This window comes from Dermochelys coriacea, chromosome 13 (genome assembly GCF_009764565.3).
Source record: "Dermochelys coriacea isolate rDerCor1 chromosome 13, rDerCor1.pri.v4, whole genome shotgun sequence".
Lineage (NCBI taxonomy): Eukaryota > Metazoa > Chordata > Testudines > Dermochelyidae > Dermochelys > Dermochelys coriacea.
In genome coordinates, this window is record NC_050080.1 from 39484988 (window position 1) to 39629166 (window position 144179).

A 144179-nucleotide genomic window follows, 5' to 3' on the forward strand; every position below is an offset into this window, starting at 1 on the left:
CATTCATTTTGGTGATGTTGGCCAACCTAATAATTTCAAATTGTGATTTGTAAGCAAAGTCTAAATGAGCTCTCCCTGACAGCTAGTGATGAGCTGGGGGTTGGGGAGAAAGGCTTCAGGACCAGATTGTATTTACATTCACACCTAATCTACCTAGGTATCCAGCAAACAGAGCTGTGTTGCCCAAGTGATAGATTTTGGCTGGGGTTGGGTTACAAATCACTTGAATGGGGGGGGGGGAATGAAATGTTGTTATTCTTAATGTATGAGTAAAGGGCAGTAGAACTGTAGCCTGTGCTGAGGGCATCAAGAGAGAGGGTGGGGACAGGTGCTTTCCTTGATGGTCTGTCTGAGTCACAAGTACGATCTGACCTGCCTCTCTCTACTGTTTAAAGACAGAGCTGATTAGGCTCCATAAATTGTCTTTTGTTTTGTTAAGTCAGCACTACAGCTGAAATCACTGATAATCAGGTCTAAGTGCTCAGACGTGCTGCGGGACAGTGTTTCTGTGGAAGAGACAGCACTAGCAGCAAGGTTCCCCCACTGAGAGCTCAGCTGAAATCACTGAGAGCTGGTGGAACTCAAGAGACCAACGCAAAGAGGTCACAGTGGCAGGTGGCAGCAGAAGGTGATGGTGCAGGGCCATTGGCAACAGAGTGGTGGAGTGAACGGTGGCACAACAAACAGCAGTGGCCAGAGCAAACAGTGAGCAGCTGGAGGAATGAGCAAGGTGCTTTCTTGCCCCCTACCTGGGAGAAGAACTCATGTGAAAGCACCTCTAAATTCTGAGTCTCCACTGACCAAGGACAACCCCATGGTGTGGGAGAGGGAAAAGTGAGGGGCACATTAAATGTACATTTGTTTGTTGAACTATATTTCAGTGACTTTGCTCCAGAATGCTAGATTTGTGACTGGGAATGGAAACTTATAGACATATGTTTCCCAGTAGGCCAAGATTTTTAAAATGCATTATTTGCCAAGGTTATCTCACATCGTTGCTATCTTGAGAGGTCATTATGTTGGGGAGTTTCTGTCCTAAACATGTTTATTATTATAATTAATTTTTATATAAGAATGGTCATAATGGGTCAGATCAATGGTCCAGATAGCCCAGTATCCTGTCTTCCGACAGTGGTCAAGGCCAGGTGCTTCAGAGGAAATGAGCAGAACAGGTAATCATCAAGCGATCCATCCCGTTGCCCATTCCCAGCTTCTGGCAAACAGGCTAGGGACACTCAGAGCATGGTGTTGCATCCCTCCCCATCCAGGCTAATACCCATTGATGGACCTATTCTCCAGGAATTTATCGAGTTCTTTTTTAAAAATCCTTTTATAGTTTTGGTCTTCACAGCATCCCCTGGCAAAGAGTTCCACAGGTTGACTTTATGTTGTGTGAAGAAGTACTTCCTTTTGTTTTTTTAAAACCTGCTGTGCATTAATTTCATTGGTGACTGCTAGTTCTTGTGTTATGTGAAGGATTTAATAACATTTCCTTATTCAGTTTCTTCACACCAGTCAAGGTTTTATAGACCTCTATCATATCCCCCCTTAGTGTCTCTTTTCTGAGATGAAAATTCCCAGTCATTTTAATCTCTCCTCCTGTTTCATACCCCTAATCATTTTAGTTGCCCTTCTCTGTACCTTTTCCAATTCCAATATACCTTTTTTGGGATGGGGTGATCAGAGCAGCACACAGTATTCAAGGTATGCATGTACCATGGATTTATAGAGAGGCAATATGATATTTTCTGTATTATTATCTATCCCTTTCTTAATGATTCCCAACATTCTGTTTGCTTTGTTGACGGCTGCTGCACATTGAGTGGATATTTTCAGAGAACCATCCACAATGACTCCAACATCTTTCTTGAGTGGTAACAGCTAATTTAGACCCCATCATTTTGTATGTATAGTTGAGATTATGTTTTCCAATGTACATTACTTTGCATTTATCAACATTGAATTTCATCTGCCATTTTGTTGCCCAGTCACCCAGTTTTGTGAGATCCTTTTGTAACTCTTCTCAGTCTGCCTGAGACTTAACTATTTTGAATAGTTTTGTATCGTCTGCAAATTTTGCCACCTCACTGTTTACCCATTTTTCCAGATCATTTATGAATATTTTGAATAGGTCTGGGCCCAGTACCAACCCCTGGGGGGCACCACTATTTACCTCTCTCCATTCTGAAAACTGATAATTTATTCCTACCCTTTGCTCTCCATCTTTTAACCAGTTACTGATCCATGAGAGGACTTCCCTCTTATCCCATGATGGCTTACTTTTCAAAAGTCAATTTAAATTAAATACATTTTTTTTAATTTATATTTTTTTAGAAATCTAGACCTCTTATGCGTTTTGGTGTATTTTGCATTATCCTTATGTTAAATTTACATTATCCTAACAAAGCATTTAATGTATTCATATCTCTTTTAATATGTTGCAGGTCAAAGTGAAAATGAAAAGAAAAAACAATACAACAATTTTTCAACTCAAAGGCCTCAAAAACTAACCAAGGTGAAGAACACATCAAGAACCAAGGATATATCAACATGTGATCTGAAGGTTCAAGTGGTGTATCTACATCTGACCAGCCCGAAGCACAAATACAGCTACCTACTGAAGAAACAGTGTCTCCAAAACCTAAAGGCAGTTCCCGATATTTGTCGGTCAAATTGTTCCCATTTATTGAAGTTACGAAAGATGGCTACTGGTGCACCTCTTGCAAAAAAGCTTCCGAAGAAGGAAAGCTTCCCAAGGCTATAATTGGTAAAAGTGGAGGAGTTTGGCTTGTCAGACGGATCAGCAAATCCAATGCTGACAAACTACATGAAAAGGCAGCAAAACACCAGGCCTCTGGACTGCATCAACATGCAGAAAGCCTCATAAGCCCCCTTTCAAAGCCAATTTTAGAAGTACTTAATGAGGCTGTTAAGAATGCTGGAGACACAACACAGTTCATGCGAACAAACATGGCTGTGGCATCCTACTTTCTATTTAAGCAAGAGATACCACACACTGCAGACTGGAGGCCAATGTTAAGTGCATTGCCATTTGTTCATCCTGTAGTTGAACACTGGTTCCGAACAAGACCAGCAAATGCTCCCTATCTTTCTGCAAGAAACTCAGCTGACTGGCTAGAAGCATGCGGTGCAACAGTGAAAGACTCAGCAGTTGAAAAAGTGAAGAACTCTCTCACCACATTTAAAAAAAATTGCATACATGGCTGATGAATGCACAGATGCAAATGGGCATCAAGTATTAAGTCATTGTGTATGTTATCTTTATGTCAGCGATAGGCCAGTAGATGCATTTCTAGATGTTCAAGTTATAGAAGACACATTGGCTGCATCTGTGACAACCCACATCTTAGAAGAGTTAAGTGCTTGTCAGTTGGACCCCAAATGGATGGCTGCTTGTGCATTTGATGGAGCTGCAAACTTTTCTGGAAGTCATGGTGGAGCACAAGCTTTGCTCAGAGAAAAGTGTAACCCTAATCTCTCCCATATACACACTGCAGATCCCATCTACTCCAGCTAGCACTAGTACGAGCTGCAGACTCTTCAAAAGACATTTAAAAGTTATAAATGTAATGTCTTCATTATATTCTTTTTTCAGCAAGAGTCCAAAAAGACTGAATATCTTGGAAAATATAGAAGACACACTGGGACTGAAGTTCATATTCGTCCAACCTGGCAAAACCCTCTGGCTTTCTCATGAGTGATCCTTGGCTGTTGTCTTAAAATTACTCCAGCCATTATTACTGGCTTTGGAAAGTATCTACTAAGATGGGATGGATCTAAGTAGTGAGGCTGGTGGATTACTTTTGCTACTATGTTCAGAGAAGACTATTGCCATTCTCTCTCTTTTAAGTCTACTGTTGAAACTACTTGGGTCATTAAACAATGCTATCCAGGCATCTGCTAGGACAGTAGTAGAACTTTGTCCAGCAATAGAAGCTACATTTGGATCAATCAGAGAGCTATCCATTGAAAAAGTACTGGAAGAAGCAAAGACTTCAGTCCAGAAGTTGACTAATGAAGGCATTTATATTGAATCCTTAAGTGAAGAGGACAAGAAGTGTTTGTTAAGACAACTGAAAAAGTACACAGATTTGATTCTTAAAATTCTACAACAGCGACTTCTAGATTCTACTCAACCTCTATGTAGCTTTTACAGATCCCTGGCCTATAAAACACTGATGGTTGAGTGGAGTGAGGCACTACCAGCAATGGGGCTGCCATGTGCTCAGGATAGAATAGAGAATTTGAACACGCAGTAGAATATCATGCGATGAATGAATGGATGAAGATTTGACCTCAACTTCTTTTTTTATCATTGCTAGTGGCTTGACTTGATCTTTGTGCTCTGTTTCCTGGCCTGAAAGAAGTAGGAATTCATCTCTTGCCACTCCCAGTCACAACAGTTGAGTGTTCTTTTTCATCATTGAATAGAATTTTGTGTTGTGAAAGAAGTCGCCTTCTGCCTGATCATGTGAATAAACTAATGAGCATATCAATTGAAAGAATGGAAGTACTGGACACACGAGAAGCCACCAAAGATCAATGCATTGCATTCAAGAAGTTCATTAACAGAGTTGTGCAAAATTATAACAAGAAACCAAGAAGGATGTAGATGTAATGCTTCTTAGAAGGCTTGAGTAGCCAACTTTAATTTGTGTGATTTTTAAAACATGAGTTAAATCTAATAAAATGGTCATGAAACATTTTTCAGTTTTTACTATGGTGCCATACAGCCCATCTTCACCCTCATGGTCTCACCCCTCATCGGCCCTGACACCCCCCGCCCTGTAAATTCAAACAGCCCCCCCCCCAGTTTCAATTCCTGGGGAAACCACTTTGTCTTATGGACTTGGGTCAAGCAGATTTGGAGGAGGATAAATTTGTGTTGGCTTCCCTCTGTCAGTTTCAGGAACCTTCACAGTAAATATCAGAGAGTGCTGACAAAGATAAATAGAGATTTTTGAGAGAAGTGAAGGAAGATATACATATATATCAAAATATTCTGTACTTGGTGAGCAAGTTATTTCAAACTATGTGAATTGATAGGCTATTAAAACCTAGGATATTAATTATATTTGCTTAAATATAGGATATTGTTCTCAATTTCTCAATGCCTGTCTAGGGATTACCAGTCTTTTTTCTGGTAAATTCTATCTTTCTCTTTTGCGCCTATAGCTTGTTGTCACTCTGTGTGTCCAAGATGTTTACAGGAGATTAATTAGTGGTCCTGGGGGAGACAGAGTATAGAGAAGTGAATGAGAAGAGAGATGTCTGCCTAGAATAAAAATCTGGATTTTCTGCTTGGTGGGCTTGGGGCATGTAGTATTATATTGTATTATAGGTGCTATGTAAAGATTCTTATATAGACTTATACATCACATATCATATGCATAAAATGTATTTTTATAATATGGCAAAAGGAAAAATCCCAACAATTAATTGTTTCATAGCGCAAATTAAATGAGAATAAACATTTGAAAATATATTTTATATATAGTCTAGATAAATTTCGTATTTCCCTAAGAAAATTTTAAAAAACTTTTTTTTCTATTTATTCATATGAAAATAAGGATAATTTTCCTTATTCATAGTGTAAAAAAAATTATATCTCCTCTCTTGCTTTCCTGTAAGAGCATAGACAAAATAGCACAAAATTTCACAGAAATATCCTGGTAAAATAACAGACATTTTCTGAACAACAAATTATATAATTTGTTGTTGTATAGCTATATAAATCTCAACATTTATAATATAAAATTTAACCTTTTACTGGTTTCAATAAAAAACTTTCTGCTACTAATTTTAGTATCAGTATTAGGTAATTCAGCATAACCTTTCTATACAAACAAAGCAAATACATTTATTGGAAAAGTACAACCCACATCCAATTTTCTGATGGTTTGTTTATTACCTGAGTGTAATTCATATCAATATAACTTACAGTTGAACATTAAGCTTGTGGGTTACCCACATCCTATATCCTCTATTGTCTCTTGTATCCTTTATTTCCACCTTATATCCTCTGAGTCTCATTGCATATTTAGGGAAGGAATTCCACAAATTAGATGCCCCAAACAGAGAAGAAAAATTTCCTGAGAACTCTTCTAGTAAATTATATTATTTACTGTATTTTAATTTGTATGTTTATATTGTATTGTTTACTTCCACTTTATTTATAAATGCAATTAAAAGAATTTGTCTACAATTTATTTCTGTCTTGAGGTCATCATTACAGAGAGGGCTGCTGAAAATGAAGATTATTATTATATTTTTACAACTTCCCCTTTGTATATATGCAAATATAAAGCTTTCATATTTATATATTCAATATCCTTTCTGTGAAAATAATACATTCATTTTTATTAGCAACTGTAAAACAATTGAACGGAGGTATCTCTCTCCCTCTATCTATCTATCTAATCTGCCTGTGTGTCCACACTCTTTTCCTTAGATGTTGGGGTCAAAGTTATGAACCAAGAGCTAGTCGCATTACTGATCTATTCCTTATTCAGGAGAACCTGGAGAACGACTGGGAAAAGAAACTTTGGAAAGAAGCACCGTGATATTTCTGCTTTGGGATGTGATGTTGGAAAAGGTTTTGGAGGGAAACCCCTGAGTCTGAGGAGAAGGGCCCGTGCTCCAGAGGTAGGACAGAAGGCCAGGACGAGGCTCAGCCAATGATTCAATCGTACTGTGAGGCTTAGGTGGGGCTAGCTAGGTGCACATGCCCTTCTACTGGCCCCACTACAAGGCGGTGGATTTCACCCACAAAGAATTATCAATGGGCTGGGGGGAAATCAATAATCCCATTCAATAATCCTCACCCAGGATTCAGCATCTCGCTGATGGTCAGTAGGGCTTCAGCTTCTCCATTGACTTCAGTGGGAGAAAGATGGAGCCCCACGCTGGAGCCCACCTGATCGGAGAGCCCCGGGGATATTCACAGAGCTATTTCTCCCTGCTCCGCTGAACCGCACCATGGGAATCTGCTCCCTGCGCTCTCCGGGGGCAGATGGGGCCAGCAGAGCCTCTCTCTCCCCTGGCAGCTATGTGGGGTGTCGATAAGGGGAGATAATTTTGTGTTTGTTTCCATGACTGTCGACCCTGACCGCCACCGCAGTGAGGCCAGTCGTAATAGCAAGAGTTCAGGAAGGAATATTCCTGAGGCCTTTCCTTTAGTTTCTTAGCAGACTGATAGAAACACTGGGAGAGCACGTGTCGGAGCTCCTGGGCTTGGTTCCCGGCCCTGCAAGTTCTGATACATGGTGGCTTTGGGTGACATAGGGTTTAAATTCTGGAGTCCCAGTAACTCGCCATAGAAGTGGGATGAAGCCGGTAGCTAACTCAGCAGGGAGAAGGCGGTGCTGGCAGCTGCTGCTCTGTGCCGCTCACACAGGTCATCGAGTTCGCTGCCAGGTTAGTTCTGGGGCTGGTTCTAATAGGTTCCCCCTCGCTGTGTGTCTCTAGCACAGTGATACACCGAGGTGTCTGCGGGCTGCAGGCCGGTCAGTTGCAGGAACACTTGGCTTTTGGAGGAGTCTCTGGAGATGGTGAGGCGATTTCTGAGCGCACCGCTGTAAGCCGTATTTCCAGCGTGCCAGATGCCTCCGACCCATTCCAGCCCTTTCCCCGCTGTCTGGCGGGCCCAGTGCAGCCCCTCGCTACTGAGAGAGAATCCGGACACGGTGCAGGTCAGTCTGAGGGTCTCCCCGGGCTTCTTGACTCCCCCTCCAGACTCCACCAGGCTGACCTGGGAATAAACACCTGCAGAGGGGGAAATAAAGGGGAAATATTGCAGTGATTCCCAGGGCTCAGTTATTAGGGAAGATGCGGTACCGGGCGCCCAGCGGCAGCGCAGATCCCGCCCTTACCCGCGGGGAGCAGCAGGAGGAAGGCGATGGCCAGGCTGGGGGTCAGGTCTGCGGCTGGCGGCTCGTTCCCCAGGCGGGACGGGAAGCTGAAGCCCGGCGCTGGCTCTGTGCGGGGTGAGCGGCCTGCGGCTGGGCTATGAACGGGGCCCCGGGGAGCTCATTTGCATGGGCCAGGGCGGGGGTGGGGAGAACATAACGGGGGGACCTAGGCGGTGTGTGACGCAGCGTCGCGTTGTAAAATCCAGTGACCGGTGGATTAGAGAGTCCGACCTCAATAAAGAAACATTCGTGAGGGTATTCAGCTTGTGCTCCTTACACTTGAAAATGTAAAAGCCATTAAATTTAATCGATCGATCGATCTATCGTTGGATTGTACAAGGAATTTGATGGAGGACTTGGTAGAATTTCTAGCCCTTTTCCCTGTTAATCGTGAAAACTCTCTCTGGGGTTTAGCGTCTGCGTTTGCATCAGTCACAAGATTTGTTTGTTTCATGGGTTTTAATTGTTATGTTTAAGAGGCATGGAGATATGATCTCTGTCTCTCTTACTACTTATTTATTATTGGAGACTGCTGGTGTAAAGGGGCCTGTATGGAGTGAAATCTTTGCCATAGCTGAAAATACATTCAATGGAGGACTATCTCCATTGGGCGTCTTTGAGACTGGAAGACTAACTCATTTACTTCACTGTAATGAGGCAGAATCAAAAGGACCTTTGTCACAAGCAGTAGGAGGCTCTTCAAGTTCTGTAGGGTATCTGTCGTAAAAGATCCAGTACCCTTTTCCTTTCCTCTCTAAACCCCATAAATACCCCCAGTAAGAGAATAAATTTCAGAAAAAGTAATTAAAAAAAAATCTGACTAGGGGCTTCCAATGTTCATTGCAGAATAATCTGAAAGGCAAATGTCTGTCCCAATCTCTTAGTTTAGAAATTCTCACCCCGAGATTTTCAGTAAGGAGATCAGCTCTCTTGCTTCGGTGACTAAACACAACTCATTGATAGGGGCTTATGAGAAATCTTCCCATCTGGGCGGCTTAGCTGGCTCAGGCTGATGTTGAGGCAGGACTCAGGAGACTGGGCTAAATGGGCCCTGAGGACACCGCCCTGTATTACTGTGAGAGAGACACAGTTAGAAGAAGCTGGTCTGAGCTCAGACAAAAACCTCCTGGCTTTAGAGCCCAGGTAAGAGAGATCCTGGGGTGGGGCTCACACCCCACAGCAATGAGAACATATGCAAAGGCTGTCTACACTTGCAGATGTACAGCGCCGGGAGTCAGAGTGTCCCTCGGAGAGCATGGCAGGGAAAGCCCTGTTGTGTATTCACACTGTCAGCTGCCAGTGCAATGGTGTGGCCACATTTGTGGCACTTGCAGAGCCATTCGGAGTGGTGCATTCTGGGCAGCTACCCTACAGAGCACCTCTTCCTTGTCTGCAAATGAAGCTTGTGGGAAGATGTGTGTGTGTGTGTGTGTGGGGGGTCGCTTTGCATCCCAGCAGCCTCTGTGCTTCCATCAGCATTTGGCGCCATTTTTCAATGGTTTTTGTACTGCGCGCTCTGTCTGCCTCTTCGTTCTTTGGGAAAGGATCCCAAACTGGTGAGGAATATGCTCATGGATCTCACTAACATGACACAAATGGCAGCCCAGCAACTCCTTAAACTATGAAGTGAAGATGAGCAGGCTGACAATGATGTCTCTGCACATAGTAAATACGACATGAGATTGCTTGTGACATTCACAGAGGTGCTGACCACTATGGAAGGCTGCTTTTGGGCTTGGAAAACAAGCACCGAGTGGTGGAATTACATCATCATGCAAGTCTGGGATGACAAGCAGTGGCTGCAGAACTTTCGGATGAGGAAAGGCACTTTCATGGCACTATGTGCTGTGCTCAGCCCCACCCTCTGGTGCAGGACACAAGAATGAGAGCTGCCCTGTTGGTGGAGAAGCAAGTGGTGATTGCAATCTGGAAGCTGGGTACTCCACACAGCTACAATCGGTCGCTAACCAGTTTGGAGAGGGCGAGCCAACCGTTGTGTTGATGGAAGTGTGCAGGGCCATTAACCACATCTTGCTCAGAAAAACCATGGCTCTGGGCAATGTGCATGACATGGCTGGCTTTGCACAAATGGATTTCCCTAACTGTGGAGTGGCAATAAACAGCACGTACATTTCAATTCTGGCACCAGACCACATAGCCTCCAAGTATATTAATCGAAAGGGGTATTTTTCCATGGTTCTTCAGGAGTTTGTGGATCACTGTGGGCATTTCACAGACATTAACACAGGCTGGTCTGGGAAGTTGCATAATGCACGCATCTTTTGGAACACAGGCCTGTTCAGGAAGCTGCAAGCGGGTTCTTTCTTCCTGGACCAGAAGATCACTGTAGGGGAAATCTAAATGCCCATTGTGATCCTGGGAGACCCTGCCTACCCCTTGATGCCGTGGGTCATGAAGCCATACACTGAGAGTCTTGACAGCAGCAAGGAGCAGTTCAACAACAGGTCGAGTCAGTACAGAATGACTGTTGGGTTTGCTTTTGGCCATTTAAGGGCCTGCTGCTGATGTCTGTATGGGAATCTGGACCTGGCCAATGACAACATCCCTATGCTTATAACCGCGGGCTGTATCCTGCATAATATTTGTGAAGGGAAATGTGAAAGCTTCACTCAGGCCTGGACCTCTGAGTCTCAATGCCTGGAGGCTGAATTTGAACATCCAGAGACCAGGGTATTACAGGGGCAAAGTGTGGTGCCATAAGGATTAGGGATACCTTGAGGCAGCAATTGGATGTGAAGGCCAGTAATGTTTGGTGCCATGCATGGGAGTGCAGTGGTTGTAATGCTGGTAGGCATCTGTGATTACTCTGTATGATGCACTAACTAGCAGGTTTCAGAGTAGCAGCCGTGTTAGTCTGTATTCGCAAAAAGAAAAGGAGTACTTGTGGCACCTTAGAGACTAACAAATTTATTAGAGCATAAGCTTTCGTGAGCTACAGCTCACTCACTTTCCTGGGCTATGCTTGCTTTCACTTAATGCAATAAAGAATGTTTCCAAACAAAAAAAAATCATTTATTTAAAAAAAAAATAGGAGAGACACACATGGTGTGGCACATCTGCACTGTGTGGGATGGGGGAAGGGAGGTGCGGGGCCCCCGGAACATTTACAGATTTACATATATCCAGGTATTGGATGCAGCCTTGCTGTCTGGAATGCCATGCAATGGCTGCTGCACTTCATCCGGGATAAACTGCATGCCAACCAGGGTCGAGTGCAGTTGGTAATGGTGGGAGTCTGCAGGGCTGGACAGGAAGGAGCAAGGGTGGGAGGGAGTGGGTGGCCACAGAGGACAGGATGGTGCCCAAATTGTGTTGGTGGTGACATGGGGGTTCAAAGGAAAGAGTTTTGGGACACCGGATGCAGGGGGGATCAGGCATGGAGCTGCTCCATCTGTTGTGCTAGGGGAGCCTGGATTGAATCCGCTTGGTGCTCCATAATGTTTAGGAGCCGCTATATGGCTTCTTTCTGCTGTTCCGCATTCTCCTTCCGTTCTCTCCTCCCAAGGTCCCTCCACTGCTGCATTTTTTTATTTTCAGCAGCAGCCTGATGCATAACTTCATGCAAAAGGGTCCTCTCTACTTTTCTGAGGCAGCTTCTTGAGTCTGCACAGCCGTTCAGCCGGCGTTAACAAGGACAACTGGGATCCCAAGGTTGCATCTGTGAAGCCAAATGCAACATTTCACACAGGCACCATTGTTAACACTAGACAGAGCACTGAGATGGCTGATATTAAACACAAGCACAATTCACATACCTATCCCAAAGCGTGCGCACATAAGCCATAAGACCTCCGAAATGTGAGTAGCCACAGAGGCAGGGGGACTTACTGTACTCCAGGCCTGTGTGTTTTAGGGAGAGCTAACACTACAGGGGGCCCAGTACTCAATACTGTCCACACATTTTCCACAGGCCGCGTTCATCACTGAAGATATCTCACTGCTGAGGGTGAGCAAGGAATCAAGGTATCATCTTGTGCAAGATATGGCTTCTGCCCTGGCCCTTATGCAGCTTCTTTGTGTGCAGCAATGCTGCCCTCCTCCCCCCACCTCGACATCACCGTAGTCTGGGAATGTTACCCTTAATGGTACAAGGGACAAAGCAGCTCTGCCAAAGAACCTGCAGAAGCAGATTGCTCATTATCTGCATGAGGCTTTCAATGAGATCTCTGAGGCCGATTACTATGATGTGAGAGAGACCATCAGTGCCCTGTTCCACTTCCAGGCATATGTCTATACGAGCACCGCACATAGCCAAGTGTGCTTCCTGCAACCCTCCTCGCCCCAACAAACTGCTCACAACAACTCGCTTTCCAAAATCAAAGCTGCTTACCAGGTGCCTCCCTCTGCTGTTTGCACTTCCCCAGGCACTGACTGCTGTGACTGGCCAGCCTCCTCCCGGTTAGAAAAGAGCTCCTGGCTGCATGCACCTATGGACACGGAGTTGTCCTCTGCCTCTGGGCCCCCCTCCTCCCCAGCACCCTGGCCTCCAATTTCTTCCTCCTGGGTCGGTGCATTCTCAGCTGGAACAGCCCCTGAAGTGTCCACAGGGCTGTTCACAGTGGAGGTGGGGTCGCCCCCAAGTATTGTGTCCACCTCTGTAGAACTGGCAGGTCATTGGCACAGCACTGGAGCAGTGGTTTCCCTCCTGCACCTTGTGGTAAGCATTCCACAGCTCCTTTATTTTAACCCTGCACTGCACGGCATCCCAGTCATGGCCGCTTTTTTGGTCATGGACCTTGATGTCTGCCCACAGGTATCATAATTCCTACAGCTGAAGTGCAGCTGTGACTGGACAGCTTCTTCCCCCCAAATGCTGATGAGGTCTAGCACCTTGGCATTGCTCCAAGCAGGGGATTGCCTGGCACATGGAGATATGGTCACCTGGGAAGATGTGCTGAGAGCACTCCACACATCCCAGAGCAAACAGGAAAGGGACTTTCAAATTTCCCAAAGAATTTAAAGGCTGGGTCTGACAATTGGCCATGTGAGGGCAGGGCAGTAGAGTTCAAACCAATGACCAGAGAGGCTAGCACAGGCATTGTGGGACACATCCTGGAGGCCTATCAGAGCACAGTAATAGAGCAGGGTGTCCATGGCACCACAATGCTGTAGCCGGGGTGCAGAAAGCTGTATGCATCTCATTGAGGTGTATTACCAAGAGCACTCCATCCACGGAGTCCGGGCACAACTTGCCACTGTGGATACCTAAGGAATTACAGCACTGGGAACTGATTTAATGCGCTCCAACTTGCCAGTGTAGACAAGGCCTAAGTTGAACCAAAGTCTCGTTTTCCATGGTGTTGGAGGGGAAACTACTCAGGGAATTGGCTGGTAATTGCACAGACACAGGGGGCTGCGGATTTTCTCTTTGGGTGCAGCCTCCACAGAGAGATAGATTTAAATAGGAAACTGTCATCCTTATTTGCATATCCTGCTGCTTATGAGAGAGACACACTCCTTTCATTATTGACCCGAATCTCTTGCACAAGGGCTGAAAGAGGGGGAACTCGGCTGCACTTTTCTGTATGTTTGTACAGCATCTAGCACACTGCAATGTGATCCTGATTATACTTTTCCTTCAGGGACAAATCTACACCTGTCTTGAATGATCCCAAATTTGTAGGCACCAGATTTGAGCCACTTGAAAAGCTTCTGCTTTTGTCAGCTAATATCTATGAGTTATAGAAAGGAGGGGCTCAGGTTCTGCTGATGGGGTTCTCTGCAGGTGAAAATAGTTGAAGGGAGACGTTGGGGGCGGGGTGTGTGGATATGGAGGGTAGGGGAATACGCCCTGCCGTGGGGGTCTCTATGAGGTGGAAATGGCAGTGGGAGGACATGGGGGTAGGGATAAGTTGTCTGTGACATGGGACTGAATGGGTACTGGAATATCAGGCAGATGTGTCTTCTAGAGCTCCCGAGGGGTTATAATAGGCACGAGGTGTCCGTATCTCTAGGGCAGCTTGGAAACCCTCAGCCTGGCTGTGAGAGGTGGGTTTAAATAACACGTTTTAATTCATACTCTTTAATGTTGGTTCCATCAGCCTGGGCTATGGGGGGTGGAGGGGGGAGGAAAGGCGGGGAGCAGGGGAGTGAGGGGCACAGAGTGTATTAGGGACAAGGGAAAGTTGCGGGCAGGTCTCTTCTCCCAGTGCGGTCAGTCAGGGTCTGCAGTTGTGTGTGTGGGAACCTCGCAGAGGAAGCCCAGGGGAGGCGGAATTTAACTTCCCTGCTCTCCCCGCCGCGAGCTGTAGAGCTGCAGCGCCCCCAGCGGAGGGTTTGTCCTTAGCCGGCGGGGGCCGGTTTTTGTCTGAGCCCAGCCCGGCTTCCCCGCACTGTGTCTCTCGCCCAGTGATACCGGGCGGTGCCCTCGGCCCTCAGGCCGCTCCCCTGGAGATACCGCAGCTTGTTGGGGTTGTCCCTGGAGATGGTGAATCGGCCTTTCACTGAGTCGGCGTAAAATTGTTGGCTCCCATCCGTGTAAATGCGTGAGACCCACTCCAGCCCCTTCCCGGGAGCCTGGCGGACCCAGCCCATCCCGTAGCTGCTGAAGGTGAAGCCGGAGGCTTTGCAGGAGAGGCGCAGAGAGTCTCCGGGCTTCTTCACACCCCCTCCGGACTCCACCAGCGTCTGGGAGCGGACACCTGGGAATAGAAAGATATTATACATCGTATTAATATTCAAAGCAATAATAGACTGTTCCCCTGCCCCGCCAATGCGTATGAGGGGAGGAAATACCTTCCAAAGCCACTGCGAGGAACACTAACTGGAGCCAAAGCCTCATTTTCCCGGGTGCTGGAGGGGAAAGTTCTCAGGGGGGCTGGCTGGTGACTGCACCGACCCAGGGGACTGCGGATTGTGTCTCCGGGTGCAGCCTGGGCAGAGAGAGGAACAGATTTAAACAGGACACTGTCTCCCGCATTTGCATATCCCTCTCCTTATAAGACACACAAACTCCTTCCCTGAGTGATCTCATTTCTTGCCCTCGGATTCCGAGAGAAGGGGGAGTTATGTGTCAATGTGTTTAGCGCTCCGACTTAAATCCTACTGAAACCCAAATGTGTCAATGTGTTTAGCGCTCCGACTTAAATCCTACTGAAACCCAAAGGGATTTTTGAGTGGCTTGGATCGACATCGGATCAGGTCCCATTTGTTTGCATGGAGTCCTGCACAATGGGAACCTGGTCCTGAAGTGCTCCGGAAAGGGGCTGTCAGAGCAGAAGGAGAGGAAGACGGGAGTGAGGGATTGTAGGAGAAAAGAGAGAAAGCAAGAAAGGAAGCTGCAGTCCTGGTAATGACAGCCAAGCGCTTCTAGGCCCCTTTCAATCATCATCACCATGATCTTCATCCTCCTCCTCATTATCAGCTTTGGCGCATTCTCAAACTTTGCCAGCAAATATTTTATAGAATTGTTCTCGATAGTTCCTCATCTCTAACGAGGGGACAGCAGCATTTCCTTGCCTCACAGATGTTGTGAAAGCAACTACATTAAACATTAAGAAAAGGAGGACTTGTGGCATCTTAGAGACTAACAAATGTATTTGAGCATAAGCTTTCGTGAGATACAGCTCACTTCATCGGATGCATCCGATAGCTCACGAAAGCTTATGCTAAATAAATTTGTTAGTCTCTAAGGTGCCACAAGTCCTCCTTTTCTTTTTGTGAATACAGACTAACACGGCTACTACTCTGAAACCTACGTTAAACATTGTGAGGGGCTAATATATTACCTCAATTTGGGGCATTCTAGCACCTGCGATAAAACTTGGAGTCCTGAATCACTGCTATTCAGTTATAATATTATAGTGGATAATAATAAATAAATTATAATAATTTATTCTTTTTGTTGTGGTTTGGCCAGGGAGCCCCGTTTTGGGCCCCACTAGTCGAAGCCCTGGGCCATCTCAGGACAAACAGATGTTCCCTCTCTAAAAGATCTGTTTGTCAGATATAATTTATGTTGCATCAGTCCCAGCACATGGGGAATGTGGACATGCTAGGTATGGTAGGGTGGGCTGGGGTGGGTAGAGAAGGGGACCCGCCCCGGTGTGTAAGTGGCAGGGGGACAGGGTGGGGAAGCCCCTCTCATACATGCCTTCTTGTATGAGCGTGAACCTCTACGTTGGGTAAATTGCCTGGAACAGGAAAGTGGAGGTGACAGACAGGGATTGGTAGATTCCCCTGTTTTCTGTCTTTTCTCCTATGCAGATTTTGGTGCTTGATCCCCTCAGCAGCGACCTGATTCTGAAAGCGACAGGGCAGGTTTTAGTCAAAGCGCAGGCCGGTTTCCCTCACTGTGTGTTCGGCACAGTGATACCGGACGGTGCCCCTGGTCTCAGGCCGGTCATTTGCAGATACAGCAGGTTTTTAGATAAGATTACACTTTTATTTACAAGTTTTGAAAAATGTAATGTTTCTTTCATGGGTTACTTGTGCAGTTCTACCTCTCAACAGACTAATGTGCACATAAATCATGGGGACAGTGGACAACACTGTTATAGGTCTCATCCCACACTGCTGTTTTAAAAAGTACAGCAGGTTGTTGGGGTTATCCCTGGAGATGGTGAAGTGTCCCTTGAAGGGCTGTGCATAGTTGATGGTAGTTGAAGTTGGGTGTATTTCCCCATCCACTCCAGTCCCTTCCCAGGGGGGCCTGTCTGAGCCAGCTCATCCAGTAATCGCTGAAGGTGAACCCAGAGGCTTTGCAGGAGAGGCGCAGAGAGTCTCCGGGCTTTTTCACATCCTCTCCTGACTCCACGAGCTGGACCTGGGACCGGACACCTGCACATTGAGACCTGGCTCCCGGTGAGATTGATACAAAACCTGGAGGCTCCCCGGTGTCTTCAGGACAACAATGTACAGGGGGAAACAGTTGCAATCAGAAGGAAATGTAGCCCAGTGGCATGTTCCTGTGGGGCTTTGCCTGGCACTGCACAGACACTGGGGGCTGCGGATTCTCCACCTCAGGCCTGCAGGGGAGGGTTTGTTTTTAAAGAGGAAGCTGGGTGAGGGAATTTGCATGGCCTGCTTTAATCAGGGAAATAAACCCTAGTCCCAAATGTGTTTCCTGGAATAGCAGAGCGAATATCTACTGAGAGTGAGCTTAGAATGACCCTGAAGTGTTAGTGGGGCACTGAGGTAGTGGGGGCTGTGGTGTCTTTCCCCCACCGTCGAACAGCTGTTTGCTGGCGCTCTGGGAGGGAGGGGAAGGAGTGGGGCTGCAGTGCGTTCTGGTGAGGAGGCGGAGAAGAGGCAGGGGCGGGGCCCTGGGGAAGAGAGCGGAATCAGGGCAGGCAGAGCCCCGCACTCCCCTACACATTCCCCCTTCAACCCCAGCTCACACCCTCAGCCTTGACTGCCCCCCCCCACATCCCATGCTCTGACTCCTGCACCCCTCCGCACCAAATGGGAGCTGCCCCAGGTAAGCGCTCCGCACTCCAACCTCCTGCCCCAACCCTGAGTCCCCTCCCGCACCCTAACTCCCTCTCAGACCCTGCACCCCCAGCCCTGACTCCTGCACCCCCTCACACAACCACAGCCACCTGTCCTCCATGACTCCTGCATCCCCCCCATCCCCACCTGCACCCCTTGCACCAAACGGAGCAGTCCCTGGTAAGTGTTCCACACCCCAAACCCCTGCCCCAGCCCTGAGCCCCCTCATGCATCCTAAGTCCTGGCCAGACTCTTCACCCCACCTTTTTTTTACTTTTTTTTACTAAAGGGCTCTTATCTGAAGCACTTTACAATCATTAGCGAACGGTACACACAATATTTGGAAAGATCATTAAGTGTCCACCAAGACCCCCAGTGATTTTTCAAGTGGCCTGTGGAAAAATAAGTTAGATGACAACAACAGTCAAGGTACCTCCCTTTATTTTCATTTACTTCCTATTACTTATAGGAGGAGGAGGAAGGCAAAAAAGAATGAAAAACAGGGACGGGGGGAGATAAGACAGAATGATCTTTTTCTTGGCTGGGTCCCAAGGAGAGGCCCAAAAATGAAACTGAGCACAGGGCCCCACTAACTCTAAATCCACCACTGAATAAATCCCTAGTATAACTCCCAATATTTCAATATCTCTCCATGTAGGATGAAATGTGTAGGGGATTTTTCTAAAGCACTTACAGTATTTAGGAGCACAAGAACTGTTGATTTTTCCTAGTGTTCCTAGGTGACTTCAGAACTTCTGGAAACCCCCCTGAGCCCATGAACTGCAGAGCGATCTAAAATGACTTGTAAACAACCAACGAACCAAAGAAATGCACAGGAGAGTCCAATCAGGAAAATGCAGACTCTCAGCAGACCCAGCATGGTGATGGGATGGGAGTGCAGCCCTGTAAGTCCCTGAGCTGGATCTGGGGACTTTGGCTTAGATGCCTGAGTTGGGGTTTAAGTAGGGAGTCAGATCTGGCAGCTTTGCGTATTCTGGGGAGAGCCGGGCAGGTGGGAAATAAAAGGTGCTGAATTCAGTGAGGAGCGCAGGCAGGGGGAGTGGCTGAATGGGGGTGTGGAGCTTCCAGGGTCAGGGTGTGGCCTGATATAGAAAAGAGGAGACCAGAACCCTCAGCAGGAAATAGGACTATGGACAAAAAGAATAGGGGAAACTGTTCTCTCAGCCTTAGGACACTGCCTACAGAAGGGGATGTTTCTTTGCTCTGCCTTGTTTGCCCCTGCCATGTGCCAAAACTGGGTGCCCAACTCTTTCTAATATTCACTCCTGCCAAAGGCCATTGCATGAACAGAAGTTCAGCAATGAAGGATGCAATCTGCCTCAGTACTATCAATCTATCCCCCTTATGGCCTAGTGTAGGATGGGTCTGTCCAAGGATGCGTGGCTTGTGCTTAAGGCACCGGGCTGTGAATCACGAGCTCTGGGAACTTCCTGGTCTGGGGCAAGTCCCTGAGGCTGAGATTTTTCCAAGCAGAGAAAAGGAGTAAGGGACCCAATTTACATTGCAATGCCATGGGATCTGGACGCAGAAATTGTCTAGTTGCCTTTGAAAATCCCAACCTAAAATGGCTTTTTCATAGTTCAGCATCCAACCCTGAATATGCCTAGTCAGTATAGCTCACCAGGTCTATAGGAGCGGCCTTGAAAATATTCAGGGTTCACAAATGACCCTTTAACTTTGCCCCTCTGTGCTTACGTGTTACAATGACACCTTTAATTGTTCCGTAGTTTATTGTTGCACCTTAGAGACTAACAAATTTATTTGGGCATAAGCTTTCATTGGCTAGAACCCACTTCATCAGATGCATGGAGTGGAAAATAGAGTATGCAGGTATACATATACATCACATGAAAAGATGGGAGTTGCCTTACCAAGCGGGGGGGTCAGTGCTAATGAGGCCAATTTGATTAGGGTAGACGTGGCCCTTTCACAACAGCTGACAAGAAGGTGTGAGTATCAACAGAGGGAAAATTATTTTTTGTAGTGACCCAGCCACTCCCAGTCTTTATTCAGGACTAATTTGATGGTGTCCAGTTTGCAAATTAATTCCAGTTCTGCAGTTTCTCATTGAAGTCTGTTTTTGAGGGTTTTTTTGTTGAAGAATGGCCACTTTTAAGTCTGTTATTGATGTCCAGTGAGATTGAAATGTTCTCCTACTGGTATTTGAATGTTACAGTTCTTGAGGTCTGATTTGTGTCCATTTATTCTTTTGCATAGAGACTGCCCAGTTTGGCCAATGTACATGGCAGAGCGGCATTGCCGGCACATGATGGCATATATCACATTGGTAGATGTGCAGGTGAACGAGCCTCTGATAGTGTGGCTGATGTGGTTAGGTCCTATGATGGTGTCCCTTGAATAGATATGTGAACAGAATTGGCAACGGGGTTTGTTGCAGGGATTGGTTCCTGGGTTAGTGTTTCTGTGGTGTGGTGTGTAGTTGCTAGTGAGTATTTCCTTCAGGTTGCGGGGCTGTCTGTAAGCAAGGACTGGCCTGTCCCCCAAGGTCTGTGATAGTGAGGGATCATCCTTCAGGATAGGTTGTAGATCCTTGATGATGCACTGGAGAGGTTTTAGTTGGGGGCTATAGGTGATGGCTAGTGGCGTTCTGTTACTTTCTTTGTTGGGCCTGTCCTGTAGTAGGTGACTTCTGGGTACCCATCTCGCTCTGTCAATCTGTTTCTTCACTTCACCAGATGGGTATTGTAGTTTTAAGAGCTCTTGATAGAGATCTTGTAGGTGTTTATCTCTGTCTGAGGGGTTGGAGCAAATGAGGTTGTATCTTAGGGCTTTGCTGTAGACAATGAATTGTGTGATGTGGTCTGACTGAAAGCTGGAGGCATGTAGGTAGGAATAGCGGTCAGTAGGTTTCCGATATAGGGTGGTGGTTATGTGACCATCGCTTATTAACACCGTAGTGTCCAGGAAGTGGATATCTTGTGTGGACTAGTCCAGGCTGAGGTCGATGGTGGGGTGGAAATTGTTGAAATCCAGGTGGAATTCTTCAAGGTCCTCCTTCCCATGAATCCAGATGATGAAGATGTCATCAATGTAGTGCAAGTAGAGTAGGGCATTAGGGGACGAGAGCTGAGGAAGCGTTGTTCTAAGTCAGTCATAAAAATGTTGGCATACTGTGGGGCCATGCGAGTACCCATAGCAGTGCTGCTGACATGAAGGTATAAATCGTCCCCAAATCTAAAATAGTTGTGGGTGAGGACAAAGTCACAAAGTTCAGCCACCCGGTGTGCCATGGCCTCATCAGGGATACTGTTCCTGACGGCATGTAGTCCATCATCATGTGGAATGTCGGTGTAGAGGCTTCTACATCCATAGTGGCCAGGATGGTGTTTTCAGGAAGATCACCGATAGATTGTAGTTTCCTCAGGAAGTCAGTGGTGTCTCAAAGATAGCTGGGAGTGCTGGTGGCGTAGGGCCTAAGGAGAGAGTCCACATAGCCAGACAATCCTGCTGTAAGAGTGCCAGTGCTTGAGATGATAGGACGTCCAGGGTTTCCAGATTTATGGATCTTGGGTAGCAGATAGAATACCCCAGGTCGGGGTTCCAGGGGTGTGTCTGTGTGGTTTTGTTTCTGTGCTTCTTCAGGGAGCTTCTTGAGCAGATGGTGCAGTTTCTTTTGGTAACCCTCAGTGGGATCAGAGGGTAATGGCTTGTAGAAAGTGGTGTTGGAGAACTGCCTAGCAGCCTCTCGTTCATAATCCGACCTATTCATGATGACGACAGCACCTCCTTTGTCAGCCTTTTTGATTATAATGTCAGAGTTATTTCTGAGGCTGTGGATGGCATTGTGTTCTGCACAGCTGAGATTATGGGGAAAGTGATGCTGCTTTTCCACAATTTCAGCTTTCATGTGCTGTATATTTATACCTGCTACTGTATTTTCCACTCCATGCATCTGATGAAGTAGGTTATAGCCCATGAAAGCTTATCCCAAATAAATTTGTTAGTCTCTAAGGTGCCACAAGGGCTCCTAGTTGTTTTTGCTAATACAGACTAATATGGCTACCCTGCTGAAACCTGTAGTTTATTGTATAACCAGACAAGACAATGTGCCCCAGAAGCACAATTCAACCTTGTTTAGTGGGGTGCAAAATCATGATAAAGTCACGGTGTGCAAAATTCAAGGGCAGGCCACACCATGACCCTTTACATCATATCTCTGGCATTCCTTCTCCTTAGTTAGTTGGTTAGGGTTTGAAAAGCAGCCTGAAGGAGGGAAAGATAAGCAAGGCTATTTCTGCCTCATTGGTCAATACATAAGGTGATCCCTGCTCTGTCAGCATAGTGGGGTTTTTGTGAGCAATGTGCATTTGAAGAGGACTGAAGCCCAGCCTAACAACTGGAGACTGTATAATCTGTGCTCCTCTCTGTCTAAACAGCTTGGTCATGGCGGAGATTGCTGGCAATGGGCAGGATGGAGATTTGCATAGGAGGTTTTTGTGTTAAGCGCAGGAGGTATCTGCTCTCTGTGTCTCTCGCACAGTAACACAGAGCAGTGCCTTCCCTTAACCGCAGTACCTCTGGGCGCCTCTCTGTCCCTACATTGTGCCTCTGTCCCTTGAGAATGTAAGGAAAGTAAGTGGTGGATTGTGGGTGCTGCCATAAACATAATTGTTGCTATTTTAATAAATATTCCCCATAATTATGAAGAATACTATAAGATGATCGGGGAAAATGTTTGTAAATCTCTATAGAAGTTTTGGATAACTCCCCCTCCTCCTTTAAAAATTGCCTGAGTGATTTAGGAGTGCGAGTCCCACTGACTTTCAATTTCACTTGTGCTCCTAAGTCACTTAGGTGCTTTTTATTAACATCACACTTAATGGGAGCCTCGTTGTTCCAGGCACTGTAGGATTCTATAGCAAAAAAAGACAGTCCCTGCCCATAAAGGAGTCCAGCCTTCTTTTAATACAGAGTCATCAGGTGGGGCCAACAAACAGATTGGGCATTTGAAGCACAAGGAAACAAGGAGACAATCAGAGAGACTGGTTTCAGAGTAGCAGCCGTGTTAGTGTGTATTTGTAAAAAGAAAAGGAGTACTTGTGGCACCTTAGAGACTAACAAATTTATTTGAGCATAAGCTTTCGTGAGCTACAGCTCACTTCTTAGCAGAGCTCACAGCACACCACCTGCCAAGCCATTGTATTTAGGTGTGATGATGGCACAGGTGACGGGATGGGGGGAATTGATGGAGGATAATACAGGGGCCTTGCTGTGCCACGGAATATTTGTAAGGGGCTGGAGCACTGTGGACCTGCCCAGTTTCACACAGTAATACACAGCGGTGTCTTCCCCTCTGAGGCTGTCCATCTGCAGATAGAGGCTGGAGCTGTCCCTGGAAGCGCTGAATCGCCCCTGGATGGCAGGCAAGTAGAAGATGTAGACTGGGCATAGTAGTAACCCAGCCACTCCAATTCCTTCCCCGGAGCCTGTCTCATCCAAGTCATGATAGATGTGCTATGATCAGCCCAATTACAGCACATTTCAGAATAGTGGACTCGCCTGGCTTCCTGACTTCTGGACCTGATTGGGTCAGGACAACCTGGGAGAGGACACCTGAAAAAGAATAATCTTTGAAAAATCTATTTTCAAAATTACCTCTCTGTCCATGCATCAGCAAGAACTATGCCTCCATCTGTCCATCTACCCATTCTTCCTTCTCTCTGCATGTTGGCTGGCTATCTAGCCTTCTCTCTGCAACATCCATCAATCCTTCCCTCAATATGTATGCTGGCTGGCTATCTATCTATCTATCTATCTATCTATCTATCTATCTATCTATCTATCTATCTATCTATCTATCTATCTATCTATCTATCTATCCACATACACCTCAATCTATCTATTCCTTCATCACTGTAGTTTCTGTCCAGATTTCTAATGATATATGCATAGTTATTTATAAATATTTAACTAACATGAAAATCCACTCAGGAAAATTAAGCTGCAGACAGGTAAGGGCACAGCCATAGGATTGGTTAGAAGGTGAAATCAGCAGGTTGCTGGCAAATTGAAGGAACAATCCTCTCTGGTCTATTGAGTTTTTAAATAAGATGGGTGAGTTTTGCATCTTTGAGAGAACTTATATATGTAGATGGGGAAAATGGCCATTTTTTGAAAAGGATAACAAAACATCCTCCTTTGTAAAAATAATGTTGGGGAAGAAAGGAAGGAAGGAGACCTTCATCACTTCCTTTCATTCACAAATACCCAGTGCACCTCAGTAATTATTAGCATCGGCCGTTGTTATTTCAGTTATGTGCCTGTCACAGAAATATAAATTGAGTGATGAAGGAAAACATCATTGGGGGGTAACTCTGACGACAAGTTTTTTCTACTGGTAATTTAACCTTTATTCCTAACCTGATGATTATTTTTAATTAGCAAATTTACTCATTGGACAGGAAGACATTTTCAATCAGAAGAACATTTCTCACCTGCTAGCTGAGCTTATCAGAGATCCCCCAGTAGAACAAATGCAAGATTTTAATAAGGAAAGTCTTACACAGGTAATTCATATGTACTTTATTTGATCACAGGATATAGGGCAGGAAAGAAGAAACAATTTGTGTAAATGTATGTTTTATTGACTATTTCCTTTGCAACAAATAAAACTTACCTGGACCAAATTGGCAGTGAAACCGGACCAAACCAACAAACAATAAAGAGATTTCATAGGCTAAATATAACAATGAATGAAATCTAAGGCCCAGATGTCCAGATTGTGTAAAGTGAGGTAGCTCCACAGAAATCAGTGGGCCAGATCCCAAGTTGGTTTAAGTCAGCATAGATCCATTGAAGCCAAAACCCCTTATCTAGTAAAGTGTGTGTTCTTAGAAAGGTTAATGAAATAATAGACAGAGGTGACTTTTGGGCTGCTTTCCCAATTCTGGGAAGGGAGTGGAGTCTAGCAGACTAGCTCTGGGTGGGATATTGGGAGCCAGGACTCATGGGTTCTAGTCCCAGCTCTGGTGGAAGGATAGTGTGATCTTGTGGGTGGGAGAAGACAGAGAGAAGGGGACAAATTGCTGGCTTTTGCACAGTTTCCTTTCCAGTATTTGAACTGGTCTCAATCATTGTGCCAAACAGATATATATCCCGCTCACAGTAATACGTGCCAGTATCTTCCGGTGCAGCAGAGTGAACCTGCAAGTAATACTCATTCCTGGCTGTGTGTCTCAGGTGATCACTATGCGGGTCTACAAACTCAGGTCATAGACCACGTCTCCATTGCTCACGATGAACCCCATTCATTCCAGCTCCTTCCCATGAGTCCATCGGAACCAACTCTACCAGTTACTGCTGGAAATGGAGCTACCGGACACCAAACAGGTCAACTTGAGAGGCTCTGTGGGCTTTGCCATAGCTGGGCCTGACTGGACCATTTTCAGCTGGGAAAAGGCACCTTGGAAAAGAAGGTTGGTAGGTGAACTGAACACCTAAGGTGAAAACTCCCTTTGATTTGGATAGGGCCAGGATAGCAACCCTAATCATTAGAGAGAATCGATTTTTTCCAAACAGCATTTTAATCCATACAAAGAGTCTGATTCTCTCTTCCTTTCACTGACAGATCGCTGCTGGGTTCCTTGGAATTATTCCTCAACTCCACTAGTGTAAATGAGGTGGGACTAAATAAAAAACCCTGAAATCCAGGCAGATGATAAACTAAGTGGTCTGGCAGTGTACAGCTCCTGCTACATTTGGAGACAGAATTTAGTACCATAAAACCCTCCTTCCCATCCTAGCCCAACTGTCTGCACCAGACACCTGTAAGTTTACTTCACTTACCTGGGAGATTAGCCAAAAAGAAAAGGAAATCTAGACATATCATTTTCATTCTCCTCAACAACCTAGTGGGCTGCAAAAAGCAATAAACACTTTCTCTGTGGGGCAGTTTTTCTGTGAGGATCAATTGCTCTTCTTTATCAGGAAGTTTTCCTACTTCATTTGCATGTGGGCAGTGCTAAATCATTTGAATAAAAGCTGCACTGACCTTTACTCATAAATCTCATCAGAACCCAGAGAGGCAGACCGATGGAGAGACATTAGATCAGTGTAATGGAATTTGGGACAATCCTGACAAAGGAGAGCAATAGAGCAGGTTGACATCAATAGGACTGAAGTGTGAGCTTCGAGTTAATCGGGAACCTGAAATGTTAAGGCGCATAATATTACATTTCCAGAGTATGACACCCAATGGACAGGAATAAAGTTGCAATAACAGAGAATTGATCAATCTATGCATACCAGCACTCTTGAACAGTGAAATGCATATGTGAGCTGTGATTTCCAAAACCTCATAAAAGAGTTGGCTACTCCATTCCTAAACATTTACAGGGGATTTGGGTGCCCAAATCATCCCTTTGAAAATACCAGCCTTAAGTATCTGATGAAGATAAAATCCTCTTGATCATTTCCAGGTTCAGTCTTTATGAAACATTCACCCCCATGCTAAGACCTGTCATTTTGCTGCCACCATGTGTAGTTTTTGCTAAACAGCGAAAAATATTTCCCCATATTTTTCTTTCTAAAGGATTAAACTTCCCTGGATTTTCTCTTCTTACCTAGCAAAAAAAAAATCATCCATTTTTCTTTGAGAGATTATTCAGTTTCAAAAGTATCCCTGGGGATTTTTGTTAAACCGGGGAAATCGATCTATCTATCTATCCCTAAAAATGCAAACACTATCTCCCCACCACCCCTCTCTCTCTCTGAAATGTTCCTTTCACCACCATTACCCAGCAGTTGAGGGGTCCTTTTTGCTCAGTGTAGCAATGAAAGAAGTTTGTAGTTGTACAAACAGGACAGGTATTGCGCAGGAGGTTAGACTCGATGGCTAAGGGCCATTTCTAATTGAGGAGAACTCTGTTCAATTTGTGGCCTATGTACAGGCATGTGAGAGCCAGTGCTCTGACTTCACAGACACACTAAACCATTTCAAACATCACCCACAATTCCAACTTGTATTGCAGCTGACCCACTTTGTGTACTTCAAGAACGCCAAAGCCACCCAAGGAAGCTGGATTCCCCACTGTGCATCTAAGTCCTTTAGCCAGCTGAGAAAATTTCGTTCTACAGGTTGAGCTAGTGACAACCTTTCTTTGTGCTGCCCCCGGGGATTTTTGCATGGCTGTGAGTATATTTCTTCCCACTATGTGTCTCTGGCACAGTAATACAGAGCAGTGTCTTCAGTCTTCAGGCTGGTCATTTGGAGATACAGCAGGTTGTTGGGATTGTCCCTGGAGGAGGTGAAGCATCCTTTGACCAAGTCTGTGTAGTAGATTGCTCCTGAATCGTGCCTAATTTGGGCTACCCATTGCAGCCCTTTCCCGGGAGCCTGACACACCCAGTTCATCGAATAGCTATTGAAAGTGAATCCAGAAATTTTGCAGGAGAGTTTTAGTGACTCTTCTGGTTTTTTGACTCCACCACCAGACTCCACCAGCTCCACATTGCACTGGACACCTGTAAATACAAAAATAAGTAACATCCCCAGTGTATAAACTGAAATGATAGGTAAACACATGTAATTTAAGGGACAGGAAGAAACCTGAGAGAGCTGTTAGCGAGAAGAAATCTCCATAAGGACAGCATGATAAAGGGGATGAATGAAGAGCAAGAGACCCAGAAGCTGCAGAAAGGGCTTTAGTTTAGAAAGTGTCTCTAGGAGCTCTGGCTTTAAACAGAAGGCTTCCGCCCTGAATTTGCATGATTCGCTAGAGGTGCATAAGGTGGGCCTGGAAGGACTTGTGGTTATAAAGCACTAGGTTCAGGCTGGCCTACACACAAACTTGCAGCAAGAGAACCACACTGGTGTAATTCATACCCTTCCCAACCTAAGGCAGAGCAAAAGAGAACACTGTTAACTGGAAATAAAGAGAATCCACGCAGAGACTGGCACTGAAATGTGAAAGGTTTAAAATCAGTTAGTGATTTGGGTGTGAGCCCATGGCTGAGCGGCATTGGTTTTTCAGTAGGAACTGTGCTTCTTTGTCACATAGGACCACAGGACTACACAGGCATTTTGAAAAATCTGGGCTCAAATCCTTGCTTTGCGTTAGAGCCTCTGGCAAGTCAAAATGACATTATTAAGTTATGTTGGTGATGGGGAAGCTATCAGAACGTAGATTGAAGGTGAGGATGTTTGATAAAACTCTCCTCATATTACTTCTGAATGAACTGATAATGTGTGATATGCTGCTGCATATTGTTTTCTCTGCAATTGTGTATCTATTGTTTCTGCTTTTTTCTTTTGTTTAACTTGTTTATTCAACCTCATGCTTGTTTTGTTTTATTGAAGGTTTATTTTTGCTTATTTTCTTTATTTAGGAAGAAAAAGGCTTCACTTCTTGCATTCTGAATCTCCCACTATAAACTTGTAATGACCACTTACATTTCTGACACAAACCCATTTTATTCAATTTTACTGTGCTTATCTTTAGTTGCACTTTTCAAGATTATTTACCATAGAGCCAGATTTCCAGCTCATGCCAATTGGTGTAGCTCTATTGAAGTCAGTGGGCCAAAACCCCAAATGGAGTAAATTGTTCATAGCTCCATTGCAATCAATGGGTCCAGAATCCCAGCTGGTGTAAATCAACATCTCTCCATTGGAGTCAATGGGGCCAGATTCCCAGCAGGCATAAACCAGTATAGTTCCATCAAAGCCAATGGAGCTATGCTTATTTATGCCAGCTGAGAATCTAGACCACGGGGTGCATATCTCTGTAATAGCTCTGGCATGTCAGTGCAGGGACACATTTGTTACTTATATTAATATTACTATTATAGCATTTAAAGGCCACAGTCAGAGATCAGGCCTTCGTGGTGCTAGGTGTCACACACATCCCTAAGGAAATGATGGCTAATGCCCCAAAGAGAGGACAATGTGAGGATGAGATTTTCAGAGCAGCTTAGGGCTATGTCTGCTCAGTACCCATCAGAAATCTACAGGAATGGGTTGTCTAAATTCCCTGGGAGACTTGAAATATCCCACAACAGGTGGATACCAGGGACACAAGTGTGCAGAATGTAGCAGTGAAATAATGATGCTGCTTGTTAGTGTCATAAGCAGATGTTGCCACACACCGAGGGTAAATCCACTTCTCCTTTTTGAATGGCTCTGAATGAGGTTTCTCTCACTATGTGTCTGGCACAGTAATAAACAGCCGTGTCTTCAGCTTGGAGGCTGCTCACTTGCAGAAAGGCTGTGCTGATGGATTTCTCCAGAGTCATGGTGACTTTCCCCTTAAAACTTTCCACATAAGTAGGCACTCCTGTATCTGTGTTAGTCCATCCTATGTAAATCAGCCCTTTTCCGGGAGCCTGTCGAAACCACTGGATTCCATAGCTAGTGAATGTATAACCGGATCCTTTACAGGACACCTTCAGAGACTCCCCTGGTTTCTTAATCTCTGCACCAGACTGGATTAGTTGGATTTGAGCCTTTACCCCTGTGAAGAAAGAAGAAGCAGGTTGAGAATTCTTCTGGCTAGTTCTGTTTTTCCCCTTCCTTGTCCCAGTGAAATTCACCTACCTGGGAGAGCTGCCAACACGAGAAGAAAACTGAACAGACTTTTCATGATTATTCTTCTCAACACCCCCTGCAGTAGCAGAACACTGAGGCTCCTTTTTCTGCAAAGAGCATTATCTGAGGACGAACCGCAATCTTTTAAAAAGGAAAGAAATTTCCTCTTTATTTGCATATGGAGATCGCACCACCCTCAAAAAGTACAGAACCCATGAGCCAGAAGAGTAAGGCTGGAAACTTGCATGATAGACTCAAAGATCCAAGTAATATGAGGTATGCTCCAGATTTATCTCTTAGCTACTTATATGGCTGCATTGCTGTGGTACGTGATCATCTCACAATCTGTAGTGTATTTATCCTCACAACGTACCAGTGAGATAGGAAGTTTCATCCCAGTTTTACACATGAGGCATTGAGAGAGTAAAAGTCTGCTTTCAAAAGATATTTGGGTGCCCAAGGAAACAGATAGGTGCCTAGTGGGATTTTCAAAAGGGCAAACATCTAACTGTAATAGAAATCACTTTTGAAAACTTGACTATGTGTCTCTCTGCATCTTTAGGCACCTTAATACTTTTAAACATCCGGCCCCACTAAATTTCCTTGCAGTCATATAGGAAGCCCGTGGCAGACCTCCCATCTCCTAAATTCTGGGCTAGTGTGTTAATATTAGGAGCATTATTCCTGTCTGGCCTGCAAGGACTAAAGCATATGTTAACTTTGTGTACCTGAGTAACACTATTGACTTCAATGGGAATCATTACGTGAGTAAACTTCAGTATGTGCCAAAGTCTTTGAATGATTGGGGCCTAAGGATGAATTTTCAAATTATAATTTCAACCAAAAATCCATTTCCACAATCAGTCTCCCTTTCTTCTTCAAACAACTGAAGATCTTATCAAAATAATTCCAAACTGCAAAATGTCAATAAATTTAAATCAATAGTTTGGTTTTAAACAAAACCTGCCAAACTCTGATGTGCATTAAAGTTTCCCTTTCCATAAAAAAAAAAAGAGAGATAATAGGCCCTGAATAAGAATCTTTTTCTACAGAGTAAACTCTGACTAGGAAAGAACTCCCCTGCATATCAGAGATAATTACTGGTATGGATACAACTCTAGTTAATTATACTGGGATGCTCAAAAGAGCCAAAGGGAGTTAGGTGCCTAACTTGTGTTGAACTCTCATGGAATTTTATCAGCTAACTCCCTAGCCAGTTTGAAATCACCAGGCATAGTACTAACTCCGTAGAATCTGATCCACAGGGAATTGAAGTAAGTGGAAAGACTCCCAATGACTTCATCTGTTCTTCTCAAAACACTTTGTAAAGGAAAGTAAATATAAGTATCTGCATTACATAGGTGGGGAAACTGAGGAACTACAATGAGTTGCCCAAGATCACATGGCAAGTCACTGTAAGGGACAAGAATATTATCACTGATCACTGATTATTTGTATTAAGGTATTGTGTAGGAGCTCCAGTCCATATATAATTTTTTTTCTTCTAGCCAGTATAAAATGCTTCACAAAGAAAGGTAATGATATTAACATCCTAAGTTAAGAGTTTAGTCATCCAAATCTAGGCAGATTTCGAAATTACAGCCTTATTTTCTATAAATCCGTCTCTTTTAAGGTGTCTCAGCTTGAGCAACCAAAAACTGAGATGCTCAAAATCGCTATCACTTTTTGTAGGACACCGTAGTGCTTCTGTTTCACTATTGGGGTGTGCAGATATGTTTCCGGTTAGTATGTGCAATGAGCCATATAAATAGAATTCAGAGTCCTGTTTCCTGCTGCCCCAGGGGCTCTCCTGTGGTCAGGAGATTGTGGTTTCCTCTGCAGATAGTTTTTTCATGACTCTGACATATTTTCTTTCACTGTGCTTCTCACAGCAATACACAGTGGTGTCTTCACTTTTCAGCCCACTGATCTCTGCATAGGCTGTGCTGATGGAGTTCTCTCTGGAGAGGGTGAATCGCCCTTTAAATTTGGAGGCATAGTCAATTCCACCAGAACTTGGGTTAATCCATCTGTAACCGTGCCTTAGCGGGTCACAACTGAGTATGCCAAATGCAGGACGAACTGCTGAGAAATAGGGCAGATACACCCCAAGGCTGGCGAATCCACCATAGGATATACCAGACCAGCAACAAAAGTAAACTTTTATTTCACCACACTGACTAACAAGAAAACATAAAGGCAGTTTCCTCAGGCATTCCAGTTCTTATATCATCACCAAAAACACTGGATTCAGAGATGAGTGGTTCTTTACAATCCGTCTCACCAAATAATAATTTCTTCTGATCCCAAAGGACCAGCCACACACCCAGGTCAATATATAACTTAGATCTTACCCAAAAATCACACTGGTGCCAATCCCTTAGTATCTAAAATCTAAAGAGTTTATTCATAAAGAGAAAGAAAGAAAGGTGAGAGTTAAAATTAGTTAAAAAGGAATCAATTACTTCCAGTAATGGCAAAGTTCTTGATTCAGGCTTGTAGCAGTGATGGAATAAACTGCAGGTTCAAATCAAGTCTCTGGAGCACACCCACAGCTCGGATACGTCATTCAGTCCTTTGCTCAGAGCTTCTGTTTGTAGCAAAGTTCCTCCAGAGGTAAGAAGCAGGATTGAAGACAAAATGAAGGGTGTTTCCAGGGCCTTTTATAGCTTTTGGCATGTGGAGGGTGTGACAGAGTGGGAATATTCTTAATGTTTTCTCTAAATACTGCGTGGGTGCCTCAGTTTCCCCTAGGCATTTCTTAAGTATCTAGGTGTTGAGATAAGGGTGTGTGATTGTTACAGAGCCCTAGAAGGCCAGTGTGATGCTGTTTGCACAGAGAATGGCCCACACTCTGTCTCCTGGCAAATGATGGCCTGGGCCCCTCCTCTGCAAAGGAGCCAACTGAAGGGGTTGGGGAACAAAGAGATCAGGTGGCCTTCTGGCCCGGGAAAGAGACAAAGGCCAGAGGAGGGGCTGGAGAGTTTCAGTTTGAAGCTGGCTGGGGAAATGGAGGGAGGCCCAGATTGGGCTCTGGCCTCTTTGCACCCCAAGACGGACCTGACTGAGGGGTCCTGTTCTCTGTACCTACAAGTTCTGTTTTAGACCATGTTCCTGTCATCTAATAAACCTTCTGTTTTACTGGCTGACTAAGAGTCACGTCTGACTGCGGAGTTGGGGTGCAGTGCCCTCTGGCTTCCCCAGGACCCTGTCTGGGCGGACTCACTGTGGGTAAAGTAAAGTAAAACTATTTCCCCATGGTATTTCTCCCTTCCACCCCACCCCCCACTGTTCCTCAGATATTCTTGTTAACTGCTGGAAATAGCCTACCTTGCTTGTCACCATGAAAGGTTTTCCTTCTTTCCCCCCCCTGCTGCTGGTGATGGCTTATCTTAAGTGATCACTCTCCTTACAGTGTGTATGATAAACCCATTGTTTCATGTTCTCTGTGTGTGTGTATATAAATCTCTCCTCTGTTTTTTCCACCAAATGCATCCGATGAAGTGAGCTGTAGCTCACGAAAGCTTATGCTCTAATAAATTTGTTAGTCTCTAAGGTGCCACAAGTACTCCTTTTCTTTTTGCGAATACAGACTAACACGGCTGCTACTCTGAAACCTGTCATTCGTCTTTGGTGATTCGCCTGAGGCCCTAGGAGACAGGACAGAAGTCGCAGGGTCAGTCCCTACATCACGCACTCGCTCCCTGTTGCCGTTGTGTGAATCCACTGAGGGGCTCTGCGTGCAAAATGCCCACTCATGTCAGTGGGCGCCCAAATCCCCTAGGTGCATTGGATAAGCTCAGCCTTACTGAGTCAGGGCCTCTGTTTCTCCTATATGTAAAATGGGGCTAATGAGACTTCCCTGCTTCATGTGTGAGGGTAAAATCCAGGAATGGTCGTGAGTCGCTCACATGCTCCAGTGACAAGGGGAAGAGAAGAGCAGAGCCAGGGCGGGATCTAGGCATCCAACTGCCAGTAATATCTAGTGAGATTCTGGCTCCTAACTGCCACCGGTTTCTTGATAAACCCCCACCCTGGCTCCATGGAGTCCATCTACAGCGTGTTGTACACCGGTGTCGGGGACAGGTCAATGTGGAATTTGCACATGTGGTTGTGGATTTGGAAGGGAGTTAAGGGAATTAGGATCCCCAGACCTAATTGGGGGGAGGGGTAGCTCGGTGGTTTGAGCATTGGCCTGCTAAACCCAGGGTTGTGAGTTCAATCCTTGAAGGAGCCATTTAGGGATCTGGGGCAAAAATAGGGGATTGGTCCTGCTTTGAGCAGGGGATTGGATTAGATACCTCCTGAGGTCCCTTCCAACCCTGATATTCTATGATTCTATGACCCATTGGATTTGGGCACCTGTTGAGTTGTTCATGTCATTTCCGGGGGGTGGGAAAGAGAATTTGGAAATAAATCCAGTGGTTGTGAACAGGCAGATTCAGTAAATGGAGCGGGGATTTGGGTAAAGGGTGCTGGGTCCTGGGACAGTGGGGGCCAGCTCCCTCTGTCGGGATTTCTCTCACTAAGAGGCCGCCCCATCTAACTGAGGGAGGGAGAAAGGTTGAGTTTTCCCAAGTAGCACCGGCCAACAGCTTTCAGGGCAGGAGCAGGAGGGAGAGAAGTTGGGAGACAGGAAAGTTCTGGGCTGTATCCAAAGGAGGCCTGTGATTGTGTAGGTCAGGAGCGGGGCTGGGACACACACTGGCAAGGGGGGAGGGGGAGAATTTGGCAGGGATGTTAAACCTTGTCCTTTAGGGTTCAAACCAGTGAGACTCAGGCCTAAGGGGTTCAGGAGCCAAATTATCCATCAATGTTACCCAAACAGTCACAGTAGTGTGAGTGACAGGGAAAATATTTAGTGTACATATATACATATATTTCAGAGTAGCAGCCGTGTTAGTCTGTATTCGCAAAAAGAAAAGGAGTACTTGTGGCACCTTAGAGACTAACAAATTTATTAGAGCATAAGCTTTCGTGAGCTACAGCTCACTTCATCGGATGCATTTGGTGGAAAAAACAGAGGAGAGATTTATATACACACGCACAGAGAACATGAAACAATGGGTTTATCATACACACTGTAAGGAGAGTGATCACTTAAGATAAGCCATCACCAACAGCAGGGGGGGGAAGGAGGAAAACCTTTCATGGTGACAAGCAGGTAGGCTAATTCCAGCAGTTAACAAGAATATCAGAGGAACAGTGGGGGGTGGGGTGGGAGGGAGAAATACCATGGGGAAATAGTTTTACTTTGTGTAATGACTCATCCATTCCCAGTCTCTATTCAAGCCTAAGTTAATTGTATCCAGTTTGCAAATTAATTCCAATTCAGCAGTCTCTCATTGGAGTCTGTTTTTGAAGCTTTTTTGTTGAAGTATAGCCACTCTTAGGTCTGTGATCGAGTGACCAGAGAGATTGAAGTGTTCTCCAACTGGTTTTTGAATGTTATAATTCTTGACGTCTGATTTGTGTCCATTCATTCTTTTACGTAGAGACTGTCCAGTTTGGCCAATGTACATGGCAGAGGGGCATTGCTGGCACATGATGACATATATCACATTGGTAGATGCGCAGGTGAACGAGCCTCTGATAGTGTGGCTGATGTGATTAGGCCCTATGATGGTATCCCCTGAATAGATATGTGGACAGAGTTGGCAACGGGCTTTGTTGCAAGGATAGGTTCCTGGGTTAGTGGTTCTGTTGTGTGGTGTGTGGTTGCTGGTGAGTATTTGCTTCAGATTGGGGGGCTGTCTGTAAGCAAGGACTGGTCTATCTCCCAAGATCTGAGAGAGCGATGGCTCGTCCTTCAGGATAGGTTGTAGATCCTTGATGATGCGTTGGAGGGGTTTTAGTTGGGGGCTGAAGGTGATGGCTAGTGGCGTTCTGTTGTTTTCTTTGTTGGGCCTGTCCTGTAGTAGGTGACTTCTGGGTACTCTTCTGGCTCTGTCAATCTGTTTCTTCACTTCAGCAGGTGGGTACTGTAGTTGTAGGAATGCATGATAGAGATCTTGTAGGTGTTTGTCTCTGTCTGAGGGGTTGGAGCAAATGCGGTTATATCGTAGCGCTTGGCTGTAGACAATGGATCGAGTGGTATGATCTGGATGAAAGCTAGAGGCATGTAGGTAGGAATAGCGGTCAGTAGGTTTCCGATATAGGGTGGTGTTTATGTGACCATCGCTTATTAGCACCGTAGTGTCCAGGAAGTGGATCTCTTGTGTGGACTGGTCCAGGCTGAGGTTGATGGTGGGAAGGAAATTGTTGAAATCATGGTGGAATTCCTCAAGAGCTTCTTTTCCATGGGTCCAGATGATGAAGATGTCATCAATGTAGCGCAAGTAGAGTAGGGGCATTAGGGAATGAGAGCTGAGGAAGCGTTGTTCTAAGTCAGCCATAAAAATGTTGGCATACTGTGGGGCCATGCGGGTACCCATCGCAGTGCCGCTGATTTGAAGGTATACATTGTCACCAAATGTGAAATAGTTATGGGTCAGGACAAAGTCACAAAGTTCAGCCACCAGGTTAGCCGTGACAGTATCGGGGATACTGTTCCTGACGGCTTGTAGTCCATCTTTGTGTGGAATGTTGGTGTAGAGGCTTCTACATCCATAGTGGCTAGGATGGTGTTTTTAGGAAGATCACCAATGGACTGTAGTTTCCTCAGGAAATCGGTGGTGTCTCGAAGATAGCTGGGAGTGCTGGTAACGAAGGGCCTGAGGAGGGAGTCTACATAGCCAGACAATCCTGCTGTCAGGGTGCCAATGCCTGAGATGATGGGGCGTCCAGGATTTCCAGGTTTATGGATCTTGGGTAGCAGATAGAATACCCCAGGTCCTGGCTCCAGGGGTGTGTCTGTGCGGATTTGTTCTTGTGCTTTTTCAGGGAGTTTCTTGAGCAAATGCTGTAGTTTCTTTTGGTAACTCTCAGTGGGATCAGAGGGTAATGGCTTGTAGAAAGTGGTGTTGGAGAGCTGCCTAGTAGCCTCTTGTTCATACTCTGACCTATTCATGATGACGACAGCACCTCCTTTGTCAGCCTTTTTGATTATGATGTCAGAGTTGTTTCTGAGGCTGTGGATGGCACTGTGTTCTGCATGGCTGAGGTTATGGGGTAAGCGATGCTGCTTTTCCACAATTTCAGCTCGTGCACGTCGGCGGAAGCAGTCTATGTAGAAATCCAGGCTGCTGTTTCGACCTTCAGGAGGAGTCCACCTAGAATCCTTCTTTTTGTAGTGTTGGCAGGAAGGTCTCTGTGGGTTAATATGTTGGTCAGAGGTGTGTTGGAAATATTCCTTGAGTCTGAGACGTCGAAAATAGGATTCTAGGTCACCACAGAACTGTATCATGTTCGTGGGGGTGGAGGGGCAAAAGGAGAGGCCCCGAGATAGGACAGATTCTTCCGCTGGGCTAAGAGTATAGTTGGATAGATTAACAATATTGCTGGGTGGGTTACGGGAACCATTGTTGTGGCCCCTTGTGGCATATAGTAGTTTAGATAGCTTAGTGTCCTTTTTCTTTTGTAGAGAATCAAAGTGTATTTTGTAAATGGCTTGTCTAGTTTTTGTAAAGTCCAGCCACGAGGAAGTTTGTGTGGAAGGTTGGTTCTTTATGAGAGTATCCAGTTTTGAGAGCTCATTCTTAATCTTTCCCTGTTTGCTGTAGAGGATGTTGATCAGGTGGTTCCGCAGTTTCCTTGAGAGTGTGTGGCACAAGCTGTCAGCATAGTCTGTTTTTATGGCTGACTTAGAACAACGCTTCCTCAGCTCTCGTTCCCTAATGCCCCTACTCTACTTGCGCTACATTGATGACATCTTCATCATCTGGACCCATGGAAAAGAAGCTCTTGAGGAATTCCACCATGATTTCAACAATTTCCATCCCACCATCAACCTCAGCCTGGACCAGTCCACACAAGAGATCCACTTCCTGGACACTACGGTGCTAATAAGCGATGGTCACATAAACACCACCCTATATCGGAAACCTACTGACCGCTATTCCTACCTACATGCCTCTAGCTTTCATCCAGATCATACCACTCGATCCATTGTCTACAGCCAAGCGCTACGATATAACCGCATTTGCTCCAACCCCTCAGACAGAGACAAACACCTACAAGATCTCTATCATGCATTCCTACAACTACAGTACCCACCTGCTGAAGTGAAGAAACAGATTGACAGAGCCAGAAGAGTACCCAGAAGTCACCTACTACAGGACAGGCCCAACAAAGAAAACAACAGAACACCACTAGCCATCACCTTCAGCCCCCAACTAAAACCCCTCCAACGCATCATCAAGGATCTACAACCTATCCTGAAGGACGAGCCATCGCTCTCTCAGATCTTGGGAGACAGACCAGTCCTTGCTTACAGACAGCCCCCCAATCTGAAGCAAATACTCACCAGCAACCACACACCACACAACAGAACCACTAACCCAGGAACCTATCCTTGCAACAAAGCCCGTTGCCAACTCTGTCCACATATCTATTCAGGGGATACCATCATAGGGCCTAATCACATCAGCCACACTATCAGAGGCTCGTTCACCTGCGCATCTACCAATGTGATATATGTCATCATGTGCCAGCAATGCCCCTCTGCCATGTACATTGGCCAAACTGGACAGTCTCTACGTAAAAGAATGAATGGACACAAATCAGACGTCAAGAATTATAACATTCAAAAACCAGTTGGAGAACACTTCAATCTCTCTGGTCACTCGATCACAGACCTAAGAGTGGCTATACTTCAACAAAAAAGCTTCAAAAACAGACTCCAACGAGAGACTGCTGAATTGGAATTAATTTGCAAACTGGATACAATTAACTTAGGCTTGAATAGAGACTGGGAATGGATGAGTCATTACACAAAGTAAAACTATTTCCCCATGGTATTTCTCCCTCCCACCCCAGCCCCCACTGTTCCTCTGATATTCTTAAAAAGAAAAGGAGTACTTGTGGCACCTTAGAGACTAACAAATTTATTAGAGCATAAGCTTTCGTGAGCTACAGCTCACTTCATCGGATGCATTTTTTTTTTCCACCAAATGCATCCGATGAAGTGAGCTGTAGCTCACGAAAGCTTATGCTCTAATAAATTTGTTAGTCTCTAAGGTGCCACAAGTACTCCTTTTCTTTTTGAGAATACAGACTAACACGGCTGCTACTCTGAAACCTCTGATATTCTTGTTAACTGCTGGAATTAGCCTACCTGCTTGTCACCATGAAAGGTTTTCCTCCTTCCCCCCCCCGCTGTTGGTGATGGCTTATCTTAAGTGATCACTCTCCTTACAGTGTGTATGATAAACCCATTGTTTCATGTTCTCTGTGCGTGTGTATATAAATCTCTCCTCTGTTTTTTCCACCAAATGCATCCGATGAAGTGAGCTGTAGCTCACGAAAGCTTATGCTCTAATAAATTTGTTAGTCTCTAAAGTGCCACAAGTACTCCTTTTCTTTTTATGTATACATATAGACACACTCTCTCTATATATTTAGTATATATGTATTTATATATAATATAATATAATATAATATAATATAACATTTTATTTAGATATCTATCTGTATATCTATATCTATAAAATTCCCACAGTAAGTTAATAACTTAGTGCAGGTCGATAACTCAGTTGGTTAATAACATAATAAAAGCATCCTGATTGGTTAATACCTTGGATGGGTTCATAATTAAATCATACCAGGTGCTGCAAAGGCCCCCGAGAAACACATTAAAAAGCCCCCTGGGGCTGGAGAGCTACAGTGTGAGTGTCTCTGGCTTAACCCAATCTCTGTTAGAGGCCAGAGCGAGACCTGCTCTGGAGGGTGGATATTCTCACGTCCTCAGATGCGGGGTCCTTATGTGAAGCAGTCCCCGCTAGTCATGCTCAGAGACAGGTTATTGAGCTAAGCGAACTTGACTTGAAGCCCATTGGGAATTCCTGATCTCCTGAGGGAGAAATGCAGCGCTGTCTTCTGTAGGTGGTCCCCAGAAGGGTTATGGGATTGCTGCTGGGAACGAGAGCTGGTTGCTTGTCTGATTGATTCCCTCGAGGGAAGCCATGAGATGTGAGCTCTGTGTTTCTGTTTTACAAGGAGCTGAGTGAGGAGACGAGGAATTTTCCCTCTCCCCTTTCCACCTCCTAAACCTGCTTGTGACCAGTGTCTCACCCCGCTTCTAATGCAGATGTGAGTGTGAAAGGGCCCCAAGTGAGTCTAGACAATCCGCTCCCCCTTTTTGTATCTGCCCCGCTTTGCTCTGCGTCACTGTGTGTCTCTGGCGCAGTAATACATGGCGGTGTCTGCAGCCGCGAGGGAGGCCAGCTGCAGGGAGACCTGGTTCTTGGAGGTATCTGCAGAGATGGTGGTCCGGCTTTGGAGAGACGCGGCAATCCACTTTCTCCCGTCGTGTGGGTATATACGTGCTACCCACTCCAGCCCTTTCCTGGGGGGCTGCCCGACCCAGCTCCACGAGTAGCAGCTGTCAGTGATGGAGACACCCGAGACAGCGCAGTTCAGTGTGAGGGTCTGTCCGGGCTTCACCACGCCCGGGCCGGACTCGACCAGCTGCACCTGAGAGAGGACACCTGAAACAGAGGGAAATAAGTTATGGAAGTAATTAGGCAGCCAATGAATCTGTGGATCTGTCCCCAATTTCCCCGCTCTCTAATACACACTCACAGGTAGGGGCCGATAACAGGGAAAGGAAAAGCCACAGAGATTTCACTCTTTTTTTTCATAAAAGAAGGGAAACGCCTCAGTGGGCAGGACCGGGCAGTTCCGTGTCTGGGGAGAAACTGAGACTCCCCTACTCAGGGGTTTGTATTTAAACAGGAACCGCCGGGGGCAGGGATTTGCGTGCGGGTTTCACCCAGCGGGTATAAAGGGAGGGATCCCCCTAGGTAGGGAGCTGTCTGGTCGGAAGCAGAGTCACGGATCCTCTTCGTGTCTTAGGGTATGTCTACACTACGAAATTAGGTCGAATTTATAGAAGTTGGTTTTGTAGAAAGTGTTTTTATGCAGTTGATTGTGTGTGTCCCCACAGAAATTCTCTAAGTGCATGTAGTCGGCAGAGTGTGTCCGCAGTACCGAGTCAACCGTCGACTTCCGGACTGTTGTGCTGTGGGTGGCTATCCCACAGTTCCCGCAGTCTCCGCTGCCCATTTGAATTCTGGGTTGAAATCCCAGTGCCTGATGGGGCTAAAACATTGTTGCGCATGGTTCTGGGTACATATCGTCAGGCCCCCGTTCCCTCCCTCCTTCCGTAAAAGCAAGGGCAGACAATCGTTTTGTGCCTTTTTTCTTGAGTTACCTGTGCAGATGCCATACCACGGAAAGCATGGAGCCCACTCAGCTAACCGTCACCGTATGTCTCCTGCGTGCTGGCGGACGTGGTACTGCATTGCTACACAGCAGCAGTTTATTGCCTTTTGGCAGCAGACAGTGCAGTATGACTGGTAGCCGTCGTCGACATAATCCTGGGTGCTCTTTTAACCAGGCGCCTGGGCAAACATGGGAGTGACTCAGCCAGGTCATTTCCCTTGTTTCATCTCATGGCGATTGAGTTCTACTGGCAGTGCACTGTCTTTTAATCTGCAGCCAGCAGAAGATGATGGCCAGTAGTCATACTGCACCGTCTTCTGCTGAGCACCCAGGAGGTGACGATGGCTAGCAGTCGTACTGCGCAGTCTGCTGCCAGCAAGATGTATAAAGATAGATGAAGTGGCTCAAAACAAGAAATAGACCAGATTTGTTTTGTATTCATTTTCTCCTCCCTCCCTCCCTCTGTGAAATCGACGGTCTGCTAAACCCAGTTTTGCGTTCTATCCTTGAGGTTTTGAGTTCTATCCTTGAGGCAGCCATTCAGTTTCTCGCAAAGCCACCCCCTTTGTTGATTTTAATTCCCTGTAAGCCAACCCTGTAAGCCATGTCATCAATCGCCCCTCCCTCCGTCAGGGCAACAGCAGACAATCCTTCCACACCTTTTTCTGTGCAGACGCCATGCCACGGCAAGCATGGAGCCCGCTCAGATCACTTTGGCAATTAGGAGCACATTAAACATCACATGCATTATCCAGCAGTATATGCAGCACCAGAACCTGGCAAAGCAAAACCGGGCGAGTAGGCAACGTCAGCCTGGTGACAAGAGTGATGAAGACATGGATATAGACTTCTCTCAAAGCATGGGCCCTGGCAATATGGGCATCATGGTGCTAATGGGGCAGGTTCATGCAGTGGAACGCCGATTCTGGGCTCGGGAAACAAGCACAGACTGATGGGACCACATAGTGTTGCAGTTCTGGGATGATTCCCAGTGGCTGCGAAACTTTCTCATACGTAAGGGCACTTTCATGGAACTTTGTGACTTGCTTTCCCCTGCCCTGAGGCGCAAGAATACCAAGATGAGAGCAGCCCTCACAGTTGAGAAGCAAGTGGCAATAGCCCTGTGAAAGCTTGCAACACCAGCCAGCTACCGGTCAGGCGGGAATCAATTTGGAGTGGGCAAATCTACTGTGGGGGCTGCTGTGATGCAAGTAGCCAACGCAATCAAAGACCTGCTGATATCAAGGGTAGTGACCCTTGGAAATGTGCAGGTCATAGTGGATGGCTTTGGTGCAATGGGATTCCCTAACTGTGGTGGGGCCATAGATGGAACCCATCTCCCTATCTTGGCACCGGAGCACCAAGCCAGCGAGCACATAAACCGTAAGGGGTACTTTCCAATAGTGCTGCAAGCACTGGTGGATCACAAGGGACGTTTCACCAACATCAACGTGGGATGGCCTGGAAAGGTACATGACGCTCGCATCTTCAGGAACTCTGGTCTGTTTCAAAAGCTGCAGGAAGGGACTTTATTCCCAGACCAGAAAATAACCATTGGGGATGTTGAAATGCCTATAGTTATCCTTGAGGACCCAGCCTACCCCTTAATGCCATGGCTCATGAAGCCATACACCGACAGCCTGGACAGGTTCAACTACAGGCTGAGCAAGTGCAGAATGTTAGTAGAATGTGCATTTGGACGTTTAAAAGCGGGCTGGCGCAATTTACTGACTCAGTTAGACCTCAGCGAAACCAATGCATCCGATGAAGTGAGCTGTAGCTCACGAAAGCTTATGCTCTAATAAATTTGTTAGTTTCTAAGGTGCCACAAGTACTCCTTTTCTTTTTGCGAATACAGACTAACACGGCTGCTACTCTGAAACCTGTCATTATGCAAGGCACTGAATTTAGCCGTATAGAGTGGAAATCTGTCAACTTCATGAAAAAACTCGCACAGATACAGACAGACATTATCTTCCTCTCCAAATGCAAACAGATGGACATCATACCGAAAGGACTGAAGGTAAAAAATCCATTACAATCTACATACCACACAGACTATGCTGACAGCTTGTGCCACACACTCTCAAAGAAACTGCGGAACCACCTGATCAACATCCTCTACAGCAAACAGGGAAAGATTAAGAATGAGCTCTCAAAACTGGATACTCTCATAAAGAACCAACCTTCCACACAAACTTCCTCGTGGCTGGACTTTACAAAAACTAGACAAGCCATTTACAAAACACACTTTGCTTCTCTACAAAAGAAAAAGGACACTAAGCTATCTAAACTACTATATGCCACAAGGGGCCACAACAATGGTTCCTGTAACCCACCCAGCAATATTGTTAATCTATCCAACTATACTCTTAGCCCAGCAGAAGAATCTGTCCTATCTCGGGGCCTCTCCTTTTGCCCCTCCACCCCCACGAACATGATACAGTTCTGTGGTGACCTAGAATCCTATTTTCGACGTCTCAGACTCAAGGAATATTTCCAACACACCTCTGACCAACATATTAACCCACAGAGACCTTCCTGCCAATACTACAAAAAGAAGGATTCTGGGTGGACTCCTCCTGAAGGTCGAAACAGCAGCCTGGATTTCTACATAGACTGCTTCCGCCGACGTGCACGAGCTGAAATTGTGGAAAAGCAGCATCGCTTACCCCATAACCTCAGCCATGCAGAACACAGTGACATCCACAGCCTCAGAAACAACTCTGACATCATAATCAAAAAGGCTGACAAAGGAGGTGCTGTCGTCATCATAAATAGGTCGGAGTATGAACAAGAGGCTGCTAGGCAACTCTCCAACACCACTTTCTACAAGCCATTACCCTCTGATCCCACTGAGGATTACCAAAAGAAACTACACCATCTGCTCAAGAAACTCCCTGAAAAAGCACAAGAACAAATCCGCACAGACACACCCCTGGAGCCCCGACCTGGGGTATTCTATCTGCTACCCAAGATCCATAAACCTGGAAATCCTGGACGCCCCATCATCTCAGGCATTGGCACCCTGACAGCAGGATTGTCTGGCTATGTAGACTCCCTCCTCAGGCCCTTCGTTACCAGCACTCCCAGCTATCTTCGAGACACCACCGATTTCCTGAGGAAACTACAGTCCATTGGTGATCTTCCTAAAAACACCATCCTAGCCACTATGGATGTAGAAGCCCTCTACACCAACACTCCACACAAAGATGGACTACAAGCCGTCAGGAACAGTATCCCCGATACTGTCACGGCTAACCTGGTGGCTGAACTTTGTGACTTTGTCCTGACCCATAACTATTTCACATTTGGTGACAATGTATACCTTCAAATCAGCGGCACTGCGATGGGTACCCGCATGGCCCCACAGTATGCCAACATTTTTATGGCTGACTTAGAACAACGCTTCCTCAGCTCTCGTCCCCTAATGCCCCTACTCTACTTGTGCTACATTGATGACATCTTCATCATCTGGACCCATGGAAAAGAAGCCCTTGAGGAATTCCACCATGATTTCAACAATTTCCATCCCACCATCAACCTCAGCCTGGACCAGTCCACACAAGAGATCCACTTCCTGGACACTACGGTGCTAATAAGCGATGGTCACATAAACACCACCCTATATCGGAAACCTACTGACCGCTATTCCTACCTACATGCCTCTAGCTTTCATCCAGATCATACCACTCGATCCATTGTCTACAGCCAAGCGCTACGATATAACCGCATTTGCTCCAACTCCTCAGACAGAGACAAACACCTACAAGATCTCTATCATGCATTCCTACAACTACAATACCCACCTGCTGAAGTGAAGAAACAGATTGACAGAGCCAGAAGAGTACCCAGAAGTCACCTACTACAGGACAGGCCCAACAAAGAAAACAACAGAACGCCACTAGCCATCACCTTCAGCCCCCAACTAAAACCTCTCCAACGCATCATCAAGGATCTACAACCTATCCTGAAGGATGACCCATCACTCTCACAGATCTTGGGAGACAGACCAGTCCTTGCTTACAGACAGCCCCCCAATCTGAAGCAAATACTCACCAGCAACCACACACCACACAACAGAACCACTAACCCAGGAACCTATCCTTGCAACAAAGCCCGTTGTCAACTCTGTCCACATATCTGTTCAGGGGATACCATCATAGGGCCTAATCACATCAGCCACACTATCAGAGGCTCGTTCACCTGCGCATCTACCAATGTGATATATGCCATCATGTGCCAGCAATGCCCCTCTGCCATGTACATTGGCCAAACTGGACAGTCTCTACGTAAAAGAAAGAATGGACACAAATCAGACGTCAAGAATTATAACATTCAAAAACCAGTTGGAGAACACTTCAATCTCTCTGGTCACTCGATCACAGACCTAAGAGTGGCTATCCTTCAACAAAAAAGCTTCAAAAACAGACTCCAACGAGAGACTGCTGAATTGGAATTAATTTGCAAACTGGATACAATTAACTTAGGCTTGAATAGAGACTGGGAATGGATGAGTCATTACACAAGTAGAACTATTTCCCCATGGTATTTCTCCTCCCCACCCCACCCCCCACTGTTCCTCTGATATTCTTGTTAACTGCTGGAATTAGCCTACCTGCTTGTCACCGTGAAAGGTTTTCCTCCTTTCCCCCCCCTCGCTGCTGGTGATGGCTTATCTTAAGTGATCACTCTCCTTATAGTGTGTATGATAAACCCATTGTTTCATGTTCTCTGTGTGTGTGTATATAAATCTCTCCTCTGTTTTTTCCACCAAATGCATCCGATGAAGTGAGCTGTAGCTCACGAAAGCTTATGCTCTAATAAATTTGTTAGTCTCTAAGGTGCCACAAGTACTCCTTTTCTTTTTGCGAATATTCCCACTGTGATTACTGCCTGCTGTGTGCTCCACAATATCTGTGAGAGTAAGGGGGAAACGTTTATGGCAGGATGGAAGGTTGAGGCAAATCGCCTGGCTGCTGGTTACGCACAGCTAGACACCAGGGTGGTTAGAAGAGCACAGGAGGGCGTGGTGCGCATCCGAGAAGCTTTGAAAACCAGTTTCATGACTGGCCAGGCTACGGTGTGAAAGTTCTGTTTGTTTCTCCTTGATGAAACCTGCCGCCCCTTGGTTCACTCTACTTCCCTGTAAGCTAACCACCCTCCCCACCTACCTTCGATCACCGCTTGCAGAGGCAATAAAGTCATTGTTGCTTCACATTCATGCATTCTTTATTAATTCATCACACAAATAGGGGGATAACTACCAAGGTAGCCCAGGATGGGTGGTGGAGGAGAGAAGCACCAGGAGGGGAGGTGGAGGAGGGAAGGAGAAGGCCACACAACACTTTAAAAGTTTAAAACTTTACAACTTATTGAATGCCAGCCTTCTGTTGCTTGGGCAATCCTCTGGGATGGGAGTGGCTGTGTGGCTTGAGGCCCCCCCACCGCGTTCTTGGGCATCTGGGTGAGGAGGCTATGGAACTTGGGGAGGAGGGCGGTTGGTTACACAGGGGCTGTAGCTGCGGTCTGTGCTTCTGCTGCCTTTTCTGCAGCTCAACCATATGCTGGAGCATATTAGTTTGATCCTCCAGCAGCCTCAGCATTGCATCCTGCCTCCTCTCATCATGCTGCTGCCACCTTTCAGCTTCAGCCTTCTCTTCAGCCTGCCACTAACTCTCTTCAGCCCGCCACCTCTCCTCCCGGTCATTTTGTGCTTTCCTGAACTCTGACATTGTTTGCTTCCACGCATTTGTCTGTGCTCTGTCAGTGTGGGAGGACAACATGAGCTCAGAGAACATTTCATCGTGAGTGCATTTTTTTCACCTTCTAATCTTCGCTAGCCTCTGGGAAGGAGAAGATCCTGTGATCCTTGAAACACATGCAGCTGGTGGAGAAAAAAAAGGGACAGTGATATTTAAAAAGACATAGTTTATAGAACAATGGGTACACCCTTTCACGGTAAACCTTGCTGTTAACATCACATACATAGCACATGTGCTTTCGTTACAAGGTCGCATTTTGCCTCCCCCCAGCGTGTTGCTAGCCCCTCCACCTTCCCCGTGGCTAACAGCGGGGAACATTTCTGTTCAGCCATAGGCAAACAGCCCAGCAAGAACGGGCACCTCTCAATGTCCCCTTAAGAAAAGCACCCTATTTCAACCAGGTGACCATGAATGATATCACTCTGCTGAGGTTTCAGAGTAGCAGCCATGTTAGTCTGTATTCGCAAAAAGAAAAGGAGTACTTGTGGCACCTTAGAGACTAACAAATTTATTTGAGCATAAGCTTTCGTGAGCTACAGCTCACTTCATCGGATGCATCCTTTTATTTGTATTTTTTATTTTTTACTCTCCTGAGGATAACACAGAGAGATAAAGAACGGATGTTGTTTGAACACCAGCAAACATACACTGCAATGCTTTGTTCTGCAATGATTCCCGAGTACGTGCTACTGGCCTGGAGTGGTAAAGTGTCCTACCATGGTGGATGGAATAAGGCTGCCCTCCCCAGAAGCCTTTTGCAAAGGCTTTGGGAGTATATCCAGGAGAGCCATGAATGCCAGGGCAAATTAATCATTAAACATGCTTGCTTTCAAACCATATATAGTATTTTAAAAGGTACACTCACCAGAGGTCCCTTCTCTTCCTGGCGGGTCCGGGAAGCAGCCTTGGGTGGATTTGGGGGGTACTGGCTCCAGGTCCAGGGTGAGAAACAGTTCCTGGCTGTTGGGAAAACCGGTTTCTCCCCTTGTTTGCTGTGAGCTATCTACAACCTCATCATCATCATCTTCCTTGTCCCCAAAACCTGCTTCCGTGTTGCCTCCATCTGCATTGAAGGAGTCGAACAACATGGCTGGGGTAGTGGTGGCTGAACCCCCTAAAATGGCATGCAGGTCATCATAGAAGCGGCATGTTTTGGGCTCTGACCCGGAGCAGCCATTTGCGTCTCTGGTTTTCTGGTAGGCTTGCCTCAGCTCCTTAAGTTTCACGCGGCACTGCTTCGGGTCCCTGTTATGGCCTCTGTCCTTCTTGCCCTGGGAGATTTTCTCAAATGTTTTGGCATTTTGAAAACTGGAACATAGTTCTGATAGCATGGATTCCTCTCCCCATACAGCGATCAGATCCCGTATCTTCCATTTTGTCCATCACTCTTTTGCGATTCTGGGACTCCATCATGGTCACCTCTGCTGATGAGCTCTGCATGGTCACCTGCAGCTTGCCACGCTGGCCAAACAGGAAATTGAAATTCAAAAGTTCACAGGCCTTTTCCTGTCTACCTGGCCAGTGCATCTGAGTTGAGAGTGCTGTCCAGAGCGGTCACAATGGAGCACTCTGGGATAGCTCCCGGAGGCCAACACCGTCTAATTGTGTCCACAGTACCCCAAATTTGACCTTGCAAGGCTGATTTCAGTGCAAATCCCCTTGTCGGGGGTGGAGTAAGGAAATCGATTTTAAGAGCCCTTTAAGTCGAAAAAAAGGGCTTCGTCGTGTGGATGGGTGCAGGGTTAAATTGATTTAATGCTGCTAAATTCGACCTCAACTCCTAGTGTAGATCAGGGCTCAGGGTGTGACCCAAAGTCAATTCACTTTCATTGGAGCCATTCAAAAGGAAGCAAGGGATGGTGGATCGGGTCCCTACACTGGGGGTTTTAATCCAGCCTTCCAGCCGCGCCTGCTGGAAATGCCCTGGGCTGAGCTGGAAAATACAGACAAGAGAGAGGAGATGTCCAGAGACATGAGACTCTCCCGGGAGTGTCTGATGGGGAAGGAGTTGCATCTACGGGGAGCCAAAGGCTGGTTCCAGGCACCAGAGTGTGAGAATCCGCTTCAGGGAAAGGGGAGAGAGCTGGGCAGGGAGGGTAGATGCAGGTTCTGGGCTCTGTCAGAATAAAGACCGTGAGGGCAGTAACCCAGGGACAGTCTAGAGCGCACGAGCAGGGGAAACGCATCGCCTTAGTGTCCGGTGCTTTTCCTGTAGCAGGGACACTTCTGATGGGGAGAGACAGTGTGAGAGAGACACTGCTGGGCCCTATTGTGGGGAGTGTAACTTGCTCCAGGGGTATGTCAGTGCTGAAGACCAGCCGGTCTCTCATGCTTACCTGTAAAGTATCCGGTGACCCCATTCCAAGCTATGCCCGGTTCAACTGGGTTCGGGACATCTCTGAGAAAAGCATGAATGGCTCGGAGACAACCAATATTCTGGGCTCATACACTCTTCTCTTTCTCTCAAACACCGGGACCTCCAAGGAGAAATCAGACAAAATGCTTGGTCATGACTCAGAGGCAAAGGGGAACAAGATAGACTGGAGTAAGGCACATTTACACTGGTATTACCTCATACAAACGAGGCATTGCACTGTTATACCCTCATGGGTGAGAACATTAATCTCCTAACTCAAACACATATGGATACAAAAGCTGTGTGTAGCTGAGAGCTCTAGGGACTCATGACTGATTGAGCCATGGTCTACACTACGAGGTTAGGTCGAATGTAGCTGCCTTAGGTCTATTTTATAAGCAATGAGGCTACACAACCAACCCCATTCCTTCGACCTAAAGGGCTCTTAAAATCGACTGCTGTACTCCTCCCTGACGAGGGGAGTAATGCTAAAATCGACCTTTCTGGGTCGAATTTGGGGTAATGTAGACACAATTCAATGGTATTAGCCTCCGGGAGCTATCCCAGAGTGCTCCATTGTGACCACTCTGGACAGCACTCTCAACTCCGATGCACTAGCCAGGCACACAGGAAAAGCCCCAGGAGCTTTTGAATTTCATTTCCTGTTTGGCCAGCGTGGCGAGCTCAGCAGCACAGGTGACCGTGCAGTCCCAGAATCGCAAATGAACTCCAGCATGGAGTGAACGGGAGACACTGGATCTGATTGCTGTGTGCGGAGAAGGATCTGTGCAGGCAGAACTCTGATTAAAAAGAAGAAATGCTAATATATATGCCAAAATTGCACAGGACATGGTGGAGAGAGGCTACACCAGGGACACTCCAGTTAAGGAGCTCAGGCAAGCCTACCACAAGACAAAGGAGGCAAACTGATGCTCTGGGTCAGAGCCCCATACATGCCGCTTCTATGATCAGCTGCGTGCCATTCTAGGGGGGGACCCTACCAGTACCCCACCACTGTCCATGGAGACCTACAAGGGGGGAGTCTCACACAACATGGAGGAGGATTTTGTGGAGGAGGAGGAGGGGAATGTGCAACAGGCAAGCAGAGAATCAAGCAGAGAAGTGTACATTGTAACTACAGTACAGGGTTTAAAAGCAATTGTGTTTAATGTTTGATTTGCCCTGAAGACTTGGCATTCATGGCCAGTACAGCTAATGGAAAAGTCTGTTAATGTGTCTGGGGATGGAGTGAGAATCCTCCAGGGACATTGCCATGAAGCTGTCCTGGAGGTACTCTGAAAGCCTTTGCGGAAGGTTTCTGGGGAGGGCTGCCTTATTTCATCCTCCATGGTAGGACACTCTACCACGCCAAGCCAGTAGCAAGTAGGCTGGAATCATTGCAGCACAAAGCATGGTAGCGAATGGTCATGGGTTTTGGTCGCATTCATGCAACATTCTGTCTTTACCTTTCTGTCTCAGCCTCAGGGGAGTGATATCATTCACGGTCACCTGGTTGAAATAGGGAAATTTTTGAAAGGGAATAGTCAAAGGACCCCGTTCATACTGGGATGTTTGCACTTGGCTAAAAGGGATCATCCTGGAGAATAGCCACACGGTGGGGGGAGGGGTGTGCTGCACATCCAACCCAAAACCACAGCCACTTCTTTTAAAAGGCAAACCCAACTGGCATTGCTTCTTATGGGAAAGGAGGGCGCTGCAGTTTGAAACTATTTCCACATGTTATGAAGGTGGAAGAAGCCAACCCCGCATACCCTTTTTGGCTTACCATGGCTACCTGGAAACCAAATTCTGTTGCCCAGCCTTACCATACCTGCAGGCGCTCAATATAAACGGTAAAATGCGACTTTATATCTAAAGCACATGTGCTGTCTGCTGTGAATTGCTTGATTCACTGTGAAAGAGTCTCCCTTTTCTTCTTAGAAATGTATCTTCTTAAATTTTACTCTCCCTTTTTATGCCCGCTGCAGGTACAAATGTTTCTATTCTCCCCGTATCATCTCCGTCCCTGAGGTTATTGCAGATTAGAAGGCGAAAAAAACGCACTCACGATGACATGTTTTCCAAGCTCATGCAGTCCTCCCCTACTGATAGGGCATAGCTGAATGCATGGAGGCATTCGGTGGCAGAGGCCAGGAAAGCATTCACTGAGCATGATCAGACCATTCAGGACGAGATGCTGAGGCAAATGGTGGAGCAAACGGACATGATCATGCATCTGGTGGAGCTGCAGGAAAGGCAACAAGAGCTCAGACCACCACTGCATCCATTGTAAAACTGTCTGCCTTCCTCCCTAAGTCCCATATCCTCCTGACCCAGACGGCCAAGAATGCGGGGAGGGAGGCTCCAGGCACCCAGCCACTCCACTCTAGAGGATAGCCCAAGCAACAGAAGGCTGTCATTCAAACAGTTTTGATTTGTAGTCTGGCTACAATAAGCAATGTGGACTTGTCCGTCGCTCCTCCCCCACCTCACCCAGGCTACCTTGTCAGTGATCTCACTTTTTAAAAAATCAATAAAGAATGCATGGATTCAAAACAATAGGGACTTTATTTGCTTTGCCAGCTGTGGTCGAAGTCGGGAGGGGGATAAGCTTAGAGGGGAGTAAATTCAACAAAGAGGGCAGTTTTGCATCAAGGAGAAACACACACAAATGTCACACTGTAGCCTGGACAGTCATGAAATTGGTTTTCAAAGACTCTCTGATGTACAACACATCTAGCTGTGCTCTTTAATCGCCCTACCGTCCTGCTGTTCAAAACTGGCTGCCAGGCGATTTGCCTCACCCTCCCACCCTGCCATAAATGTCTCTCCCTTACTCTCACAGATGTTATGGAGCACACAGCAAGCAGCAATAACAATGGGAATATTGGTTTCTCTGAGGTCTAACCTAGTCAGCAAACAGCGGCAGCGAGCTTGTAAATGTCCAAAGGCAAATTCTACCACCATTCTGCACTTGATCAGCCTGTAGTTGAACTGTTCCTTACTACTGTCCAGGCTGCCTGTGTACGGTTTCATGAACCATGGCATTAAGGGGTAGGCTGGGTCCTCAAGGATAACTATAGGCATTTCAACATCCCCAACATTAATTTTCTGGTCTGGAAAGCAAGTCCCTTTTTGCAACTGTTCGAACAGCCTGGAGTTCCTAAAGATGGCAACATCATGCTCCTTTCCTGACCATCCCACATTGCTGTTAGTGAAACATCCGTTGTGATCCACCAGTGCTTGTAACACCATTGAGAAGTACCCCTTGTGGTTTATGTACTGGCTGGCAAGGCGGTCTGGTGCCAAGATAGGGATATGTGTTCCATCTCCCCACCACAGTTAGGGAACCCAATTCAGGAAAGCCATCCACTGTGACCTGCACATTTCCCAGAGTCACTACCCTTGCTAGCAGAAGATTAGTGATTGCCTTGTGCTCCTTGGATCACAGCAGCCCCCACGGTAGATTTGCCCACTCTGAACTGATTCCCGACCGACTGGTAGCAGTCAGAAGTTGCAAGCTTTCACAGGGCTATCGCCACTCACTTCTCAACTGTCGGGACAGATCTCATCTTGATATTCCTGCACTTCAGGGCAGGGGAAAGCAACTCACACAGTTCCATGAACGTGGCCTTACGCATGCGAAACTGTCACAGCCACTGGGAATCATCCCATTCCTGCAACATTATGCAGTCCCACCAGTCTGTTCTTGTTTTACGGGCCCAGAATTAGCATTCCACTGTATCAACCTGCCCCACTGCTGCCATGATGTCCCAATTGCCACATCCCATGCTTTCAGGAATGTCTGTGTCCATATCCTCCTCACAATAGTCCTCATGCTGGTGTCTCTTAGCCCAGTTCTGCACATACTGCAGGATAATGTGTGAGGTATTTACAATGCTCACAACAGCAGCGGTGAGCTGAGTGGGCTCCATGCTTGCCATGCTATGGCGTCTGCATGGGTAACCCAGGCAAAAAGGCATGAAACTATTGTTTGCCATTGTTTTCAAGGAGGGAGGGAGGGACAGAGCAGAGACTGATGACATGTACCCAAAACCACCTGCAACAATGTTTTTGCCTCATCAGGCATTGGGAACTTAACCCAGAATTCCAATGGGCAGTGGGGACTATGGGATAGCAATCCACAGTGCACCATTCCATGAGTTGATGCTCACCATGGTATTGAGCAAAAAGAAAAGGAGTACCGGTGGCACCTTAGAGACTAACAAATTTATTAGAGCATAAGCTTTCGTGAGCTACAGCTCACTTCATCGGATGCTCTCCGCCGACCTACTTCTCTTAGTGGGGACATACACGATCGACTGTAAAAATCGCTTTCTAAAGATCGACTTCTATAAATCAACCTAATTTTGTAGTGTAGACATAAACAAAGTTGCACCAGTTTGACTTAGGTATTGTCTGCAGGAGAAATTAGTTTTGTTATAAACGAAACAGTGAATTTAAATCCATGTACAGATACTGGTCTAATCCCAAATGTATACTCTCGGGGTAGAAAAGTGCCTTTCAAGGGCTTAGCTTATATCCCCTGGTCTACACTTAAACGTTTCTTTCTTTCTTTCTTTCTTTCTTTCTTTCTTTCTTTCTTTCTTTCTTTCTTTCTTTCTTTCTTTCTTTCTTTCTTTCTTTCTTTCTTTCTTTCCCAGTATAACGATTTTTGTTTCTCCACATTTAAGTAAAAGGATGTCTCTCCTGTACCAGTTGCTATGGGAAAATGTTATGATGGGCATATGAAATAAATATAAACAATGTCCTTGGGGAAATGACACTCTCATGGGAATGACTCATGGTGAAGGAGCAGCAGCTGAACATCGGAGCAGTGCTGGGTTAGACTACAAAGCGTGAAAAGCAGCTCTGGTGACAGGGAAGGAAAAGGGAATGGAGAGGAGATGCTGCTCCTGGGCTTTGTCAGAACACAGGCTGTGTTTGCAGGACACAGGGCAGAATCAGAACCACAGGATGGGGAGAAACACAGTGCCGTGAGTGAGGATGGGTGTGAGAAAGACTGCTGCCCCATCAGGCAGGGAATGAGATTTGTTGTGCTGATTTTTGTTTGCATGAGCCTGTGTCAGTGCTACCTTCCACAGGAAGAAAAAGAACTTCTTAGATCACATAAATCATACTGATATGCACATGTGGATACATGGAAATAGGCACACACTCACATAAGAACTGCCACACTGAGTCAGACCCATGGTCCATCTTAGTCAGTGTCCTGTTTGGGGCACCTCACATTGGCCACTGTCAGAAGAGGGAATGAACAGAACAGGGAATCATCAAGTGATCCAAACCCTGTCACCCATTCCCAGCTTCTGGCAAACAGAAAGTGTCCGTACAAGGTAAAGGGTGGTAACTAACAACGTTAGAGGGGCAATACCTAAGTTGTTTCTATCAGTGTATAAAAGAGGGGTCGGAGAGGGGGTGTCTTTGTCTAGGTGAGAGGGGAACAGAAACTCTCATGGTTCTCTTAGGTGGTCCATTGTCATGGGCATACATGTGCTAGTGAAATCAAAGCCGGAGCCTTTACAGGTGAGGTGCAGAGATTGTCCGGGAGTCTCCTCCGGACTCCATCAGCGGAGCCTGAGCCCCAGCCCCTCGAGAGTATGTAAAAGCACATTGACAATCCAGATAACAGTGCTGCTGCTAACATGATTGATGCTTCTGTTAATATTGCTACTGATCACAATTCTGATTTGAAGATTACATACACTATTTAAAAACAAGGGTATCTCCATTTCCTCCCAGAAGAAAAACAGACCTTGAAAAGCTGTCATAATGAAAAGGAAATGCAGCCAAAACATCATGTGTGTTTTCTGGAAAAAGTTCCCTACAGGGTTGGGCCGGTCACTGCACAGGCCCTGGGAGCTGCAGGTTCCCAACCCAAAGGGGAACCGCAGGCTTTAAGCAGGGAATAAAATTACTCAACTTGCATAAAGAGTCCTGTGGCACCTTATAGTTGTGGTACCTGTGGCTAGAACTGTACATCTTCAACATTAGCCTGATATACTATGAGGCTCACACATTTCTGGGAGACAAAGCCTGAACTTAGTCCTTTCCTTGGGCAAGCCTGATCTATGGAATTTTTCCAGCAATATCGATTGGTAAAATATCAATAGCCAGTACCAGGGAGATGCCCATTTGTGCCATGGATAGAGGCAGACCATCTACCTAGGGCTCCTGCTGACAGCCCCTTTCAGCTCCCAACCTCCCTGGGTGAAATATGCATGCAAATCCCTCTCTGGCGGGGGGGACGACCTATTTAAATACAGGTAGATTAATTTAATTATGCTGAGAGCGGATGTTGGATGGAATGGAGAGAGCCATGAAGTGGCAAGGCCTTAGCTTCTCAGACGGTTTGGATGAGGCCCATAGAGGTGAGACAGTGTACAGTGTACAGGGCAGGAAACGGGATAGTTATATAACCTACTTTATACTCTTGTGAGCAGACATTCCAGAGCTCCCCACTCACAGCATTGATCGACAGCATCACAGGGAGTAGCTCTGAGCTTTTTTATAGATGGCAGTGTCTTCAGTCTTCTCTGTGGAGTTTTCTCCCATTGCACATCAAATGGGGTGTTGAATGCGATTCTTTATTTGCACACACAATTTATATTAAACTTTATTAGAATTTAGGAGCACAATCGTATAGGGCTCAGGGCCTCACTAGCACCTTATATTCAGGCAGGGCCCGTCCCCTGGATCTGTGCCCTGTTTGAAGCGAGATTTGGCTAGAACTGTGCATCTTAAACGGAACACATTGCTTTGCCTTTGGGTTTCCACTGCCCGAAGTATGAGTGTAAAAACCAGCTGGGATTTCTCCTTCTGACCACAACCGTAGGTTTTTGTCTGAGCTCAGACCAGCTTCCTCTCACTGTGTCTCTCGCAGAGTGGTACCGGGCAGTGTCCTAGGGCTTCAGGCTTGCCATTTGCAAATGCAGCAAGTTGTTGGGATTGTCTCTGGGGGTGGTGAATCACCCTTTAAAGGCCTGGGAACACAACTGTTCACTTCCACGTGGGGAGCTAATATGAGCCACCGATTCCAGTGCTTTCCCAGGAGCCTGATGGACCCAGCTTGTGTAGTAATCACTGACGGTGAACACGGAGGCTTTGCAGGGAGAGGTGGAGAGAGTCTCCAGGCTTTTTCACATCCCCTTCAGACTCCACCAGCTGGACCTGGTATCGGGCACCAGCAAATAAAGACATAGAATCATAGAATCATAGAATATCAGGGTTGGAAGGGACCCCAGAAGGTCATCTAGTCCAACCCCCTGCTCAAAGCAGGACCAAGTCCCAGTTAAATCATCCTAGCCAGGGCTTTGTCAAGCCTGACCTTAAAAACCTCTAAGGAAGGAGATTCTACCACCTCCCTAGGTAACGCATTCCAGTGTTTCACCACCCTCTTAGTGAAAAAGTTTTTCCTAATATCCAATCTAAACCTCCCCCATTGCAACTTGAGACCATTACTCCTCGTTCTGTCATCTGCTACCATTGAGAACAGTCTAGAGCCATCCTCTTTGAAACCCCCTTTCAGGTAGTTGAAAGCAGCTATCAAATCCCCCCTCATTCTTCTCTTCTGCAGACTAAACAATCCCAGCTCCCTCAGCCTCTCCTCATAAGTCATGTGCTCTAGACCCCTAATCATTTTTGTTGCCCTTCGTTGTACTCTTTCCAATTTATCCACATCCTTCCTGTAGTGTGGGGCCCAAAACTGGACACAGTACTCCAGATGAGGCCTCACCAGTGTCGAATAGAGGGGAACGATCACGTCCCTCGATCTGCTCGCTATGCCCCTACTTATACAACCCAAAATGCCATTGGCCTTCTTGGCAACAAGGGCACACTGCTGACTCATATCCAGCTTCTCGTCCACTGTCACCCCTAGGTCCTTTTCCGCAGAACTGCTGCCGAGCCATTCGGTCCCTAGTCTGTAGCGGTGCATTGGATTCTTCCATCCTAAGTGCAGGACCCTGCATTTATCCTTATTGAACCTCATTAGATTTCTTTTGGCCCAATCCTCCAATTTGTCTAGGTCCTTCTGTATCCTATCCCTCCCCTCCAGCGTATCTACCACTCCTCCCAGTTTAGTATCATCCGCAAATTTGCTGAGAGTGCAATCCACACCATCCTCCAGATCATTTATGAAGATATTGAACAAAACGGGCCCCAGGACCGACCCCTGGGGCACTCCACTTGACACCGGCTGCCAACTAGACATGGAGCCATTGATCACTACCCGTTGAGCCCGACAATCTAGCCAGCTTTCTACCCACCTTATAGTGCATTCATCCAGCCCATACTTCCTTAACTTGCTGACAAGAATGCTGTGGGAGACCGTGTCAAAAGCTTTGCTAAAGTCAAGAAACAATACATCCATTGCTTTCCCTTCATCCACAGAACCAGTAATCTCATCATAAAAGGCGATTAGATTAGTCAGGCATGACCTTCCCTTGGTGAATCCATGCTGACTGTTCCTGATCACTTTCCTCTCCTCTAAGTGCTTCAGGATTGATTCTTTGAGGACCTGCTCCATGATTTTTCCAGGGACTGAGGTGAGGCTGACCGGCCTGTAGTTCCCAGGATCCTCCTCCTTCCCTTTTTTAAAGATGGGCACTACATTAGCCTTTTTCCAGTCATCCGGGACTTCCCCCGTTCGCCACGAGTTTTCAAAGATAATGGCCAAGGGCTCTGCAATCACAGCCGCCAATTCCTTCAGCACTCTCGGATGCAATTCGTCCGGCCCCATGGACTTGTGCACGTCCAGCTTTTCTAAATAGTCCCTAACCACCTCTATCTCTACAGAGGGCTGGCCATCTCTTCCCCATTTTGTGTTGCCCAGCACAGCAGTCTGGGAGCTGACCTTGTTAGTGAAAACAGAGGCAAAAAAAGCATTGAGTACATTAGCTTTTTCCACATCCTCTGTCACTAGCTTGCCTCCCTCATTCAGTAAGGGGCCCACACTTTCCTTGGCTTTCTTCTTGTTGCCAACATACCTGAAGAAACCCTTCTTGTTACTCTTGACATCTCTTGCTAGCTGCAGCTCCAGGTGCGATTTGGCCCTCCTGATATCTTTCCTACATGCCCGAGCAATATTTTTATACTCTTCCCTGGTCATATGTCCAACCTTCCACTTCTTGTAAGCTTCTTTTTTATGTTTAAGATCCGCTAGGATTTCACCATTAAGCCAAGCTGGTCGCCTGCCATATTTACTATTCTTTCGACTCATCGGGATGGTTTGTCCCTGTAACCTCAACAGGGATTCCTTGAAATACAGCCAGCTCTCCTGGACTCCCTTCCCTTTCATGTTAGTCCCCCAGGGGATCCTGGCCATCTGTTCCCTGAGGGAGTCAAAGTCTGCTTTCCTGAAGTCCAGGGTCCGTATCCTGCTGCTTACCTTTCTTCCCTGCGTCAGGATCCTGAACTCAACCAACTCATGGTCACTGCCTCCCAGATTCCCATCCACTTTTGCTTCCCCCACTAATTCTACCCGGTTTGTGAGCAGCAGGTCAAGAAAAGCGCTCCCCCTAGTTGGCTCCCCTAGCACTTGCACCAGGAAATTGTCCCCTACGCTTTCCAAAAACTTCCTGGATTGTCTATGCACCGCTGTATTGCTCTCCCAGCAGATATCAGGAAAATTAAAGTCACCCATGAGAATCAGGGCATGCGATCTAGTAGCTTCCGTGAGTTGCCGGAAGAAAGCCTCATCCACCTCATCCCCCTGGTCCGGTGGTCTATAGCAGACTCCCACCATGACATCACTCTTGTTGCACACACTTCTAAACTTAATCCAGAGACACTCAGGTTTTTCCACAGTTTCGTACCGGAGCTCTGAGCAGTCATACTGCTCCCTTACATACAGTGCTACTCCCCCACCTTTTCTGCCTTGCCTGTCCTTCCTGAACAGTTTATAACCATCCATGACTGTACTCCAGTCATGTGAGTTATCCCACCAAGTCTCTGTTATTCCAATCACGTCATAATTCCTTGACATCACCAGGACCTCCAGTTCTCCCTGCTTGTTTCCAAGGCTTTGTGCATTTGTATATAAGCACTTGAGATAACCTGTTGATCGCCCCTCATTCCCAGTATGAGGCAGGAGCCCTCCCCTCACAGACATTCCTGCCTGTGCTTCCTCCCGGTATCCCGCTTTCCCACTTACCTCAGGGCTTTGGTCTCCTTCCCCCGGTGAACCTAGTTTAAAGCCCTCCTCACTAGGTTAGCCAGCCTGCTGGCAAAGATGTTCTTCCCTCTCTTCGTAAGATGGAGCCCGTCTCTGCCCAGCACTCCTCCTTCATGGAACACCATCCCATGGTCAAAGAATCCAAAGCCTTCTCTCCGACACCACCTGCGTAGCCATTCGTTGACCTCCACGATTCGACGGTCCCTACCCAGGCCTTTTCCTTCCACGGGGAGGATGGACGAGAACACCACTTGCGCCTCCAACTCCTTTATCCTTCTTCCCAGAGCCACGTAGTCCGCAGTGATCCGCTCAAGGTCATTCTTGGCAGTATCATTGGTGCCCACGTGGAGAAGCAGGAAGGGGTAGCGATCCGAGGGCTTGATGAGTCTCGGCAGTCTCTCCGTCACATCACGAATCTTAGCCCCTGGCAAGCAGCAGACTTCTCGGTTTTCCCGGTCAGGGCGGCAGATAGATGACTCAGTCCCCCGGAGGAGAGAGTCCCCGACCACCACCACCCGCCTTCTCCTCTTGGGAGTGGTGGTCGTGGAACCCCCAACCTCAGGACATCGCATCTCATGCCTCCCAACCAGCGGAGTCTCCTTCTGCTTTCTCCCCCCAGACCTATCATCTGGTCCACTCTCCGCATTGGTACCTGTGGAGAGAACATGAAAGCGGTTAGTTACCTGTGTCTGTGTTACTGGAACCCGGACATTCCGCTTACCTCTTCTGGAGGTCACATGTTGCCAAACTTCTTCACTGGCCTCTTGGCTCCTCTGTGCAACCTGCTCTACATCTTTAGAGCTTTGTGCCCCTAGAAGCCTATCCTGAGTTTGGTCCAGAAAATCCTCAGTCTCTCGTATACAACGCAGGGTCATTACCTGTTGCTCCAGACCTTCAATCTTCTCTTCCAATATGGAGACCAGCTTGCACTTTGTACAGACAAAGTCGCTTCTGTCCTGTGGAAGAAAGACAAACATGGCACATCCAGTGCAGGTCACAACAGCTGAACCCCCCCCTTCCATATCACCTACCTACTATGAACTTCCTCAGAGACGTTGGCAAGATGTAAGCCTCACTGGGCTCACTCCAGGCGAACTCCCAGGCAAACTCCTGCTGTGAGCTGCTCTGCTGTCCCCGCTGCTCCGCTGCTCCGCTGCCGCTCAGCTGGTTCGCGAGGCTCTGGCTATTTTTAAACAGCCAGGCTTCCCTGACGCAAACACACAGACACCCTAACATGTTAAAACCAGTTTGGTATTAGAATCAATAACTCAAGATTCTGCAAGGCATTCAGGGGATAAGATACCTTCCAAAGCCACTACTATGATCAGTGAATGGAGCCAAAGCCTCATTGTCCCTAGTTTAGGAGGGCAAAGTTCTCAGGGGACTGGCTGGTAACTGCACAGGCGGCTGTGGATTGTATCTCCGGGTGCAGCCTGGGCAGAGAGGGAGAGAGATTTAAACAGCAAACTGACACCCTTATTTGCATATCCCGCTGCTTATAGGAGAGACAAACCCTTTCCCTGAATGCTCGGAGTTATTTGGCCAGTCACTCTAGGAGAGGGAGTCGGCCTGGGGCTAACTCTGTCTGGGAAGTGCTCACTGAGCGCGGGGCCATCCTGACCATACTGGTGAACAAAGAGCTCCCTTAAATCCCCTCATATCCCTCCAGATGTAAGAGCTGAGCTACAGTCTGTTGAAGGGAATGGAAAAACCCACCTTTGGCTTTAGCGGACTGTGGATCAGGCCCTTAGAGAGAAAACTATTTTGCTAGTGAGCAGGGCAGCATCATGGGAAATTTGGTTTTTGTATCAAGGCCAGAGGACTTTGGAAGCTGATGTCTCCTTTAAAGAGTGTTAGATCAATAGCGGCTTTGGGTGGTTTTTCAAAGGAAGCTGAGAGCATTAGTACCCGATTCCCAACAAACCACAATAGGGGGTTGACACCCAGCACATTTAGGCACCTTTGACAATCCAAGTCCTAATTATTACACCAGTTATTATAACTGATTCCCGAAATATTCCTCTTCTACATGGTGCATTTTCACGTTGGTGTCTAATAAATGCCAAATTCAAATGTCTGAATATTCAAGAAGGCCCAGTTGCTATGGACACATGATCATATAAAAAGGGAATTAAGGACAACTGGGGGAATTGCAGACCAGTCAGCTTAATTTCAGTACCTGGAAAGATTAGGGAGCAAATAATTAAGCAATGAATTTGCAAACACCTAGAAGTAATATGGTGATAAGTAACAGTCAGTATGGATTTGTCAAGAACAAATCATGTCAAACCATCCTGATAGGTTTCTTTGACAGGGTAACAAGCCGTGGGGAAGTGGTAGATGTGGTATATCTTTAGTATGACTTTAGATACTGTCTCAGATGACTTTCTCATAAACTTGGGAAATACAACCTAGATGGTGTTAGAGGGTTTTCCCTTCACCCTCCCACTTCCTGGGTTCTTGTCACACAGACAGCAAGCAGCAAGAGACCAGAAGTCCAAAGCGCAGATAATGTAATGTTTATTGGGGTTAGTTTCCAAGCGAGCATATTCCTCAGCCCTTCACACCACTTGGGCTTATCTCTATACACTGATAGATTCTGTTCCCCAGTGTTCCCTTCCCAGCTCTGACACCACAGAACATTTACCCCATGTCCCTCTTCCCAGCTCTGACCCTTGCCTGTGTTCCCATCCCCCATTCCCACCTCCTCCTTCTTAGCAGGCCCAAATATACCTGCCATGCATGACCACAGGCCCACCCCTTACAACTTAGGGCCATGTTCCATTTTGGTCTGGGGTCTTCATCCCACCCCTTTTGTGCCCCATGGGATGGGTAAGGAGTGAGGTTGTGCTCTGGTTAGTGACGGGCATTTCTTTGGTCTTTTCATGTTCTATACCTCCCCTCCCAAGCCCCTTTGCCCCTCCTGACTGGTTGCTTGATTTTGCCTTGAGACAGGTTTCAGAGTAACAGCCGTGTTAGTCTGTATTCGCAAAAAGAAAAGGAGTACTTGTGGCACCTTAGAGACTAACAAATTTATTAGAGCATAAGCTTTCGTGAGCTACAGCTCACTTCATCGGATGCTTTTGGTGGAAAAAACAGAGGGGAGATTTATATACACACACAGAGAACATGAAACAATGGGTTTATCATACACACTGTAAGGAGAGTGATCACTTAAGATAAGCCATCACCAGCAGCAGGGGGGGGAAAGGAGGAAAAACTTTCATGGTGACAAGCAAGGTAGGCCATTTCCAAGCAGTTAACAAGAACATCTGAGGAACGGTGCGGGGTGGGGTGGGAGGGAGAAATACCATGGGGAAATAGTTTTACTTTGTGTAATGACTCATCCATTCCCAGTCTCTATTCAAGCCTAAGTTAATTGTATCCAGTTTGCAAATTAATTCCAATTCAGCAGTCTCTCCTTGGAGTCTGTTTCTGAAGTTTTTTTGTTGAAGGATAGCCACTCTTAGGTCTGTAATCAAGTGACTGGAGAAATTGAAGTGTTCTCTGACTGGTTTTTGAATGTTATAATTCTTGACGTCTGATTTGTGACCATTTATTCTTTTACGTAGAGACTGTCCAGTTTGACCAATGTACATGGCAGAGGGGCATTGCTGGCACATGATGGCATATATCACATTGGTAGATGCGCAGGTGAACGAGCCTCTGATAGTGTGGCTGATGTGATTAGGCCCTATGATGGTATCCCCTGAATAGATATGTGGACAGAGTTGGCAACGGGCTTTGTTGCAAGGATAGGTTCCTGGGTTGGTGGCTCTGTTGTGTGGTGTGTGGTTGCTGGTGAGTATTTGCTTCAGATTGGGGGGCTGTCCGTAAGCAAAGACTGGCATGTCTCCCAAGATCTGTGAGAGTGATGGGTCGTCCTTCAGGAAAGGTTGTAGATCCTTGATGATGCGTTGGAGAGGGTTTAGTTGGGGGCTGAAGGTGATGGCTAGTGGCGTTCTGTTATTTTCTCTGTTGGGCCTGTCCTGTAGTAGGTGACTTCTGGGTACTCTTCTGGCTCTGTCAATCTGTTTCTTCACTTCAGCAGGTGGGTACTGTAGTTGTAGGAATGCATGATAGAGATCTTGTAGGTGTTTGTCTCTGTCTGAGGGGTTGGAGCAAATGCGGTTATATCGTAGCGCTTGGCTGTAGACAATGGATCGAGTGGTATGATCTGGATGAAAGCTAGAGGCATGTAGGTAGGAATAGCGGTCAGTAGGTTTCCGATGTAGGGTGGTGTTTATGTGACCATCGCTTATTAGCACCGTAGTGTCCAGGAAGTGGATCTCTTGTGTGGACTGGTCCAGGCTGAGGTTGATGGTGGGATGGAAATTGTTGAAATCATGGTGGAATTCCTCAAGGGCTTCTTTTCCATGGGTCTAGATGATGAAGATGTCATCAATGTAGTGCAAGTAGAGTAGGGGCATTAGGAGACGAGAGCCGAGGAAGCGTTGTTCTAAGTCAGCCATAAAAATGTTGGCATACTGTGGGGCCATGCGGGTACCCATCGCAGTGCCGCTGACTTGAAGGTATACATTGTCCCCAAATGTGAAATATTTATGGGTGAGGACAAAGTCACAAAGTTCAGCCACCAGGTTAGCCGTGACATTATCGGGGATACATCCCTACCTTGTAACTAAAACTAGGAGAGACTTTGGGAAGTCCTGCATCGTATCTCATTCAGTGGGAGCTGCGCTCGGTGACCCTAGTGCCCCCCTGGTCCCGCACCAGCGGGCCTCTGCTTCTCCCTCAGCAGCCGCCACTTCCTGAGTGACCCCATTAAATCCCACCGTGTTCCTGTCCCCAGCCCTTAGTAACGTGACTGTCCCCAATGCCTTGAGGGCCAGCGCTAGGGTGAGTGATGCCATCGGGGGCTGAGGGGCGGGTCTTTTATCTCCATGGTGACTCTGTGACAGACTCCAATGAGAGACTGCTGAATTGGAATTAATTTGCAAACTGGATACAATTAACTTAGGCTTGAATAGAGACTTGGAGTGGATGGGTCATTACACAAAGAAAAACTATTTCCCCATGTTTATCCACCCCCCCCCCCCCAGCCCTCCAAACTGTTCCTCAGAGATTCTTGTCAACTGCTGGAAATGGCCCACCTTGATTATCACCACAAAAGGTCCCCCCCGCCCCCTGGTCATAGCTCACCTTAAGTGATCACTCTGGTTACAGTGTGTATGGTAACACCCGTTGTTTCATGTTCTCTATATAACTCTCCCCACTGTATTTTCCACTGAATGCAGCCGATGAAGTGAGCTGTAGCTCAGGAAAATTTATGCTCAAATAAATTTGTTAGTCTCTAAGGTGCCACAAGTCCTCCTGTTCCTCTGTGACATGGTGGCGCTTTCATGGGGGTTGGGATGTCTCCGCTCCACCCACTGACACCAGCGGAGGGTCCGGGCTGGGATTTCCACAGGGCAGTTGGTGAAAACAACCCACGAGCCGCTTTGGAAAGTCCCGGCGGTGCCACTTCCCCAGGCGCAGCGGAGCGGGGTCTATTCCGGGGCCGGGTGATCTCTGCCCCACAGCCCCGCCCGGACCCTGAATGCCCCATTTCCACTCCCCGGCCTCCATCTCTCTCTGCCTCAGCCCCCCCCCCCCCCGTCTTTGAACCAGGGGCTGTGATAGTTCCCCGGCCTCCCGGCGGCGTTGGGGGGATAAAGGCAATAACCGCGTGTGAAGGGCCAAGGCGAGGGGCCCCACATCGGTGATAAAGAACTAATCACCTTCCGCAATGTGATAAATCAGGAGTAACTCGAGTCTACTGCAAGCCGTTGCGGTGACTTTACACTGGCGGAGGATTTGGCCCCAGGAGCAATTCGCTCCACCCGTTGGGTCTGATGCAAACCCCGACGCGCTTGTCCCCTTTACACGGACAGACGCTGGCCTGTGAGTCTGGCACCGAGACGGGCCCCGGGGGAGCCAAGGTGCCAGGTCTCCGAGGGGAGAGCGACTCAGAACAGGAGTCACTCCGCATTGGGGCTCACAGATGGAGCGAGGGATCTGTGCGCTCAGCGGGGCTCTGGGCAGGAAGGGGAGACACGTTGCCCGGGAACGGAAGGGTTAAAAGTGACGGGCGGTTTGTGGGACATTCCCCCGCTTGCCGGGTCTCCTGCCCCAGCCCGAAGCGGGGTGTGTGTCGCTGCTGCCCCCGCGCGGCCGCCGGGAGAAGGGCGGTTCCGCAGCCTGGGTTTTTGCACGATCACAAACCGGTTCGGTGTCACTGTGTCTGTCGCGCAGTAATAGCGGGCGGTGTCGTCGGGCTTCAGGCCGGTCATTTGCAGATACAGCTCACTCTTGGAGTTATCCCTGGAGATGGTGAATCGCCCTTTCACTGAATCGAGGTAGTCTGTACTACTCCCACCGGTGTTTATATAAGCGACCCATTCCAGCCCCTTCCCGGGAGCCTGGCGGACCCAGCTCATGTAGGCGCTGCTGAAGGTGAAGCCGGAGGCTTTGCAGGAGAGGCGCAGAGAGTCTCCGGGCTTCTTCACACCCCCTCCGGACTCCACCAGCGTCTGGGACCGGACACCTGGGAATAAAGACAGGCCATTAAGGTCGGTATAAAAACAGCGCTAACACAATATTCTTCTAACTCTGCCGGTTCTTCAGAGGAGGAAAATACCTTCCAAAGCTGCGACAGCGACAATTACAAGGAGCAAAAATCCCATTTTCCCGGGTGCTGGAGGGGAAAGTTCACCGGGGACTGGCTGGTGACTGCACCGACCAAGGGCGCTGCGGATTGTGTCTCCGGGTGCAGCCTGGGCAGAGAGAGGCAGAGATTTAAAGAGGAAAGTGTCTCCCTCATTTGCATGCCCCGCTTTATAAGAGACACACACTCCTGCTGCCAGTGATCTGAGTTACTCGCCCCAGGGCTCCGGCTGCGGGAGTCAGAGTGTCCCGTCCTGTGTGTCTCTGCAGCGCCGGGCACAGGGCGTTGGGATCCTCATTAGACTTTCGGGCCCCTGGGAGGAATGAACAGCTCCCTCCAGTGACTGTATTTCCTCACATGGGAACTGAGGGTCTGGCTATTATGAGTCAGGTCTCTGTCTGACTGTCTCCCCAGCGGTGCTGTCAGTCACAGTAAAGGTTACACAAAGGAGGCCGCCGGGTCTATAGGATCATAGGAGGGAGGATGGTACACAGAGCCAGAACATCACAGGATTTCTCCTTCTTTGGAGGGGAGGACAAGGTCACTGTATTGCGGGGAGGGGGACGGAGTCTTTATCAACCTATTCACCTTTGTGATTAAACATCTGGATTCCTATCTGGCCAGCTGGCAATTCACCGTGGAAAAGAATACGACACGAACCCCCTGATTTCTTTGTTCACTTCCCTTTGTCCTCGCTGGGCTCGGTGTAACTCGCAGACCTTGAGCCCCACCAAGAGCAACAGCCTCATGGCATTGCAGGGGACGGGTTCTTGTCTCAGCTCAGACCGGGTTTCACTCCCTGTGATGCTGTAACCGCTGTAACCGGGCGGTGTCCTTTGGCTTCAGCCTGCTCATGTCTAAATAGGCCAGGTTTGGGGAGTTGTCCCTGGAGAATCCTCCCTTGACAGAAGCGGCGTAATGTTCCTTACTCCCACCGAAGAAAATCACGGAGAGCCACTCCAGTCCCTTCCCGGGAGCTCGTCGGACCCAGTGTAAACCAGCCTGGCTGAAATCAAAGCCGGAGCCTTTACAGGTGAGGCGCAGAGATTGTCCGGGAGTCTCCTCCGGACTCCACCAGCGGAGCCTGAGCCCCAGCCCTGGAGAGGATGGAAAAGCACATTGACAATCCAGATAACGGTGCTGCTGCTAACATGATTGATGCTTCTGTTAATATTGCTACTGATCACAATACATACATTATTTAAAGACAAGGGTTTCTCCATTTCCCCTCCCAGAAGAAATACATACCTCGGAAAGCTGTCATAATGAAAAGGAAATGCAGCCAAAACATCATGTGTGTTTGCTGGAAAAAGTTCCCTACAGGGTTGGGCCGGTCACTGCACAGGCCCTGGGAGCTGCAGGTTCCCAACCCAAAGGGGAACCGCAGGCTTCAAGCAGGGAAACAAATTACTCGACTTGCATATCCGTGCTCTTAAAATGGAGTCCCTGGGGCTGGGATTGCATTTCTCGCTGAGGTCCCTGGTCCCGGGCTTTGGGAGATGCCACAATACGGTGTGAGACCCTGAGGGGATAGAAGCATGTTCAAAGTAATCTAAAGCACTGAAGGTATCCACGCGGTAAAATACAGCCCAGGAGTGATTACACCCTTGGGTGACAGAAATACTCAGCTCTGTAACGGAGATTTGGGAACGGGCGGCGAGCTTTAGCGTCCCCTTTTCCGAGGTGGATAAACTGAGGCAGAGAGAAGGAAACTGATTTGCCTGAAGTCTGTTGGCTGTTAGAAGAAAAGCCTGGTCCCCCGAGGCCCATCCCGCCCGGTGCTCTAGTAACCGCACTTGCCTGAAACCTACTAAGAGAGCATTCAGATAACCCTGAGAGCACAGCGACGTGAAGATGGGCTCCCGTGATCCCAGAAGAGCGCCCTGCTCACCGGGCGATGGAGTCACTCTCATTCACACTCTGTCTTGCTCTCTCCTCACAAAGACTCTTTGCATTCTGAAGCAAGTAGAAAACCTTCAACCGCAACTCTGTGGAGACGAGTCCCCCGGGAAACCTTCTAGCCCAGTGGCTGGGCCCTCGCCTGGGAGGTAGAAGATGTACCTTGTTGAAGTCCAGCCCCTGGCTCAGGCACAGTGGGGCTGAGAGTCAGGGCGCTAAATTCGAGGCTGTAAATTGCATTGGGAGCCAGGCAGCTCTAGGCAGGCGTTATAATAACGAGCCTTAGACCCTTATGTGACTCGAAGCCCCCGGGCTCCCCACTTTATTGACACAGCCAGTGCCCCCAGTGGGGCGGGTCTGGTGCTTAAATGTCCTCTGAGTCTTTCCTCAGATTTCCACAGTTTTGCAAAGCCTGAGCGCCCCAACCAGGCAACTCCAGACCGTGCCTACGGCGCCCGGTTTTTGTCCTAGGTCCCTGGCTGTGTCTCTGACACAGGAATACAGGGCGGTGTCCTCCGCTCTCAGGCTGCTGATTTGCAAATGCACCAGGCTGTTGGCGTCGTCTCTGGCGATGGCGAATCGTCCTTCACGGAATCAGCGTAGTAGGCACTGCCCTGGGCAGCAGCTCTGGCCAGCAACTCCCGCCCCCTCCCGGGGGCCAGACGGATCCAGTCCATGAGACAACCGCTGAAGGGGAGCCCGGAGGCTTTGCAGGAGAGGCGGAGAGAGTCTCCGGGCTTTTTCACACCCCCTCCGGACTCCACCAGCTGGACCTGGGAATAAAATCACGTTAAGAATCATATCAATATAGTTGGGGAAGAATACAATGTCCCCATCTATCTACAGGTTTCAGAGTAGCAGCCGTGTTAGTCTGTATTCGCAAAAAGAAAAGGAGTACTTGTGGCACCTTAGAGACTAACAAATTTATTAGAGCATAAGCTTTCGTGAGCTACAGCTCACTTCATCCGATGAAGTAAATGCATCCGATGAAGTGAGCTGTAGCTCACGAAAGCTTATGCTCTAATAAATTGGTTAGTCTCTAAGGTGCCACAAGTACTCCTTTTCTTTTTGCATCTATCTACAGAGAAACTAGTAAAAGAAACTGTCTTTCGAGGCTGCTACAAAGAAAACGAAATGGAGCCAAAGTCTCATTTCCCCAGGTGTTGAAGGGGAAAGTTCTCCGGGGATTGGCTGGTAACTGCACAGATCCAGGGGGCTGCTGATTGTGAATCCGGCTGTAGCCTGGGCAAAGAGAAAGACCGATATAAATAGTAAACCGTCACCCCTATTTGTATATCCCCCTCTTTATAAGGACCAGGTGGGCTTGGCTACACTTGGGAGTTAGAGCGCATTAAAGCAGCCCCCGGCGCCCCAGCTCGCTACCCGTCCACACTGGCAAGGCTTGTAGAGCGCTCTGACCCCAAGGCTACAGCGCTCCTGGTTCTCCACCTCCTCCAGAAGATTAACTCTTGCTGTGCCTTGGCTGAAACGCCCCGGCATCAGTGTGAACGAGGTGTTGCACGACTATGCTTTGATCAGACTCCGGAAACGTCCCATAATCTCCTTAAATCAAGTGGCCACTCATGTCATTGTTTGGAATCAGCTGTAGGAATGCGGATGTGCCCTTTGAAAACTCCCTTTCTGACAGCCGGCTGCTTATCTGCTCCGGGACAAAGCAACCATCAGTGTGGAATGCTGTGTGTGTGAGAGACGTGGGGTCTGCTGCTGTCTGAACTTACAAGATAGCATGCTGACATGCTCTCAGTCCCCCAAAACCCACTCCCTCTCCCCCCACATACACACAACATAGTCCCTGTTACACTCCACCCCACCCTCCCCATTTGAAAAGCACATTGCAGTCACTTGCATGCTGGGATAGCTGCCCATAATGCACCAGGCCCAATGCCACAGCAAGTGCCACAAATGTGGCCATGCCAGTGCACTTGCAGCTGACATTGTGAACACACTGCAGTGCTTTCCCTACTGCAGTCTCCGAAGGCTGGTTTAGCTCAAAGCACTCTACATCTGCAAGTGTAGCCATGCCCAGGAACTCCTTCACCAAAAGATCACACTTGCTGCATCTGGGGATCCAGGACAAGGAGGAAGACCCACTGTTAGAGCAATAAGAATAAAAAGAGATCTCAATCCCTTAAAATGACAGATAGGTAGGTAGGTAGATTAGATTAGTTGTCTTCAACAATGATAACATTCCTCAGGGGCGTTTGTCACTCAACTTTAGGTGCTTCGTTACTGCTTATATTTCCTGCCATGGTAACGTCAGACCAATGGTTCCTGCAAGTAATAACGGAACATACAACATAAAACGATTTTGTAAAATCCTCCGGCGGTTCAGTCTAATTCTATATATTTCATCTACTCTAGTCTGTAAACTAGAACTAAGCACAAATCAGTGCCTTTGTGTTGGCAATTGCAGTTGATTCCTGTCTTTTCTTAAATGTGGCCATTTTAAGAGCCAAACACAATGTTAACCCACTGTTGGCTTTGGTGATGGGCTTTGTCACTGTGGTCTAGTCTCTCACACAGTGATACTGGGCAGTGTCTTCTTGTGTCCTGCTGCTCCTTTGTAAACACAAAGGGTTGTTGGGATTGTCCCATGACACAATGAATCGCCCTTTCACTGAACAGGTGTAATGAGAACAATTTCTTGCATACTGTGCCCTGGAGACCCTCTCCAGGTGCTTCCCAGGAGCCTGAGGGACCCAGCGCTGAAGTGGAACCCGGAGACTTTAGAAGAGAGGCAAAGTCAAAGGGCACCTGCAAGTTCCATGTGCAAACGAGCCATTTATGTAGGTACAGAGTTGAAAAAAATATGTTTTCCAACCTCCAAAGCCCCTCTTCAGTCTTGTTCCCAAGGCTGTGCAGTTTTCTCACTGCTCCCCCCGGTGGGGAATGGAGAAGCGGATTCTGCAGCCCCCCCTTCTCTCACTGACCCCTCTTTTTTATTATAATTTAAAGCAGAAAAGAAGTATTTTGGGGGTTATTTATTCTTTTAATCAAAGTTTTTTTTTTCTCCTAGGAAAATGCTCCTTGTGCCAGAAAAAGCCAGCTTTTGCTGAAAAATTATTCAACTAACCAGAAAAACAAACAAATAAAAAAGAAAAGCAAAACAGAAAACTTGGTGGGTTCTAGTGCTAAAAGCTGAGAGATCAGGGCCCTTCTGCTAGTATGTCTCTCTGACAGTGGTGAAAGAAAGCGGAATCACAGCGTGCTGAAGTAAAAAGGGTGTGAGACTGAACCCCAGTTAATCAGGTTGAGGATTTATGGCATGTATTATGCAGGAGATCAGACTGGAGTATTATACTGCTTCTTTCTGGGCCTTTAATTCTATGAACCTGTAACTATATGGGAGGTTGTGTGCATTTTTAATTTGGTGTCTGAGAAGGGCCACATTCAAATATGACCATATAAGAACATAAGAACAGCCATATTGTATCAGACCAAAGGTCCATCTAGTCCAGTATCCTGTCTTCTGACAATGGCCAATGCTAGGTGCCCCAGAGGGAATGAACAGAAGAAGTAATCATTAAGTTCTCCTTCTCTGTCTCCCATTCCCAGCTTGTGGCAAACAGAGGCTAGGGACACCATCCCTGCCCATCCTGGCAAATAGCCATTAATGATGGACCTATCCTCCATGAACTTATCTAGTTCTTTTTTGAACCCTGTTATAGTCTTGGCCGTCACAACATCCTCTGGCAAAGAGTTTCACAGGTTGACTATGCATTGTGTGAAGAAATACTTCCCTTTCTTTATTTGAAAACTGGTGCCTATTACTTTCATTTGGTGACCCCTAGTTCTTGTGTTATGAGAAGGAGTAAATAACTCTTCCTTATTTAAACAAAACAAAACAATGCGGAGTCCTGTGGCACTTTAAAGACTAACACATTTATTTGGGCATAAGCTTTCTTGAGTGGTGTCTTAGACCCCATTATTCTTAGACCTCATTATTTTATATGTATAGTTGGGATTATGTTTTCCCATGTACATTACTTTGCATTTGTCAACATTTAATTTCTTCTGCCATTTTGTTGCCCACTCATCCAGTTTTGTGAGATCCTTTTGTAGCTCTTCACTGTCTGCCTGGGTCTTAACTATCTTTAGTAATTTTGTATCATCATTTTGTATCATCTGCAAATTTTGCCACCTCACTGTTTATCCTTTTTTCCAGATCATTTATGAATATGTTGAATATGTTGAATAGACTGGGCCCAATACAGATCCCTGGGGGACACCACTATTTACCTCTCTCCATTCTGAAAACTGACCGTTTACTCCTGCCCTTTGTCCATGATAGGACCTTCCTTCTTATCCCAGGACATCTTAATATTCCTGAAGCCCCAGTTTTTATGGACATACGATCATAGATGGATATAGAGATTTGAAACCTGATGACAGATATTTTGTTTTAACTCTGGTTGCAGATCCCATTGCTGTGCCTAGTGCTGGATTGTTTGTGGAATTTCTGCCCCCATGCGACATATGGCAGAAGGAAGTTTCTGTAACTTTGGTTTTTGTATTTTCCCTATCAGGATTCCCCTCACTGTATATTTCACCCCTTCCCTGCCTCTTGTCTGATCCAGGCCATCCAGTTGCTGCTAAGATCAAACCTGCTGGTGGCACATTGCAATTTATGGGACTCTCCAGGCTTCTTCAGCACTGGTCCCAAGTGGATCAGAACCATCTTCAAGTGGGCCCCTGGGGGAGAAGGGGTAAGAGGCAAACTGACTGAGGAGATAATCTGAGGCATTTACTATTATCTTTGAAAAGTCATGGAAGACGGGAGACATCCCAGAAGACTGGAAAAGGGCAAATCTAGTGCCCATCTATAAAAAGAGAAATAAAGACAATCTGGGGAATTACAGACCAGTCAGCTTAACTTCTGTACCCGGAATGACAATGGAGCAAATAATTAAGCAATCAATTTGCAAACACCTAGAAGATAATAAAGTGATAAATAACAGTCAGCATTAATTTGTCAAGTACAAATTGTGTAAACCAACCTGACACCTTTCTTTGACAGGGTAACAAGCCTGGTGGATAGCGGGGAAGAGGTAGATGTGGTATATCTTGACTTTAGTAAGGCTTTTGATACAGTCTCACATGCCCTTCTCATTAAGAAACTAGGGAAATACAATCTAGATGGAGCTACTATATGGTGGGTGCATAACTGGTTGGAAAATTATTCCCAGAGCGTAGTTATCAATGGTCACAGTCATGCTGGAAGGGCATAAAGAGTGGGGTCCCGCAGGGATCGGTTCTGGGTCCGGTTCTTTTCAATATCTTCATCAATTATTTAGATCATGGCACAGAGAGTACACTTATAAAGTTTGCAGACAATACCAAGCTGGGAGTGGTTGCAAGTGTTTTGGGGGATTGCGACAAAGTGGGAATGTTCTTAATGTTTTCTCTGAATACTGTGTGGGTACCTCAGTTTCTCCTAGGCATTTCTTAAGTATCTAGGTTGTGGGATAAGGGTGTGTGATTGTTGCAGAGCCTTAGAGGGCCAGTGTAATGCTGTCTGCACAGAGAATGGCTGACACCCTATCTCCTGGCAACTGATGGCCTGGGCCCCTCTACAAAGGTGCCAACTGAAGGTGTTGGAGAACAAAGAGATCAGGTGGCCTCCTGGCCTGGGAAATAGAAAAAGGTGAGAGGAGGGGTGGGAGAGTTTCAATTTTGGAGAATTTTGGCTGGGGAAATGGAGGGAGGCCCAGATGGGGCTCTAGCCTCCTTGCCCCCCAAGACAGACCTGACTGAGGGGTTCTGTTCTCTGTACCTACAAGCTCTGTTTTAGACCATGTTCCTGTCGTCTAATAAACCTACTGTTTTACTGCTCCCCCGTCACTTACTGCAAGATGCTCCATCCATGGGGTGCAAAACATCCTACCTCAACCACCAGTTTTCATGGCGATGCTCTGGAACTACTCCATACAAAGCCAGTCAGGACTCTGGGGAGCCTCCTCTCTGTGAGCAGACTGTCTCCAGGGCAAGAAGCTTCCACAGCTTCAACCTTCCTGGGGCTGACCTTGGAGCATTCTGCATCCCCTTCTCACACCGTGCGCTTCCCTCAGCTAGTCCGCACCGCGGGATTGGGGAAGTCAGTGGACCCGCACCCCAATTCTGCAGTCAGATGTGACTCTCAGCCAGCCAGTAAAACAGAAGGTTTTATACTCCTAAAGTAAAGAGTATAGAAAGATAGCTTTAGGTTTATACCTTTGGGAGTACACCTTCTGTATCATGTGAATGTAACATGACTGCATGAGATGTCTTCCTGGAGACTGGTATCATACAGAACCTTTTTCCTGAACTATATTATTACTGGTTAATAGCAATAAATTTGAATGACATTGGTTATTTAGTCTCTTGAATATATTTGATAATGAACCAAAGTGGGTGAAGCGATTTATTATACAACACTGAGTAGCATTGTATTGGTTGCCATATAAATAAAGAGAGAATGGTATCTGTTGGTCTACTTTATGCACGTCATCAGATCAATACTTCCCCACAAGTCAACTTCCCATCACCACCCAGTCCCCTACTGTATTAGTTTTCATCATGATAGTAGATACAAAATAGAGGCCAAACCATTCTTTATCTCACTATGGCTCATATGCTCCAACGTCTTGCATCTTTTAATAATGAGCCAGATCCAAAGTCCTTTGTTGTTAAGGAAAAGACTCTCAATCATTGACAACAAGGGGTTTTGTATCAGGCCCCATACAAGGCAAAGGCAACAGTTATTTTCCCCATGGCTGATATGGACTAGTGTCTGCGTCTCCCCTGCCCACACTCAAAATAAACAGTCACAAATTACATTCCTGTTTTACAGTACAGCTATCCACGTCCACCTTTCCCATCCCACATACATACCATCTTCCCTCACACTGTAAGGAGAAGGAGACCCTCGCTCTTTCAGAAAACACCAGAAGGATAGGTGCAAGTTAGGCCATCAGGCAACGAAGTGTGGATTTTCAAAGGAGCACAGAAAGGTTAGGTGTCCAACTCCCTTTGACATTCAGGGTAATGAGCCATTAGGGAAAAGAATGGATCTTAGGAGAAGCTTATCTCCCACCTGATGAGCCTTTCTGAGAACACTCCAGAGAGCCTGTAAGTAACGGTAGCCATGACTCTACCAGGGCAGGTGACCAGACCACGTGACTATGGACTCCATCTTGGGACATCTGTATTTTTCCTCAAACAGGTCTGGGAACCAAGTTTTGAAACAAAGGGTTCCCACCCTATGCTAAAGCTATATAAGGCAGGGAGCGATATCATGCCACACAAGAGGATTCCTGGAGAGACCTGAGGAACAAAGACTGAACTGGGGGAAGTGCTGGACCCAGGTGAAAGAGATTTCTAGCCTGTGTATGGAAACCTGAGAAACCCAAGCTGCAAAGCAAATGCAGCTTGTGCCTTGAGAATCTGCCAGACTGCTGGTATCATCAGTCAAGGTGAAAAACTGCTCATTCATAGTCAAGCTAACTAGTGCATTAAGCTTAGGTTGCATTTCTGTTTATTTGCTAGATAATCTGCTTTGATCTGTTTGGTATCCCTTCTAATCATTTAAAATCTAACTTTTGTCATTAATAACCTTGTATATATTTGAACCTAAACCAGTGTGCTTTTCAGAGAATATCTGGGAAAAATCTCAGCTTCGTTACCACAAGCGTGCATATTCCTCTCCACGTTGAGGGAGAGACGAACCAGGTAAAAAATTCATACTGGTCAGTGTTTTGTCCAGGGCCAGATGGTACAGCTCTGGGGTGTTAGGCTGGGGACCTGGTGGTTATCTTGACTGTAGCTTCTCTCTTTTTGGTTCATGCAGTGGCTGGCCAGAGCTTGGTGCGTCCCTGCCTGTGGGAATGCTGGAAGAAGTGTAGGACCAGGAGCGGTTTTGCATCTTGCCACAGCAGCACAGTATGAGAGGGAGCCCAGACTGGTGAGTCATAAATGAGACATTCCCTTTTTTCCAATTGCTTTGTCTTTTGGGTCAACAGTTCTGCTGTCTCCATTATTTTCCCTCTTTGAATCAGTTGTTTTCCATTACTTCCCCTTTAAGGTTAGTAATAAGACTGTTCTTGCACTGTTGTTTTTCCTTTCTAAAAATAAAGATTATCTTTCCTCTATGCAATAATTTCAAATTCCCACCAGCAGAAATATGAAGGGAGATTACATCATCTCATATGAAGGAGAAATTACCAACCGAGAGAGAGAGAAATTTCTGTGACAGGGAATAACAGCAAAATATACCCAGAAGTGCCGTAGGTTCCAGACATCCAGGTAGGAACCCAAAGCTCATTTTACTGAGATTATCGAAGACTATCAATAGTAGAAGAGAACTGAAAATGTAGTGCAAAGATTATAATTTTATCTCAGGAAATCTGAAGGAAGGATTAGGGTTAGGGGCAATAGATCATCAGTGAGAAAGGTAAAGCAGCACAGTTAAAATGAAATAATCTGATTATCAAATAGAAATACCTGCTCAGGCATCCACCGTGTCAGAAAGAGTATGATTGCTTGTTCAATCCAGGAGGGAAGGAAATTAAGGTAGATGAGTTATAGAAAAGCATGCCTAAGAAAGAGCAATGAATGGCTTTCAGATTTATAACATAAGAACATAAGAACAGCCATACTCGGTCAGACTGAAGGTCCATCTAGCCCAGTATCCTGTCTTCTGACAGTGGCCAATGCCAGGTACTTCAGAGGGAATGAACAGAACAGGTAATCATCTACCGATCCATACCCTATTGCCCATTCCCAACTTCCGGCAAATAGAGGCTAGGGACACCATCCCTGCCCATTCTGGCTAATAGACCCATTCTGGCTAATAGACATTGATTGACTTGTCCTCCATGAATTTATCTAGTTTATTGACTCCTTATGTGTGTATTTTCTTTTTCACCACAAGACTCTGTTTCTTTTCCTCAAACGTGATATTTATTGCTTGTAAAATTTTTGAAATTAAAAAAATACTCTCTCTCATCTCTCTCTGTGTGTATGTTTTTCGGGATTTCCATTTTTCTGTCATACATTTATGTTGCACCAGTGTCAATGTACCATTAACATTCCCGGTGTAGACATAGTTTCTATGAGTGCATCATAAATTAGTGAATGAGGAGATAAAAAGTGTGTAAGGGAAAAGCAAGGAAGAGAGTAGTTAACCCCTGATAGAATTTATCACTTATATATTTTTCTGACATGTTTCCAGGCCCCATTTCAGGTTAATGTACCGCCCTCCGTTCCCGCTTTCAGTTGTGTACAGCTTGACACCTTTGGCTATTTTGAAATATATTAATTTTTTTTATGTTTGGACAGGGGAATGTTTTGTGCTTGTGGTTTGACACGTTTGGCTGATTTTTTTCAGAAAAAGTAAGGGTTAATCTGAAAGAATAGAAAGAGATGACTTAAGTAAAAGGAATTTTAAAACAATAAATATTGGTTAGCTTTAGTAAGGAGAGAGGTTGGTTATTAAAGAGAGGAAAGATTTTTGGTTAGGTTTATTAAGGAGAGAGAGTTTTAAAGACAAAAGTTTGAAAGAAAGGTTATTATAGAACTAAACAAAATTGAAATAAAAGAGGAAAATATAAAGCTGGATTGAAGGAGGAGCCTTTAAAAAGAGAGATTTTTTAAAAAAGAAGAACATATCAAGGTAAAAAAAATAAGGTTGAAAGAAAGCACAAGATGCAAAAAAAAGGGATTTTAAAAAGTAGCTTGAAAGCCTGTGTTCAATGACAAAGGACTGTGTGACAGAGCTAAAGTGGCTCGTTCACCTGCACATCTACCAATGTGATATATGCCATCATGTGCCAGCAATGCCCCTCTGCCATGTACATTGGCCAAACCAGACAGTCTCTATGCAAAATGGACATAAATCAGGCATCAAGAATTGTAACATTCAAAAACCAGTAGGAGAACACTTCAACTTCCCTGGACACTCAATAACAGACTTAAAAGTGGAAATTCTTCAAAAAAAAAAAACTTTAAAACCAGACTCCAATGAGAAACTTCAGCTCAGGAATTAATTTGCAAGCTGGATACCATCAAATTAGGCCTAAATAAAGACTGAACATGGATGGGTCACTACAAAAAGTAATTTTCCCTCTGCTGATACTCACACCAACTCCATGCATCTGATGAAGTGGGTGTTAGCCCATAAAAGCTTATGCCCAAATAAATTTGGAGAATTTAACAAATAAATTTGTTAGTCTCTAAGGTGCCACAGAGATTCCTCATTATTTTTGTGTTGGGGAAATGTTTCTTCAAACACGCTTATCTTTTAAGTGTATATTCCTTTACAAAACTTAAATTAAAAGTCAATTTTCGGTAAAACTTTAACTGTATAAAAAAGTTGTGGAAATATCTTTCATGCAGGGTTTATCTCAGGAGGGGTGGGGAGGGGAGGAGAGGGAGGAAGGAGGAGGCGGTGGACTGTAGAACAGCTTCTGATTGGTCCGGCAGGGTTTGCTCCCAAGGCTTACAGCCTCTAGTATAGTTATCATTTCCCTAGGGACAGCCGCTGGGTAAGCTTGCTGCTTGGCTCTTGCTACCGCTTTCTATAATTTACCTCTCTCACTAACCATGTAAGAAGAAAAGGAGTACTTAGAGACTAACAAATTTATTTGAGCATAAGCTTTCGTGAGCTACAGCTCACTTCATCGGATGCACTAGTCGTGTTCTGCTGATGAACAAAAAAAGATCTTTCTCTTGCTGTTTTCTAAACTTTACCTCTTTCACACAGCCCTGTGTTCTGCTCATGAACAGAAAAGCTTTTCTCTCTCTCTCTTTCATTTTCTATACTTTATCTCTTTCACACAGCCCTTTGTCACTGAATACAGATTTTCTTGCTAATTTTTAAAGTTCCCTTTTTTCTGTCATGTGCTCTCTTTCAACCTAATTCTTTTTCACTTTATATTTTCCTTTTTTTTTTTTCAAAATAACTCTTTTTAAATGCTCCTATCTCAAGCCACCTTGATATTTTCCTCGTTTATTACATTTTTTTTGTATTTTATAATAACCTTTCTTTCAAACTTTTGTCTTTAAAACCCTCTCTCCTAAATAAACCTAACCAAAAATTTTTCCTTTCCTTAATAACCAACCACTCTCCTTACTAAATCTACCCTAACCAATCTTTTATTTTTTAAACTGCTTTTCATTAAGGTCTCTCCTTCAGTTCTTCAATTTTTTTTCTTTAAAACCCTCTCTCCTTCATAAACCCAAACAAAAAATCTGTCTTTTCTTTAATAACCAATCTTTACTCTTTGAAAACCTCTCTCCTTACTAAACCTAACCAATCTTTCTTTTTTAAAAACTCCTTTTCTTTAAGCTCTCTTTCTCCATTCTTTCAAACTAACCCTTCCCTTTTTTCTAAGAAATCAGCCAAATTTATCAAAACACAAGCACACAACATTCCCCGGTCCAAACATTAAAAAACATTTTTTTTTCAAAATGACCAACAGTGCCAAACCTGTACACAACCAAAAACAGGAATGGAAGGTGGGACATAAACCCGAAATGGGGCATGTAAACATCTCAGAAAAGTTTATGGTGATGAATGCTATTGAGAGGACGATTACTGAAGAGATTTCAGATTTATTGGTTCTGATACCTTTGTTTTAACAGAAAGGATATGCTACTTCTCTTTAAACATATCTGTATTTTATTGCTCAAAAATCTGGAGAAATAAACTCACGCTCTCTCCTTTTTCTCTCTCTCACACTGTATTTTTATCTTATTGTGTTTATTTATCTCTTTCGTTTTCTCCATTTTTGTATTTTTCTCCAGGCACATTCTCCCTTCTGAATAAAAATGACTCTCTTATTTCTATCTTGATGAATTTTCATTTCTATTTCACTTACATTTCTTTAAATGGGGTTGGATTCCGGTCTCAGTTGCTCTTGTGTAAATCCACATAAAGTGGATGCAATTTACCCTGGCATAATTGAGATTAGGTAACAGCCCATGATCTGTGTTTAGGTTAATTTTGTGTCTTTGTCTGTTTCTCGCTGTATCTACCAAATGGTGCAAATTCTTCTTTGAATCTGCTGTGATAGGGGACAGCTGGATAGACCTTCATACAAACCTCAGCCTCTTTGGTGTTTGGTGTGTGTCTCCTGGGTTATGTCCATGCTGCACCTGGGCAGTGTAATTCCCTGCTCCGGTGACCTACACACATTATCTTTGATGGAGCTATTGTGCTAAAAATAGCAGTATAGCCTCGGCAGCACAGACTAGCTGCCCGAGTACAATCCCATCTGAGATCCTAGGTACATCCACAGGTGGCCCTCCCAAGCCCCTGTATGTGCTATCCTGTTCTCACTGTTATTTTTATCCTGCTAGCTTGACCATAGCTAGTATATGTATGTCTATCCAAGCTGGGAATTTCTGTGGGACACTGATTACTGTCTACGTGGTTCCAACAGCTAATACTCCCAAAGTCCTACACAAACTCTTCTCTATCTTCTACACAGTCCTGACTCCCGTGATCAAACCTGTCATCTACAGCCTGAGAAACAAAGAGGTCAATGAGTCCCTGAGAAAAGCTATTCTTAAACTGATTGCTTTCAGAAAAGGCATAGAACCTTAAAAGACAAATTTTAGCATATAATAAAATAGAGATGAACTGATACAGTTTTTTAGACATGGCCCATCTGAGTCCTTGACAACAAGGTTACCCCGTATTGACCTTACTTCAACTCTTTCTTTCTTTTTCTTTCTTTCTTTCTTTCTTTCTTTCTTTCTTTCTTTCTTTCTTTCTTTCTTTCTTTTACTCTGCTACTTTTTGAGGATTTATCTTTCATACATTTATTAGACATTTTTTTATATAAAACTTGATACTTAAGAGACATTCTTTATGAAAAGTGGTACTTGTATAAATCCACATGAAGTTGATGCAAGTCTGTTATTGAGTGTCCAAGGATTAATTTTACAATGGCTGTTTGATTTCTTCCTGCAACTTTCTCCATACTATGTATCTAGAAATAGAAAATGATTAAATATTGATGGAAGACATGCAGTCAGGTTGTGCTGTTGGTTACACTGGTGGAAACCTGTACACTGGTGGAAACCTGTGACCACATACCACTTCATCTCTCCACTGGAAAAATGAAGTTGTCGATAAACAGAGGAAGACTCATATAATTAGGAGGTTGAACTTCCAATTTAGGTGAACCAAGAATATGGAACCCTACTGAATTACAGAAATGTCCTGTCTAACTCCCTTAAGCTCTCTAGAATCCTAAATAAAGACTTTGGGGCTGGGTTTTGAAATATCTTTATCATAACAGTATCATATCAACAAATCTAGAAGACATAACAAAAAATCAAGAGATTGGAAATGAAAGATATTTAGGGTTCAACCACAGGTACGTTTACCCTGCAGCTGGGAGGTGTAATTCCCAGCTTGGGTAGACGTACATGAACCCTAATATAGATATGAAAACTGTTAGATAACCAGAACATGATATTAAACCCTAGGTTTGCTTTTCAAAGATTTTCCAAAAGGCAAACTTTGGTAAAGCCAGCAGGATAAAGCTGGAAATGAGAACATGGCAGCACAGGCTGCAGGTTTGGATAGCCAGCAGGATCTCAGATGGGATTGGGCATGGGCCGCTAGTCTGTGCTTCCCAGGGTGCATTTCTGTTGCTAGCAAAATAGCTCAATCAAAGATAGTTTGTGTAGATCTGCCAGAGAAGGGAATGACACTGTCCAGATGCAGCATAGACATACCCCATATGACACATATGGAAACACCAAAGGGGCTGTGGTTTGTATGAAGGTCTATCCAAAGCTGTCCTCTATCACAGAGCAGTAAAAGAAAAAATTGCACCATTTGATAGATGCAACTGAGAAACAGACAAAGACACAAAATAAACCTGACCACCCACCCCACCCTCGTGCTCTCCCCTGATGCAGGGCCATGTGCAGTTCATAGATGGAGGTTTATACAGTATCAGGCTTTGTTTGAATGAATAGTTTATTTGGTCATCCCAAAGTGATTCATGAATTTAACTCAAATTAGATGGATATTTTCAGCAAAAAGCAATCAAAATCTTTCAGGACATAGATGCGGGGCAGCAATGCGCTCCAGTTATAACATTTAAACTTGTGATTAGAGCACTCGTGTGTGTGTGTGTGTGTAAGACCCACGTTCAATATCCCTCGTGCCTGATGGGAGTGGGGAGGGGGGAAGTCTTCAGTCTCCCACATTGCAAACAAGTGTACTGGCCTATGGAATACGCTCTGCAGAAGCTCTCTCTCTCTCCTTTAAAAGTGGTTCCATTGGGTATAAATAATTAAATAGTCATTGAAACAGGGAGTTGAACTTCGATCTCCTGCAGCCAAAGTGTGCATCTTAACTACCAGACTACAGAGTCATCCTTGGATTTGCTTTTTGGCCCAATGACTATTGATTCTCATCATGAATGAGTCATTGGCATACAAAAAGTAAGTGAGAATGACTCATAGCCTGGTGGAGAATCTTTTATTTTCCAGAACTGCCAGAGAAATAAAAAAATCAGTGGTTCACTGAGCTCTAATTGACATCTTGTGCCACAGAACATCTGGCAGGACTGAAATACACACTGAATGGGTTATCCATCAAGGGTTGGGTGTTTTTTGGTTAAGACATAGGTCTGAGAATCACGAGTCTTCATTTCTCTTCCTAGATCAGCCACCTACTCCCTGTAGGCCAGAAACTTTGTCACAACCTAATTCATCCTTATGTAGAATGTGGGGTATTGAAAACTGTTTAAATTACAAGCTGTCTCTCTGAATGTAAAGGGATTTTCTGGTCCCACTTGCAGACTGGGGATCTCTATACAGAAATATATGCTCTGGTTGTTGTGAATCATTCTGCATCCAGCCAGGCTAGTGTTAGGCATCTCTGTTTTAGGGAGCAGCCTGCTTTGTCCCTCAGTTTTGGTGTTCTTGCATCGTATAGGTCTGAATTGTAAGAAATAAATGAACATTTGCCTATACTTTTCACTCTGAGCCCTTTTCTCTTAACTTTAATATCCTATATCTCCACCATCCTCCTAATCCCTGGAGGCAAAATGCCTTTTCCACCTGCTTCTCCCACCTCCTACCTGTTCTATGGGACTCTGATTATTGTCTACATGTTACCAAAGTCCAACTCACCAAGAGACCTGAACAAAGGGTTCCATCTCTTCTAAACAGTCCTGACTCCCCTGTTTAGTCCCCTCTTCTACAGCCTGAAAATTACAAAGGTAAAGGAGGCCCTGAGTAATTCTGTGGGTAAACTTGTGCTGTGCACACGAATTCAGAGAATCCAACTGAATGTATTTTTTTTATTCAAAAGAAAGGGGGATACGTTCTGCTGGTCTAATGAGTCAGAGGGGTATAGCTTAGTGGCTTCTACCTTTTTTGTTGTTTCCCCACTTGTTTAGTCAGGCTGTGGTGGTAGAAAATGAGGATGACCTGATTGGTTTGCCTCATGAAGATCCTTCAATACATAATAAACTACAGTGTGCACATCTCCACCTCTGGGACTATCAGAGGTAGTTAAGAAAATCAATGTGAACCAATAAAAAGCAGCATCATGAATTCAGGTGGAACATTTTTGAATGTGGGTTTTTAAAGTTAATTTCCGCAGCCAAATACTAATGTAGGAACCTAAATATCATGACTCCAGGATTGAAAATCTTTCTAGGAACACTTGACTCTACGGCTTCAGCATACTCGTATATACAAGTAAGGCGGGCAAAACTCTACATTCACATCTCTCAGTTCCTCAGGGCAAATCTGGGAGTCATGAATAAAGCCAGTCATGAAATAAACAAAGCCAGTTATTTAGGACGTTTTGGGGTTTTTTCTACAGTCTCCCCAGAAAGAAGTGGAGTCCTCTGACCAGCAGACTATAGAGTCACTCTTATATTTGTTGTCTTTCTTGCTGACCCAATGACTCTTCCATTAGTTATCCAGAAGAAAACAGCTTCAACTGGAGCCACAGAGGAAGTCCCAAGTACCATAATATCCCATTGCCCAGTGGTGACGACACTCGCTTGAGAAGTAACATAGCCTTGTTCAAATCCTCCCTTTTCTCCTTCCAAAAGAGGGAGAACTTGAACTGGGATCTCTGATATCCCAGCTCAGTACCCTAACCACTGTGCTAAAAGTGACAAGGGAATCCCTCCTTCCACCCCAACTTTTTGTGTGAGCTCATCTACCAGATTGGGCCCCTTAGGTGAGTTAGGTGGAGGAACTCGGGGATGAATGTTATCCAGATGCCTGGTCTGAGGCTGCAGTGCACATGCCGGGAGACAGAAACCTAGGCACCCTAGGGAATTTCACTGCAAAAAGTAGGCCTCAAGTTGAGTTTAGATGCCTACAGAGTTTGGGAGAAGCTGAGTGGAGGTTTGGAGAATCCTACTGCGGCCTGATTCTGGAATTTGGGCACCTAGAGTGGTTAGGAGCCAAAGTCCATTTTTTGTATGTTGCCCCCTGCTGCTTTTGAAAATCTCACTAGGTTCCTATCTGCATCTTTAGGCAAACAAATTCCATTGACACTCTGGCCCTGAGTGTTTGGAAATAAAGGACCAGGGCTCTAACCCCAGCTCTGTGTGTGTTTTTACAGTCTGGGTTGTAACTGTGCCTCTCCTCCATGGGCAGCACGGACTGGTTACAATGGAAGCACAACACGTAGCAATTCTTCTGTGTTCTCCTTTTGATAGTAGTATTTTTTAACACACATTACTTTGAGATGCTGGAGAACTTAGAATGTGCACAATGGCCCAGATTTTCATCTCAGTTATGCTGGTGTAAATACAGAGTAATTCCCCTTACTCCAGTGGTGTATCTGTTATCAGAACCCAGCTCAGTATCTCAGGGATAAAAACACACTGGTTCAGATGCACCCCTGGGGTAACCACAGTGAAAAGAGAGGAGGTACACCAGGGAACAGTTTGGACCATGCTATTGAAAATTCACTGCAACTTACTAGCAATATTTCAGAGGACATGATGCAACCAGTGTTGGTGTTAATTAATACCCAAAGGCCCTAATTATAAACCATCCATCACCAGTGGGATATATTAATGAAGACACAGTTTAGAGTCCATCGAGGGATTCTTGTGCTGTGTTTATACATCAGTTATTTAAATTCCAAATTCCCCAGTTGCAAACAAGCTAGGACAAGGCACTTGGAACAATCAGCTGGGCTTTTCACTGATATGAATCCAAATGCTTTTGCTCCTGTCTAAATGCTGGTAAAACATGATGACAATTTCATAGCTTTGGCCCATTTCCTAGTGGACACATGTCAAAACCATAGCTATAGCTCCAGGCCTAGGACCTGTGTGAAGCCAGTTGGTGGAGAGTTGATGATTTCTGGTGGAGTTTGACCCGTTCCTCATCATTAGTTTGTTTATCACTCTATACTCTTAGATTTGGTAGGAGGGACAATCTGTAGAGTAGTTTTAGAAATTTAAGTATATAGAGTGACTAATCAGTTAATTAACACCACCCAAAAAAAGGTACTACTTAAACACTCAAGCATATTCATTAATAACCAGGCCATTTTCTTTCAGAAGACACTCAGAAATTCATGATTCTTTATGGCTGAGATTTTCAAAGAAAACAAGGAGAGTTAGGTGCCCAATTGTCATAAAAAATACTCAGAATGGGGCTTCTAACTCCCATAGGTCCCTTTAAAATCCAAGGTGGTTTGATGGGTAAACATCATGTTATGTTTATTCACAGAGTACCTCCAGGTAACAAGAACAATGTAAAGTCTTCTAGAGTTATTTTTTTCTGGATAGCATTATTTATGATTTTATAGCACACACAGGTATGCTAAAATCTTAAAAGAAAATTAACATAACAAATGAGTTTACAATCCCAGTGTATGACACTTCAAGGTACATCAAAACTTCAGCAATCATATGATATACAAAAGTGATAAAATGCTTGGCATTTCTTATCTAGATGAGGTTTACCTGGGCTTGAATCTATTTACCTCAGCTGAATGACTTTTCTTTTACATTGGTTTAAGTGAGAGGGGAATCTGGACTGTTGACTTGAGTGAACTTTTCATAGAATCAAAGATTTTAAGGTCAGTAGAGGCCTTTAGCATAATTCCATCCACAGAATCTCAGCTGGTGTTTCCTGAATGAAACCCAGCAAGTTCACCTGAACATGAGGCTACTTTTCAGAGAAATATCCCATCTCTCTGGAAGGAGTTGCCAGAGATAATTCATAGATTCCAGGGCCAGAAGGGACCATTGCAATCATCTGGTCGGATCTCGTGTAGAGCACAGGCCGGAAAAGTTCCCCCAACTCTTTTGAACAAGAGCAGAACTTAAAAAAAAAAAACAATTTGGGTCAACGGTTTTCCTGTCTCCATTATTTCCCCTTGGAATCAGTTGTTTTCCATGACTTCCCCTTTGAGGTTAATAATAAGACTGCCCTTATACCGTTGTTTTTCCTTTCTAAAAATAAACATTCACTTTCCTTATGCAATAGTTTCAAATTCCCACTAGCAGAATATCAAGGGAGATTACATCATTTCATATGAAGGAAAAATTACCAAGCAGGAGAGATGTTAATTTCTGGAAAGGGAATAACAACAAAATACACCAAGAAGCGCAGCATGATCGAGAAATCCAGGAAGGAACCCAAAGCTCAGGTTACAGAGATAATTGAAGACTATGAATAGCAGAAGAGAATGGAAAATGCAGTGCAAAGACTATAATCTTGTCTCAGAAAAAGTGATGGAAGGGTTAGGGTTAGGGAATGGCTGGCAATAGATCATCTGTGTGAAAGGGAAAGCTGTACAGTTAAAATGAAATAATCTGATTTAGAAATGAAAAATTCCTGCCCAGGCATCCACCCATGTCAGAAAGAATAGGGTTGCTTGTTCAATCCAGTGGGAAAGTAAATAAAGGTAGATGGTGTGACACTGAACCCTTAGCCTTCGTAGGGATATTATTATGATATGATTATAGCATAATTCTGATGCATTTTGTGCAAGACAGGTCATTTAAGGTGTCATGGGAAAAGCTATGATTTGCTCAATATGATTATCCTGTTTGTATGCATGTCTCATTTTTGTATCTGAAGTTATGAATATTGACTATGTATCTGTATTTCAAATGAAGTTACATCTGGGTAACATCCACTAGTGAAGATGCTTTTAGTCTCCATAGGTGGTTGGGAAGGCCCTATTCAGGATAATGAGCCATCAGGGAAAACAATTGGCCTTAGGAGAAGCTTATCTCTCACCTGGTGAGCCTTCCTGAGAACACTCCAGAGAGCCTGTAAGTAATGGTAGCCATGACTCTACCGGGACAAGTGACCAGACCACATGACTATGGACTCCATCTTGGGACGTCTGTATTTTTCCACAAACTGGTCTGGGAACCCAGTTTTGAAACAAAGGGTTCCCACCCTATGCTAAAGCTATATAAGGCAGGGAGCGATATCATGCCACACAAGAGGATTCCTGGAGAGACCTGAGGAACAAAGACTGAACTGGGGGAAGTGCTGGACCCAGGTGAAAGAGATTTCTAGCCTGTGTATGGAAACCTGAGAAACCCAAGCTGCAAAGCAAATGCAGCTTGTGCCTTGAGAATCTGCCAGACTGCTGGTATCATCAGTCAGGGTGAGAAACTGCTCATTCATAGTCAATCTAACTAGTGTGTTAAGATGAGTTTGAATTTTTGTTTATTTGCTGGTATTCTGCTTTGATCTGTTTCCTATCCCTAATAATCACTTTTGTTGTTAATAAACTTGTTTGCAGTTTAACTTAAACCAGTGTGCCTTTAACTGAAGGGTCTGGGGTGAAATCTCAGCTTGGTTAACCCAAGTGTACATATTCCCCCCCACATTCAGGAAGAGACGAACCAGGTAACAAATTCATACTGGTTGGTGTTTTGACCAGGGCAGGGTGGTACAGCTCTGGAGTCCTAGGCTGGGAAGCTGGTGATTATCTTGACTGTAGCTTCTCTATTGTTGGTTCATGCAGTGGTTGGTCAGAGAGCCGGCATGTAACTGTAGCTGGATGTGTCTCTATCTGAGTGAATGCCGGAGGAAGTGTGAGAAGGAGCCCAGACTGGTGGGTCAGAGGGCTCAGTGAAATCCTAATTCCAGGTAGCATGCTGGGGGGAACCAATCACCGGTGAGTTATAGCAAAACAGAGCCTAAGACAGAACAATGAATGGTTCTCAGATTTAGAACATAAGAACAGCCAAACTGGGTCAGACCAAAGATCCATCTAGCCCAGTATCCTGTCTTCCAACAGTGGTCAGTGCCAGGTGCTTCAGAGGGAAGGAACAGAACAGGTAATCATCAAATGATCCATTCCCTGTAGCCCATTACCTTTTGAATGTACCATATTATTACTGGTTTATAGAAATAAACTTGACTGACATTGGTTATCTGGTCTCTTGAATATATTTGATAAGGAACCAAAGTGGGTGAAGGGATTTACTATACAGTTCATCAACACTAAGTAAAACTGTATTGGTTGCAACATAATTAAAGAGAGAATGGTATCTGTTGGACTGGGTTTGTGCACGTCATCAAATCCATACTTCCCCAAAAGTCAACTTCACATCACCAACCAGCCCGCTACTGGGTAAGCTGTCACCCTGTTAGGAGATACAAAATAGAGGCCAAACCGTTCTTTATCTCATTATGCTTCCTATGCTCCAGCATCTTGTATCTTTTAATCCTGAGCCAGATCCAAAGTCCTTTGTACTTAAGGAAAAGACTCTCAGTCCAAAAGTGGATGGGAATCTGGGAGGCAGTGACCATGAGTTGGTTGAGTTCAGGATCCTGACGCAGGGAAGAAAGGTAAGCAGCAGGATACGGACCCTGGACTTCAGGAAAGCAGACTTTGACTCCCTCAGGGAACAGATGGCCAGGATCCCCTGGGGGACTAACATGAAAGGGAAGGGAGTCCAGGAGAGCTGGCTGTATTTCAAGGAATCCCTGTTGAGGTTACAGGGACAAACCATCCCGATGAGTCGAAAGAATAGTAAATATGGCAGGCGACCAGCTTGGCTTAATGGTGAAATCTTAGCGGATCTTAAACATAAAAAGAAGCTTACAAGAAGTGGAAGGTTGGACATATGACCAGGGAAGAGTATAAAAATATTGCTCGGGCATGTAGGAAAGATATCAGGAGGGCCAAATCGCACCTGGAGCTGCAGCTAGCAAGAGATGTCAAGAGTAACAAGAAGGGTTTCTTCAGGTATGTTGGCAACAAGAAGAAAGCCAAGGAAAGTGTGGGCCCCTTACTGAATGAGGGAGGCAAGCTAGTGACAGAGGATGTGGAAAAAGCTAATGTACTCAATGCTTTTTTTGCCTCTGTTTTCACTAACAAGGTCAGCTCCCAGACTGCTGTGCTGGGCATCACAAACGGGGAAGAGATGGCCAGCCCTCTGTAGAGATAGAGGTGGTTAGGGACTATTTAGAAAAGCTGGACGTGCACAAGTCCATGGGGCCGGACGAATTGCATCCGAGAGTGCTGAGGGAATTGGCGGCTGTGATTGCAGAGCCCTTGGCCATTATCTTTGAAAACTCGTGGCGAACGGGGGAAGTCCCGGATGACTGGAAAAAGGCTAATGTAGTGCCCATCTTTAAAAAAGGGAAGAAGGAGGATCCTGGGAACTACAGGCCGGTCAGCCTCACCTCAGTCCCTGGAAAAATCATGGAGCAGGTCCTCAAAGAATCAATCCTGAAGCACTTAGAGGAGAGGAAAGTGATCAGGAACAGTCAGCATGGATTCACCAAGGGAAGGTCATGCCTGACTAATCTAATCGCCTTTTATGATGAGATTACTGGTTCTGTGGATGAAGGGAAAGCAGTGGATGTATTGTTCCTTGACTTTAGCAAAGCTTTTGACACGGTCTCCCACAGCATTCTTGTCAGCAAGTTAAGGAAGTATGGGCTGGATGAATGCACTATAAGGTGGGTAGAAAGCTGGCTAGATTGTCGGGCTCAACGGGTAGTGATCAATGGCTCCATGTCTAGTTGGCAGCCGGTGTCAAGTGGAGTGCCCCAGGGGTCGGTCCTGGGGCCCGTTTTGTTCAATATCTTCATAAATGATCTGGAGGATGGTGTGGATTGCACTCTCAGCAAATTTGCGGATGATACTAAACTGGGAGGAGTGGTAGATACGCTGGAGGGGAGGGATAGGATACAGAAGGACCTAGACAAATTGGAAGATTGGGCCAAAAGAAATCTAATGAGGTTCAATAAGGATAAGTGCAGGGTCCTGCACTTAGGATGGAAGAATCCAATGCACCGCTACAGACTAGGGACCGAATGGCTCGGCAGCAGTTCTGCGGAAAAGGACCTAGGGGTGACAGTGGACGAGAAGCTGGATATGAGTCAGCAGTGTGCCCTTGTTGCCAAGAAGGCCAATGGCATTTTGGGATGTATAAGTAGGGGCATAGCGAGCAGATCGAGGGACGTGATCGTTCCCCTCTATTCGACACTGGTGAGGCCTCATCTGGAGTACTGTGTCCAGTTTTGGGCCCCACACTACAAGAAGGATGTGGATAAATTGGAAAGAGTACAGCGAAGGGCAACAAAAATGATTAGGGGTCTAGAGCACATGACTTACGAGGAGAGGCTGAGGGAGCTGGGATTGTTTAGTCTGCAGAAGAGAAGAATGAGGGGGGATTTGATAGCTGCTTTCAACTACCTGAAAGGGGGTTTCAAAGAGGATGGCTCTAGACTGTTCTCAATGGTAGCAGATGACAGAACGAGGAGTAATGGTCTCAAGTTGCAATGGGGGAGGTTTAGATTGGATATTAGGAAAAACTTTTTCACTAAGAGGGTGGTGAAACACTGGAATGCGTTACCTAGGGAGGTGGTAGAATCTCCTTCCTTAGAGGTTTTTAAGGTCAGGCTTGACAAAGCCCTGGCTAGGATGATTTAACTGGGACTTGGTCCTGCTTTGAGCAGGGGGTTGGACTAGATGACCTTCTGGGGTCCCTTCCAACCCTGATATTCTATGATTCTATGATTCTATGATTCTATGACTACAAGAGGGTTTGTTTCAGGCCCAGTACAGGCAAAGGCATCAGTTATTTTCTCCATGTCTGCTATGGGTAGGAGCCATGTCTCCCCTGCCCACTCTCACAATACACAGTGGTAGACTACATTCGCGTTTTACAATACAGCAATAAAGATACACATTCCCTGTCATCCATTCCCAGCTTCTAGGAAACAGAGGCTATGGACACCATCCCTTCCCATCCTGGTTAACAGCCATTAATGAACTTATCCTCCATGAATTTATCTAGTTTATTGGCTCCTTGAGTGTGTATTTTATTTTTTACCACGTGAGTTTTATTGCGCCTAAAATTTTGAAACAAAATAGTCTCTCTTCTTTGCATGTGTGTGTGTGCTTTTCTGGATTTCCATTTTTCTTTCAATGTACCATTGCCATGCCTGGTATAGATATAGTTTCTATGGGCGCAACCTAAGTCAGTGGATGAAGAGATCAGAAGATATGATCAGGAAATGTGTAGGGGAAAAGCAAGGAAGAGATTTCATACTTATTAGCTCGAATATCTTTGCTTTAACAGCAAGGATCTGCTACTTCTCTTTAAACTTGTCTATATTTTATTGCTCATAACATTTGGAGAAATAAACAATCTCTTTCTCTCTCTGTGTATTTTTATCTCATTCTGTCTATATAACTCTTTCTTTTTCTCCGGTTTTTCATTTTTCTCCAAGCACATTCTCCCTTCTGGATAAAAATGACTCTCTTATTTCTCTCTTCATGAGTTTTTATTTTTATTTCACTTACGTTTCTTTATATGCGGTCTCAGATGCTCTTGTGTAAATGCATATGAAGCTGATGCAGTTCAACCTGGTGTAATTGTGAACAGGAAACTGCATGTGGTGCGTGTTTAGGAGCAGTTTGTTTTTGTTTGTTTGTTTGTTTGTTGTATGTCTGTGTCTGTTTCTCAGCTACATCTATCAAATGGTGCAAATTTGTCTTTGAATCTGCTCTGATAGAAGACAGCTGGATAAACCTTCGTGCAAACATCTTTGATGTTTCGGTGTGTGCCTATGGGGTGTGTTTGTACTGCATGTGGCAAGTGTAATTCCCTGCTCCGGTGACCTACACACTCTATTTTTGATTGAGCTATTGTGCTAAAAATAGCAGTGTAGCCTTGGCAGCACAGACTAGCTGCCCGAGCACAATCCCCTCTGAGATCCCAGGTACATCCACAGGTGGCCAATCCAAAGGGCTGTGTGTGCCACCGTGTTCTCACTGCTAATTGTATCCTGCTAGCTTGATCCAAGTGAGTGCATGTACCTCTACCCAAACTGGGAATTACACCTCCCAGCTGCAGGGAAGACGTACCCGTGGTTGAACTCTCAATATTTTTCATTTCCAATCTATTGATTTTTTGTTGTGTCTTCTAGGTTTCTTGATATGACACCAATGGGATAAAGATTTCAACATCCCAGCCTAAAAGTCTTTCTTTAAAGTTCAAGAGAGATTAAGGGAGTTAGACGGGACATTTCTGTAATTCAATAGGGTTCTATGCTCTTGGTTCACCTGTATTGGAAGCTCAACCTCTTAATTATATGAGTTTTCCTCTGTTTATTGACAACTTAACTTTTCCAGTAGAGAGATGCAGTGGTACAAGGTTACCTGCTCTAGGTTTCACCTAGTATAATCGACAGCACAACCTGACTGCGTGCACTCCATCAATATTTAATGATTTTCTTTTTCTAGATACATATTATGGAAAATGGAAAAGGAAGAAACCAGACACCCATCGTGGAATTTATCCTCTTAGGATTTGGGAATGTCCCTGAACTGCAGCCCCTTCTCTTCCTCGTGTTTCTAGTGATCTTCATTGTGACTGTGGCAGGGAACATCCTCATTGTTGCACTAGTTGTGGCTGATTGCCACCTTCACACCCCTATGTACTTCTTCCTGGGGAACTTGTCCTGCCTGGAGATCTGCTACACCTCCACCTTGCTACCCAGGCTGCTGGCCAGTCTCCTGACTGGGGACAGAACCATTTCTGTTAAGGGCTGCATTTTGCAAACATATTTCTTTGGTATTCTGTCAGCTACAGAATCTCTGCTGCTTGCGGCAATGTCTTATGATCGGTACTTAGCTATATGCAATCCACTTCGTTATGCTGCTCTGATGAATCGGAGGGTTTGTTGCCAGCTAGTGGCAGGGTCCTGGATAAGTAGCTTTCTGGGCTGCACCACAATAAATATTTTGTTGTTTGAATCAAAGTTTTGTGATTCAAAAGGAATTGACCATTTCTTTTGTGATTTTTCACCTGTGATAAAGCTGTCCTGTGACGATACCAAGACTGTGCAAGTGCTGACATTTATTGTCTCTGCCATAGGGACATTTGTGCCATGTCTACTGGTCCTGACATCCTACATTCGTATCATCACCACCATCCTGAGAATCCCTTCCACCACAGGGAGGCAAAAGGCCTTTTCCACCTGCTCCTCTCACCTCATTGTGGTTATAGTTTACTATGGGACACTGATTACTGTCTATGTGGTTCCAACAGCTAACACTCACAAGGTCCTACACAAACTCTTCTCTGTCTTCTACACAGTCCTGACTCCCATGATCAACCCTGTCATCTACAGCCTGAGAAACAAGGAGGTCACTGAGTCCCTGAGAAAAGCTATTCTTAAACTGATTGTTTTCAGAAACAGGCATAGAACTTTAAAGGACAAATTTTAGCATATAGTAAAATAGAGATGAACTGGTATAGTTTCTTAGACATGGCCCATTGGAGTCCTTGAGAACCCCTCATTGACCTTACTTCATCAATTTTCTTTCTTTCTTTCTTTCTTTCTTTCTTTCTTTTACTCTGATACTTTTTCAGCATTAATCTTTCATACATTTAATACACATTTCTTTATACAAAACTTGATACCATAAGAGACATTCTTTATGAAAAATGTTTTCTTTTCCAGACACACATTTCAGTAAAGCACTCTGCTTCATGCATCTATACATGCATCCATACATGAACACTGGTGCCCAAATTCTGCAAGGAGCTGAACATCTTTTGAGTGGCTCTGGGTCTCTTCCACTCCCACTGAAGCCAATGACATTCATTCTCCACTGATTAGGATCCTCTGTTGTCAATTTTCAGAGTGGTAGCCATGTTAGACTGTATCAGCAAAAACAAAGAGGAGTCCTTGTGGCACCTTAGAGACTAACACATTTATTTGGGCATAAGCTTTCGTGGGCTAAAACCCACTTCATCAGATGCATGGAGTGGAAAATACAGTAAGCAGTATATATATATAAAAAGATGGAAGTTGCCTTACCAGTGCTAATGAGGCCAATTCAATTAAGGTGGAAGTGGCCTATTCTCAATGGTTGATTACTTCTGTATTACTAACGAGGCCAATGCAATCAAGGTGGACATCGCCTATTTCCCACAGTTGACAAGAAGGTGTGAATAACAACTGAGGGAAAATTAGTTTTCGTAGTGACCCATCCACTCCCAGTCTTTATTTAGGCCTAATTTGATGGTGTCCAGTTTGCAAATTAATTCTAGTTCTGCAGTTTCTTGTTGAAGTTTGTTTTTGAAGTTTTTTTGTTGAAGAATTGCCATTTTTAGGTCTGCTATTGAGTGACCAGGGAGACTGAAGTGTTCTCCGACTGGTTTTTGAATGTGTTAATTCCTGATGTCAGATTTGTGTCCATTTATTCTTTTGCGTAGAGACTGTCCAGTTTGGCCAATGTACATGGCAGAGGGGCATTGCTGGCACATGGTGGCATATATCACATTGATAGATGTGCAGGTGAATGAGCCCCTGATGGTGTGGCTGATGTGGTTAGGTCCTATGGTAGTGTCCCTTGAATAGATACGTGGACAGAGTTGGCACCAGGGTTTGTTACAGGGTTTGGCTCCAGGGTTGGTGTTTTTGTTGTGTGGTGTGTAGTTGCTGGTGAGTATTTGCTTTAGGTTGGGGGGCTGTTTGTAAGCGAGGATTGGCCTGTATCCCAAGGTCTGTGAGAGTGAGGGATCATCCTTCAGGATAGGTTGTAGATCCTTGATTATGCGCTAGAGAGGTTTTAGTTGGGGGCTCTAGGTGACAGCTAGTGGTGTTCTCTTACTTTCTTTGTTGGGCCTGTCCTGTAGTAGGTGACTTCTGGGTACCCTTCTGGCTCTGTCAATCTGTTTCTTCTCTTCAGCAGGTGGGTATTGTATTTTAAGAAAGCTTGATAGAGATCTTGTAGGTGTTTGTGTCTGTCTGAGGGATTGGAGCAAATGCGGTTATATCTTAGAGCTTGGCTGTAGACAATGGATCATGTGATGTGGTCTGGATGAAAGCTGGAGGTATGTAGCTCTAATTCATGAATTCATTTAACTCAAAGTAGCTGAATATTTTCTGCAAAAATCAATCAAAATCTTTCAGGACTTAGATGCTGAGCAACAACCTGCCCTTTAGAATATTTAGCCTTGTGGTTAGAGCACTCGTGTGTGTGTGTGTGTGTGTGTGTGTGTGTGTGTGTGTGTGTAAGACCCACTTTCAATATCCCCCCTGCCTGATAGGGGAGAAGTCTTCAATTTCCTGCATTGGAAATAAGAGCACTGGTTATAGAATACTCTCTGCACAAGCTCCCTCTCTCTCTCGGTCCTGTTAACGTGGTTCCATTGGGTATAAATAATTAAATAGCCCTTGTTACAGGGAGTTGAACTTCAATCTCACACAGCCAAAGTGTGCTTCTTAACTACCAGACCACAGAGGCATCCCTGGACTTTTTTTCTGGCCCAATGACTATTCATTCTCATCATGAATGACAATGAGTAGTCATTGGGCTAGGGAAAGCAAGTGTGAATGCCTTCATACCCTGGTAGTAAGGCTTTTATTTTCCAGAACTGCCAGAGAAATGAAAAATCAGTGGTTCACTGAGATCTAACTGTCATCTTCTGCCACAATACAGCAGGCAGGACAGAAATACATGCTGAATGGGTTTTCCAGCAAGGGTTGAGTGTCTTGTGGTTAAGACATAGGTGCGAGAATCACGACTCTTCACTTCTTTTCCTAGATCAGCCACATACTGCCTGTAGGCTAGAAACTTTGTCACAAACTAATTCATCCTTAGCCAGAGTGAGGTGTATTGAAAGCTGTGTTAAAATTACAAGATATCGCTCTGAGTGTAAGGTTTTTTTTTCTGGTCCCGCTTACAGACGGGGACCTTTGTATGGAAATATATGCTCTGGTTATAATGAGTCATTCTGCAGCCCATCACCATAGAGTTATGCCTCTCTGTTGTGAGGAGGAGCCTGCTTTGTCCCTCCATTTTTGTGTTCTTGCATCTTATGGGTCTGCATTCTAAGAAATAAAGTAATGTTACATTGCAACCTTCAAGCAATACTGTTTTATGTTTTTATCTAACTGAGAACATAATTGAGAGCTGGTTGAAAAAAGATGTGGGGAAATGGGATTTTTTCTCATTTTGGTTTTCTTTTTTCCCTTCATTTTTAAAATTTAATTTGTTTGATATTTTTCAGCACTGTCATTGTCATAGACACTGGAGGAAGGGTTTTAAAGGCACAGACTGGAGTTGGGCATCAGGAAAGCCAATGGGAGATAGGTACATAGGCGGATGAAAACTTTGCCGGGTATGGAGAGGTGATGGATCTTGTCCATGAGCACTCAGGAGACCAGTGATATGAATGGGAAGAGAACACAAGTCTCCTGAGTCCTGGCCACTGCGTCTCATGACATAAACACCAATGTATCAAAGGAAACGATATAGGCTCGCAAAAAGAAAAGGAGTACTTGTGGCACCTTAGAGACTAACAAATTTATTTGAGCATAAGCTTTCGTGAGCTACAGCTCACTTCATCGGATGCATTCAGTGGAAAATACAGAGGGGAGATTTATATACACACACAGAGAACATGAAACAATGGGTTTATCATACACACTGTAAGGAGAGTGATCACTTAAGATAAGCCATCACCAGCAGCCGGGGGGAAAGGAGGAAAACCTTTCATGGTGACAAGCAAGGTAGGCTATTTCCAGCAGTTAACAAGAATATCTGAGGAACAGTGGGGGGTGGGGTGGGGTGGGGTGGGGTGGGGGGGAGAAATAACATGGGGAAATAGTTTTACTTTGTGTAATGACTCATCCATTCCCAGTCTCTATTCAAGTCTAAGTTAATTGTATCCAGTTTGCAAATTAATTCCAATTCAGCAGTCTCTCGTTGGAGTCTGTTTTTGAAGCTTTATTGTTGAAGGATAGCCACTCTTAGGTCTGTAATCGAGTGACCAGAGAGATTGAAGTGTTCTCCAACTGGTTTTTGAATGTTATAATTCTTGACGTCTGATTTGTGTCCATTCTTTCTTTTACGTAGAGACTGTCCAGTTTGACCAATGTACATGGCAGAGGGGCATTGCTGGCACATGATGGTATCTATCACATTGGTAGGTGCACAGGTGAACGAGCCTCTGATAGTGTGGCTGATGTGATTAGGCCCTATGATGGTGTCCCCTCATTTTCTTTTTGCGAATACAGACTAACACGGCTGCTACTCTGAAACCTGTCATGATATAGGCTCGGGTTGTCCAATCCTCTCAGCCCCTTTGAAATGATCTTGGATGAGGTCAGGATCTGTGGGGGTAATTTTTAAAGGCACCTAATTTTCCCCTAGCTGAAAAAGGTGGATAAACCTTGCTTCTCTTCCTTTGTCAGGTGCTTTTCAAACAATGAATGAAAACTGCACTAGGGGAGCTAAGGCAGAGATTTCAGAACCACCCAGAAGATCTGGATGTCCACAACCAGCGCAGTGGCAATAAAAGGAAAATATAGTGCCCCTCTTTAAAAAAGGGAAGAAGGAGAATCCAGGGAATGATAGATCAGTCAGTCTCACCTCAGTCCCTGGAAAAATTATGGAGCAGGTCCTCAAGGAATCCATTTTGAAGCACTTGGACGAGACGAAGGTGATCAGGAACAGTCAACATGGATTCACCAAGGGCAAGTCGTGCCTGACCAACTTGATTGCCTTCTATCATGAGATAACTGGCTCTGTGGATATGGGGAAAGCACAGACATGATATACCTTGACTTTAGCAAAGCTTTTGATACGGTCTCCCACAGTATTCTTGCCAGCAAATTAAAGAAGTATGGATTAGATCGGAGTGGGCAAACTATGGCCCGCGGGCAGGATCTGGCCCTTCAGGGCTTTGGATCCAGTCTGAGGGATTGACACCCCCGTGGTGCTGCTGAGCTAAGCAGGGGGAAGGGCTGGCACCATGTCCCTGCAGCTCCTGGGGGAGAGGTGCAGAGGGCTCTGTGCACTGCCCTTACCTGCAGCTCCCATTTCCCAGGAAGGGGGAACCGCAGCCAATGGGAGCTTCTGGTGTGGTACCCACAGGTGAGGGCAGCATGTGGCAGAGCCACCCTCCCCACCCCACCCCCAGGAGCCACTGCTGGACATGCTGGCCACTTCCAGGAGTGGCGCGGGGCCAGGGCAGGTAGGGAGCCTACCTTAGGCATGTTGCACACCGCTTCTACCCCAGTGCCACTCGAGGTAAGCAGTGCCGGGCCAGAGCCCACACCCCAAACCCCTGCCTTGAGTCCCCTGTCACACTCCCTCCTGCACCCCAACCCCCTGCCCTGAGCCCCCTGCTACATCTCCCACTCCTCCTGCACCCCAACTGCTTGCCCTAAGCCCCCTCCCGCACTCCACACCCCTCCCTTCACCACTGCCCTGAGCCTCCTCCTGCACTCCGCACCCCTCCTCTGCCCCAACCCCTTGCCCAGAGCCCCTTCTTGCACACTGCACCTTCTCGCACATCCCGTTGCCCTGCCCCACCCCTGCATGCAATTTCCCCACCCAGATGTGGCCCTCAGGCCAAAAAGTTTGCCCACCCATGGATTAGATGAATGGACTATGAGGTGTATAGAAAGCTGGCTAGATTGTTGGGGTCAATGGGTAGTTATCAACAGTTCGATATCTAGTTGGCAGATGGTATCAAGTGGGGCTGGCTTTGTTCAACATCTTCATTAATGATATTGATGACGGGACGGATTGCAAGTTCATGGATGACACTAAACTTGGGGCAGAGGTAAATATGCTGGAGGGTAGGGATAGGGTTCAGAGTGAGCTAGACAAATTGGAGGATTGGGCCAAAAGAAATCTGATGAGGTTCAACAAGGACAAGTGCAGAGTCCTGCACAAAGGATGGAAGAATGCCATGAACTGCTACAGGTTGGGGATCGACTGGCTAAGTGGCAGTTTTGCAAAAAAGGATCTGGGGATTACAGTGGATGAGAAGCTGGATATGAGTCAACAATGTTACCTTGTTGCCAAGAAGGCTAACGGCATATTAGACTGCATTAGTAGAAGCATTGCCAGCAGATTGTGGGAAGTGATTATTTCCCTCTATTTGGCACTAGAGAGGCCACATCTGGAGTACTGCATCTAGTTTTGGGTCCCCCACTACAAAAGGATGTGAACAAATTGGAGAGAGTCCTGCGGAGAGCAATGAAAATGATTAGAGGGCTGGGGCACATGACTTAGGAGGAGAGGTTGAGAGAACTGGGATTATTTAGTCTGCATAAGAGAAGAGTGAGGGGGGACTTGATAGCAGTCTTCAACTACCTGAAGGGGGGTTCCAAAGAGGATGGAGTTTGGCTGTTCTCAGTGGTGGCAGATAACAGAACAAGGAGCAATGGTCTCAAGTTGCAGTGGGGGAGGCCTAGATTGAATATTAGGAAAAACTATTTTATTAGGAGAGTGGTGAAGTACTGGAATGGGTTACCTAGGGAGATGGTGGAATCTCCATCCTTAGAGGTTTTTAAGGCCCAGGTTGGCAAAGTCTTAGCTGGGATGATTTAGTTGGGGTTGGTCCTGCTTTGAGCAAGGTGTGATGGGTTCGGTCACAGAGATCCCCTTAGGACTGTCACCTGATGTGCTGAAACTACCTCTGAGCCCATTTTCCACTGCCAGTTTGGGACTCCAGAACCCTGACTTGTTGAGCCAGACATGCTAGTCACCTGCAACACAGATCCAGGTCTGATTCATGCCCCCAAAGCTGCAGACTTTAACCAAAAATTGCTCAGCAACTCACCTATCTCCAGCATACAGACACTCAGTTCTCAATGGAATCCAAACCCAAATAAATCCGATTTACTCTGTATAAAGCTTATACAGAGTAAACCCATAAATTGTTCGTCCTCTATAACACTGAGAGCCAGATATGCACAGCTGTTTGCTCCCCCAGGTATTAATCACTTACTCTGGGTTTACTAATAAACAAAAGTGATTTTATTAAGTATAAAAAAGTAGGATTTAAGTGGTTTCAAGTAATAACAGACAGAACAAAGTAAGTTACCAAGCAAAATAAAGCACGCAAATCTAAGCCTAATACATTAAGAAACTGAATACAGGTAAATCTCACCCTCAGAGCTGTTCCAATAAGCTTCTTTCACAGACTAGACTCCTTCCTAGTTAGGGCCCAAACCTTTCCCCTGATACAGTTTTTGTTAGTTCCAGCTCAGGTGGTAACTAGGGGATTTCTCATGACTGGCAGCCCCCTTTTTTCTATTTCACCCCCTTTTATAGCTTCAGCACAAGGTGGGAATCTTTTGTCTCTCTGGGTCCCCACCCCTCCTTCTAAATGGAAAAGCACCAGGTTTAAGATGGATTCCAGTCCCAGGTGACATGGTCACATATCCTGTCAGACCCCAAGCCTCCATTCTTTCTGGCCGGACTCACTGGAACACAGGAAGGCTTACAAGTAAAGAGAGTCATTTACAACCAATTGTCCTAGTTAATGAGAGCCAGCAAGATTCCAAACCACCACTAATGGCCCACACTGTGCATAATTACAATAGTACTTCAGAGTTATACTTTATATTTCTAGCTTCAGGTACAAGAATTATACATACATACAAATAGAATGAACACACTCAATAGATTATAAGCTTTGTAATGATACCTTAAAAGAGACCTTTTGCATAAAGCATGTTCCAGTTACATTATATTCACACTCATTAGCATATTTTCATAAAACGTATGGAGTGCGACTTCACACAGGGGCTTAGACTAGATGAGTTTCTGAAGTCTTTTCCAACCCTAATCTTCTATGATTCTATGATACATAGAGTAAAATTCTCAAAAACACCTATGTGACATAGGAGAGTAATGCTGGGATTTTGAAGGATCCTAAGGGAGATAGAAGCTCAACTCCCAGAATCTAGCTCACTTTGGCCCTTCTGAAATTTTCATCCTAAATTCCCCTTTCAAAAGTGATATAAGGTCAAAATGTTAAGGATATTTAGGCCCCTAAATATGTAGATAGGTTCCTAATGGGCTCTACAGACATGCCTAGGCATCCAAGTGCCATTGAAATCAATAGGAGCTAGGCACTTAGATGCTTCTGAAACTCTCACTAGGTGTCTAGCTGCCATTTTAGGCACCTAAATACCTTTGAAAATCTGACTCTTAGATGTCTACATCCCACTGACTTTCACTGAGACTAAGGGCATGTGTACACTATACCTCGGTTTGGACTAGGGGACTGTGAACAACAGGGCACACCAAAGTCTGTGCTGAAACTCCCCCTTTGGATGCTGCGGGTGCAGACTACAAGGTTCCTCCTTCACACTAATGTATTCCTTCTTGAAGAGGGCTATGCTATTGCTCACTAGGAATCTTTAGTTCACACCTGCAGTGCACACACAGGGAAGTTACCGTGTAGCACTTTGGTGCACATTGCTAGTCACGCCCCTGTAGTCCAAACCACAGGACCATGAAGACAAGACCTTAGACTTCAGAATTCCTAAGTCATTGCTGAAAATGGAGCTTGAGTTCCTTAGTCAGTTTTGTGCTTTAGAGAATATTATTGATAGGCATTACTGATGGGAATTTTGCTTTCTCCACATAGTGAGTTTTGGCTGAAATAGTCCAAAAATGTTAGGTTCATAGAATATCAGGGTTGGAAGGGACCTCCTCTAGTCCAACCCCCTGCTCAAAGCAGGACCAATCCCCAAATGGCCCCCTCAAGGACTGAACTCACAATCCTGGGTTTAGCAGGCCAATGCTCAAACCACCGAGTTATCCCTCCCCCGACATACATGGAATTTTTAAACACCACCTTAAAAAGTGAAATGGAAAATAGTAAAATGATTTGAAAAACTGAATAAAATAAATAATTTGAATGAACAAACTAAGAAAACAGAATAGCTAGCTAGCTAGCTAGCTAAATATCTCCAACAATGATAACATTCTTCAGAGGCATTTGGCACACAACTTTATGTGATTCATCACTGTCATATTTCCTTCCATGGTAGTGTCAGACCAATGATTCCTGCAAGTAATAACGGAATATGGAACATGAAACGATTTTATACAGTCCTCGGGATGTTCAATCAAATTCTAACGATTTCATCTACTCCATTCTGTAAAATAAAACCGAGCATAAATCAGTGCCTTTGACATAATGTTGACTATTGGGGTTAATTCCTGTCTTTTCTTTAATGTGGCCATTTTAAGAGCCAAACACAGTGTGAACCCACTGTTGGTTTTGGTGATGGGTTTTGTCACTGTGATCCAGTCTCTCACACAGTGATACCAGGCTGTATCCTCGGGCCTCTGGCTACTTGTTTGTAAATACAGCCGGTTGTTGGGATTGTCTCCGGCGGCAGTGAATTGCCCTTTCGGTGAATCGGTGTAATGAGAACTCTTTCCTGTGTACTCCACACTGGAGACCCATTACAGACATTACCCTGGAGCCTGATGGACCCAGCGCTGAAGTTGAACCCGGAGACTTTACAGGCGAGGCGGAGTCAAAAGTCACCTCCAGGTTCTATGTACAAAGAAGCAGTTTCTGTAGGTACAGATTTGGAAAATGATGTTTTCCAACCTCCAGTGCCCCCTTTCAGTCTTGTCCCCAAGGCAGCCCCTCTCTCTGTCTCTCACCGATCCCCATTTCTGTATTGTTATTTAAACCAGAAAAGAATATTGTGGAGTGTTATTTATTTACCCTTTTAACCAAGGATTTTTGTCTCCTAGGAAAACGCTCCTTGGGCCAGAAAACCCACCATAGGTGGAAAATAGTTCAACTAACCAGACAAAGAAACAGAAAACAAAGCAAAAAGCACAAACAAACTGGGAGGATTCTAGCGCCAAAAGCAGAGTGGTCACGACCCTTCTGTGGGAATGTGTCACTGACAGTGGTGACACTAAGCGGAATCCCAGCGTGGTGAAGTGAAGAGCGTCCTAGACGGAACCGGAATGAACCAGGTTGGGGCTCTATGGCCTGTATTATGCAGGAGATCAGACTAGTTTATCATACTTCTTCTTTCTGGCCTTTAAGTCTATGTATCTGTGACTTCCCAGGAGATTGAGTGTAGGCTCAGAATTTGTCCCCAGCAGAGGCAAGAAAGAGGAAGGGACCCAAATAAGAGTGTTCTATCCTTTGCGGGAACTTGTATAAATTCCTTCACCTTGCGTAAATCAAGGAAGAGGAATAACAACAATAAAAAGAGTTTGTTGTTGCTTGCCCCTTTCCCATAACAGATCTCATTTTCACTTTTAGACCTTGGGCACCCTCAACACAAAACTGCTTCTCTAGTTACTGCAGGGAGAGGTTTTTGTCTGAGCATAGACTGGCTTCCCCTCACTGTGTCTCTCACACAGTGATACCGGCCAGTGTCCTCGGGCTTCAGGCCGGTCATTTACACATACAGATCACTCTTGGAATTATCCCTGGAGATGGTGAATCGGCCTTTCACTGAATCAGGGTATTATGTACTGGCCCCACCAGAGTTTATAACAGTGACCCATTCAAATCCCTTCCTGGGAGCCTGTTGGACTCAGCTCATCTCGTAGCTACTGAAAGTGAACTCCGAGGCTTTGCAGGAGAGGCGATGAGAGTCTCCAGGCTTTTTCACATTCCCTCCCAACTCCACCAGCATCTGTGACTGGGCACCTGCGAATAAAGACAGATTGTAAATATTGATATAAAAAACAGCGATAACTCAATATTCTACACTGACAGTTCTTCAGAGGAGAAAAATACCTTCCAAAGCTGCTACAGCGACAATTACAAAGAGCAAAAATCCCATTTCCCCGGGTGTTGGAGGGGAAAGTTCTCAGGAGACTGGCAGGTCACTGCACAGACCCAGGGGACTGTGGATTGTGTCTCCAGGTGCAGCCTGAGCAGAGAGAGGCACAGATTTAAACAGGAAAGTGTCTCCCACATTTGCATACCCCTTTGCTTATAAGAGACACACACTCCTGCTGACAGTGATCTGAGTGACTCGCCCTAGGGCTCTGGGTGCGGGAGTCAGACTGTCCCATCCCGTGTGTCTATGCAGCGCCGGGCACAGGGCGCTGGGATCCTCATTAGATGTTTGGATCCCTGGGAGGAATGAACAGCTCCCTGCAGTGACTGTATTTCCTCACCCAGGAACTTAGGTCCTGGTTATTGTAAAGAGATATGGCGAGGGGAGGGTGGACTCAGCTCTGAAGCCCCGTCCCATGCGCAGAGGGGCCATGTAATGTCCGGTCAGTGGGGTCCATGTCTGGCAAGACGTCAGGCAGCACTGAAGGGAGATTTCAGAGTAGCAGCCATGTTAGTCTGTATTTGCAAAAAGAAAAGGAGTATTTGTGGCACCTTAGAGACTAACAATTTTATTTGAGCATAAGCTTTCGTGACCTACAGCTCACTTCATCGGACTGCATCTGTGAGCTGTAGCTCACGAAAGTGAGCTGTAGCTCATGAAAGTTTATGCTCAAATAAAATTGTTAGTCTCTAAGGTGCCACAAGTACTCCTTTTCTTTTTTAAAGGGAGATTGTTATTCATGATTGATATTCATATTCATGTTCACACTTCTATTCCCATTCAGACTCCACTTCCCATTTTTACGGGGTTTCTATAAAATAAAACACAAATCAGTGCCTTTGTGTTGGCTATTGGGGTTGATTCCTGACTTTTCTTAAATTTGGCCATTTTAAGAGCCAAACATGATGTTAACACACTGTTGGTTTTGGTGATGGGCTTTGTCACTGTGGTCTTGTCTCTCACACAGTGATACCGGGTGTTGTCTTCTCGTCTCCTGCTGCTTCTTTGTAAATACAGAGGGTTCCTGGGATTGGATTGGGAGACAACAAATCACATTTTCGCTGAATCAGTGTAATGAGAACAATTTCGTGTGTACTGTGACTTGGAGACCCACTCCAGATGCTTCCCAGGAGCCTGAGGGACCCAGCGCTGAAGTGGAACCTGGAGACTTTAGAAGAGAGGTGAAGTCAAAGGGCACCTGCAAATTCCATGTGCAAACGAGCACTGTATGTAGGTACAGAGTTAAAAAAAATGATGTTTTCCAATCCCTAAAGCCTCTCTTCAGTCTTGCCCCAAGGCTGTGCTGTTTTCTCATTGCTCCCCCTGGTGTGGAATGGAGAAGGGGATTCTGCAAGGGATTCCCCCTTCTCTCACTGACCCCGCTTTTGTATTATCATTTAAAGCAGAAAATAAATATTTGGGGATTTATTTATTCTTTTAATCCAAGATTTTTTTCCTCCTCGGAAAATGCTCCTTGTGCCAAAAAAGCCAGCTTTTGCTGAAAAAAAAAACAGAAAAGCAAAAAACAAAAAAGAAAAACAACAAATTTGGTGGGTTTAGTGCTAAAAGCTGAGAGATCAGGGCCCTTCTGCTGGAATGTATCACTGACAGTGGTGAAAGAAAGCAGAATCACAGCGTGCTGAAGTGAAGAGGGTGCTAGACTGAACCCCAGTTAATCAGGCTGAGGATTTACGACATGTATGTCTTATGCAGGAGATCAGACTAGAGTATCATATTGCTCCTTTCTGGCCTTTAATTCTATGAACCTGTAACTATCCAGGAGGTTGTTTGCATTTTTCCATTGGTGTCTGATAAGGGCCATGTCAAACTTACAGCTAAGAGTAGCACAAAATCCCTCCTGAGCAGCTGTACTGACTCCTTACCTCTGAGGGGTTAAGAAGCTGAAATAACCTGGTTGGGACCTGACCAAAAGGACCAATAAGGAAAGAAGATACTTTCAAATCTCGGGGGAGGTTTTGTTTGTGCTCTTTTTGTTGTTCCCTCTCTGGATGGACAGAGAGTCTAGGCAGGAAAAACATCTCCTGAAAACATACCTGAAATGAGCATTTAAGATTACAAAAATTGTAAGTAAGAGCAAGGAAATGTATTAGAGTATCTTTTGTTTTAGCTTCTTAATTTTCCCTATGCTAAGAGGGAGTTTTATTCCTGTTTTTTGTTACTTTAAAGCTGAGCTTAGAGGGGAATCCTCTGTGTTTTAAATCTTTTTCACAAAAAGAAAAGGAGAACTTATGGCACCTTAGAGACTAACAAATTTATTAGAGCATAAGCTTTCGTGAGCTATAGCTCACTTCATTGGATGCATCCGATGAAGTGAGCTGTAGCTCATGAAAGCTTATGCTCTAATAAATTTGTTAGTCTCTAAGGTGCCACAAGTTTTCCTTTTCTTTTTGCGAATATAGACTAACACGGCTCCTACTCTGAAACCAATTAAATCTTTTTATTACCCTGAAAAGATATCTTCCATCCTGATTTTTGCAGGTGTGATTCTCTTACTTTTTTTATAAATAAAATTCTTCTTTTAAGAACCTGATTGATTTTCAGTGTCCTAGAGACAAAAGGTCTGGTTGGTACTCACATTATTCTCAAGCCTCCCCAGGAAAGGGGGTGAAAGGGCTTGGGAGAATATTTTGAGTAACAAGGGACTCCAAATGACCCTTTTCCTGAATTTTTGTCTAAATCACTTGGTGGTGGCACCAATACCATCCAAGGACAAGAAGAGGATTTGTGCCTTGGGGAAATTTTTATCCTAAGCTGGTAAAAATAAGCTTATAGAGTCTTTCATGTGGGTCCCCACATCTGTACCCCAGAGTGAGGAGTGAGGAGGGAACCCTGACAGGCCACATTCAAATATGACCATAAGAACAGCCATATTGTGTCAGATCAAAGGTCCATCTAGCCCACTATCCTGTCTTTCAACAGTGGCCAGTGCCAGGTGCCCGAGAGGGAATGAACAGAACAAGTAACCATTAAGTTATCCATTCTCTGTCTACCATCCCTGCCCATCCTGGCTAATAGCCATTAATGATGGACCTATCCTCCATGAACTTATCTAGTTCTTTTTTGAACCCTGTTATAGTCTTGGCCGTCACAACATCCTCTGGCAAAGAGTTGAATAGGTTGACTGTGCATTGTGTGAAGAAATACTTCCCTTTCTTTATTTGAAAACTGGCGCCTTGTACTTTCATTTGGTGACCCCTAGTTCTTGTGTTATGAGAAGGAGTAAATAACACTTCCTTATTTAAATAAAACAAAACAATGAGGAGTCCTGTGGCATCTTAAAGACTAACACATTTATTTGGGCATAAGCTTTCTTGAGTGGCAATTTAGATCCCATTATTTTCTATGTTTAGTTGGAATTATGTTTTTCAATATGCATTACTTTGCATTTGTCAACATTTAATTTTATCTGCCATTTGTTGCCCAGTCACCCAGTTTTGAGAGATCCTTTTGTAGCTCTTTGCAGTCTGCCTGGGTCTTAACTATCTTTTGTAATGTTATATCATCTGCAATTTTCACCACCTCACTGTTTACCCCTTTTTCCAGATCATTTATGAATATGTTAAATAGGACTGGGCCCAGTACAGACCCCTGGGGGACACCACTATTTACCTCTCTCCATTCTGAAAACTGACCGTTTATTCCTGCCCTTTGTTTCCTATCTTTTAGACAGTTACCATTCCCTCTTATCCCATTACAGTTTAATATTCCAGAAGCCCCAGTTTTTATGGGCACATGATCATAGCTGGTGTGGCAAATTGCCAGCACTACTATGATGGGTCTTGTGCTTTCTCTTCTTGGGGGGTGTGACATTATTGACATAATCTGGGACCATATAGATCATTGTTGCAACCAAGGTCCTGTAGTGGCACCAAATCTTATATAAAGTGGGTCAAATGAGGTGTTTAAGACAAGTTTATGGTTTGCTGTTTATGATTAAGCTGTCTATATGTGTGTATCATTTTTATAGTTGAAGTTATGAATATTGGCTCTATACTGTCTGTAGTTCAAACTTGTGCTATGCTTCTGGGTGACACCCCAGACAAGTTGGTGTCAGCTCTGCCTAGCCTGCTTGATGGCCCATTAAGGCCATCAGCTATACAATTGACCCATTGAAAGAAGGCAGACACACCTGGTGATTCAGCCAGACCGACAGGGACCTGCCTATGGACAGAACTCTGAGATTTTTCCAGGCTATGTGATGAACAGCTTGTCTTTGGGACACAGAAAGACAGACCACATGGCAAGAGACTATAAAAAGCTGCTGCACTCCTGCATCTTGTCTTCAATCCTGCTTCCTACCTCTGGAGGGACTTTGCTACACTGAAGCTTTGAACCAAGGACTGAAAGACCCCTCCCAGATGGGGATGTTCTCCAGAGATTTGATTTGAACCTGCAGTTTATTCTATCACTGCGGCAAGCCTGAATCAAGAACTTTGCCATTACTGTATGTAATTGATTCCGTTTAACCAATTCTAGCTCTCGTCTATATCTTTTTCCTTTTATGAATAAACCTTTAGATTTTAGATTCTAAAGGATTGGCAGCAGCATGATTTGTGGGTAAGATCTGATTTTTATATTGACCTGAGTCTGAAGCTTGGTCCTTTGGGATCAAGAGAACCTTTTTTCTTTTAGTGGGGTATTGGTTTTCATAACCATTTGTCCCTATAACGAGTGGCACTGGTGGTGATACTGGGAAACTGGAGTGTCTAAGGGCATTGCTTGTGGGACTTGTGGTTAGCCAGTGTGGTAAAACCAAAGTCTGTCTGTCTGTCTGGTTTGGTTTGCCTTGGTGTGCATAGAAACCCCAGCCTTGGGCTGTAACTGCCCTGCTTTAAGCAATTTGTCCTGAATTGGCTCTCTCAGTTGGGTCCCACCAGAACCAGCCTCGTTACAGGGGGGAGGGGTTCAGGGCACCATTTCTTGCCCCTGAACTGGGGTATTAACTGCCCCACTAGTGTCCTAATGGAGAGGGAGGGACCCGGGCCCGCTCTCTACTCCAGGTCCCAGCCCAGGGGCCCTAGGGATAGCAGTAAACCACTAGAACTAGCAGTTCCTTCCCCTGGGCTACTTCCCTCTCCTGCCCTTCAGCTTGTGGGGCTTCCTGCCCACCCTCTGCACACACCAGGTATCCCTTTACCTAGGGTCTTGGTCTTCTTAGCCCACCACAGCACTTCTCCAAATTCTCCTCTGCTTCCCTCCAAACTGCTCTCTGCTCCAACACCAATCCACTCTGCTTCAACTCCTCCTCTTGTCTGATTGAAGCAGGGGGTTTTTACCATGTGATTGGCTTTGGTGCTTTAATTAATTTATAGCAAACTTTCTTCCCTCTACAGGGAATAAGGCTCCCTTCTAACACGCCCCTGCTGCCCTCTGGCCATGCTGTATCACACTGGATATAGAGACTTGAAACCTGATGACAGATATTTTGTTTTCACTCTGGTTGCAGATCCTGTTCCTAGTGCTGGATTGTTTGTGGAAGTGCTGCCCCCATGCGGAGTATGGCAGAAAGAAGATTCTGCAGCTTTGGTTTTTGTATTTTCCCTGTTGAGATTCCCCACACTGTGTCTTTCACTCCCTCCTCGCCTCCTGTCTGATCCAAGCATTTAAGGCTAAAGATGATTGTGCATCTAAAAATCTGTGCAAGGATTTTTTAGAGATGTGATTTTATAATCTTCATCTACTCACTGCTGCCACTATGTCAAGGTTCCTTCCCCACTCTGCACTCTAGGGTACAGATGTGGGGACCTGTATGAAAGACCCCCGAAGCTTATTCTTACCAGCTTAGGTTAAAACTTCCCAAAGGTACAAACTTTGCCTTGGCCTTGAACAGTATACTGCCACCACCAAGCGTTTTAAATAAAGAACAGGGAAAGAGCCCACTTGGAGATGTCTTTCCCTCAAAATATCCCCCCAAGTCCTACACCCCCTTTCCTGGGGAAGGCTTGATAAGAATCCTCACCAATTTGTACAGGTAAACACAGACCCAAACCCTTGGAGCTTAAGAACAATGAAAAATCAACCAGGTTCTTAAAAGAAGAATTTTAATTAAAGAAAAGGTAAAAGAATCACCTCTGTAAAATCAGGATGTAAAATACCTTACAGGGTAATCAGATTCAAAACATAGAGAATCCCTCTAGGCAAAACCTTAAGTTACAAAAAGACACAAAAACAGGAATATACATTCCCTCCAGCACAGCTTATTTTACCAGCCATTAAACAAAAGGAAATCTAACACATTTCTAGCTAAATTACTTACTAACTTAACAGGAGCTGGAAAGCTTGCATCCCTGATCTATTACCGGCAAAAGCAACAACACAGACAGCCAGACCCTTTGTCCCCCACCCCCTCCAGATTTGAAAGTCTCTTGTCCCCTCATTGGTCATTTTGGGTCAGGTGCCAGAGAGGTTACCTTAGCTTCTTAACCCTTTACAGATGAAAGGGTTTTGCCTCTGGCCAGGAGGGATTTTATAGCATTGTATACAGAAAGGTGGTTACCCTTTCCTTTATTTTTATGACAGAGCCAAAGTCTTATTTTCCCTAGTGCTGAAGGGGAAAGTTCTCAGGTGATTTGGCTGGCAACTGCCCAGACCCAGGGGGCTGTGGATTGTCTCTCTGGGTGCAGTCTGTGCAGAGAGAGGCACAAATTTAAACAGGAAATTGTCACCCCTATTTGCATATCACCCTCCTTATGACACATAAAACTTCCTCACTTAATGAGCCCAATTTACCTGCCTGGGGATTCAGAAAGTGGCCAAAGGAAGTGAGGGAGGAACATTCGGGGCTCAGGGGGCTCAGCTGGGGTTGTACACGGCCAGGCTGGGTTCTCTGCTCTGTCCCAGACTTCCTGTGTCACTGGGGAAGTCACCTGGGGCCAGATTTTTCCAAGTACTGAGGCATCAATGTACATTTTCTGAAGCACCAAGACGCCCAACTCCCATAGGTGTACCTCAGTTCTCAGGGTGTGAAATGGGGATAACTGAACTTTCCTCCTGCTCCGGGGTGCAGGGATGATAGATGAGATAAGAAGTATGAGGATCTCAGATATGAGGGTGACTGCGGGAAAGGGAGACATATATGTATCTAAGAGAAAAAAAAATCTATTACTCTGGGTGTGATGCAAAGATCATTGAAATTAATGGCGTGAGTTCATCAGTTACCTTCATTTGGCCTTGGGCCACTCCCCAATGCAGAAATTAATGGATATTCCTTCTCCTGAGAAAACCGCTGGTTGGGTGACATGATTAACTTGAGCAAAAATGTCTGGTGTACGAAAAAAAAAGCAACTTTAATCCTTGTAGGGCCTGATGCAAAAGGCCTTTACAACTCAGTGAAAACCACCCCACTGAGTACAACATCATTTGTGTCACGCCCTGTGTTCATAAACCTGATGCTAGAAAATTTTTGGTTGTTGCTCAAAATATCAATGTAAATGTCTTCACCAGTTGCAATGGAGTTATCGCTAAACTGGAGCTAATTATGGTGCAGAGGATGCTTCCCTCATATTGTCATCAATTGTGATGAAAGCAGAAAACTCTCAGAGCAATAAGTTTAGTAGAAGAGCCCTGGACAGATTCCTAGGTATGGGTATGGTAAAATACCAAATCTGACTAATTATAGTGAGACTATTGCGGGGATTGAGGAATGAAGGGTGTTGCCCAATATTAGGGAGCTGATGGACCTTCGCCTGTCAAAGACTCAATGTCATTTCTGCATGATCAGGGTGAGATAATCCCACCACAGATGAGGATGATGATAGTAGAATCTAGCTCCTATATAGACATAGATTTCAGAGCGCTTTACAAAGCAGATAAGCAGTGTTATCATAATATTTCCCATGGGGAAAGTGAGGCACGTGGAAGTGAAGTGACTGGCCCAAGATCACCCAGGAAATAAGTGGCAGAACTGGAAGTAAATTTCAGCTCTCTTAAATCTCAATTTGGTGCTTGCCACTAGGGACATCTGTAATGCACAGTACAGAAAAGGGTAGAAAAGGCATTAGACCAGCTCTGTAAACTGGCTGACTATTTTCCACTCCCTGTTAGGTCTGATTCTGTTGTCAGTTATTCAGTGTAAATCTGGAATAATTCTGTTTAGTTCAGGGGAGTGACTCCGGATTTAGGCCAATATAACTTGGCTAAATCTTTTCAAATCCAGTCTCTTCACCTTTAACGTACTCAAAAATTGTCAGAAGGCTTTTTCAGTGTGTGTATTTGCATGTGTGTTTTTGTGTGTGTAAGTGCTTGAAGGTGTGGATATATGTGTGTGGGGGGGTACTTGTATGATTGAATGTGTGTGTGTGTAGGTGTGATGATGTGTCTCTGTATGTGTGTGTATATCTGTTTTTTTGTGAGTGTTTGCAATAGAAAAGGGAGGGAGAGGAACTCTTTGCATGGCTGTGTCTGATGTACAGAGCAATTCCAGTGTGAATGAATAAAGTGCATTTAGAAATGCTCCTGGCCTGCAAATACCTATAACCCGGGGATCTGCATCTCTACCCTGGACCCTTTCTCTCCGATAGGCCCATCACGCGGTTCCTTCCTGTCTGTGACTCATTAGCGCCTCCTGGCGGAGAACTTCTTCCTCTGCAGCTGTCAGGAAGGTTTTGGTCTGGGCCCGGACTGGCTTCCCAGACTGGCACTGTGTGCGTCTCTGGCGCAGTAATACAGGGCGATGCCCTCGCGTTTCAGGCTGCTGCATGAAACAATCACATCCTGCCGGCGTTATTCCCCGTGTGTGTAACCCCATTGATTTAACTGGGACCGGTCATGGGCGTAAAGAATAAAGGATCTTCTCCTCAGAGCATCAGTCAGTACCTTTCCGCCTGAGGATGAGACAGGGAAAGTACAGAGTATGTAAGAACTGCTGCTGTTTTAGCAGCTGCTGCTACTGATATCATCACCCAACTCTGCCATAGTGATTTTCCAGCCATGGCTCTCAAGCAAAGAAAGAAAATGATATTCTCCCCAATGCTTATAGACGTGTAAACTGAGGCACGGGGAATCATAGAATCATAGAATATCAGGGTTGGAAGGGACCCCAGAAGGTCATCTAGTCCAACCCCCTGCTCAAAGCAGGACCAAGTCCCAGTTAAATCATCCTAGCCAGGGCTTTGTCAAGCCTGACCTTAAAAACCTCTAAGGAAGGAGATTCTACCACCTCCCTAGGTAACGCATTCCAGTGTTTCACCACCCTCTTAGTGAAAAAGTTTTTCCTAATATCCAATCTAAACCTCCCCCATTGCAACTTGAGACCATTACTCCTCGTTCTGTCATCTGCTACCATTGAGAACAGTCTAGAGCCATCCTCTTTGAAACCCCCTTTCAGGTAGTTGAAAGCAGCTATCAAATCCCCCCTCATTCTTCTCTTCTGCAGACTAAACAATCCCAGCTCCCTCAGCCTCTCCTCGTAAGTCATGTGCTCTAGACCCCTAATCATTTTTGTTGCCCTTCGCTGTACTCTTTCCAATTTATCCACATCCTTCTTGTAGTGTGGGGCCCAAAACTGGACACAGTACTCCAGATGAGGCCTCACCAGTGTCGAATAGAGGGGAACGATCACGTCCCTCGATCTGCTCGCTATGCCCCTACTTATACATCCCAAAATGCCATTGGCCTTCTTGGCAACAAGGGCACACTGCTGACTCATATCCAGCTTCTCGTCCACTGTCACCCCTAGGTCCTTTTCCGCAGAACTGCTGCCGAGCCATTCGGTCCCTAGTCTGTAGCGGTGCATTGGATTCTTCCATCCTAAGTGCAGGACCCTGCACTTATCCTTATTGAACCTCATTAGATTTCTTTTGGCCCAATCTTCCAATTTGTCTAGGTCCTTCTGTATCCTATCCCTCCCCTCCAGCGTATCTACCACTCCTCCCAGTTTAGTATCATCCGCAAATTTGCTGAGAGTGCAATCCACACCATCCTCCAGATCATTTATGAAGATATTGAACAAAACGGGCCCCAGGACCGACCCCTGGGGCACTCCACTTGACACCGGCTGCCAACTAGACATGGAGCCATTGATCACTACCCGTTGAGCCCGACAATCTAGCCAGCTTTCTACCCACCTTATAGTGCATTCATCCAGCCCATACTTCCTTAACTTGCTGACAAGAATGCTGTGGGAGACCGTGTCAAAAGCTTTGCTAAAGTCAAGGAACAATACATCCACTGCTTTCCCTTCATCCACAGAACCAGTAATCTCATCATAAAAGGCGATTAGATTAGTCAGGTATGACCTTCCCTTGGTGAATCCATGCTGACTGTTCCTGATCACTTTCCTCTCCTCTAAGTGCTTCAGGATTGATTCTTTGAGGACCTGCTCCATGATTTTTCCAGGGACTGAGGTGAGGCTGACCGGCCTGTAGTTCCCAGGATCCTCCTTCTTCCCTTTTTTAAAGATGGGCACTACATTAGCCTTTTTCCAGTCATCCGGGACTTCCCCCGTTCGCCACGAGTTTTCAAAGATAATGGCCAAGGGCTCTGCAATCACAGCCGCCAATTCCCTCAGCACTCTCGGATGCAATTCGTCCGGCCCCATGGACTTGTGCACGTCCAGCTTTTCTAAATAGTCCCTAACCACCTCTATCTCTACAGAGGGCTGGCCATCTCTTCCCCATTTTGTGATGCCCAGCACAGCAGTCTGGGAGCTGACCTTGTTAGTGAAAACAGAGGCAAAAAAAGCATTGAGTACATTAGCTTTTTCCACATCCTCTGTCACTAGCTTGCCTCCCTCATTCAGTAAGGGGCCCACACTTTCCTTGGCTTTCTTCTTGTTGCCAACATACCTGAAGAAACCCTTCTTGTTACTCTTGACATCTCTTGCTAGCTGCAGCTCCAGGTGCGATTTGGCCCTCCTGATATCTTTCCTACATGCCCGAGCAATATTTTTATACTCTTCCCTGGTCATATGTCCAACCTTCCACTTCTTGTAAGCTTCTTTTTTATGTTTAAGATCCGCTAAGATTTCACCATTAAGCCAAGCTGGTCGCCTGCCATATTTACTATTCTTTCGACTCATCGGGATGGTTTGTCCCTGTAACCTCAACAGGGATTCCTTGAAATACAGCCAGCTCTCCTGGACTCCCTTCCCTTTCATGTTAGTCCCCCAGGGGATCCTGGCCATCTGTTCCCTGAGGGAGTCAAAGTCTGCTTTCCTGAAGTCCAGGGTCCGTATCCTGCTGCTTACCTTTCTTCCCTGCGTCAGGATCCTGAACTCAACCAACTCATGGTCACTGCCTCCCAGATTCCCATCCACTTTTGCTTCCCCCACTAATTCTACCCGGTTTGTGAGCAGCAGGTCAAGAAAAGCGCTCCCCCTAGTTGGCTCCCCTAGCACTTGCACCAGGAAATTGTCCCCTACGCTTTCCAAAAACTTCCTGGATTGTCTATGCACCGCTGTATTGCTCTCCCAGCAGATATCAGGAAAATTAAAGTCACCCATGAGAATCAGGGCATGCGATCTAGTAGCTTCCGTGAGTTGCCGGAAGAAAGCCTCATCCATCTCATCCCCTTGGTCCGGTGGTCTATAGCAGACTCCCATTAATCCTACCTTCAGCAAGGCCCTTCACTTCTGGAGGATCTGCGAGTGCACCCCTAGGAATGAAGAAGAAAAAAAAAGGCAGATGAGTGTCAGTTCCAATAGAATAATAGATTGTTGCCTTCTCTAGTACATATTTTGGGAGAAAATACCATTCAAAGCTGCTACAATGAAAACTAGAGCGACCAAAATCTTCATTGTCTCTGGTCTGACAGGGGCGAGTTCTATGGGAGAGTCTCTGGTACAGCCCAGACCCAGGGGGCTGCGGATTGTTTCTCCGGGTACAGCCTGGGCAGAGAGAGGCCCAGATTTAAACAGGAACCTGTCACTCCTATTTGCATATTCCCCTCCTTATAGGAGGCTGAAATTTCTCCTCCTAATGGTCTTTATTATATGCCTTCGGGCAGAGAGAAGGATTCAGATGGTCTGTGTGCAGCGCCCAGCACCGAGAGCTGGGATCCCGATTACACACCTGGAGAAGAAAAGAATGAACAGCCGCCTCCAGGGAAGAGAATTTCCCTGACACGACCTTGGGGCCTGATTGCTGTCAAGTTTGTAGGGGGGTGGGAGACCCAGCCTTGGAGCCCCCGCCCAGGCGTATGGGGCTGTGGTACGGCGGGTCAGTGGGGTCAGTGTCAGGGGAGGGGTCGGGTCACAGGGTTCTATTGGATTAGGACCCTTCTGGAGACAGAAAAAGGCCCCTGGGCGCTGGGGAGTAGCTGCGACTGAAGAATCGGCTCACCCCCCTTTCCCAGAAGCTGCGGCTCCACTGACCTGTGCTCTGTCTGGTGGGAAATATTCCCTGGTAGCTTTCACCATGCGGGACAATCGCGGTTCCCTTCACTCCCTGGAGTTCCCCCGTGAATTGCAGGAGACGAGTGGCTGGAGTGAGGCAGGCAGGGCTCTGCTCTGTATCGGTGCTTTCTGCTCTCCCACCCTCAGCCGTAAAACACTGGTCACTCCACGGCAGTTAATGGGTTCTCAAACAGTGTAAAACGTTTACTTATGCAGGATAAAATGACAAGAACCTTTATGATCCACCCTACAATTCCACATCCTCTATTCCTCTATCAGCCGTGTTAGTCTGTATTCGCAAAAAGAAAAGGAGGACTTGTGGCACCTTAGAGATGAACACATTTATTTGAGCATAAGCTTTCGTGAGCTACAGCTCACTTCATCCGATGAATGCATCCGATGAAGTGAGCTGTAGCTCACGATAGCTTATGCTCAAATAAATTTGTTAGTCTCTAAGGTGCCACAAGTCCTCCTTTTCTTTTAACTTTCTTAACAGCTTTCACTTCATCTGAGACCTTCTCAAAGCTATCCACACTGGATCTTTCAACAGGAAAGTCGGTGGCTTCATTCACAACAGAAAATTTCTGGCTGTAAGGAACTGAAAATGTCTTGATTATGCTCAAATAAATTTGTTAGTCTCTAAGGTGCCACAAGTCCTCCTTTTCTTTTTGTCTTGATTAAATCACTTTCACACCCTTCAGTTGCAGTAAACTGCTTAAAAAGACTCCATGAGGATTCCTTTCCCTAGGGGCTTTTCTATGCAACAATTCACCCTTCACAGAAATTCTGCCCTTACCCTCTTCACCTAGGGCTTGCTCTACAGAAACACTTTCCTGAGCAACAACAGACTCTTTCTGGGTCTCACTTACATCCAGAATCACCTCTGGCCCATCAGGCGGATTCCTACACAATCCCCTTTCAGGCAAATTTACAGACTTCCTAGAGAAAAGGTTGGAAGCCTTCTCCTTCCCTTTACCACACACAAGCTCAGGAATCTTTTCCTTCTTGCTACAGGTTTCCACACCCTCAGTAGGTAACACAATCAAATCACCTTTCTGCTCTCCTTGTGCCCTGGCTAGGATCTCACCCTGATTAGACAGAGTTGCTACAGCCTTTCCCAGCCACACACTAGCAACAGGCAAAATACAAGCCCCAGAATTGTCTGGTCTCTGGGATTTTACATAGACACTAACTGGATGCGACCTAGTGACAGGGCCATTCTCCCGAGCAGACACAAACTTAGGGCCATTCCCTTCCTGGGCTTTAGCTGAATCCAGAACCAACTCTGAGACAACTGCACTATTCTCCACCATCCCAGGCTGAAAGGCCCCTTCTGTCTGCTCCACAGACAAAGAGCCGGACACACTTTCTCCTTTCCCAGACACACAGCTTGGGATCATTCCCCTGGTCCCAGCACACAGGGCTGTTCACAGACAACTGCTTGGAGACCAGGGTAGATCCCTCCATAGGCAAATCAATACCCCTGACAGACACAGGCACGTTTCCTTCACTGTCACACTTCTCCACCCAGCTAACAGGTAAGGTGCAGGGACACTCACCTTCCACTCTCCTGGCCTTCCCACCCTGCTGACTAGACAAAGCCATCAGCTCTCAAGGCTACCTAGGCTCATCCAAACTTTCCTTACCAAGCACCTTGCCACTCCCAACAGATCCCCTGCCCTGCCTGTGTCTCCCCCCACTCAGCTGGTGTCTCAGCTCCCACTGTGCTCAGCGCTGCCCTTGCTGTCCCAGTGGGGGCAGGCAGTGAGCTCGCTGCTCTCCTCACTGCATCAGAGCCAGCCTGAGCCCCCTCTCCGGTGTGCAACGGGGTGGGGAGCATCTCTCTGTCCCACCCAGCCCCAGGGGTCTGGTTACAGGCAGGCAGGTAGCCTAGCAGCTCCTCCCCACTGCCAGCCAGGTCATCTGCATTTTCACTGACCATTTCCCTCTCCGCTGATTGGTTCCCTGGATTCAAATTCAAACCCTCGACCATTATAGGAGCAGGGCCTGGATCCTGTCCCAAAGAGACACAGTCACCCCACAATGGGGTCTCACAGCTGATATCCTGGGAACCCCAATGACCAGCCAGCCCGACCCTTCCTGGGTCTGCACAGGGATCTGGGCCATAGGGAGGGTGAGCAGCTTCATCCCTGGGACCCTCACACAGCCCCTCAGCATCTGAGGCTGCACCACCCAGAGCCTGACAACAGTTCTCTCTGTCCCAGGATCTCGCCACCCCCCATGAATGTCTCCCCATTGACCATCACCTTTTGCTCCCACTGGGGTCCGAGGGGCCTGACCTCAGGAAACTCCACACAGACATATAGGTTGGGACCAGGAGTGGGAGCCTGTCCACCTCCCCACCCATCTGGCTGATGGAGTCTATGGCCTTGAGACCCAGCAAGGGAGCTAGACACCGGGGCTTTTCCGCACGGTCCCCCTGGTTCAAATCGCTAGCCTGCTCCAAGGCAGTGAGGTGGGCACCCACATCCCCCCCCCAACCAGGGGCAGCAATTTAGTCTCGAGGTTCACTGGGGAACTGGCACTCCGGGGTCTGTCCCCACTCACCCCTGGGAGGTCCCCTCTGCCTCTCCGCTCCACCATCGCCAGTTCATGCTGCTGCTGCTTCTGCAGCTTCTTCTTGGCCTCTCGCTGCCTCTCACAGTCCTCTTGCTCTCTCGGACTCAGCTCCAATCCCGTCCGTCTCCGATCCCCTGATGGGGAACCCGATCGTGAAGACCCTCGTCTGGTTGGGGACAGGAGTCTTGGGGTTGCCGGGCTACTACTCCAGCTGCTCCCAGATCCTGCTATAGCCCCAGCGGGGTCAGGAATCTGCTCCTTAGAGTGATCTCCTCCTCCAGCTGCATGATTAACTGTGCTTTGGGGAACTTTCCAATGCTCAACCCCCTCTGCACAGCGTTACAATGTCCTTCTCAAGGAGATGGTGACAGGCCATCACTCCGCTCTTCCCAAGTTGTTGTGGACTCACAGGCCGGTGTGCTCTCAGCTCCCCATGGTTTTCAAGCAGAACCCCTAGTGTGCCAGCCCTTCTTGAGGTCACCACCTCTTTGCCAGGGTCGAGCTGCAGATTCCTCCGCCCCTGGGACCTCTCGCTGCAATCCCCAGGGGGACCCTGTTACTGCAAAAGTCCTTCTCTCTCCCAGGGCCAAGCCGCAGGCTCCTCTGCCTCGAGACTGCTCACAACAGAGTCCAGGGGACCCCATTACTGCACAGTCCTTCTCGCTGGTCACACACCCCCAGGGATTAACCACCCCCCGAAACTGCTCCTCTCTGAGCCTTCAGCATGCCTGGTCCTCGTCAATCCCCCTTCATTTTACTGCTCCCCAGTCACTTACTGCAGAAAGCACCATCCACCGCTGCCACCAGTTGTCACGGAGTCCCCGGGCGATGCTCTGGAACTGCTCCCTACGAAGCCAGGCAGGACTCTGGGGAAGTCTCCTTTTTGTGAGCAGACTGTCTGCAGGACACACAGCTCACAGCTTCCACCTTTCTGGGTCTGACTTAGAGCATTCAGCATCCTCTGCCCCCCGTGTGCTTCCCACAGCGAGTCTGCCCAGGTGGGGACTTTGAGAAGCCAGAGAGTCCTGCACCCCAATTCTGCAGTCAGACATGACTCTCAGCCAGCCAGTAAAACAGAGGTTTATTAGATAACAGGAACATGATCTAACACAGAGCTTGTAGGTGCAGAGAACAGGATCCCTCAGCTGGGTCCATTTTGGAGGGCAGTGAGCCAGACAACAACGTCTGCACTTCACTCCATATCCCCAGCCAGCCCCAAACTGCCTCCCCCTCCAGCCCCTCCTCCTCTGGGCTTTGTCCCTTTCCGGGCCAGGAGGTCACCAGATTCCTTTGTTCTCCAACCCTTTAGCTCTCACCTTGCAGGGGGGAAGGGCCCAGGCCATCAGTTGCCAGGAAATAGGGTGTCGGCCATTCTCTGTGTCCAGACCCCTGCCCACACCTGCCCTCTAGGGCTCTGCAATGATCATGCACCCTTATCCCACCCCCTAGATACTTAAGAACTGCCTAGGGGAAACTGATGCACCCCCACAATATTCAGAGGAAACATTAAGAACAGTCCCACTTCATCACACCAGGTCCTGTGGAAAGTGAACGGTATTAAGGCACCAGCCTGTGTTAGTACCTTTGAAAAGCTCCCTGTGCTTCGCAATAGCAGAGATACAGGTGGAGTCACATTTTGGTCTAGTTCAGTCCCTAGCTCTAAGCCAGGGAATGGCTCGTAACGTGACCTTGACATTCTATGCACCTGGGCTTGGCAGAGATTAATAAAGTTCAGCCTGTGAAATGTTTGTGACCGTTCCTGTGGAGTCTTCATCAGCAGGTTATTTATGTTGTGGCTCTGGTCACCTGCAAATTGGGTTTCTCCCCATGTTCTATGTATTAACGGACGTCGACTCTAGAAATGGGAGGTGAAACTACCCCTGTTCTGAAAGTGTAGGAGTTGCTGGACATCAGAACAGGCCCACATCCCATCTGCTTCACAGAGGTTAAACATGGATCACGTGGGGCAGAGCAGGGGAGAATCCGGACCATTCATCTCTAAGCATCCGTGTGGGATTGGGGAACTCCTGTGGGATGTGAACTCTGCCTTGTGTTTGGAGGTGACGGTGTAACTGAGGCAGCCGAGTGCACGTCTAAAAGTGGATCTCAGTAAACATTTATTTTGTCATGAATCGGTTCTATGAGGCCGAATCTGGGACACAGAGGCAGAGAAGCCAACACCTTAGGGGAAATGCGGTAAAAACAGAGAAGTTGGTCCTCTGAAGATGACAGGACAGGGCCTGTGAAAAGGACACGTCATGCTGAGGTGGGGCTCACTAGGGGCTCAAGGCTTTGTGCTGGGCTTTCAGCACTGGGATGAATTTCACCCACAGAGATTTATCAATGGGCTGAAGGGGAAGAGATTTAGCCAGCTCAGCACCATGCAGTCATAGAGTCAGAGTGAGGTGTTGGCTGTTTGATCTCAATCAATGTGCTCTTGAGCCAATGACTCCAACTTTGTCCTCCCTTAAACAGAAGGCCTGGGCTCTGTTCCATAGCTCATGATAGTCGGTGTAAAGACTCCTTGTTTATTTCCCCAGCCATGGGATGGAAGACTAATCTAGCTGCTATAGCTAGAGTCTAGGTATGAATATCCCTGGGGTCTTTCCTTTCACTTCTGAGCAAAATGAGAGACAAATTGGTACAGCAGGGCCCTGGGAGTCAGGACTCCTGGGTTCCATTCTCAATCTTGGTATTTCTGATTCATTGTGTGACTTTGGGTACTATGGAGTTTAATTCACAAGGGCTTGTAAATTGCTGTGAAATCTGCATGAAGCAGAAGACTAACCAAGCAGAGAGAGCGCGGTGCTGGCAGCTGCTGCTCTCGGCGGCTCACACAGGCAGGCTGGCTCTCTGCACGGTTAGGTTTAGTGCCACCTCTGATAGGTTCCCCCTCGTTGTGTCTTCAGCACAGTGATACACTGAGGTGTCTGTGGGTTGCAGGCCGGTCAGTTGCAGGAACACTTGACTTTGGAGTTGTCTCTGGTGATGGTAAGGTGACTTTTGAGAGCGTCATTATAATAAGTGCTTCCACCTGCCCAGATACCTCCCATCCATTCCAGCTCCTTCCCCGCTGGCTGGCAAACCCAGTGCATATCGTAGCTAGTGAGAGAGAATCCGGACACGGTGCAGGTCAGTCTGAGGGTCTCTCCGGGTTTATTCACTCCCCCTCCGGACTCTATCAGGCTGACCTGGAAATAGACACCTGCAGAGAGGGAAATAAAGGGGAAATATTGCAGAGAGAATGCGGTGTGGGCAGCTGCTGCTCACTCTCTCTGTCTCCCCCACCCCCATTTTGGATGTTGGTGTCAATGTTATAAACTAGGAGCCAGTTACATTACTGAACCATTCCTGAGAATCTGGAAAATTAGGATGGAGAGAAACTGTGCAAAGATGGTTCGGGAGAATTTCTGGTTTGGGGCTGTATTTTTGAAAAAGATTTTTGAGTCAAGTTCCTTAGTCTGACCCTTCAGTGCTACAGGGGCAGGATAAAAGTCACCCCTGGTGCTCAGCAGCTGGAGAGGCCCTTGTGATGCCCCTTTACAAAGCGGTAAATTTCACACGTAGAGGATCATCACTGGGCAGCCAGGGAAGGTCACTTCTAGTTTATTGGCCAGACCCTTCCGGCCCATAATCCGCACTCAGGGCTCAGCGTTCCCACTGCTCTTCGCTAAGGGCTCAGTTTAGGATTAGGGTTAGTAGGGAGCCTTAAAGTGGAGCGTGTCTGATCACACAGCCCCGGTGAGTCACTGGGGGCATCCACAGCGCGAAGGCGGACGCACCTGCTCCTCCCTGCTCCGTGAAACACACTCTGGGCACCTGCTCCCTGCGCACCCCAGGGGCAGATGAAGTCAGCGAAGTCACTGTGCGCGGTGTCGATAAGGGGAGAGACTTCGGGTCTGTTCTCATTGCTGCGGAGCCAGAGCCCCACCCCCAGGAAATCCCTTCCCCCGTCTCTGCAGGGGGAGGTTTGTGTCCCAGCTCAGATGTTTCCCCCTCACTGTGTCTCTAGCGCAGTAATACACGGCGGTGTCCCGGGGTTTCAGGCTGTTCATTTGCAGGTAGAAATCAGAGCTGTCCTTGGGGGCTGTGAATCGGCCCTGGATGCTGTCAGATAGTAGTTTGTAGCTGCAGGTGTGTGGTAGCTGACAAGCCACTCCGGCCCCTTTCCCGGCTCCTGTGTGACCCACGCCAGGTAATAGCTGGTAATAGGGAACCCGCTCACGGCGCACTTCAGCCGAGTGGATTCAACGGGCTTCTTCATTTCCGGGCCGGACTGGGTCAGAACAACCTGTGACGGGCCCCTGTGTAGGAAGACCAGAGGAGGGAAGCATAGCAAACCAGGAACATGAAACACTGGCTGGTAACTGCACAGATAGAGGAGGCTGCAGATTGTCTCTCTGGGCGCCTCCTAGGCCGAGAGAGAGAGAGAAAGAGAGAGAGAGAGAGAGAGATTTCAGCAAGAAGTTGTCACCCCCATTTGCATATTCTCCTCCTTATAAGAGACACAAAAGTCTTGCCTGCTTTCTGGATTTCAGTGACATTTGACTAAACAGTGTCTTTGCCGGGGAGCCTCATGCTGAAATTCCCGTTCCCTGATTATTAATAGGGGGCCTCGTGGGTTTTTCAAAATTCCAGTCTTGATTGTTGATTTGTTACTAATAATCAGTAACTGATCGTGGCTAATCGATAACTGGACATGGTTCTCACTTATTCCTTTTTGCTGACAGATTGTTGTGGGGTACTGAATAAATCAGTACATGTATCAATAGACTATCCTCTCAAATCAGGCTTCCCATTTCAATTGGGTGGCCGCCTGGACCCAATCGCATTGTATCGCTAGATCCCTTGTGTTTACCAGCGTTTTAATCTGCTTGAATAAATGGGCCGAAACACCAGCTTCAGTCAATCGCGGTAGCAGCCCATGGAGCTTCCAGAATCCACACCAGTGCGGCTCTGACCCCACATGGATTGCCCTTCTATCCAAGGCTCAGGAAAGTCAGAGAAAGTTTTCAGACTTGATTGCAATGGGCACTGGATCAGCCCCTTAATGCATTTCTCTCCCTGAAGGTGGCAGACACCTTCCTCTGACACCGGGCAAGTGTCCGTCACCAAGAGAGTGATGGGTGTGGATAGGTAGATCCACTCAGGTCTTTTATAACATTTGTTATGAAAACCCAACATTAGCTTGGCTATATAATTCAGGTCACACATTTCTGAGAAACAAAGCCTGAATTTAGTCCTTTCCTTGGGCAAGCCTGATCTGTGGAATTTCTCCAGCAACATCATGTGGTAAAATCTCAACAGGTAGTACCGAGGAGAGGGCCAACCAGAGGGTGGGCCAGGAAGGCCATTTGGCCCGGGCCTCAAGCTCAAAGGGGGCCTCTAATTTAGACACTTGTTAAATTTTTGGCATTTGATAAGTTTCACCACTTGTTTTTATGTGCATCTCTATCCAACCCAAATGTGACACACTCTCTCAGCTTAGAGCTGCAAATTTAAGAAAATAAGAGATGTGATTTGGTAAAAAACACTTTTTTTGTTAACTGATATCGATGTTGTCATATTAAAGACTTAAAAAAATCATAAATATTACCAAAAATACATCGGTTCCAATGGCACAAAATTAGACCATGTTTCGTCATTTTTTAAAAAAATTATGGCTAGGGGCCTCAAAAGCTGGAAGTGGCCCAGACCTCTCTGAACCTCTGAGAGGGCCTGCCAAGGAGATGCCCATTTGTAACCTGTATAGAGTGAGCCCATCCACCAAGGGCATCTGCTGATAGCCCCATTCAACTCCTAACATCTGTGGGTGAAATATACCTGCAACTCCCTGTCCAGGGCAGTTCCTGTTTAAATACAGGTAGGTTCATTGGATTCTACTGAGAGAGGAAGTTGGATGGATGACCAATCAATTACGTGACATGGCCCTAGATTCTCAGACCGGATGGATGGGCAGTATTTGATGAGGCCCATAGACGTGAGACAGTGTGCAGGGCAGGGCAGGGAGTCCATCAGTTACATAAGTTGTTTAAAGAAAAGGAGGACTTGTGGCACCTTAGAGACTAACAAATTTATTAGAGCATAAGCTTTCGTGAGCTACAGCTCACTTCATCGGATGCATTTGGTGGAAAATACAGAGGAGAGATTGATATACACACACAAAGAACATGAAACAATGGGTTTATCATACACACTGTAAGGAGAGTGATCACTTAAGATAAGCCATCACCAGCAGCATGGGGGGGGGGGGGGGAAAGGAGGAAAACCTTTCCTGGTGACAAGCAAGGTAGGCTATTTCCCGCAGTTAACAAGAATATCTGAGGAACAGTGGGGGGTGGGGTGGGGGGGAGAAATAACATGGGGAAATAGTTCTACTTTGTGTAATGACTCATCCATTCCCAGTCTCTATTCAAGCCTAAGTTAATTGTATCCAGTTTGCAAATTAATTCCAATTCCGCAGTCTCTCATTGGAGTCTGTTTTTGAAGTTGTACCTTGTAACTAAAACTAGGAGAGACTTTGGGAAGTCCTGCACCATATCTCATTCACTGGGAGTTGTGGTCGGTGACCCTAGTGCCCCCTGACCCCCCACCAACGGCCTCTGCTTCTCCCTCAGCAGCTGCCACTCCCTGAGTGACCCCATTAAATCCCACCCTGTTCCTGTCCCCAGCCCTTAGTAACGTGACTGTCCCCAATGCCTTGAGGGCCAGCGCTAGGCTGAGTGATGCCATCGGGGGCTGAGGGGCGGGTCTTTTATCTCCATGGTGACTCTGTGACAGACTCCAATGAGAGACTGCTGAATTGGAATTAATTTGCAAACTGGATACAATTAACTTAGGCTTGAATAGAGACTTGGAGTGGATGGGTCATTACACAAAGAAAAACTATTTCCCCATGTTTATCCACCCCCCCCCCCCAGCCCTCCAAACTGTTCCTCAGAGATTCTTGTCAACTGCTGGAAATGGCCCACCTTGATTATCACCACAAAAGGTCCCCCCCGCCCCCCTGGTCATAGCTCACCTTAAGTGATCACTCTGGTTACAGTGTGTATGGTAACACCCGTTGTTTCATGTTCTCTATATAACTCTCCCCACTGTATTTTCCACTGAATGCAGCCGATGAAGTGAGCTGTAGCTCAGGAAAATTTATGCTCAAATAAATTTGTTAGTCTCTAAGGTGCCACAAGTCCTCTTTTTCTTTCTGTGACATGGTGGCGCTTTATTGGGCGTTGGGATGTCTCCGCTCCACCCACTGACACCAGCGGAGGGTCCGGGCTGGGATTTCCACAGGGCAGTTGGTGAAAACAACCCACGAGCCGCTTTGGAAAGTCCCGGCGGTGCCACTTCCCCAGGCGCAGCGGAGCGGGGTCTATTCTGGGGCCGGGTGATCTCTGCCCCACAGCCCCGCCCGGACCCTGAATGCCCCATTTCCACTCCCCGGCCTCCATCTCTCTCTGCCTCAGCCCCCCCCCCCCCCGTCTTTGAACCAGGGGCTGTGATAGTTCCCCGGCCTCCCGGCGGCGTTAGGAGGATAAAAGCAATGACCGCGTGTGAAGGGCGGAGATGCACGGTGAGGGGCCCCACATCGGCAGTAATGAACTAATCACCTTCCGCTGCATTAATGCCATAAACATCCCAGTTTTCTGAAAGGGCCAGAGCCTCCCTGGTGTACATCAGGAGTAACTTGAGTCTCGTGAAATCGCTTGTGGTGAGTTTACACTAGCGGAGGATTTGGCCCTAGGATCTATTCACTCCATCTGCTGTGTCTGATGCAAACCGCAATGCGCTTGTCCCCTTTACACTGACAAAGAGACGGGCCCCAGGAGAGCCAAGGACAGAACAGGAGTCACTCCGCATTGGGGCTCACAGATGGAGCGAGGGATCTGTGCGCTCAGCGGGGCTCTGGGCAGGAAGGGGAGACACGTTGCCCGGGAACGGAAGGGTTAAAAGTGACGGGCGGTTTGTGGGACATTCCCCCGCTTGCCGGGTCTCCTGCCCCAGCCCGAAGCGGGGTGTGTGTCGCTGCTGCCCCCGCGCGGCCGCCGGGAGAAGGGCGGTTCCGCAGCCTGGGTTTTTGCACGATCACAAACCGGTTCGGTGTCACTGTGTCTCTCGCGCAGTAATAGCGGGCGGTGTCGTCGGGCTTCAGGCCGGTCATTTGCAGATACAGCTCACTCTTGGAGTTATCCCTGGAGATGGTGAATCGCCCTTTCACTGAATCGAGGTAGTATGTACTCCCACTGCTGCTTATAGAAGCGACCCATTCCAGCCCCTTCCCGGGAGCCTGGCGGACCCAGCCCATCCCGTAGCTGCTGAAGGTGAAGCCGGAGGCTTTGCAGGAGAGGCGCAGAGAGTCTCCGGGCTTCTTCACACCCCCTCCGGACTCCACCAGCGTCTGGGACCGGACACCTGGGAATAAAGACAGGCCATTAAGGTCGGTATAAAAACAGCGCTAACACAATATTCTTCTAACTCTGCCGGTTCTTCAGAGGAGGAAAATACCTTCCAAAGCTGCGACAGCGACAATTACAAGGAGCAAAAATCCCATTTTCCCGGGTGCTGGAGGGGAAAGTTCACCGGGGACTGGCTGGTGACTGCACCGACCGAGGGGCTGCGGATTGTGTCTCCGGGTGCAGCCTGGACACAGAGAGGCTCAGCTTTAAAGAGGAAATTGTCTCCCTCATTTGCATGCCCCGCTTTATAAGAGTCACACACTCCTGCTGCCAGTGATCGGATTGACTCGCCCTTGGGCTCCGGCTGCAGGAGTCAGACTGTTCCGTCTTGTGTGTCTCTGCAGCGCCGGACACAGGGCGCTGGGGTCCTGCTGACACTTTCGGACCCTGGGAGGAATGAACAGCTCCCTGCAGGGACTGTATTTCCTCTCATGGGAACTGAGGGTCTGGCTTTTTTAACCTGATATTGGGGTTTGGGGGAACTCAGCTCTGGAGCCAGGTTCCACAAGCATAAGGGCCACGCAACGTCCGGTCAGGGGGGTCAGTGTCAGGTAGGGGGGAGGCGCGAAGTCTTGTCTCAGGGATCCATTGGGCTGGGCCACCCGCTGAAGACAGAAGATTTCTCATGGCGCTGGAAGGGATTTGGGAGGGAAGCCCCTTTCCCTTCCCGGCAGTGACCAGCTACACTGAAATGATCCATGACACTAGGAACGTGATCTGAGCAAGCCTGGCTCGTGCTTTGCAGCAGGTCTGGGGGCCCGCCTGTGGGTGCAGGTGGGAGAAGCTGGGGCGGGGGGAGGGAGTCTGAGGACAGAGTTAAGTTTTGCCGTGAAGCCTCCCTGACATTAGCTGCCAAGAGCGGCGTGTCTGGGTGTTTTTCTTTAGGGGAGAGTCGAGGAGGATTCAGGCTACAGTGAAGGAAGTTTATTGTGCACGATGATATTTATATTCCTGTTTATATTTCCATTCCCACTCCACTTCCCATTTACACTCCGACTGTAAACCTGGCAAGGGGGGTCCTGTCCTCTGTGTGAGCTGGAATTGCCTGGGTCAGTCAGAGTGAGGCCGAGCTAAGGGGGTAAAGGTAGTTGGAGTGAGGATTCAAATCCTTTCACTAGCCCATTTCCCCGGGACAGTGTATAAGCCAGGAAAGTTCCCCCACAGTAGCTGGACCATTCCCCCGCTTACATAATTGGCATCACGAACAGGATCCTATCCACAGGGTCCACCCCATTGGTTTACTGGTTGAGTTCTGACAGCACTGTCCAGGCCTGGTCAAGAAGCCTACTATGGCGGGAATTGAAGAACTATGGGCCCACTTTGCTGAACATGACATTTGGAACTAAAGTGAAAATGCCCCAAAGCAGTCTGCAAACAGCACTACGTGTGGTCTAGAAGCAGCTGCATTGAAAGAAGGGGAGATGAGAAGGCTGGAGGCAGTAGAGATGAGATTTCTTTTGAAGATGTCCCGTGTAAGGTGTAATGATTTCCTGACCAATGAAGAAGTTGGAAGGAGTATAGGATGTGAAGTCAGGGTGCAGGATTCGCTGCAATCAAAAAGACTAAAATGATGGTGACGCTGTAGATGACAAACAGAGGACAGGATACCGATAGGGCAAATATTGTCAGGGTCAGTCAGACCTAGAGGCAGACGTGGATGGTGACACTGTACTGCTCCCTGTAAAGATGTTTAGGGCTGAAGAGAAGAAGAAGAAGCTAAAGAAGAAGCCCTATAATCTTTACCCTGTAAGTCACTGAATTACCATAGACTTTAGTCCATCCCGTGCTTTGCTGCACATTGGGCTACCCACATTTGCCACCCTTGCCTGTCAACTGCCCTTCTCTCCCAATCTCCCCTCTTCATGTGGAGGTGAAGATTGTACCCGCCTCCAAATCAGTTTCTGTCCGGACCGCACTAGCTTTGTGCTCACTGCGGGATTCTCCAACAATAATACAGGGCGGTGTCCTGAGGTCTCAGGCTGCGCAGCTGCAAATACACCAGGTTGTGGGGATTGTCTCTGGAGATGGTGCAGCGGCCCTTGAGGGGCTGGGTGTAGTTGCTGGTCGTTGAAGTTGGGTGTATTTCCCCTAGGCACTGCAGTCCCTTCCCAGGGGCCTGTGTGACCCAGCTCCTTCAGTAATCGCGGAAGGTGAACCCGGAGGCTTTGCAGGAGGGGCGGAGAGAGTCTCCGGGCTCTTTCACATCCCCTCCGGTCTCCACCAGCTGAGCCTGTGAAAAAGCCCCTGAAAATAGACACAATGAGATTCCTAGAAACCCTGGCTCCCAAGTGAGATTGTAACAAACCCTGGGGGAAATCGATGTACCTGTGAACGCTGTTTCAATGAGAAGGAAAAATAACCCCGGTGCCATGTTCCCAACTGTGGGGAGAGTTCTCGTGGGGTTTGGCAGGTCTGTGGGCAGACACGGGCTGCGGACTCTGAACCCCAGAGCTGCAGGGTCAGGGGAATCGCTGGCTTTAAACAGGAAATATAAGGGGATAATCTGCATGCACCGCTCTATATAACAGAGACATGAACACCAATCCCAGATAACTGATATTTCCCTGAGTTTTACCCAATAAATTCTAAGCCCAAAAGGGACCATTGTGATCATCTAGTCAGACTTCCTGTGTAACACACACCTCAGAACTTCCACCAAACATTCCTAGAGCAGATCTTTTAGAAAAAAACCCTTCCAATCTTGATCCACAGGTTGACTGGGCATTGTGTAGGGTGGGGGTGGGGGGGGGGAACCCACTTCCTTTTGTTTGTTTTAAACCTGCTGCCTATTCATTTCATTTGGTGACCCCTTGTTCTTGTGTTCTGAGAAGGAGTAAATAACACTTCCTTCTTTACCTTCTCCACACCTGTCCATAGTTTCATAGACCTCAGTCACATCCCACTTGATTGTCTCCTTTCCAAGCTGAAAAGTCCCAGTTTTATTAATCTCTCCTCATATGGCAGCTGTTCCAGACCCCTCATCATTTTGTTGCCCTTTTCTGAACCTTTTCCAATTCCAATAGATCTTTTCAGAGATGGGGCGACTACATCTGCACGCAGTATTCAAGGTGTGCACAAAGCATGGATTTATAGAGAGGCAATAGGATATTTTCTGTCTTATTATCTATCCCTTTCTTAATGATTCCCAACATTCTCTTTGCATTTTTGACGGCCGCTGCAAGCTGAGTGGATATTTTCAGAGAACTATCCACAATGACTCCAAGATCTCTTTCTTGAGTGGTAACAGCTAATTTAGACCCCATCATTTTCTATGTGTAGTTGGGATTATGTTTTCCCATGTGCATTACTTTGCATTTATCAACATTGAATTTCTTCTGCCATTTTGTTGCCCAGTCACCCAGTTTTGTGAAATCCTTTTGTAGCTCTTCGCTGTCTGCCTGGGTCTTAAATATCTTGAGTAATTTTGTATCATCTGCAAATGTTGCCACCTCATTGTTTAACCCTTTTTCCAGATCATTTATGAATATGTTGAATAGGTCTGGGCCCAGTACAAACCCCTGGGGGACACCACTATTTACCTCTCTCCATTCTGAAAACTGACCATTTATTCCTACCCTTTGTTTCCTATCTTCTAGCCAGTTACCGATCCATGAGAGAATCTTCCCTCCTATCCCATGACAGCTTAAAGCTTCCACTAAGTTCTGTCTGCTTGTCCCTCTGTTCTTGTGAGACCCCTGGAGCAGTGTGATCTTGTTTGGGCACATTAGCCTGGTACTCGAGAATCCAGTGGTTTATTCCTGACTTTGTTACTAGTCTGATAGGTGACCTTGGACAAGAAATTACACTCCCGATGCCTCAATCTGTATGTCTCTGAAGTGTGGGGGAAATGATATTCAACCTCCTTTGTCAGTGCTTTGAGATCTATGAATGAAAGCCACTAGAGAATAGCTAGGGGTTGTTATTACTGCTAATGTCTGAAAACTTCTTCTTGAAGAATTGGAGAAAGTCTATTAAACTCTTTCTATCAATGATGGACTAGAAGACCGAATTATTATTTATTATTATTCTACCAGCACCTTAAATTAGTGGCAATTTGTGGGTCAGGATCCTCTCTGTTGTTGTGAGAGTCGTAGCCCAAGAGGCTCCACGGTGCGGGACGCTGCTCGGTCAGGCAGTGAGTGTTATCTCCTAGGGAGAGGCAGTGCACTCAGATGCCAGGCTCCGTTTCCTTTTGGGGTGGGCGACCCTTTGCAGAGATTGTTTTGTAAAATCTGAGAGATGGGGTTGGGATATTGAAGGGTCCTTAAGGGACATAGCAGCTCTCTGGATCTCTGAGTAGTGCCATGGGCTATATAAGGCCGGGGGGAAATTTGTCTGATGTTACTGAATCATAGGGACATACCTACAAACTTGCCAATATTTGTGTCCACCAGACGGGTTATACACAGTGTAGGGTGCCAGTCAACATAAGGCTGTCACTGTCTGTTCCCTACTTCTGTCTGGAATGATCATTGCAAGCGACACTAGCACGCTCACCTTTATTTTTGTCCCTTTGTTCTGCTCTCTCTATTTCTTTTCCTTCGGGGTATGTTTTCTGCGATGTGGGTGTAGTTATTTAAGACGAAATTTTTCGGGGCAGGTCTAGGAATTGATACATTAAGAGCTAAACTCACAAGGGGACATAGGTGTTAGGAGGCTGTTACACTTGCTGTAAGTAATTGATTACTCATTAGAGCAGGGATTTGAGTCTCTTGAATCCCAAAAAGAAAAGGAGTACTTGTGGCACCTTAGAGACTAACAAATCCCAGAGGCTGATGTTTTGTAAATCTCCTGAAGGATTATAATAGGCATGAGGTGTCCATATCTGTAGGGCAGCTTGGAAACCCCAGCCTGGCTGTTAAAGGGCGCGCGGGGGGGCGGGGGTAAATACTGTCTTTTCATACATTTTAATAAGATGAAAAGGAGGACTTGTGACACCTTAGAGACTAACAAATTTATTTGAGCATAAGCTTTCGTGAGCTACAGCTCACTTCATCGGATGCATTCTGTGGAAAATACAGTGAGGAGATCTATATACATAGAGAACATGAAACAACGGGTGTTACCATACACACTGTAACCAGAGTGATCACTTAAGGTGAGCTATTACCAGCGGGCCGCAGGGGGGGGGGGACCTTTTGTAGTGATAGTCAAGGTGGGCCATTTCTAGCAGTTGACAAGAACGTCTGAGGAACAGTTGGGGCGGGGGGGGGGAAGTAACATGGGAAAATAGTTTTACACTGTGTAATGACCCATCCACTCCCAGTCTCTATTCAAGCCTAAATTAATTGTATCCAGTTTGCAAATTAATTCCAATTCAGCAGTCTCTCGTTGGAGTCTGTTTTTGAAGCTTTTTTGTTGAAGTATAGCCACTCTTAGGTCTGTGATCGAGTGACCAGAGAGATTGAAGTGTTCTCCGACTGGTTTTTGAATGTTATAATTCTTGACGTCTGATTTGTGTCCATTTATTCTTTTATGTAGAGACTATCCAGTTTGACCAATGTACATGGCAGAGGGGCATTGCTGGCATATGATGGCATCTATCACATTGGTAGATGTGCAGGTGAACGAGCCTCTGATAGTGTGGCTGATGTGATTAGGCCCTATGATGGTGTCCCCTAAATAGATATGTGGACAGAGTTGGCAACGGGCTTTGTTGCAAGGATAGGTTCCTGGGTTGGTAGTTCTGTTGTGTGGTGTGTGGTTGCTGATGAGTATTTGCTTCAGGTTGGGGGGCTGTCTGTAAGCAAGGGCTGGCCTGTCTCCCAAGATCTGTGAGAGTGATGGGTCGTCCTTCAGGATAGGTTGTAGATCTATCAGCCCGGGGTATTGGGAGGTGGAAGGAGGGGTGAGGAAAGGCAGGGAATAAGGGGCACAGAGTGTATTAGGGGACAAGGGAAAGTTGCGGGCTGGTCTCTGCTAACAGCACGATTAGTCTGTGTCTATATTTGTGTGTGAGAGTCACAGAAAGGAAGGCCAAGGGAGGAGTTATCACGCTCACTGCTCTCCCCAGAGCCCCCAGCGGAGAATTTGTCCACACCAAGGGCAGGTTATTGTCTGAGTTCAGACAGCCTTCTCCTCACTTTGTGCCCAGCACGATGATACCGGGCGGTGTCCTCGGCTCTCAGGCCGGTCATTTGCAGATACAGCAGGTTGTTGGGATTGTCCCTGGAGATGGTGAATCGCCTTTTGACTGCATGAGCATAGTGTGTGCTTCACCTTCAGACAATAGAGGAGAGACACTGCAACCCTTTCCCTGGAGCCTGTCGGACCCAAGCTATCCCGTAGCTGCTGAAGGAGAACCCGGGGGCTTTGCAGGAGAGGCGGAAAGAGGCTCCGGGTTTTTTCACATCCCCTCCGGTCCCCACCAGCTGGACCTGGACCGGGCTACTGCAAAGAAAGACACAACGAGATCCCTGCAGACCTGGCTCCTAGTGAGATTCATGGAAAATCTGGGGAGCCCCCTGAGTCTTCAGAAAAACAATGTACCCGTTGAAACAGTTTCAATCAGAAGGAAATGGAGCCGGAGTGCCATGTTCCTTACTGTGGGGTTTTGCCTGGAACTGCACAGACACTGGGGGCTGAGGATTCTCCACCCGATAGCTGCAGGGTGAGGGATATGGCCGGCTTTATAGAAGAAGCTGAGTGAGAGAATTTACATAATCTGCTTTTTAGAAGGGGGAAATAAACTGTAATTCCGAATGTGTTGCCTGGAATAGCAGGGTGAATGCCTCCTGACAGCCATCTGAGAATGACCCCTGCAGGGTTAGTGGGGCCCTGAGGTAGTGGGGCTGTGACGTCTTTCAGCAACATCTAGGAGTCCAAGAGAGATGACCTTGGGGTAACTAAATGATTTGGGAACCTAAATCCTAACCATTTGGTCTGGGATTTAGGCTAGTGAACTAAAGCCACATTTGAAAGTTGGGCTTCGGTTCCCAGGTCACTTAAACTCTTTCCCCATCGGTACAATGGGAATTATATTTCTCTATTTTAAGATTCATTAATGGATCCTAACTAGAGCGGTGATGAAGGCCTTAAAATACCTGTTCTAGAATAAATTAAGCACCTTGGAATAGTGGATAGTGACATGCACCTGGATTTGGCAGCTGTTTCTATTACCGGTGTGACATCTTGGTTTCCCCCTTACTACAACCCCCCAAATATGCCAGATATTTAGATAATTTTTGTGATCACACGCTGAGGGCCTCCGGTTCCAGGAGAGGGGGGTAAATGTGTGTAGCGCTCTGACCCAAATCCCATTGAAACCCCAGGGGATTTTTGAGTGGCCTGGATCATACATCGGATCAGGTCCCACGTGTTTGGGTGGAGTCCAGCACAATGGGAACCCGGTCCTGAATGGCTCCGGAGAGGGGCTTTCAAAGCAGAAACAGAAGAAGAAGGAAGTGAGCAGAAAAGAGACAAAGCAAGAAAGGAAGCGGCAGTCCTTTGAATCATCACCATCATCGTCAGTGCAGAATGACCCCTGCAGGGTTAGTGGGGCACTGAGGGAGTGGGGCTGTGATGTCTTTCAGCAACACTGTTTATACGGCTAGAATTGGCAGAGGAGCCCCAGGGAGTCGGATTTGGGGTAACTAAATGATTTGGGAACCTAAATCTTAATCACGGTCTCTGGGATTTAGGCTCCTAAATTTAAATTTAAATTTAAAGTCTGTATCGGAAGTTGGCCTTGGGCTCCCAGCTCACTTAAACTGTTCCCGATTTGCACAATGGGAATTATATTTCTCTACCTTAAGATTCACTAATGAATCCTAAATGCAGCATTGATGAGGTCCTTAAAATGCCTAGATTGAATTAGCCACATGGAGAATAGAGGCTATTAATAGGCAACCAGATTTGGCGGCTGTCTCTGTTTCAGCTATTTCACCTTGGTTCCCCCTTACTGCAAAGACTGGTAGGTATGCCAGATATTTAGAGAATTTTTGAAGTCACACGCTGAGGGCCTTTCCAACTCTCCCTTTTCAATCCACGCAGAGAGCTGGCTTAGAAGGCCAATACAGGGGCACCGACAACAGTAACTGCCTCTGCCCATGATGTTTAGGGCAGGGGAAAGGCCTTCCCATTATTGATTACCTTGTCATTTGTTTTGCCACTTGAGGTCCAAATAGTTTTCCAGGTTTTGTCCCAGATGCCTTTTTCTTGACTTATCAGAACACAGAACTTTCGCTGAGAATTGACCATGTCTCCACGACTCCAGAGGTGGCTCTGTTTGCATGAGCTAAAATGAGGAAAAGGCCAGCGACTCGGTGATCACATACCTATTAACGGTCCATAGCCTTTTAAACATCATTATTTATACAAGTTTTCAGAATTTCCCCCAAAAATTCCTAGAGCAGGTCTTTTAGAAAAAAATCCAGTCTTGATCTAACTATTGTCAGTGATGGAGAATCCGTCACACTCCTAGGTAAATGCTCCAATGGGTAATTACTCTCAAAGTTAAAATCTTACTGTCCGGTATGACTTTGTGGATTAAATTTCCTACTGTTCAGAGGGCCCATCGGCAGATCTCAGGACCACTTAAATCCCTTCAACCCAGTATTGAGGATTTAAGTGGTTTATAAGCTTTGTTTTGACATATCTGTCTAGGGTTGAATTTATCCCTTATCAGTAAAAAGAAAAGGAGTACTCGTGACACCTTAGAGACTAACAAATTTATTTGAGCATAATGTTACTGTTGGTTCTCGGGGAAAAAAAATCCCTAATGGTGTACAGAGCTGTCCCTAGAGACCCCGGGCAGCACGGGACCAGCAGCCCACAGCCCCTGGACTTCCAAGAGCGAAGCAGATCAAAGCCAGCATATCTGTTACACTGAGGAGATTTAAACTTCAAGACTCCTTATAAGAAATGGAAAGGGAGGCGGATAATTCTTGCTGTTTTTAAAATTAAATAGGCAGCTAGCATTGTTTTTAAAATTATTATGAAGAACAAGTTTAAGTTTTGTTGTAACATGCATTGTTTGCCTGGACTGCTCAAGACCTGAATGCTTGTGTAGGAGGAACCCTTTGAGTTGGCTTCTTAAATACTTTCATGCTGTTTCACATCTGATACTCCTTAATGAAACTCAGGAGCCTTGTCTTATAACAGGCTTATTCAAAGTGATACAAGCTATAAAAGTGGATCTTGGAAGAGTGTTGCCATTTGCATAATGTCATAAAATACTGTAATGATAAATATTAATTAATAATAAATAGTGTGTAATAAGCATGTCATCAAAACCAATTTTATATTTCCAAGATCATTGCTTTTATCATTTATAGTCAGGTAAAGAGAAAATCTCTGGAAATATTAATTTTTAGGAGTGGGGTCGCAAGACTTGACATTTTAGTGAAAGGGGTTCACAGGTAGTTAAAGTTTGGGAACCACTGTCCTAGAGGGAAGAAGGTAGCATTGGCCTAGGTGAGGAGGCAAAGTATGTGATACTGTATTCCTTTGATGCCCCACTGCATTTCCCTCTCTCTCCTCCCCTTTACTCTCTCTCTCTTTCACTTTCAACTCTTTCCTCTCTCTAGCTCATAGATAGATAGACAGACAGAAGGAATGACAGAGCCTGAAATCATTCGTTTTGCACATTCAAATTCACTTCTGTCCTCTGGTGCCTCTCCGCTCTGCGTCTGACGCATCTTTCCATCACTGCGGACGGAATCCCAGTCCCTTTGCGTCAATGGGCGTTTTGCTTTTGACTTGAATGGGATTTCACAAGTGAGTCACCGTAAACATGAAGTGAAGGCAGCTGTGCTGGAAGGGAACATTCAGCCTACATTAGCGCTCTCTAAATGTTCTTTGGTGATACTCCAGATCTGGCTCCTTCAAAGCTCTCAGATTAAATGAGTCCCCTGCACTTTCCCTTTCCCTTTCTTAATTAGGGGCTGCCTTTTGCAGAAGTGGGCAGAAGGAAGGGAAATGATGTGATGCTACATTTTAACGCTGCTTGTGAGACAGGTTGTATTCTGAGCAGTTGTAATCTTGAATGTGATTTCAGTATAAACACATTTATTGAAACACAGAGGTGAGGGATGACCGTCTGACACACGAAGTAACCAGACAACAGTGGTGTGAATTTTTTGTGTGCTTAGAAAACCACGATTATTTTTTTAAAAAGGGAATTCTTAAAATGAGACCATCTCTGTACAAGGGGCATTTTATTATGAATGGGCAAGTGCAAGAAACTTGGAGTTTGAAAAAAGCAGCTGAATCCGCTAGAGTCTGTACAGGGAATCCCCACGCTCTGCCTGTGAATGTAGGACGAGTGACCCCCAGTCTGAACGTGGCATTGGCTATTCAGGAACCCCAGTCGCTCTTGAAATGAAGCAGCGTGTTCAAGAAGCACAATTCAGCCTTCGTTAGGTGAGTGCAAACTGTGGCAAGATCCCGGTGTGAAAAATTCTAGTTCACTTTCCACCCATGGCTGCCTGGCTCCTGCTCCCTGCCTGTCCTCTCCAGCTGGTAAGGCAGGTGGAAGGACGGAGAGCTAAGTGTTAATCACGCTTTGGAGAAGGAATCTCTTTCTGTATTCCTAGGACATGTAGAAGGCGGTCTCGGATCTGTAGGAACCGCGGGTCTCTGATAATAGAAGTGAATTTTCCGAGGGGTGAAGCCCGCCTAAAGGACTGGAGGCTTCACGCTCTGGGTTCCTGTCTGAACGGCTCTGTTCCAGCCGTGACTGTGGGCACGGAGCGGGAGGGGGATTCGCGCTGGAGGTTTCTGTGCTAACCGCAGGAGGTTTCTGATGTCTGTGTCTCTCGCACAGTGATACCGGGCGGTGTCTTCGGCTTTCAGGCTGTTCATTTGCAGACACACCGTGCTGCTGGACTCGTCTCTGGAGATGGTGAATCGCCCTTTAACCGCATCACTGTAATATGTGGCTGAACTAGAAGAAGGGTTGCGTATGTCGGCGACCCACTCCAGTCCTTTGCCGGGAGCCTGACGGACCCAGGCCATGAAGTAGCTGCTGAAGGTGAAGCCGGAGGTTTTGCAGGAGAGGCGGAGAGATCCCCCAGGGGTTTCAATCCCCCCTCCGGACTCCACCAGCTGGACCTGTGACCGGACACCTGGAAAGAATGAGAATCACATTCACACCCGGCCTTGGAGGCAGCAGAAAGGGTCCCGTTGACTTCACTGCCCTTCGGGTCAGGTTAGGGATGTGCAGCGTTCCCCGGTGCCTCCAGTCCATGTAGCGGGGAAGGGGATAAAATTACCTGGAAGGGCTGCTAGTAAGAAAGCGAGGGTCAGCCACAGTCTCATGTTGCTGATGCTGGAGGGTTTCCTGGTGGGATCTGCACCGACACCCGGACTTGTCCCTCCTCCCTTCTCACGCTGCAGGGTCCCGGAGATCACAGGGTTTCTATAGTGCCCGAGGCACTGAATTTGCATCTCCTCCTCTTTATAAGACACAGATCTTGGACCTCAGCCCTCCACAAACTCAGCCTCCTGGAGGTGGGTGTAGTGGGTTAGCTGGGAAAAAAGAGGAGTAAGAACTGCACTCACAGAATAGTTTCTGCAGTGGTTTTTACAGTTGCGCGAGATACTTTTAAGAGAGAAAATTCCTTATTGATTGTTCACTTTCCACTGTCTGCTTGTCCCTCTGCTCTTCTGAGATCCCTGGAGCAGTGTGATCTGTCGGGGGACATGAGCCTGGTACTTGAGAATCTGGCGGTTTGTTCCTGGCTCTGCTACTCCTATGAAGCGTGATCTTGGGCAAGAGACTTACACCCTTTGAGCCTCAATTTGTATGTCTATAAAATGGGGAAAATGATATTGACCCTCCTTTGTCGGGGCTTTGAGATCTATGTATGGGAAACCACTGTAGAATAGCTCGGTGGGGTTCGTTCTGCTAGAAGATTTGGAGAAAGTTTTTATTGAAGTCCTTCTAGCAAGGCTAGAAGAGAAGACAGAATTATATTTATTATTATTCTACCAGCACCTTAACATTAGTGGGAATTTGTGGGTCAGGATCCCCTCTGCCGTTGTGAGAGTCGTAGCCCAAGAGGCTCCATGGTGCGGGAGGCTGCTCGGTCAGGCAGTGAGTGTTATCTCCCAGGTGAGAGGCAGTTTCTTTTAGGGGTGGACGATCCTTTGCAGAGATTGGTTTGTAAAATCTGTGAGCTGGGGTTGGGATACTGAAGAGACCTTAAGGGAGATAGCAGTTCACTGGGTCTCTGAGCAGCGCCATGGGCTACATAAGGCCTGGGAAGATTTGTTCCGTGTTACTGAATCATATGGAAATACCGACACATCCACTACTATTTTCTCCCACCAGAAGGGTTATTCAGAGTGTAATGTTCAGTCAACATAAGGGGATCACGGTCTGTTCCCTCCTTCTATCTGGAATGGTCACTGCAAGCGACAGTAGGGAAACTCGGTTTTATTTATCTCCTTGCCTGCTGCTCTCTCCATTTCTTTCCCCTCGGTGTATGTTTTCGGGGATGTGAGTGTAGTTATTTCAGATGGAATTTTCGGGGAGCGGGGGTTCTAGGAAATGAAATATTAAGGGCTAAGCTCGCAAGGGGACATGGCTGTTTCTTTTACAAGAACAGATTTGTGAAAAAGAAGTTCAGTTGAGATGCAGCAATTTCACAAAGGAAAACTGAAAGCATTCTTCCAGGAGAATTCTTGAAAGCTGGAAATTGAAAGACTCATGCTTTCTGAAATGCACAGAAAAGAAATCAATGCAGCCTCAAGCATGCTGGGTCTTTTGGTTTGTTCCCAATTAATTAATCCACTCGGCCAATTTTAGGATTTTCTCTGTAAGTTTTTACGTGCAAGCTTCCAAGTCTCTTCAACTGAATTTCTTTTTAAAATGCAAGGGTTGCACATACGCTCTTTACACCAGCCATTGCTCGTTACTTCTTAACACATTTAACAAAATCAATTCCAAAAGTGTAACAGAAAATGCCACATTTATGGTCGTCTTCCAAAATATACTCAGTAAAATTCATAATTAGAGAATGGGTGTTTTCTCATCTCCAGAACCCAGGATCTGTGGACACAGACAACACAACTTTCTGGATAGTCTATGATTATTTTGCCTGTAGACTTTTGTCAGACATTCCTAGAGCCAATGGAATGGACAAAGTCTGCGTATGAAAACTGCCCTTTAAAAATCATAAATGTATTTGAAAGTTCATTCCCATAACTGTCAAAGTAATTACATGCATTATTGATCATATCGCATCCTTATTGGCTCTATGTCCTGAAGGATACCACAACAGTTAAACTGTGTGTCTGATTTGGCTCCCACTGGAGTCCATAGGAGTTCTGCCGTTGATTTCAATGGGAAGAGCATCAAAGCTTATGTGTAGGAATTACCTTGCTCACACTAGGCTTCTCCTGAATTGTAAGAAAATTTGTTTCCCATGGCTATTGCGAGGCTGTTGCACTTGCTATAAGTAATGAAAGACTCATTGGAGGAGGGACTTGAGTCTCCTCCTGAATCCCAGAGAGTGTCCTGATCACTGAGCTGTAGAGTGAATCGCTTTCCTGCTCTCTCTGGCCCAGTACATATCACCAGGCAGACACCTAGGGGATTTCGGTGCCTACACGGTGCGGGCTTTGAGAGTCTCGGTGGGATGCCCGATTTAGGCACATAAGGCGGCAGTTAGGTGCTGAATTCACTTTGTGGATCGAGCCCTGAACACGTATTGAAAGCCCCTGGCAGCTGGCTGTGTAGCGCTCCTAAGCTCCTTGTAGAATTCAAACCTGTCTGCCCGGACTGAGATTTTCCAAAGCTCCCGAGGGGTTATAATAGGACTGAGGTGTCTGTGTCTCTAGGGCAGGCTGGGAACCATCAGCCTGGCTGTTGGGGAGGGGGGGCGTTTAAATAACATTTTCATTCCTATATTTTCATGTTGGTTCTCTCAGCCTGGGCTATTGGGGGTGGAGGGGGTGAGGAAAGGCGGGGAGCAGTGGAGTGAGGGGCACAGAGTGTATTCGGGACAAGGGAAAGTTGCGGGTTGGTCTCTGCTAATAGTGAGGTTAGTCAGTGTCTGCATTTGTGTGTGAGAGAGCCTCAGAGAGGCAGCTAAGGGAAGGAGTAATTAATTTCACTGCTCTCCCCCCTGCGAGCTGTAGAACTCCAGCCCCCTCCCGCGCCCCCCAGGGGGGAGTTCGCCCTTAGGCAGCGAGGGCAGGTTTTTGTCTGAGCCCAGCCCGGCTTCCCCGCGCTGTGTCTCTCGCACAGTGATACCGGGCGGTGTCCTCGGATTTCAGGCCGGTCATTTGCAGATACAGCAGGTTGTTAGGGTTGTCTCTGGAGATGGTGAAGCGTCCCTTGAAGGGCTGTGCCTAGTTGATGGGAGTTGAAGTTGGGTGTATTTCCCCGATCCACTCCAGCCCCTTCCCAGGGGCCTGTCTGACCCATTGCATCCAGTAGCTACTGAAGGTGAAGCCCGAGACTTTGCAGGAGAGGCGAAGAGCGTCTCCAGGCTTTTTGACACCCCCTCCGGACTCCACCAGCTGCACCTGGGACCGGGCACCTGGGACTAGAAACGGAATGTAATTATCATGAGTATTAAGAGCAACAATAGACTGTTCCCCTGCCCCGCCAATGGGTGTGAGGGGAGGAAATACCTTCCAAAGCCACTGCGAGGAGCACTAACTGGAGCCCAAATCTCATTTTCCCTGGTGCTGGAGGGGAAAGTGCTCAGGGGCCCGGCTGGTCACTGCCCAGAGCCAGGGGGCTGCGGATTGTGTCTCCGGGTGCAGCCTGGGCAGAGATAGAGACAGATTTAAACAGGAAACTGTCCCCCTGATTTGCATATCCCGCCCCTTATAACACACACGAACTCCTTCCCTTGCTGATCTCCTTTCTTGCCCTCCGATTCCACACAACAGAGCGCAACCCTCATTAAACTCAGGCCTCCGGGAGATGGGTTCAGAGGAAGAAGATATTCGGCTGGAGAAGGAGCGTTAGAGTCTCTCTGATCTCTACAGGGAGGCTTGCTGCCTCTGACAGACAAAAGGCACCATGATTGTTCACCTGCCGCTGAACTCTGTCTGTTCTCAGTTTGTGAGTTTCTTGCCACTGTGTCCTAGCACACAGAGCACTAGACTGGGCCATGGGACACTGGCTGTTTCTTCCTTGGTCTGCTGGGTTGCTTGGATAAGTCACTTCTCTCTGTAAAGTTGGGACAGAGACCCTGACCTGACTCTCCTTTGTGGCGTGCTCTGAGACCCCCTGATGGAAATCGCTATGTAAATGCTAGGGGTTAGTACTATTACTAATGTCTGAAAATGTCTTTTTCTTCTTCCATAAGAAGGAGGCAAGCACTTGAAAGCAGGGGTTCTGGAACAATTTGCATAGTGGGGATGCTGAGAGACATTGAAGCAAACTGGAAACCCTGTATGGGACAGAAACCACTTCAAGCCAGGCTTGGAGCAGCACCTCTAGTTCCACCACCTATGTTTGAAACTCTTTTTTGCAATGCTGGACGACAAGACAGAATTATTATTAGATTAGCACCTTAAAATGAATGGGAGTTGGGTGTGGGTCCCCCCAGCCTGCTTTGACTGTTGTAGCCCAGAAGTCCCAAAGAGCTAAACTCTCCTCAATCATATAGTGAAAATGGACGGGGGGTTACCCTGAAAGAATCTCCAGCCTAGGATTATAACCCTGCAGGTATTTGTACGCGTGTGTAACTGTAATTGACACAGTACTCCCATTGCTTTGAGTGGGGCTAATTGTAAAAAAATCAGTTGCACAGAAGTGTTATATCACTCTTCTTCTTCTTAGTATTAGAGTCAATATTATTTTTCAACACCCACTGTATATAGGGAATTATACAGATAAAAATGTCAACAAGCTAAATGAAAGTCTCTGTGGAAACACTGGATAAAATAATAAAAAATAACAATAATACACAGACCTTAGAAGCTCAGCCCTGCCCCTGTGTTTAGGCATTCTGATATGGTGGGAGTTTTTAAAGGGTCTTAACTTCAGCAGTTTAAATTCTCAAATCCCATGGGAGTTGGAAACCTCACAACTTTGGGTTCCTTTGAAAACAGGGAGCAAACTCTCTAATGGGTGGAGGACCTGTTGTTTCTCAGGTGGGATACAGGGTGCTCAGAGGCCCAGCTCAGCAATCTTTAAGTGTGGGCAATCTCTTGCAAATATTGTTATGTAAAATCCCACAGCAGCCTCGGGTTGGGATATTCCCAACAGTTTAAGGGAGATGGTAGAGCAGGGGATGATTTTCAAGGATGCAAATTAATTAGTGATTTCATCTAGACCCTAGAACAATTTCTTAGGCCTTCATTCAGGGAAGCACTTAGGCATTTGCTTAATCCCATCTCTGTGCAGGACACCTTTTCCATTTCAGCACAATTCGTAGTGCCATGGATTTAACTTCACACTTAATTCTCCCTGAAAAAGCGCAAGAACAAATCTGCACAGACACACCCCTGGAACCCAGACCTGGGGTATTCTATCAGCTACCCAAGAGCCATAAACCTGGAAAACCTGGACGCCCCATCATCTCAGGCATTGGCACCCTGACAGCAGGATTGTCTGGCTATGTAGACTCCCTCCTCAGGCCCTACGCTACCAGCACTCCCAGCTATCTTTGAGACACCACTGACTTCCTGAGGAAACTGCAATCCATCGGTGATCTTCCTGAAAACACCATCCTGGCCACTATAGATGTAGAAGCCTCGACACCAACACTCCACACAAAGATGGACTACAAGCCGTCAGGAACAGTATCCCCGATAATGTCACGGCTAACCTGGTGGCTGAACTTTGTGGCTTTGAGAGCTTCCTCAGCTCTCGTCCCCTAACGCTCCTACTCTACTTGTGCTACATTGATGACATCTTCATCATCTGGACCCATGGAAAAGAAGCCCTGGAGGAATTCCACCAGGATTTCAACAATTTCCATCCCACCATTAACCTCAGCCTGGACCAGTCCACACAAGAGATCCACTTCCTGGACACTATGGAGCTAATAAGCGATGGTCACATAAACATCACCCTATACCGGAAACCTACTGTTCTGGGCCACGGTGCTCGAAGTACCACAGGCCTGGCAGAAGTACTCTGAGAAAAACAAGGCTTACACACAGCTGTGAGTTATTGGCTTTATTGAAGGTTAGTGACCCACCTGCAATGGGGACTCCTAGTGTTGCAGTCACGGAGGCAGGGAACCCAGCACACCAGAGCTTGCCTGGGATCGAGTCCGATGGAGGGGCAGACAGTCAGCATTAATAAGCATTACAAAAAAACAGCTCATGAATATAAAGTTTGGTGCTTCTTAATGGGGGGCTTTCTACTACCTGGTGAAGGGCCATGCAAAGCAGCTGTGTCCTTTAAGAACTATCTCCTACAATAACAAAGCAGCTGTGTCCTTCAAAAACTCTCTCTATCCCACAGTAACGAAGCAGCTATTTATGTCCCACAGTAGCCTCTCGGCTCGAGAAAGCGGAAGTTCCCTGGCTAGGCCGTAACAAAGTCTTTTGCAGTCCCTTACACTCCTCCCCTCGCTTTCTCGAGCAACGCTAAGGACCATGAGGATGCAGTGCAGAGAAAAAACCGCACACAGCACTGGG

The 144179-nt window shown here is 46.3% G+C and overlaps 1 protein-coding gene and 3 gene segments (V, D, J or C); 1 reads left to right on the forward strand and 3 right to left on the reverse strand.

Moving 5' to 3' along the window:
- Nucleotides 1-14111: 14111 nt before the first annotated feature.
- LOC122456469 lies at nt 14112-103427 on the reverse strand. The segment is given in 2 exon segments: nt 14112-14593; nt 103193-103427. Coding segments are annotated over 2 exon segments (405 nt in total).
- LOC119842166 (olfactory receptor 10C1-like) lies at nt 91897-93412 on the forward strand. Its single transcript, XM_038370081.2, has one exon. It carries the CDS (start codon nt 91900-91902, stop codon nt 92875-92877), a length of 978 nt encoding a protein of 325 aa, XP_038226009.1. The 5' UTR covers nt 91897-91899; the 3' UTR covers nt 92878-93412.
- Nucleotides 103428-118365: 14938 nt separating the features above from the next.
- Nucleotides 118366-127946, reverse strand: LOC119841687. The segment is given in 3 exon segments: nt 118366-118381; nt 126275-126579; nt 126673-127946. Coding segments are annotated over 3 exon segments (360 nt in total).
- A 9294-nt stretch (nt 127947-137240) lies between these two features.
- LOC119841688 lies at nt 137241-137973 on the reverse strand. The segment is given in 2 exon segments: nt 137241-137689; nt 137837-137973. Coding segments are annotated over 2 exon segments (495 nt in total).
- Nucleotides 137974-144179: the final 6206 nt, after the last annotated feature.

What these genes read in the sequence shown, in the direction of transcription:
- LOC119842166 (XM_038370081.2), top strand. Translation starts at nt 91,900, where the DNA reads ATGGAAAATGGAAAAGGAAGAAACCAGACACCCATCGTGGAATTTATC.